The sequence below is a fragment of the Embiotoca jacksoni genome, unplaced genomic scaffold (genome assembly GCF_022577435.1).
Source record: "Embiotoca jacksoni isolate LCO1_2020_lvr unplaced genomic scaffold, fEmbJac1.0.p SCAF_7, whole genome shotgun sequence".
Classification (NCBI taxonomy): Eukaryota; Metazoa; Chordata; class Actinopteri; family Embiotocidae; genus Embiotoca; species Embiotoca jacksoni.
The window spans coordinates 10,237,425-10,378,951 of NW_027185425.1; the positions used below are offsets into that span (position 1 = coordinate 10,237,425).

Sequence of the window (141,527 nt, forward strand, 5' to 3'; positions counted from 1 at the left end):
CATTCCACCATTTAGGAGCCAGGACAGCAAACAGTCGTGATTTTGTAGAGTGTTTAGCTCGCAGTGAGGGAGCAACAAGCCGATTAGTAGATGCAGAGCGGAGGGAGCGGGCTGGGGTGTAAGGTTTGACCATGTCCTGGATGTACACTGCACCTGATCTGTTCACAGCACGGTGCGCAAGTACCAATGTTTTGAAACAGATGCGGGCAGCTACTGGCAACCAGTGAAGGGAGCGGAGGAGCGGAGTAGTGGAGTAGTGGGAGTGTATTTCGGGAGGTTAAAGACCAGTCGAGCTGCTGCATTCTGGATGAGCTGCAGAGGACGGATGGCACTAACAGGTAGACCTGCCAGGAGGGAGTTACAGTAGTCCAGACGTGAGATGACCAGAACCTGGACCAGAACCAGAACCTGGACCAGAACCAGAACCAGAACCTGGACCAGAACCAGAACCTGGACCAGAACCTGCGCCGCCTTCTGAGTGAGAAGAGGACGTATTCTCCTGATGTTGTGCAGCATGTGTCTACAGGAACGTGTGTTGTTGCAGTGATGTTGACAGAAAGAGAGAGTTGACTGTTGAGTGTCACGCTGAGGTTCTCAGCAGTCAGGGTCGGGGTTAACACAGAGTTGTTCAAGGTAGTAGTCAGGGGTATTGAACAAATATTTGCTTTATAGTGTAAGAATAAATATTGTCAGTATACTTAAGTAGTCTGGATGGGAAAGTCTGAAAAAGTATCCAGTAACCTACCTGTCCTCAGCAGTCATAAACTGTTATTAAGTAATTTGCAATAAAAGCCGGTTAGTGGGTCATGAATTAAGAATATTTTTCTTCTGTTTAGTGCTTATTCATTGAGTATTTGATTTGAAGCTGACCTTTTTGACCTCTCTAATATGTTTTTAAGGGTAATCCAGAGCTAATACAAAACAGGCTGATTCAAATTGAAAGGAAATTAAGGTTTTCTAACTTTTTATAGAACAGTTTATGATCTATTCTTATTTTAAACATGTTTTTTTTCTATGTTATTTTATTTTATTTTTATTTATATTTTTTTCTGTGTGTGCCATAGTCTCCAACCTGTCTTACTCTCTTTTATTGTCTTTTTAGTAGTCTGTCAGTCCCGTGGAGAGGACATTAAACTGTACTAACCACTATCAAAGATGCTACACAATTACAATTAAAGTTTGATTGATATCTTTTGTATCGTATCATACAAAGTGACATGAATGTATATTTTGTAACTTCAGCACTTCACACCAAATTTTAGTGAGCAAATTTAGTCCTCAATGAAAACCTTCATGGTCTAAATAAAATCTGTCCAAATGTAAAATGTATTATTGTCACTACTACCAACCCTGTGTTGATTCATGAAGAAAAAAAATGCCTTTACATTCGTGTTAAAACTGTCGTTCGATCCAATGCTGTTGACTCTCACCAACAGTCACAGTTGGTCCAAATATCAGAGCTGCTGCTGTTGGTGAGCTGTCACCACCCTCACAATCAGCCTCTGTCTGACCGGCTTATGTCTGCCTGACCCAGGACCTCACCTCTCCTTCAGTTGCACTCTGTGAGTGTGTGTGTGTGTGTGTGCGCGTATGTGTGTGTGTGTGTGTGTGCGTGTGTGTGTGTGTGTGTGTGTGTGTGTGTGTGTGTGTGTGTGTGTGTGTGTGTGTGTGTGTGTGTGTGTGTGTGTGTGCGTATGTGTGTGTGTGTGTGCGTGTGTTTCGAGGTAAGAAATTAACTTTTCTCTCCCTGCAGGCATGATTTTCTCTCTCGATGTCATTTCTCGGGGCCATTCGGGGGTAGGTTTAATGAAACAATGAACAGAAACATTTGCATTACGTAAGAGCAAAAAAACCCAACCTCTTAGAGGTCAACTGCTGAGATCGCTGTAGTGTTAGTGGTTTCATTTTGAATTACAACTGAAATTGCCTCCTTATTATTCACGATAAAAACAACCAGCTGAATGCTTTAAGAAACCATGTGCTATCTATGGCAATCAAGTCACGTGATTCCAGGCCTCTGAAGGCAGCAGTGAAAGTTACCAGCCTGTGGAAGTGTTGTGACTGTGTCACGGCTTGTGTACAGCCCGACTGGTCTGGCAACGTTGTGGCATGTTGCGCTGGTTCAGCAGCAGCAGCAGCAGCAGTGGACTGTGGCAGAACCTGTTGGTTTGGGAGAAAAAAAAAGGAAGGGGGAGCAGGGAGAGGAAGTGGCTAATAGAGAAGATGAAATCCAACTTCCTCTTCCCTCAACAGCCTCCACAAAAACAGGGAGGTCATTTTCACCCCTGACATTCACCGTTTCTCCCTTTCTTCAAAAGGTTTTGCTGCTTGACATGTCTTTTGGAGCCACGTAAGGTACCTCTTTGCTGCAATGCTTTTTTATTTATTTTTATTTTTTATCTTCCATGACCTTGACTTGACCGCTTGAAAACTGTCTGACCCCTGATATGTGGTCATGCAGCCAGAAAGAAAAAAAAACAGAAATTGTTCAGCGTGACAGCTAACATAATTTACAACAGAGGGATCCTTCAGAAGCAGCCTGGCTGAGCTGAGAGTGAACCTGAAAGCCCTTGTGGCAGGAGGAAAGGACCCAAATGGGAAAAGAAATGTCAGGTTGTCTGTGGCAAACCCCTGCTTATTCATACGCACAATGGACAGCCAGATAATATTCTCCCCTACTATTGAATAGCTGACACCTGGAAGATTTGCTTTCACACAGGCCCTAAGGCTGGACAACCCCACCCCAAATCTAAGCTAGCAAGTCCCTGCACAACATCCTCCAGGGTTGGGGAACTTGAGCAATGTGTGGCTTTTGTCACCCCCCTCTTTCTTTTACTTTCTGCCCCCTTCTGAAAGTATAATCACATCCTTCTCTCTTGAGAGATATTTCCCTCTTTCACAAAAGACTGAAAGGATTGTCTCTCTTTTCTTAGGATGGGAAAAAGAAAATCAGGAAGGTGGAGGAGGTGGGGGAGGAGGTGCTGGCTGCAGACTTTTCTCACAATGATAAGATTTCTCTCAAGAGAGTCATGACACTTATGTCAGGAAGATTTCCAACAGGAGTGATTAAAAATAGACTCACTTGAGTTTACTTTAACTTATTCTTTCTATTAAAGACAAACGAACTGATGTAACTCACAAGTAGACAAATAAATACTCTGGTTCGGCTGTTGTTCTTACAGATTCATGAATACATTTGGTGCTGTCCAGACGGCTTATCGGTGTTACCATCCATTTACAGTCCATTTACATGTTAGCTGAATTTAGTCAAATAGTGAGCCGTGGTGAAGAGGCTGCTCTGTTCCTACCTGACTGCAAAGCCACACACACAGATAGAAGAGATAAAAAGCTAATATAGTCCCATGAACCACATCATGGTCTGTACAGGCCTCGCTGCCTCTGTGTTTGTATATAGCTGCAATAAAAAAATTAAATAATGCTCAACAGTCAAGACTGTCACTGGGCCAACAGTGTTTGTAGCAAGAAATGAGTTTGTTTAACATTATGGCAATTATTGATATTAAGTGTATTTAAGTGTAAGTGTTTTGCCTGTATGCACACGTTGTGGATGTTGATGGCAAAGCTGCACATTTCTTTCCCACATCACACCCCACACACACACACACACACACACACACACACACACACACACACACACACACACACACACACACACACAGTTGTATATCGTCCTTTTCCACATCTGCCCCCTAGTGTTACTCTGAGGGAGCATCTCGTATCTCAGAGCTGACATACTGATGGAAGTAAAGACTTTGTGTCCTGCGCATAATGTCATAGATACCAACTAGATTGGAGGTATTTTGTTAAAAAACAAAAGTAACGTGTGTGGTGCAAAATTCAACACGTTAATAAAGTTATCTAATCAGCAGCTTAATGCCCAGTTTTGGTATGATTGTGGTAAAAACACCCCTTGTGTGATCCCAACTGATGAAACACTTCAAATCTGTAAAACTGATGCACAATTAGAAAAAAAAATTAAAAATGAAATAGTTTCGGCCAAGTAAATATAATCAGAGACACTACAATCACTTGGTCAAAAAAAATAGCCCAGTTTGAGTCAATATGGCACAAACACAACATCCCCATTCAAATGCCATCCAATATTGCTGTTGAAAAAAACCCCATAAACCTAATGAAATGAAAAAGGTTTTCTTTTTGTCTCCCAAATGTTCTGTTACAGTAATGCTTTCAAAAAGTTGTCAATAAATCTGTAAATACAAACAATGCATACATATTCCGCCTCCTAATTTGAAACAGGACGTGCTATTTGCAATTAATCATGCATCAAAGAGCAGTATTGCCAGCACGCCAGTGGATAATTAATGTTGTATTTGGGAATAGGCCTTACTGCATAGCAATTCACTCAAGAAGTCTAACATTTTAAGATGACTTGATTTTGTTTCTTATTTCCTCTCCTAATTGTATTCAGTTTGATATGTCTTGTGATTTAATTGTAAATGCTCTGATTTCTTAATTTGTGCGGATACTGTATGTACCAAGGAAGCGATATCAAATATGTAATAATTAAGCTTTGCCACACGGGGGCAACATCGCCAATGTCATATATCTACAGCAGGAAGCGAGCCCTGCCGGCGCGTTCGCAGAATCCTCCGATAATCGTAGAAATCGATTCGCCACTAATTAAGTCTACTTACGTTTTATGACGGTTATACACACTTTTCTCTCCTCCCCCTCCTCCTCCCCACCCCCCCCCCAAGTCAATTCAGTATACTGCGTCTAAAATGTGCAACTGTGACTCACATCTGAGCTGTTGGACAACAAAAAAATAAAATAAATTTACAAATATTGAAGCTCAGTTAGACGTTTTCCATCCTCTTGAAATGGGACGATGCCGTTAAATCCTGACTCTTGCGAGTGTCCGTGAACGCATCACTGACGTTCACTTGTCAGTGAGAACTGAGCAGCTGTCACAGTTGTTTGTGGGAACCTGGCAAACGACACGTCCTCTTAGTTTTAAGAGGTAAGAGTTCATTTCTTTTTAAACAGTTGCGGGCTGTGATATAACAGCATTGTCCTGCACCAACGCGGGTAAAATGCTAATGGCTGACGTAAGCGTGAGGTCCAGTTAAATCTCCATATCGGTTAGCCCCGGCTAGCTCGCGAGCTAGAGGCTAGCATCGTTGAAAGCTAATAATTGCTATCAAAGTTGGATTAATGAAACAAACTGGTGTCGCGTCTAAAACCTTCCGACCTTGTGGTGTGTGCTTTAAGGAAGTTTCGTCTGAAGAAGCCTAACTTGAAAAGACGTGGTTGTTAAAAGAGTAGAGATTAACACAACCTCACAAAACAGAAACAGGTAGCTAATGTTGGGCTAATCCAACTACTTTATTTTATTATTATTATCATTTATCTTCACATCAGGAGGAATATTACGGATGAAATTACCCCATTGTGAAAGTTGTACGCTCCAATCACAGGAGGAACCGATGAAACGACTTTACTTTTAAAGGAGTAACTTCACTGATGGTGTTGCGAGCCAACATGTTGTGTGAGCTGAAGTCCTCCAGACCGACAGGAGGACATTTATAGAAGTGTGCAAGACGACATTACATTAACCCTCAAGGTTTCACCGCTTGTCAGTCAGAGTGTGCTAATTTGAATAATACACAGTGTTAAAATGGTGGGTGCTGGCGTGGTGACATCATCTTTTAGTCACGATGAAGTTACTGGGTCCCTGTGTGCAAAGTCAAAGGGTCCGTGTTTGTGTTTTGACCCCTGAAAGGGCTTTTGGGGTTGTAGGGACAGTCCGATGTGTAGTAACTGGAGCTGTACGAGGTGGTCTGTGGACTGAACTGCTCTGCTGTAGGTGAGAGCCGGTACAGTCCCCCCCCCCCCAGTTTGGAGAAGCAGGCAGCTGGACGACAGGTGTTGTGCCATAAAGTGATCGTTGGCCAGAAAGGATGACCATCCCCATCCTCGATTAGTATGCAGCTCTTGACAGCTGAAGCATTAAATATAACGCAGCAGCCCAGCAGTAAATCTACCCTTCGCGAGGATTGTAATGTTCAGTTGTTCTGTCAGATTGAGAAAGGTGTTGATCTGTCTGTCTTTATCAGTTCAGATTTTACGCGATATTTAGAGTATTTTCACCGCTCTGGCAGCTTTTTTTTTTTTCTCGACGGGGAACTAAAGCCTTTCTCCCAGCTGGGGCCTCGCCTCATCTACCGCAGTTAATACACTGACTATTCATCATTTGAATGTAGTCACTCTATGCTTGCATCGTGCTAATGGACCGAGCCAGGCGTCTCGGCCAGGTGCCTAAACCTTTACTTGTATCCACCCAAACCATTATAAAGGAAGGATCTTTTTGAAAAGTACGCTCCGTTGACTAATTTTCTGGATGGGAGAAACTAGTTTTCCACACCCTGCAAATAAAGAGCCACATTAAAAGGGAGGGCAAGAGAGAACTTGTTTCTCTGATGTCGAGCCTCTCAAGAATGCCAAATACATAAATAAATAAAAAGCCTGTAGCACAAACCTGGTCTGAGACATGACTCTGTCATCTTTGCAGATTAAAACCCGAAACCAGTATTTTTTTAGGTAATTTTATACAGTTCAAGTGTCAGATTCAAGGTGGTTGAAAGTTTTACTCCGCAAAATTGCCCAGATAGTGCAGTAAATGTGCGTCTTGGAATAAACCCTGTACAGTTACAAAGGTATGTTTTGTTTATTCCTCTTGAATTCACGATATACATAAAGGTTCTACAGCTCAGCCTGCTCAATGTGTTCAACCCGAAGCACCTGCAGTTAGGTTCAGGTCAGGCTGGAGCCTTATCTTGTTTACTTTAATACCCATTCAACTTCTAGCTGCCTATAAAAAAAAAAAAAAAAAGGCCCTGCACTGATCATGTAACAGTCGGAACAGAATTGCCTCGAATAATTTGTGACAGTTTGCACATTAGTATCACAGTAAACGTTGTATTGTGAAACCTTTCTCTCTGTGCACGCTATAAGAACCACGAATAGTCTTTTAAGAACTGACTGACGATGCTTATCGGTAAAAGTTTAGTCCTTTGTCCCTGCATCCTCCCCTCTGTGCTTTGCCAGTCATGGCACGTGGACACCAGAAGATTCAGTCCCAGCAGAAAAATGCCAAGAAACAGGCGGAGATGAAGAAGGCCAAGGGTCACGATCAAAAGACGGCAGCCAAGGCGGCACTAGTGTTCACCTGCGCCGTGTGTCGGGTGAGTATGACAACCCAGAGGCCAAAACCTGACCAACATTTTGTTCAGAGATGTGTTTATAAAATGCTTTGATCACTGAGGAGTCACATTTTCAACCGAACACAAGGCCTTTCCACCTAAAATTCAAATGTAATTGTTGGATGTGTCGTCTCTTCCCACAGTCCCAGATGCCAGACCCAAAAACCTTCAAGCAGCACTTCGAGAGCAAGCACCCAAAATCCCCCATGCCCGCTGAGTTAGAGGGAGTGGAGGCATAAGTGGTCATCCTGGATACCAAACTCTTCAAGGCCCCGTACTAACACTCTGACGGCATCGGATGATTTGATGTAACCAACATGAAGCAGTTATCTTCATTTATCCTTTGACAGGCTAAAGTTGCCTTTGATGCAATGCTTCCTCCCATCCAGTGCTCCTGTTTAAACACATGCAGGGCTAGACCCAAATGTGGCCTGATTTCAGGTCCACTGTAGACCTGTACGATCAATGAACAATGAAAATTAGTGAAAGAAGACTTTCCTGCACCCCTTTTATTTTATTTGACACAGTTTCTCAGAACAGAATCACTGCCCTGATGTGTTGTACGTATAGGAATATTTCTCCCTGCTAGCTCTTGTATCTAAAGCTCTGGTGGATTGATCGAACCTTTATTGACAACATGCCACGTGAGGTGAACACGCAGTATCCTTACAAATCATGGATTGGGCTTTCGGTGGGAAAATTCAGATGATTTAGGTTGCTACAGTTGACGCAGTGACAGAAGTGACCTCATCGACTTTATTAGTACTTGAGAATTGAATCAAAAGGAGGCTGTGACACGTTTTCCTCAGTCGTTCACAGAGTAATCCCTCCACAGCGCTGTCTGCCCTGATGTACTGCAATTTTTCATCTAGCTAATCATAGCTTCATGTTGGCTCATGAAAATGTGAAATGTTGCCAGCTATTTCCAAGCTGCTACACAAATTGTAAGTTGATACAAATTTTATGGGAGCTTGCCAGCAACATTTGTATGCTTGGAAAATGAATGTATGCTCCAATGATGTATTATACCGTTTTATTAAATATTACTTTGTTGTATATCGGCATTTTGGAATTTTTAATTTCCTATTCTGCTCTTTTTTTTGGGATGGATGATGAAGCAGACTAATAGCACATTGCACATTTATGTAGATAATATTTAAAAAAAATCTGGCTTAATGGGATTTTTTTTAAGGGCTGTCACTCACGCTGATACTTTCAGTGTGCCCATTTTTGTTTCTCCGATTTAGTGGGTTAAAATTTTCTGTGTAAATTTCAAATTAATTAACGAGTAGTTCTGAATATGTTTGTATACACAGTATGAGCTGAAGGGAAGGCAGGGAGACTCACAGATAGTAATTGACAGCTGACTTGGACATCATCCCAGGAGGCTGTGTTAATAATCCGTGACATTTTTCAATGAATAAATTAGCCTCCTCTGCCAGTTGATGTGACACCCTATTAAAACCAAGTCACACAGTTCATAACGGTTTTCTATTTGGTTCACTTGAGGGTTTAAACACTTGGGGTCAGGTGGTCTTTCATGATAAAGCAAATTAAAACAAGCATGTCAGTGGTTCAGTGTTGCCTTGTACCAGTTGTGCGGCAGGCAACAGGAAGTGGCTCAAACTGCAGTTCTCGAACAAAACCTATCCAAACTACTCGTTCATTTTGTGTGGTCTACAGATATCTGGCTGTCTGTATGCTTGCCCTACTGTCAAGACAAAACAAAAGGTGTTTTATATGTCTGGAGCTCACAGTATATTTACTCAGTACTTAAAGGCCAAAAACATCCGCCGCCTTTCTCAGAATTGAATAATCTGTGAGGAAATAAGGTTTGATTTAATTTTATTCTGACAAATGAGAAGGAAGAAAAAAAAGACTAAAGCGCCAGTACCACCCGGCCTGTTGCTTTAATGGTCTGAGAGGCTCGGCTGAATGAGTCATATCCCACATTGTTCCCCTGTCTCCTCACACATAATACACATCCTTCCTTCCCATCTGTAAACTTGTGAATGAAAAAAGCATGACGCATGTTCATTCATACAAACGGACACACACAAACAGGGAGTTTGGGTGTTATGACTTGTCTTTGAATTCAACAGTAAAAAGAGGAGCACTTGCACAAAATTAAATTCGTTGTCTTAATTAGGTGAGGGAATTCTCCCCGGCTATAGATCATCTATTTTCAGGCACAAGTCTCCCTCTGAGCTCAGACTGTACTGATGATAAAGAAAACACTGGTTTCCACAAGTCACTTACTGTCTCCTGGCCGGCATCAGAGCAACTCACAATCCCACCAAAAAGCTAATTATACTGTTAAAAAACTGATTGAAACACTTTTTTTTTTTTTTTTTTTTTAAATACATGATATAATGTCTTTAAATGTTGTAATTTTATATCTTAATGTTGTTTTCAATGTAATCACTAGGTGGAGTTTCCAAAGACTATTGGTTGTTTTTGTACCGAGAAGAATATGTTTTAGGAGCACCACTTTAATAGTGACCATCTTTTTAATCATTCATATTAATGACAAACACTATTTACCGAGTCCTCTGACACATTTGGTGTTAAATTATTCACATTTCTAATTGGTTACGTAGGAAGAGGTAAAAGATGTGGAGAATATTCATTTAAAACCTCACCTAAGTATGTATCTGCAGGTAGGTTTTATTTTTCCTCCTGGCTTTAACAGATTTCCACGAGGAACTTATTTGATTCACCAATTACATCTCCCATAAGTCTTTGGTTCACTGGGGGGGAAAAAAAGCGGAAATGTCATTTTTCCAAAAAACAATTTTTAATATCATATTTACAATTAGAAGAGTTCCAAGAGAATAAAATGTCATATTGAACTAAATCGAGACAGACACAAGTACCGTCTTTGTGCACATTGTTTACTTGGTTTGGAATACTAATTAGAAAGTAAAATATGTGTTTGCTTCAAAAGATGCTGCGGAGACTCTCGACATCTTTAAAACTGACTGAAGTCACTCGGCCTTAAAAATGTTGCCTGTAAATTTGGTCACCATAGCAACTCGATTCTGACGTCATCCGTCCCGGTACGACCCTGCTGCTGTGTCTTTGATTGGAGGGAAACCCCGTGGATGAGCGGGAGAGAACATCAGCTGTGCGGTCGGGAATCAGGAACAACATCGTCGAACGACACTTACAGGTCAGTTCACATTTATTTACCACGCACCGTCGGTGGCACCCTTGACTAAAAGGGCCGACACGTTTGATCCGTGCGCTTTTCGGGGGACGCTTTTCATCCGGCACGAACCGCTGCTTGTGGGTAGAAATCACTGATGCTCCGCCGCTCAGTCATTGTTCGGCGCTCGCTTGAATGGGAAGCGCTTGTTACTGCGCGTTAACGCATCTATTTCCTCTACCCGCCGGGTTCAGGGGACAGCTTTCGGGTGTACCAATTTACGTTTTGTTAATTAAACAACTTAAAATGAATGCTTCATGCTACCTAAACCGAAAGCTCTGGTTGTTTTCCGGGAACCGAAAAAGGGCGTTTACTGTGTACTGAAGAAAGCCAGGCTCCTTTCATCCACGTCCAACTGATTCAGTGACACATTTATCGTAAGATCTGCTGTGTCGTTACGCCTTTCCCCCACAATAAACACTGAAATTATGAAATACAAATTATTTAGGAAAGCTATTTCTGTCGGTCTATATTCCTGCCGTGCAAAGTAGGAGCTCGGTGGGCAGGTGTGTGTGTGTGTGTGTGTGTATATATATATATATATATATATATATATATATATATATATATATATATATGTGTGTGTGTGTGTGAGAGAGAGATGGGTACATGTGCCCGCATACTGGGAAATCTGTCATTTTAAAAACTAAACAGCCAATTGATTGAGCTTAATTGATAATAAGAAAATAATAAAGTTGCAGCTGCAATTGACTGCTTTTCTTTGTTTCATGATAAATACAAATTAGAACTAAAACAACTAGTTGATGTACAGAAAATCATTTCGTGCCTATTCTTTTAATAGATCAAACGTGTTACAGCTTCTTCATTAGAGATACTTGCTGTTTTTTTTTGACATGATATTTAACTAAATTCTGAAATTGTAAGGGATGATTAATACATTTTTTTTTTTTTAGAAATTAATCTGATTAGAAAATAATTATTGTTTTGCAACTGCAGCCCAACTTATTTCATAATGTTATATCATTCTTTACATTTCAAACTTTTTAATCTGCAACCTAAAATACCAGCAGGCACGATGACACGAGATCTTTAGTTCTATGGGTAATGTAATTTAATTTTTATAGTGTTTTTAACAATTTGTGGCAAGAAGGATAAATATAATGTAGCTACACTCTGCTGGAAATACTTGATTCATCATGAACCTATTTCTGAATTACAACCTAACCACTTGCTCTTGTTGTATTTCTAATGACTTGGATTCCAAGTGGGTTTAGTCACCAGTATAAATCTGTGCCAGAATAAGTGCAGATGAGGCAAGGTGATTATTATCCCTAAACCACTTTAAAAAGATGGTGCGCACACACCCAAACTCCCCATGCATTTTTTAGACTGACGCACTGATTGGATTATTGCAACAACAAAAAAAACACAAATGTGAGCAACATGGATTTTTTTTTTTGTCCATGTAATAATTTCCAAATAAGAATAAGTCAAAGTATTTATGCGTACGAGCTTTTTGTTAACTAATTGACATTTTTGTGGGATCAAATGGATTTGAAAATGTATGGGTGCGTCCTGAGAGTATATTTAAATATAATCCTGAAGAAAACAGGTTATGCAGGAAGGACAACATCTCTACATGCACCTACCATATCCTCCTTCATCCACGTTAACCCACACCACCCCGACTATGTTGCTCTTCCATTTCTCTCCCTGTGCCTGCCCTCCCCCAACTCTCACTCTTCGGTTTTCCTAACCTAATCTGCCTTTGTTTTTGTCCTTCCCCTATCCCGCTCCCATGTCATTCATTCCTCAGCCCACACAGGAGCAATGGCAGACAAGGAGGAGCAGGTACAGAGAGCCAAACTGTCCGAGCAGGCTGAGCGTTATGATGACATGGCCGCAGCCATGAAGGCTGTCACAGAGCAGGGCTCCGAGCTCAACAACGAGGAGCGCAACCTGCTGTCTGTTGCCTACAAGAATGTGGTGGGGGCGAGGAGGTCCTCCTGGAGAGTGGTGTCCAGCATGGAGCAGAAGTCTGAGGACAGCGGGAAGACCGCAATGGCCAAGGAGTACAAAGAGAAGATCGAGAAGGAGCTGAAAGACATCTGCAAGGAAGTGCTGGTAAGGAGCCGAGACAGTGAGGAGGGAGGAAGGAAGGAAGTGACGAGAGTAAATGCTTGAGTTGTGACTGGCGGATGGGAAGACAGTGAGAGGTGCAACATAGTACAAATTCAGGTGGGGTGGAGAGATGACAACGGAAAAAAAGCGGATGTTCCTGCATTCGGTCCCTTTACAGAGCTGCACCCAGTCAGCCCAGCGTTTTCGCTATAGAAGCATTTCCCCTAAAGATTGCCAGTATAGAAGTCAGTCAGAAGAGAAATCAGTTATTCCTCTTTGCTTTATGAATTTTTTTTAAACCATAAAGGGTTTTTTTTTTTTATTGTGCGTGACATCATCCCAGTGGAGAGAAAACATTTTTGCTTATGTGCTTGCTGACCCATATATAAACAAATGGCCGCCATGTTGGAGTCCAGCGTCTGCTGGTGCCAGCAGCCATAACCGTGTGTGTGTAAATTGTTTTCTAAACATTCATTCTTGAAAATATCATCGTGAAAGCAGCAGATCCCGTCTTAGTGTTCTGGCTGCGTTCACTCACTAACGCTATGATGCAAATAGGCTAATCAGAGTTTTAAGGTGACGTTGCCTTTTGTTCAAAAGAGCATGAATCAATCTCTCGCGCTCTCGCACTCACTAGTTAAGTAGACGTATGTGCTGCAGAGTACCATAATTGTGATTATCATCGGTCCATATATTTTTCTTGAGCTCCTCCCCTTGCGTTTCCCGGCGTGCCTTCTTCCATCCTAACTTTAGAGAATAAAGAAACCAAATTAAATATGTGTAAGTGAGGGGAGAATAATAATGACATGCACAAGTACAAATTATGATACATAAAATAGGCTGTGACTTAAAGCCAAGTGCACGAGGCGGGAAGGTGGTATATATCCCGATCACAATTATAAAAGTGCATGAGTCAATATTAAACCAATGTTATAAAAGTGGATCAATCGGTGTGATGACAAATCTGTTCCAAAAATGTACTTGAGCCCAACTGCTCGGGCTCTTGTTGCACCGGCGATAGTAAATCCACGACACATGTTCTCCAGAGTGACCTCAGACGTTAAAGGTGATATACTAGCAGGTGGGCAATCTTGTGTGTGATATGGAATATAATCATGCTAGCGCCAATGCCAGTGTCTACTTCTTATAATACGTCCATGTGCCGGAGATGCACCGGATAATGTGCTTCTGTGGGAAGCTAGTGAGGGATTATCCCTTATCCGTAGTAGTGGCATCTTCTGTTTGGCCGAGGTGGCAGGGATCTATAAAAGGGGGACAATTTAAACCTTTAACTCCCATGAGGACTCAAAAGTTGCATTGTTGGGTTTCTCTATATAATGTTGTAAAGTTCTGCTGCAAGGACATTTAATGTGTTAAGTGCCATGAAATAACCTGTGCTGTGATTTGGCACTATACAAATAAAACTGAATTGAATTGAAAAGTGTTTGTGACATGGCAGTTCTCACCATAAAAACAGCTTCTCTGGTTTAATATCGGTTTGCTTACGTCCCCGTTCAACTCTGAATATCTCATATCTGTGCCATTGATTCCCCTCAGCTATCAGGAAAGTAGATTTTGTTTTTGTTTGTATAGGCATTAATAAATGTTCCAATGTAGCTGTGATGAGGACAAACGTCTATGAGACTAGCAAAAGTCTCATGTTTAAAATGATCTCACCAAGTAGACAAACAATGCTTAAAGCAAATGAAGGATCCACGTCCCAACTGATTCAATTCAATTCAACTTTATTTATACAGCGCCAAATCACAACATAGGTTTATTTCATGGCACTTAACACATTAAAGTCCTTACAGCAAGACTTTACAATATTATACAGAGAAACCCAACAATTCAACAATTCCCACATAAGCCAGGAGGGAAAAAAAACAACCCTCCTCTTTAAGGGAGAAAAACCTCCAACAGAGGGAAGGAAAAACTCCCTCTTAACAGGAAGAAACCTCCGACAGAACCAGGCTCGGGTGGGCGGAGCCATCTGCCTCGACCTGTTGGGGTGAGAGGAGAGCAGAGAGAGAAAAGGACAGCATAGAGATAGAAGAGAACTGTTGGTGGAGACGACAAGCGCAGAGCAGAGACATGCAGCTCCATGACGGGACATCTGCAAAAGAAAGAAGAGAAACAGGAAAAAACTGATGTCTGACTATCGTAGAGATTAAGATTAGAATGTGGATTGTGTAGATGCATCCGGTATTTGCACATTCAGTGTCAGATACAAACCTGTGAACGTAAAAGAAAAGGTTTCTAGGTGAATGGTTGCAATTAAGCAACTTCACACTTGCTCCACTATCAAAGTTAATTTTCTGTCAGTCACAAAAAAAAATGTTTCTGCTACTCTGCCTGCTATTTTCCTCATTCGCATTCTCAATTATTAAAAAAAAAAAGAAAAAAGAAGTTTTATTTATGCAACTTTTATTTTTAAATCTTTACCTTTTTAGAGAATCAACAAATAGGTGAAACAAGTAAATATGAACAATGTAAAACTAAGAAAAAGATTGACAGTGATGTAAACATATGCCTGTGAGGATGGGGATGCCCTTAAAACAAATATTGAATATTATTTTTGTCACTAGGTTCAGGTTGCACACTTAACACACCTGTTTAATGCTGATATCAACACGAACTGACTTTTTTGTACAATTGCGTGTTGCGTTTTGTGCATGCAGGACCTGCTCGACACATATCTGATCCCCAAAGAAACGCCTGCTGACAGCAAAGTCTTCTACCTGAAGATGAAGGGAGACTACTACCGCTACCTGGCTGAGGTGGCCACTGGAGATGACAAGGAAAGTGAGTAAATCACACACCGTACATTGTTACCAGCCTCCATTCGTCTCTTGTGCAGTCACTCAAACCAAATCGGACGGCACAAAGTGTATTCTTGTGACTCGCGTTCACGAAAAGTACGCAAGCCATTTCAAACACACAACCTGCTGTTAAAAACGCATGCTGCGGTGTGATCCGTTTCTATGACGATGCTGACGGGGTGAACGTGTCCTGATTTAAGGGTCCTCGAGATACTTTTTGGGATGAAGACACTGGGCTTGGTTCAGGTGTTACTAGTAGCGGCCAGAATACTGACATCGTCCCCGTCCTTGACCTACAACTGTCAGCCGAAATGCAGGCGAAGGGCTGCTGCTGGGTTGTCATGGCAACAGGAGCAGCACCAGGGTGTTGGCTGCTGCTGGTTGCCAGGAGGCATTTTAGAGTTTTATTTGGTGGCTGTGGGAAATGCCTGAGTATTGTTTTTTTTCCCCTTCCTTTTTATCCTTAATTTCAGGTTGTCTTGTGATCTATATTGTTTTCTTCAGCTGCATATTTACTATGAAAATCCCATGTAATTTCGAGCATTGTATTGTCTCCATAGAAAAACCATAACAATCCCTTTCGGTGGTTGGATGCTTTGTTCTGTCATTGATCTATAATTTTACACTCTGGCTTTTGGCTATAGTAAATCACTGGGGGTTATTTTATTTTCCATCCACACATTGACAATCTAGCATGTATTATCTTTCTCCGAAGGTGGCACCCTGAATTCCTGATGTTTCTTTGGTTTTGAGGAGAATTTTGGTCTTAAATCCATCCTGTTTTTTCCCATTCACTTTAAGTAACTGTAATACAAACTAGAGCTGAAACAACTAGTCAACAGAAAATTGGAAAAATTTTAGTTTTTTTAAAATGCCAAATATTTACTGTTTCCCTTTTAATGGTTGTGAAGATTTTGAGTTTTTCTTGGTTTTATTTGACATTAACCCTCTGATCCCCAAGCAGCTTCTCACCTCGGTCTCATTTTTCACAACAGCACAATCATGTCTAGAAGTAGGGAGAACTCAAACATGTCTCGTGCAGTAAAACAAAAATTGTAACAAGATGCAGTCTATATATACAACATTTTGTGCCCACAAGTGTTACCAATTTTGGAAATATTAACCTATTTTTTTTAAAAGAAAACATATTATTTTTCCCAAATTTAAATATATTCTTTCTGACTGGTCTGTTCTCCTTTTGTAAAGCCATCATCAACCACTCACAAGAAGCCTACCAGCAGGCCTTGGATATCAGCAACAATGAAATGCAGCCTACTCATCCCATCCGCCTCGGCCTCGCTCTGAACTTCTCTGTCTTCTACTACGAGATCGTCAATTCACCTGAAAAGGCCTGCGAGCTGGCCAAGAAGGTAAGAGGCTTTCTCTACTCATTCGTGTTTTTATTTTTGTTTGATTCTATTTGGTAAGACTCTATTTTTGTTCCCGGGAAAAGAAGAATTATCATGAAACTACTGAAAAGCATAATAAAAAGTGTACATAGGTGGTCTGTAGTAAATTAGTTAACATTGAAGCTGATATGTTCATTGTGTTTTTTATGACTCTGAGCTGCTTCAGTAACTTGTACCTGTCCAATCAGGGTCTTTATACAAGATGAATGCAATAGTTTTTTGTTTTTTTTTCACAGAAGACCTTTAGACTTTTCTCATCAGGGAAAGCACAGGTCTACTGGATAACATTAAAGTTTCTCTCTGTTCTGCTGATGTGTCCCAGTAAGCCATTGACATTGTGACAGTGGGTCAGCCTGTACACTACCAGGACCCTGAAACCAGATCAGTTCAGCGGCATTCAGCAGTACTAATTTTGGAATTTACATCTGTCTTCTGTGAAAAATGTCAGTTAACTGGAGTTTACTTCATACTAAAGTGTCCCAAAGCAAATCAGTGAACTCCTACTACATCCAGCTGTAAATACCGTATTCATTCCCCTAGAGGGCAGTCAAAGTAAATTTTACTTTGGTGATGAGTGCTAAATTATTGCGTTACCTATGTAGTCACATCGAGTAGTTCAGCAGTGAAAAGGTGGGCGATCTTTGCCAGCTTTCGGTTACTGAACAGCTTAAATTCGACACACGCTGCACATCTCCGTTCACACAGCGGTACTGCTGACGTCGTGCTCTGCTCCGGTGTTTCGTCACGTCAAGACCAGGCAGTCAGTCTACCCTACCAAGAAGACTCCTAATGAAATGACAAATTATTGTGTTTACACCTTGTACAGATTAAACAAACAAGATATAATGGTGTTGATTTGTGAAGAACACAGTCTTCCAACTTTAGTGTTTTCTTTTCCTTTATGTTGATATTTACATCAGAAACTATTGTTTGTAAATTCAGATACCCTAACAGGACTCCTAACGGCTGTTTTATTAAGTAAAAAAAAAAAAAGTACACAGGAAAACAGCATGTCATAACAAGCTGCATACACAGGGTCAAAGCATCCGTTGAGAGTTTCAGGCCACAGAATTAATCTGAAGTTATGCTGTCATAAACTACATCGTAATTATGAAGAAAAACGTTGGTTTGTTTCAGTTTAATATTTCTGTTATTACATTTAAAAACCTATTTAATGAATTCTACTCAAAAAGCCTCGACGTGAAAATGATATTACCAAGTCCAGCATAAATGAACCCTGTTCATGTTTGTGTTTATTCACATCATTGTCCTGTCGTCATTTCCCTGCTAACATTTATTTAAATTCATCTCGTGCTGGTTTTGGTATCTTTTGGGAGCCTTTACTCCGGTTTTGAAAGTATGGATGGGTTTCTGTTTCTCCAGGCCTTTGACGAAGCCATCGCCATGCTGGACTCGCTCAACAGTGACTCTTACAAAGACAGCACCTTGATCATGCAGCTGCTCCGTGACAATCTGACAGTAAGTGCCTTGTCTTTTGTCATTTTTCAACTTGACTAAATATTTCAAAAGCTGTGTTCTGCCCGCCGTACATCTGAGATTGCACTAAATCCAGTGTCCTGTGCTCTGTTGCAGCTGTGGATGTCAGACACCCAGGGTGAGGGCGAGGGTGAGGGCGAGGAGACAGAGCAGGCAGCTGAGAAGAACTGAACTTCAGAAGAAGAAGAAGAAGAAAAAAAACCAACAACACATTTTTTACCTCTCACCAGCCTAAGTTGTGTGCGTGGTTGTGTGTGCACATACATGTACAGATATGTATGTTTACACTCCACTCACAATGTGTAAAGTACAGTATGTGTGTGCAGATACATTGAAGCATTGAAGTGTGTGTGTTTTAATTGTATGAGCACCTCCACACAGAAAAGAATGGAATAGATTTGTTTTTCTTTTGAACATTACTCATTGTGTGAACCAGTGAATGTTCGTCTTTTTTTTGGTTTTTTTTTTACTGTTTAGTCCAGATGAAATCCCTTCTTTAGATCCAAATCTGCCCCATGTTCTTTAACCTTACTCACTGTAGCAAACTGCTGCTGTTGCAGGAAAACAAACAAAAAAACCTCTAACTGTAACTTTGATAGTTTCTATGTTTTTACTTGAACATTTACAACCTTTGTGACACTTTGGTCCTCAAAACTCCTTTGAAGTACGTCAACCGTAGAAGTGGTCACAGCGGTCTGAATTCACTAAATTTGACATTTGACAATGACAGTGTTTATACACTGTAGGCAAGTTTTACCTCGGTAAAGATCTTTACCAAATTGCTTGTATCCATCCCGCCCTGTCTGTGTCCCGGTGTAGCAGGTAGTGTTTTTATGGATGGTACACGTGTCATGGCTCAACGGGGTCTATGTGCATTCAGGCATAGGAAAGGTTTTCTGTATGGATGGCCACTTCCGAAAACTGTAGCTAAACTGGTTGATAGATTAATTGAGAAGATTACATTCCATTTGACTGACATCTTTTCACTTTGGGTGAAATGTGTAAACTATAATTTCTTGCAATTTTTGCATAACACACGACAAGGTATAGACAGCCTAAGACAAAGTGAACAACTTCAGAAAATGGCTTGATACTGTAACTTTTGATATTTTATCTTTTCAGCAGTGCAGAGGATACTTTTGCCATGTGCATTTATGTGGCTTTCTACTCTTTTTCTATTCAGGTGTTTTTGTATTTTGGTTTTGTGTATTTTATTCCCTTTGACTCCTGATTTGACTCCTGGAATGTATGCGGTTCCCAGTAGTATGGTTTGAGGGTTAGGCGTGCTTTGAAACTGGCAGTTTTTGCTTTAGGATTTAGCTCGAACCAGGTGATTTACAGTAACATTTACCTTCCTTGAAAGTACATCGTGAAAAGACAAACTAAAATCATGCTAAATATGTTAAGGTAACTTGGTAGAAAGCTGCATTAAAGCCATTATGTAGTCACAAGGTAGTGCCAGTTTCTTATAATTACAGTATCTTGGTTTAAAAAAGATGGGATGCAGGATTCAGAATTTGCAAGTTACACTCTTGAGTATGTTATTTGGTTATGTGCTTTCATGTAAGTGGAATTAAAACATTAAAATCGAATGTGCCGAAGTCATTGTTTGTCTTCTCTCCCTCTGCATTCATTATATACAGTGGGTACGGAAAGTATTCAGACCCCTTTACATTTTTCACTCTTTGTTTCATTGCAGCCATTTGCTAAAATCAAAAAAGTTCATTTTATTTCTCATTAATGTACACTCAGCACCCCATCTTGACAGAAATGTAGAAATTTGTGCAAATTTATTAAAAAAGAAAAACTGAAATATCACATGGTCATAAGTATTCAGACCCTTTGCTCAGTATTGAGTAGAAGCACCCTTTTGAGCTAGTACAGCCATGAGTCTTCTTGGGAATGATGCAACAAGCTTTTCACACCTGGATTTGGGGATCCTCTGCCATTCTTCCTTGCAGATCCTCTCCAGTTCCATCAGGTTGGATGGTGAACGTTGGTGGACAGCCATTTTCAGGTCTCTCCAGAGATGCTCAATTGGGTTTAGGTCAGGGCTCTGGCTGGGCCAGTCAAGAATGGTCACAGAGTTGTTCCGAAGCCACTCCTTTGTTATTTTAGCTGTGTGCTTCGGGTCATTGTCTTGTTGGAAGGTGAACCTTCGGCCCAGTCTGAGGTCCAGAGCACTCTGGAAGAGGTTTTCTTCCAGGATATCTCTGTACTTGGCCGCATTCATCTTTCCTTCAATTGCAACCAGTCGTCCTGTCCCTGCAGCTGAAAAACACCCCCATAGCATGATGCTGCCACCACCATGTTTCACTGTTGGGATTGTATTGGGCAGGTGATGAGCAGTGCCTGGTTTTCTCCACACATACCGCTTAGAATTAACGCCAAAAAGTTCAATCTTGGTCTCATCAGACCAGAGAATCTTATTTCTCATAGTCTGGGAGTCCTTCATGTGTTTTTTGGCAAACTCTATGCGGGCTTTCATATGTCTTACACTGAGGAGAGGCTTCCGTCGGGCCACTCTGCCATAAAGCCCCGACTGGTGGAGGGCTGCAGTGATAGTTGACTTTGTGGAACTTTCTCCCATCTCCCTACTGCATCTCTGGAGTTCAGCCACAGTGATCTTTGGGTTCTTCTTTACCTCTCTCACCAAGGCTCTTCTCCCACGATTGCTCAGTTTGGCTGGACGGCCAGGTCTAGGAAGAGTTCTGGTCGTCCCAAACTTCTTCCATTTAAGGATTATGGAGGCCACTGTGCTCTTAGGAACCTTGAGTGCTGCAAAAATTATTTTGTAACCTTGGCCAGATCTGTGCCTTGCCACAATTCTATCTCTGAGCTCCTTGGACAGTTCCTTCGACCTCATGATTCTCATTTGCTCTGACATGCACTGTGATCTGTAAGGTCTTATATAGACAGGTGTGTGCCTTTCCTAATCAAGTCCAATCAGTTTAATTAAACACAGCTGGACTCCAATGAAGGAGTAGAACCATCTCAAGGAGGATCAGAAGAAATGGACAGCATGTGAGTTAAATATGAGTGTCACAGCAAAGGGTCTGAATACTTATGACCATGTGATATTTGTTTTTCTTTTTTAATAAATTTGCACAAATTTCTACATTTCTGTTTTTTTTCTGTCAAGATGGGGTGCTGAGTGTACATTAATGAGAAATAAAATGAACTTTTTTGATTTTAGCAAATGGCTGCAATGAAACAAAGAGTGAAAAATGTAAAGGGGTCTGAATACTTTCCGTACCCACTGTATGTATGTATATATATATATGTGTATGAAAGGCTTTATTGGGTCACTGTTGGTTCATCGGCTCAATTTCCCACCATGTCAGCTGGTCACACTGAGGCAATCCTGAGAGCGATCTGAGCAACAAAGTGAGAGCTGTCACATGTAATTGAAGTGGCTGCTAGTGAAAGTCCTCAAGCACACCGCCAGGATCAGCCGTCACTGAGCACAACATTGGTGAGATTGAAGATACAACTTTATATAATATCTCAAATCAAGACCGGTATGAAGGACACAACCTGATAAAATGCTGTAGCTTCATAACACCTTTTTTTTTTTTTTTCATCAAATCAGTGCTTCTTTATTAATTTAACTATGGCTCCAGAGACTGCAGTGTTCTGGTTTTGTAGATGGATGCCTGCTTTTCACAGACAACACTGCCCTCTGCAGATGGTGATGACTGTGAAGGGCCATGTTGCATATAGATGTAGTCACAAAGGACTGTCATTTGTTCATTTTAGGTTTCATTGCGCAATATTTTTTCAGATCACAAGCCACATTGTTAACCTCATATTTGTGAGCAATAGTGAGTATATCACATTATACAATATCAGGAGGTCAGACTTTAAACAGTAAGCCCATCACATTGGACCTTTGTGTGTAATTTAGCTCTGATCAATGACCCGGTGTGAGTAATGAGGCTCTGTCCTTCATCGTCACCCTGATAGAACCTGATGAGAGTTTCATCATAGCATGAAAGGCTGAACGCCTCGCTTCTGAAAACAGGTGAAGGGGTGATGCATTTCTGCTCATCACAAGTGCCGAATGACCTCACACTCTTTATCAAATGAGGAATGTCATGTGATCGTATGGTCATGAATTTTGCTCCTTTATGTAGAATTTCTCTCTCTTTGTCATCATTTTGTATGTTTGTTTTGTGTCTCATTTCAGTTGTTTTGTGTCTCCGGTAGTTTTGTGCTACACTTTGATCGTTGTGCATCTCATTGCAGTAGTTTTGTGTTTCATTTTGCTTGCTGCAGTTGTTTGGCACCAAATTTTGGTCATTTTGTATCTCTGTGGTACTTTTGCTTCTCATTTGGATATTTTACATCTCTGTGGTTGTTTTGTGTCACATTTAGCATCTCATTACTGTGGTTTTGCATCCCTTTTATGGTTGTTTTGTACCTTTTGTTGCCATTTTTATTTTAGTTTTGGTCATCTAAAGTCTTTTCATTTATGTCTCCTCTGTGTCTCATTTTAGTTGATCCGTCTTCTCTTTCTGGGGGAAAATATCATATTTCTTGGACGAGACCAGGGACTCCTTGGTCCCCTTGTGTGTGTGTGTGTGTGTGTGTGTGTGTGTGTGTGTGTAGATCCCAGACACTGCAGTGTCCAGGAGGAATTCAAGTCACTCTTATTCAGCACCACGTAACAATTGAGTATTGTTGTCAATTTCAGCCTTTAACAATACGCTTTACATGGTTTCATCATCATGCGTACAGTTGTGGTCAACGCCCCTTTGTTGACTTTTTTTTTTCCAACTATACTAGAAGATTATTGGTCCGTTTCGGTGACGCGCCCACCGGTATATATACCACAACTTCCTGACTATTTCCTCCCCCTCAACCCCGGCTGTCAGTGCTGTGAGAGTGCGTGTGTGCTCCTGAGCTCGGCACACGTTCTATAAAAAAAAATAAAAATACAAAAAAAAATTCAAAACATAAAAAAAAACCAAAAAATCATTCCTTTTTTTTTTTTTTTTTCTTCTTCTTCTTTTTCTTTTTGTAACGACTCCGTGAAGCTGGAGTAGACACTCGAGGACTGGACGGTAACGTACAAGAAAGACGGGGCTGCCTAACGTACCGAACGACCAACATTTTTTTTTTTTTTTTTTTTCCTTTTTCAGTCGACGTGTTAAAAAGCGAGGCCAAGTTACGATAAGATTTGCTCTCTTTTTTTTTTCTTCCTCATTATATTTGTCAGGTCCGGATGACAGTGTTTTTTTTTACTCCCGGTTACAACTCGCCGCGGTCTCGTTTTTAAGTGTCATCTCGCACATTTTACTCGAAAACGCTGCAACTGACGAGGCAACGGTCGTTCTAACGTGTAACGACCAGCGTTCTGCCCCGAGCTGACGTGACGCCGGTGACCGTTAGAGAGCCAAGCAGTCGTACTGTCACCGAAAACTTTTTTTTTTTCTCCCCCACCCCCGTTAAGAAAAAACCCCCAAAAAACCCCCCCACACGCTTCGTCCGAGGTACTCCGCCTTTCGAAGATGAACCCCAGCGCTCCCAGTTACCCCATGGCTTCCCTGTACGTCGGGGATCTGCATCAAGATGTGACCGAGGCCATGCTGTACGAGAAATTCAGCCCGGCCGGAGCTATCCTCTCGATCAGGGTTTGTAGGGACATGATCACCCGGCGTTCCCTTGGATACGCCTATGTCAACTTCCAACAGCCGGCGGACGGTAAGCAGTTTATCCCCCCCACCACAAAAAAAAAAAAAAAAATACCGACACACACACACACACAAAAATGTATGAAAATGCTTGTTTTGAAGATGACAAGTCGGTGACAAGTGAGAGCTAGCCTATGGTGCGCTGACTTTACACGTGACTGCGGCCGACATGTTGTCGGTCGGGTCTCCTCACATGAACCTCCCAGCAGTGGCGTAGGAGAAAAGCACCACGTCCGCCCTGCCCTGCCCTCCCCTGCCCACCCCGGTAATGTAGCAGTGCACTGCCAGCTGCCAACTGAATACTCAATGCCTTTTTTTATTTTTATTTTTTATATATTTTTATTTATCTATATATATATATCTGTCCTGTCAGGACAACACCCCAGCTGTTCATCCTCAAGTTGCTGACACAACACTTTACCAACATCTTCCCAGAATGGTCGCCAGCAACTTTCAGTTGATGTTTGAACATTTATCTGTTTATCAGTTGGGAAATAAATTCTACACACACACACACACACACACACACACACACACCCACACACCCATTAACAATTGTCTGCAGACCACTGATAAGGACACGGGTCTGCGTGTGCGCTCTCGGCTGTCTCCGGGTGTGTTTTTAACCGAGATATTCCTTTTAAGTCTTTCACGCTAATCTTTCACGGCGTCGGCCTGCTGCGTGCGATTTTATGCGCTTTTATCGGTATCTAATGCAAGGTGGGTACAACTCCGTTCAACAGGAAAATAATGATTGTTTTAATTTTTGTATGTTGACTATTTTTTTTTTTTTTTCAGTTAATTGATTAGGTTTCTGATTTTAAAGTGTCAGGAAATGGATGACCAGTGTTTCCCAAAGGCCAAGGTGCAGGCTAAAATGCTTTTTTTTTTTTTTTTTTTTGTACCGACTGGACCACAACCAAAAGAGATTCAGGTTATTATCATGGAGGAATTAGTTAACTAATAGTTGCAGCTCTATAACAATCAAAAACAAGTAGCTTTTCTTATCTCCAGACAGTGATGGCCTAATATGATGATTATTTAGTGATGTTGAACGGACAGCTTCAACAGTATAAAACAAAAGTAATTCAGTATTTTTATAATCTTTTCAGAGGAATCATGGAATGATATAAGAGACGGCCCATCAAGTTGATTAATTGAGTAGTACAGAGTTAACTGATGAATGATTTATATCACCTTGTAAGCAAAAATGCCATAAAAATATCAGTTTCATATTATGTGATATGAATATTTACTGGTTATCTCCTCCTTTATGATCCTGGACTCAATCATTTGGGTGTTACAGTGTGAGGAAAATCATGCAATATGTACATGTTGACCTCTGAGAAACTGACGACTATCTTCTTCTTTTTTTTTTTTTTAACGTTATCAAGATCAAACTATAAATAGAGGGCATAAAAGTTAGATTAATGAGTAACTAAAATAATAATTATATGCTGCCAGAATTAGTACAGCTAAAGTAAAGTAACACCCAATTTATCTGTGGAACAGTATAGCTGTATAAAGCTGTCAGTACTATTCAATGTTCACATTGAATTCATTTTCTGACATTTGTACTGGACTCGGGTGGAAAGCTGCCAGAGATTACTAATGCAGTAATGATGATGTACAAGTGACCAGAAGGATCCAGTTTCAAACTAGACCAGTGGAATTCAATAATTGCAGCAACACCCACTGTGAAGCTGTCCATGAGTAAAGAGCCGAAGGGAACTTGACACCAGGAGGACTAACGGACGTAAATAAGCATAAACACCATGACAGAACTGACTGCTCTTTTTAAAATGACCAAAGGAAAATCTTCAACATCCAGTTTTCTGACATTGGTGTTTCAAAAGGCTTTTCAGCACTAGAAACTCTCCATGACCCCGTAGTCCTTCAAGACTAAAGCCAACGTTAGCATATGCTGTCATTATATTAGGTACTCCCAGTATCCCCTAAAATGTTTAAATGCATTAAATAACCCTCATCTCCTCCCGTGTTCCTTCCCGTAGCGGAGCGTGCACTGGACACCATGAACTTTGATGTAATCAAGGGGCGGCCTGTACGCATCATGTGGTCGCAGCGTGATCCGTCACTGCGAAAAAGCGGCGTGGGAAACATCTTCATCAAGAATCTTGACAAGTCCATCGACAACAAGGCTCTTTATGACACCTTCTCTGCTTTTGGCAACATCCTGTCATGCAAGGTAAAGCACCAGTGGCTGCCTTTCACCCACAACCCAGGTTGTCCTCCCCCGCGATGGATGTAACCTGAAGCAGGCAGGTGGTCAGTTGTCGTTGTTGTGTGGTTGTATGGTTGTATGCACAGTTTGCATGCGAGTGCTTTCTTGGACTCTTTTGTACTACAGAGTTACGAAACACCTCCTTGATTAACAGATGGGTCTCCCTGCAGCTGAAACTAGAATACTCACTTCAAACTCTAGAAAAAAATAATAATGTATCAGAGTTCGGATCTGTAGCTGCAAAAATAACAGGTAGGATAAATATGTGGGAATGTAAAAAGAAAAAAAAGGCTAAATTATGTGTGGTTTCTGCTACTGAGGAGGTACGTTTGCTTTTAACCATATTATAATGAATTTGTATGCAAATTAACACAAGGATCGTGACTGGTGCATTTTGTCTACCAGAGAGACCCTGAGAAACAAATATATTCAAGGGAAATGACGAGCAGAAATAATGAGATTTAAGTTTTGGATATGGGCAAAGTCCCATTAAAAAAACAAAAATACAAAAAGTGATGGACAGTTCGGCTTAAATAAACTGTTTCTGCATGTGTGTGTGGCTAAATATCAGCATGTGTCTTCTTTCTCTAAGGTGGTTTGTGATGAGAATGGCTCTAAAGGCTACGGCTTTGTGCATTTTGAGACTCAGGAGGCAGCCGAACGAGCCATTGAGAAAATGAATGGCATGCTGCTCAATGACCGAAAAGTGTAAGTGAATGTTTGAACTAGTTTTAAACTGTAAGTGCTAATGTGTGAAATGGAAAAAACACTCTTTGCTGAGTTAGGATTGCAAATAGTCTGATGGAGTTTCAAGGTTGCAGAATTGTGTTTGAGCACCGAGTCGATGTTTCTTTGCAAAGATAACTGAAAAAATAGATTTGTGCTCAATGAAGACTCATTTGTTACGAGTTTTACGGTCTGTCTCTCTTACCGTTAGATTTATGCAGCTATAACCTGAGGTGGCTCATTCAGTTTAGTAAACATACACAGTTGATTTCAGACACACAGTTGTGATGGGACATTTTTTTTTCTGTAATTAACGTGTTTTACAAATTTTGCAAAATGTAATTTCAACGCAGGTTCGTGGGTCGCTTCAAATCTCGCAAAGAGCGCGAGGCTGAGCTGGGTGCCCGAGCCAAAGAGTTTACTAATGTCTACATTAAAAACTTTGGTGAAGACATGGATGATGAGAAGCTGAGAGAAGTCTTCAGTAAATACGGTCGGTCGGGGTGTCCATGACTCCAACTGCTCTTTGAAATGACTTAACCTGCTCCTGAGTTAACATCAACAATGTCTTGATCATCTGTACAAAAAAAAAAAACATCATGGGGGGGGGGGGAAATATAATCAATAAATTTGATCTCTGTTGGTTAGGAAACGCCATGAGTATCCGGGTCATGACAGATGACAGCGGAAAGTCTCGAGGCTTCGGGTTTGTCAGTTTCGAAAGACACGAAGACGCCCAGAAGGTAAGATCTGAGCCAACAGTTCAAAAATGTTTTTTTTTAAAATATTTTTACTGATGCCCATTGGGAAATAACTTTCGTTTCCAGCCACCGAGTTGACTTCCGTTTCTTAATTTCTTCAGGCTGTGGATGAGATGAACGGGAAGGAGTTTAACGGCAAACTAATCTACGTCGGGCGTGCCCAGAAGAAGGTGGAGCGACAGACGGAGCTGAAGCGCAAATTTGAACAAATGAAACAAGACCGTATGACTCGTTACCAGGTCGGCTTCTTTTTTTTAAGCACAAATTGACCCCCAGAAAATGCACTAAAATCCCCCAAATGTTGGTTCATATGTTGTCTTTCTACAAGTCGTAGCCTGGTGAAGTCTATTAAAAGACTGCAGCTTTGTCAAATTCAGTGCTCCCTCCTTGGTAGGTTGCACTGGCCAAAATGGCTGCAACAGTGACTGTAGTTTATGGGCCCCGCGGTTCTTCGCCATGGACCCTGGGGATATATATGTACTGCAGACAAAACGATAAACAGTTCAGGGAAAATGTAGTCTAATGGTGATGGATTACTACTGAAGTGTTTTTTTTAAAAGAAAGCACATGTTTACTTTCGTCTATTTATTTTCAGGGTGTCAATCTGTATGTGAAGAACCTCGATGATGGAATCGATGATGAACGCCTGCGGAAGGAGTTCTCGCCATTCGGCACCATAACCAGTGCCAAGGTAGGACTTCAGCGGTTCATTTATCTATCCTCTTGAATAAATAAACGACTGAGAAACAGATTTCATTATTTGGTACTAATGTTCTTTAGCTGGATATAAACTGTATTTTAGTGTACAAGTACTTGATGACGTAAAAGTCACGTCATTTGACTCTCTCTCAGGTGATGATGGAAGGTGGGCGCAGCAAAGGCTTTGGCTTCGTCTGCTTCTCGTCCCCAGAGGAGGCCACCAAAGCTGTGACAGAAATGAACGGACGCATTGTAGCCACCAAGCCGCTGTATGTGGCCCTGGCCCAGAGGAAAGAGGAGCGTCAAGCCCACCTGACCAACCAGTACATGCAGCGCATGGCCAGCGTGCGTGCCGTGCCAAATCCCGTCATCAACCCCTACCAGCCTGCCCCGCCCTCTGGCTACTTCATGGCAGCCATACCTCAGGCCCAGAATCGTGCTGCTTACTACCCAGCTGCTGGCCAGATGGCCCAGCTCCGCCCGAGCCCACGCTGGACCACCCAAGGTGTCCGACCACAGCGTAAGTATTTGTCCCTGTATCATAAAAGCACATTAGGAGACAGTGGAACAAAACAGGTTATCATTTGTACCTCTCTGTTTTTTTTTTTGGTGCGTTTAGACTTCCAGAACATGCCAGGTGCCATGCGTCCCTCAGCACCACGTCCTCAGACTTTCGGTACGATGCGGCCTGCCTCCCAGGTCCCTCGCATGATGTCCACCCAGCGTGTCGGTCAGTCACTGACACATAATCAGTAATCTTTACCTGCACAGCCAGGACGGTTCCCCTGTGTGGCTGTTTGTTTTGTCTTGATGTTTCTTCCCCTTTTGTTTCCTCCTGTAGCCGCTCAGACGATGGGCCCCCGACCAGCCAGCGCAGCTGCCGCAGCGGCCGCTCCTGTGCGTGGAGTGCCTCAGTACAAGTATGCAGCAGGAGTCCGCAATCCCCAGCAGCACATCACTGCTCAGCCACAAGTCACCATGCAGCAGGTAGGAATGCACATTTGTTTGTTCGCCTTATTCTGCTCTACGTCTGAGAAATATTTGGACGTACGTATCCTAAATTTCTGAGGTTGACTTTTAATTTCCTGTGTTCACAGCCTGCAGTGCATGTTCAGGGCCAGGAGCCTCTTACGGCCTCCATGCTGGCTGCTGCTCCACCACAGGAGCAGAAGCAGATGCTGGGTAAGGTTTAGTAACATCCTCTGCCTCTCACTGGACCCAGAATTGACATAGTCTTTTGGTTCCTCCGTCCCACCCTGTATGTCGTCCCCGGCCCCCTGGTGGATGTCGATCACATCCTGTTTTAAATCCTCTCTGTCTGCTGTAGGTGAGCGTTTGTTTCCACTGATTCAGAACATGCATCCCAGCCTGGCAGGCAAGATCACCGGTATGCTGCTGGAGATTGACAACTCAGAGCTCCTGCACATGTTGGAGTCCCCAGAGTCTCTCCGCTCAAAGGTCAGGGCAGTTTGTTAATATTGACAACTTCCCGTGGTTAATTCTCTGAAGAGTTCACCGGGACTTAATATTAAATAGGAGTGCCGAGTATTTTCTGGTCTTAATATAAATGTCATGGGAAATATTTCCACCATCAATACCAGAAAAAAAAAATGTGTATGAAGTGTACGATTTTTGGATGCAAGTACTGTATGTTTTAGATGCAGGAGAAGTGGATCCGGTGGCAGCAGAGAACTTTTGAAATCCCCGCCTGATGGTGTGGTGTTGCTTATTGTTTGTCCAGGTGGATGAGGCGGTGGCTGTGTTACAGGCTCATCAGGCCAAGGAGGCCGCCCAGAAGACAGTGACAAATTCAGCTGGTGTCCCAAGTGTCTAAACCCAAGGTACGGCTGGTTTTCCAGAGCAATTTTAAGAAGGAGAACGGTACTGTCACGGGTGAACACTCCTGTCAGCTCATATAGTATTTACACTCGTCATTGTTCCTCCTCTAACTTTATATCTGCAAATGTATTCTCAGGTTAACCATGAAGCTCGGGTTGTTTTGAGGCGTTTGTATGTTACTTGCAAATTGTGTGAAAACATGCAAAAAATTCATCTGACTAATTGTATTGTTGTTGTTTTACAGGAATGGGGAACCTTCAGACTAGCTTAACCGATGGAGAAAAGTTTTCACAGTGAAAAAGTTAAAAATAATCAAAACAAAGTAAAAAGAAGTTAAATAATATATTAAAAAAATGGAAACAAGTCTCCAACCAGGCTTAAAATGAACAAAAACAAGAGGTCTGGTTTGCTGAGTTAAAAAGAGAAAATATTAAAAAAAAAAAAGAGAAAAAAATTAAAATAAAAAATGACATATGAGGGGTTTTAAAAGAGAGTTCTGTGACAAAATAAGATTGAAAGCATTCCTTTCTGCAATTTTATCCCTTTTAAATGTTTGGGCTATGGAAGCCTGTTATTGTGAAATTTCCCTTGACCTTTGCTTGCTTGAATAAAACTAAGAAAATGATCGGTATGTGTCTGTTGTTGGCTGTTACAGAAATGATTGATTTTTTTTATCTTCTCAAACCAACGTGATTGTGGTATGTTGTAGTGTTAAATGTGCTTCAAGTCTATCTGTAGGTCAATCAAAATGATCAGCTCTCCGGTGGTAAAGTGATCAAAGCAACTATCATATTCCCACAAAATGAAAGACTCACATTGTGTTACACTTTTTTTTTTTGTATTGTGCTTTCAGACAGATGATAAATGTCATTGTTAACAAGCACTGAAACACATTTTAGGCTCCCTGAACTCAGGCCAGCCTTTAAAACCCGAGCAGTTCCTTTAACTCGGTCCACGATAAAACACGGTGTTGTGGTGGCACGTGTGCTTCTTTTGGAGTAATAGCTGGTTTAGTTGCCGATGGCCTCGGTCTGCTCTGTCAGCTTCTGGAAGAGGGCCTCCACCTGCTTCTGGAAGTCCAAAATCATGGGCTGGACCTGGGCCTGAACCTGCTCCCGCACGTTGGCAGCCAGGGGTCTGATATGCTCCTCGACGCTGGTGGCAACGGTCTTCATCTTCTCCTGGACCTGAGTAGCCAGGGGCTCCAGCTGGGTTCTCTTGTCCAGCAGGAAGGCCCTGTGGAGAAAAAAATATTATGAACCACCACCATCAGATATACACCATTTGGACTTGGGACATATTTTTGAGTTGTGTCTGCAGAGTCTGATTTTGAAAGTGAGTCTAAAGGGGCTCTGTGCTTTCGAGACTACAGAAACAACCCCAATAGATGAGTTACACCACTTATTTATATTTTATGTGCTGTGGAGGAGGTTTTAAAGCGGAACTGCAATACTAAAAGAGTTCATTACAAGTAAAAATCCTGCATTAACAATATTATTTAAGCAAAATGTATGTAAAGTATAAAAAAAACAACCTCAATGCAGAAAAGTGCCTTTTAAAATGATTATACTAGTAAATTGTTGGATTGTTATTATTAATATTGTAGTTGGTTGGAGAGAAGCTAAAATACTGCTGAGCAGTCTATATGAAAATATATTAATAATAAATCATGTTAACTGAGCCCATCTTAATTTGCAAAATAACCATAGCTGATAAATAAATGAAGTGGAGTAGGCTATATTATTTAATGTTTAAGTATAAAGTTACACTCCACTGCATTTACTGAAAATACTGTGAAATCTAAGTTCTCTGTATCAGAGGAACAAACAAACACTGAGTGCGAACACTATGTTATTTGCACAGGGCTATCTGTGTAGATCTCTAGCTGTCGGGCGTGATTACTGCGAGCTACAGGAGAAGTTACAACTTGTTGATTGGTGTGGAACAGTGGACAAGGTCCAGTGTTGTCAGCAGCCAGATTGTAATCATCTCTGAACAGGAGCTGTGACTAAACCGTGTCTTCATGTGTGGAGGTGAGGTGTTGGTTACTCACTGAGCCTGGTTGGTCAGGTCCTGGTGGCGGAAGAGTTCAGTCAGGTCCGAAGTCATTTTGTTCTTCATGTCCTCAATGTACTGACCGAGCTTCTCAAGATCGGCAGCATCTTGGGCAAAGCTTCCTGTCCGTTAAAAACAAAAACAAAAACAAACAAAAAAGTCAATAAGTAAGGGGCTTTTATTACAACAATTATTTAATACATTTTTTACAATTTGGTCATACCTTGTGCCAGAGCAAGCAGGACGACGGCGGCAATGAGGGAGAATTTCATGGCTGCTGACTGGATTCAACCTACAAAACAAACACGATTTGATTATTCTGTATGATTTAAGATGATATAACCTCATGTTGATGTGCTGCATCTTGTTTTTTTTTATGTAACCCAGCATGTTCTGCTTCGTTCTGTTCAGCTGAATCATTCTGCTTCACTTTTTGATGCATTCAGAGGAATACTTTAACTTTTCTGAAAACGTGAATGTTGAACAGCAAAACTACTTGAGCTAAATTTACAGATGGAGTTGTTTTTTCAGTCGCTGTGTGTAGGAAGGCCTCCTACTGCTTAATGTCATAAGTCACTGATAACACTTATGCTTTCTAAGAAGCCCATTCTGGCTTATTGTCACATGGTAATAAAATAAATACTGTTAGTCACTGCGTATTTGTCCAAACTCCACACATAAACCTGATCAGGCTTATCAACAGCGGAAGTTAGTGTAAACTCTGGAAAAATCCAGTAAGTAAAATGTGAACTTTTAGATTAATCCATCACAGGAAAGATCAAGAATAACCTTCTATGTAAAAACTACGTAAAACATTTTTATTGTCTTGGTTCTTGTATTAAAATGTTGTACCATGACATGTCTCTTGTGAGTTAGGATAGAATTAGAAAAAGATATTCAACTATAAATTCAAAAAAGGATAATGCGATTTTTTTAAAAAAAAACTAAAAGAAAATTATACAATTCAGTGCTGATTGTTTCATTAATTGACTTAACAGTTTTATTTAGATTTATTTGGTTTCTATCTGTCAACACTCTTACAATCAGTCCCTGTACACTACATTACTTGTTTTTAAGCATTTCTCTCTATTTATTCTTTGATACTCCAGCTTCTATCCTGCACTGTTATCACTTTTCAGTTGCGTTGTAAATGTTCATGGGATTTGACAGGAGAATTTGATCATTATATCTACATATAATTTGCTAAAATATCTGAGCTCTGACTTACATCTTACTTTTAAATACTGACATTTCAGAGACAACAATATACAGTTCCAAGCTCTGCAAAAAGCAAGTAAGTAAACCTCAAGTGAAGAGGGTTTTTTTTTGTCCCCAAAGCCAAAAAGTAACTATTTCAATGAATTAAATGTTAGATTTAAATATAAGTCTCAGAGAAAAAAAAGCAAGAGTCTTATATTCGACAATAATTTCTGTTTAGTGTCTCAGTGAATCAAATGTAGTTCAAACCCATAAAAAAGTCAGACTCACCTGTAGTGCAGGACAATGTGGACTGGATGGTACCTTCATGCAGGACTGTCACACTTCTTATAGCCCAGCGCAGTGATGTCACAGTAATGTAACCGATTGGATGAGATAGAGTTGTTTGTGCTGGTCCTGACCCTTGCTGCTCCACCTGCCACCAGGGCAAACTAAACCAAAGTCCAACACGCCCACTGCTGACTGTCCAACATCCAGCAAGACGGTGCATCTTATCATTTTGATTTCATAAAAAACACCTAATTATCAGTAACAGCATCTTCTTTATGAGAGTGATGGCAATTTGTGAGAACTTTAGATATAACCTCAGCTGATATGATAGCAGATGAGGGACAGAATGTCTTGTTTTATTTTGCATTTGGCTGTAGATTTTATGTGCTAAAACACGTTGTAATCTTTTGTTAAAAAAGTGTTTGGCAAATGTTGTTTGTTTGTATTTGTATTAACATCCATAAATTCTGTGGTAGAAGCAAAAAATATAAATATGGGACAGATGGTTGCCAGAGGTTAAATCTTAATGACTAGACATTTGTAATTTTTAGTGAAATGTCTAAACAACTGCTTGATTGATTGTGATGAAATTTGGTCCACACATTCACATTCCCCTCACAATGACCTCTAAACAATTGGGGAATCTTATGAGTTTTCTTTTAGTGCCATGACTTGACCAATACATACAAAACTAATGACATACAGTGTACCCAATGTTAAGAAGCAGAAATTGGCATATTCAGTCCAGCACCAAATGTCAGCTCATCTCTTTTGGATTTATCTTTATCATTTTATGGGAAACCCTTGATCATGAAATGACATGACTTATCACATTTTTGTTTTGTTTTTTGTTAATCAGAAAGACATCTGCTGCGCTTTGGGAAGAAGCCTTGTGGCACCCATTCATGTGAATGCAAACCTTCTACCCTTGGTTTACGTCCAACAGGGTGTCATTGGTTCCACTTTATCTTTATGGTTGTTGTAAAGTAATTAATTCTCAGCAGTACTTCAGCCCAGTCATAAACAATTAAATACATACAGCATGTTTATATGGAAATATGCGATCGTGGAGCATAAACAACACAAGAGCTGTTTAATAAGCTGTGAACAACAATCCAGTGTCTCCATTCATCTAGTGGGAAATCTCTGTGCTGGAGTTTTAAGAAATAGATTTTGACTGTGAAGCTTTGATCAAAACCAGATGTGGTCCATGTTTTCTACTCGAGATTTTTCTCCCTGTCCGGTGTCAATTCATTGTTCGCCTGGACTCCCCTGTTGGAAATGGCATATTTATGTCTCTCAAACCCATCCTCGAAAAAAGGGCTCCAGACATAGAAGCTTGTTCTCTGTGGTATGTAAGAGGTGGTGAGAACAGTTCGACAGTACAAAAAAAATACGTCTTTGAACATTAACATTAACTCGTAGTTTTTACTTACTGTTTTTACTGTGAAAAACAATCAGTATAGAAAACAGGTAAGAGACAAAAACAAGCCCTGATTGTCTTTTTTAAAGCTTTATACACTTCTTGAACCCCCAGAAGGCTCAGACTCTTCTGCAAACTGATTAATTACAGTAAGGGCTTATAGACTTATTTCAGTGTGAAAGAAGTAGCATCGAAAAGTAACAAAAATTATCCAAAGAATGTAAGGATGTATTATCTATTTATTGTATTGCACAGATATCTACTGAAGTTAGCAGGGTAACCTGTTTGCCCTGACATGTAATACCACTCCACAACTCAGGAGGCAATAGTGAGTCACTATAATATCCTATACAACACGAGATGAAGAATAAGTAGTATTCAAATTTCTTGTTATGATCATAGATGATATATAAAAACAGACAAATCCATTGTTTATGTGCCTTCAAGTGTAGTACCACCGAGGGCCACAGGGTTGGTTCTGAAAACCTCTCTGAAAACTTCTCTCATGAAATACAAAATCAGAGGTGTGTTTAGTTTGATTGACTGGCCTGGGGTGCTGTCAGGTTTCATGTAGGTTGGTGAAATGTCCTCTTTGGTTCTGAGTCAGATTGAGTCAAATCCATTACTTGCTTCTCCCCAGTTTGTCCATATAGTCACTTCTGGTTCCAAGAAACCAAGATGGCGACGGGCCAAATGTCAAAGTTAAAGCTTCAAAACAGCAGTTTACAAACCCGTGAGAGACTTTGGTTGGTTTCTGCGTGGTTTTGATGAATGTAACAATAAACACAATGATGGGTCAAACTCTTGGCAAAATAGAAGCAAAACCAGACAAACTAAACCGTAGTAAACTGGAGAACAACATCAATGTCCAAAAGTCAGAGGAAATCAACACAAGCCAGTGAGCTGCATAGCTGAGGTTATTAACTGATGTCATGAGATGAGAGCACGCCCTCCAGTGAGTCAAACACTCATTACATTTAAGATATATGACTTTGTTGATTCTTTTTGTGTGTTGTGTATACCTTCTGGTAAACACAGTTTCAGACATTTTTTTTCTTGACTTCTCTGAGATTGTTACTCTCGCTCTGCTCTAATTTGTTTAAAATTAGTTTTTTTTAGTGGAAACATATGAGCTGCAATCTTTAAATCAATGCAGATTCAGCTCAAAAAAGACTTATTCAAATGTTCCTTCCTCCTCCGGACCTCTCGGGCCTCATCCCAGACCACAGAAAGAATGAAAAACTTCGCAAGACCCAGAGAGTCCTAAAAAACATTTGGGAAGCACAAGAGAAGGTCTCATTTCCTCTTACACGCTTTGTTCTGCACATAGTTGGTGGTCCACTCGCTCAGTTAAACCCAGGTGCTTCAGAATTGCATTGGGTTTCACTACTTTTTTTTCCTGCCTTCTTATCGAGTAAACTGAGTTCGTCCACTTCCAAGTTTTAATCACATGCTTCAGGCAGCAGAGCTAGAGCTGTAAAGCCTCACTGGAGTTGTTCTCTGTTGGTGCCAGAGGAGAACAGAGGAGGCTCAGATTTCTTGGCTTGATATTTCTCTGACTTTCCACTGCTGCCTTCAAGTCCAATAGAAAATGTTGGAAACATCAAAACCACATTGAGAGTAAAAATGTAATTTCTCTGCAAGTTGCAGAAATGTTACATTTATTTGTCGTAACAGCTACTGAAGGAATTTCATTTTTCACTTTTTTTTGTGTGCCATATAACAAAATTAACAAATATAAATCAACAGTTTCAACAAAAACTGAACATTATAAACTTTTGCATTCCTGGATTACACTGTGAATATGAAACTCAAAAATGAAGGCGAATTAACATTTAAGTCAAAGTCTGTGTTATTGTCTCATCTCAGTCTAATTGATTTTGTTTGCACCATAGAACAAAACCCAATTCAACTTTACAGTATGCAAAGTTTCCAACGCCCTTTATTCTTCAGTTAAGATGGGGAAAAAAACAAACCAACAAGAATAAAACATACAAACACACCATTAAGCATGGGCAGATGCAAAACAGATGTGTTGTACACGGAGAAGATGTAGGCCTTCTTTATTGTTAAAAACAGAAGAACAACAGGAAAAAAACTACAATCACTCAAATGTACATGACACACAAATGGTGAAAGAAACCAAAAACGTGTGCAGGATGCAGTGAATAAAAAAACACGGACACCCATGGATAAACGATTTTAAATGAGCAGAAGTAGCAGAATACCAGGGGTCCTTGAAAGCATCACTTGACTGACAATCCCGCAGCCTAATCCAGAGAGTGAGGATGCATAGCAGCAGTGTTGTGTGTCGAATCAACGTCGGATAGCGACTTATTTCGGCGGTGACTGACTAAACCCTGCAGACACTTTGTTCGTTCGGCCCGCAGAGCTCACTCCTCCCGCCGAGGCCGTCGGGTTGATCGGTGCAGACTTCCTCCAGAACCGGACCTCGCAGACGTTACGTGGGGACAATGGAATCTAATGTTATCCCGGACAGTATCCGCCCTCAGAGGCTGCAGCCGGGGATCGGATTCAGTTCAGGGCTGACCGGGACCCTCCGCTCCTCTCTCCGGCCCGGGGTGACGGTCCCCATCGCGCCGCTGCTGCCCTCCCCGGCCTCTCTGGCCGCTTCTTGTGGGCCTCCTCCGCCGCCGCCTCCGCTGCAGTTCCACAGCCTGTACGGCGGTATAGGAGCGGGGCTGGGGCCCGGGGCCGGCGGCCACTGTAACCCGGGGAACCCGGCGGTGCTGAAGGAGGCGGTGGAGGCTGTGGTCCGCAGCTTCGCAAAACACACGCAAGGCTATGGCAGAGGTAATGTCCAGTGGTGGTCCTGCCCTGTTGAATGTGGAGATATATGTGTGTCCCACTGTTTCAGCTCGTAGCTGGGGAGGGGAGTTCAGAGCAGAAGGACACTTTGAGCTGCGCCATTCCTTTGGAGCGACACGGAAAACACATTCCTGCTGGTTTATGTGAGACTTCGCTGTGTCAAATATAGCACATACTGTAGACATCTTCACCTGATGCAACATCAACATAGGGTTTCTGTCCGGAATTAAAAGTCTCTTTGATATGTAGTAATCCAGACTTCAATAACTTCACCACAGGATTAACAACCAGGGCTCTGCCGGATTGCATTTAAGAACAATAAACTATTATACTCATAAATTAGCCATTACATTCATCTTGGACACAGTAAAACAGATTAAATGACAATACTGCATTATGTAAACTGTGAAACATATTAATAACCTTGACAAACAAAAGAACACTGTCAATAGTAAAGACATAGTTTGTGAAAACAGGTCATCCCTCCTTTTAACAACAACAACAACAACAACAACAAAAATAGAGGTAAGGCTGTTTCTGCCCATGTTTATATCCAATCAAAACTGTACTTGTTCTTAAATATTGCCACATGGCTGCATTTTAAACATGATATACCATTCCCTGACTCCTTTTATTATCATTTTGATTTACCAGGTGGTCACGGATTACCAACTTTATCACCTCAGTGTGGTGGCAAGAGGTCTTCCTAATACCACCATTAATGGCCAAAAGCTGAAATAATGTTGGTAGTTTGAGCTAATACAAGTGTTCCCATCCTATGCTAATAGGATTAATTCCAAAAGATTGTCCCTGTTCTCTGTGACTAACAGCCTCGTCTCTTCTCTATCCCATTTAGGCTACTTAACACCGTCAATATTGGCGGCACCAGAAAGACTGTTTTATAAGGCTTTTGGCTATAATTCATTTGTCACACATCACAGTGGGATTTGGATTTTCTATATATTTCCTTTGATATAATTGTTATTGTGGCAATATTATAAGCAATAATTTAAAAAGGCCTATTTCCTACCATTATTTTACAAGGTAGTACTATTCCTGGTGCCATAGAAAAAGTGCATCATTGATTTAATACAGTTCTGGACAAGTTTTTATGCTTTGATTTGTGATCAAAAGTCTCGATGCAAATTGTTCCTGTTGGGTCATTAGTATAAATCACATGCCATATTTAGTGGTCGCTCTGTGGCTCTGAGTCTCTTTCTGCTTTTATTAACAAGGAAATGCTCTAAAGTGGATAAGAACAGATCAAAAAATGAAATCTAAGCTGTTTACATGCTCAGAAATCAGTCAGAAGTGGTTTGTTGGTCTCGGATTTTTTGGCCCATGTTTTTTCGGGAGACTACAGTACTTGTAATGCACATGCTCCATACCATCTTACATCTAGTTCCAACTTTAGTTAAGTGCTGGAAGAGAGCAGTTTTTAAGAGTACATGATGGATTCACATACAATTCAGTGAAAATGTTTTAATTCAGTTCAGTTTTCTTTGAAGTGTAAAATCACCATGTAACATGGTCCCAAAAACACTGTACAAAAGAACATTCAACAATCAAATAAAGTAAAATAAACAACCACAATAAAACATCAGTATTAAAAAAATGTAGCAGTCAAGGCCAGTAGCAGCGTAACAAAGGGACAGTTCATCATCTCCTGATCCAGCCGTAACTATGTGACTATATTGATCAAGTACTAATCTGAAAAGTAGAAAGGCTGTTTACCTCCTGAACCCAAGAGCAAGTGTTCTATTATAATTTGGATCTAGAGTTTTATAGGGGCTTTAAGATGTGATGGAGCGTGGTCATTAAGGGCTGTTGCAGTGAACAAAGAAACCAAACACAAACTCCCACGTACAGTTTTTAGAGGTGTGGATTTAGGCTGTCTGTTCATGTGCAGTAATTCCAGAGTGGGCTCTGTGGGGGCTACACCATCTGTTGCAGGACTTCTTGAAGCTGATTATTGTTTTTTACCGACATATGGTGGTATGTTTGGACAGCAGAATGAATTTGAGACTGATCAGATCCCTCCCTGATGGTATTGTAGGATGAATAGAAATCTCAAGTGCCTAACATTTTTTAAGCGTACTGTATATCTGATTAATATGTCTACTGGTTTGTTGACACAGCCTTCATTTTCTATGTTAAACAAAGCTTCAGCCCTAATACTGACTATGGTTCAGGCTCCAGACTCATATGTGAGCGAGAAGCAGGCTGACTGTGTTCATATCAAACAGTGAGAGCTAAGCGGTAACAGCAGTCAAAGAATCGCTCCGCTCACATCTCCCTGCAGACTCAAACCCAAATTATCATTTGTGGCTCAGTTGCAGATTTTATTACTTTCCTTTGTTGTTGTTTCCAAATGGACGACAGGAACGTAACTTTCTTACATCAGCATATGCAGTGTGGAGCTGACGGTGTTTTTCTTGAAGCACCTCCTCCGAGGTGATGCAGAATTTCCTCTCGGCAGCCGTCTAAATCTTTTCAGGAAAAACCTCAGGCATCCTGGAGGCGACCTTCCCCTGCCCCTTTTCCATCTTTGTGTGTAGAGCGGATGTGGCAGAGCGCAGTCGATGCCTGTAGACAAACAAATGTAAACTGTACTAATGATAGAAGACAGGTTTGATCCACCACAATGTAACGATACTTCTTTTATGTTTGTGTCCCTCAGTAAACGTTGTGGAAGCTTTACAGGAGTTTTGGCAGATGAAGCTGACCAGAGGGGCCGACCTGCGGAACGGAGCCCTGGTTGTTTATGAAATGGTCCCATCAAATAGCCCTCCATATGTTTGCTATGTAAGCCTTCCAGGCGGCAGCTGCTTTGGAAGTTTTCAGGTACGGTGTCTGCATTTTCTTTGCATTATTAAAGAAAAAAATATGCTGCTGTGTTTGATTGGCAATCAATGATTGTGTAGTGTTTTTGGAGTGACCCTTCATACCCCAAATTATTATTATTAGAAGCATTCTTGCAATACCAAATATGGATGCAAACTCAACACCAGGAAACTGCAATTGAATACCCGTGTACACTTGGGTGACTTCACTCCGTGTAAATACTGGCTGTCACTGGTCTGTTGATCGTGTATCTGACTGTTAATACATGTTTTCTTTGCTGTTTGACAGTTCTGTCCCACGAAGGCAGAAGCGAGGCGCAGCGCTGCCAAAATCGCCCTGATGAACTCAGTTTTTAATGAACATCCCTCTCGTCGCATTACAGACGACTTTATTGAGAAGAGCGTGAGTGAGGCGCTGGCCTCCTTCAACGTGAGTTCTTATAAATACTACTGAGGTACTGACAGTTGTATGTATATGTCACTCCATAAGTGTGCCATTCAGCTGATTTCAATCGAAAAACGTGAACGGAAATACGTGATCATTTTGGGCATGCGTATGGATTTGTGAGGAGTCTTAGAATGTTTTAAAAGTGTGCACAGTGTACACAAGAAGTACAAGCTTTAAAAAGAAAATGAAGACAAAATACACTGCCTCAGCTCTAAGTAAGTAAGTAAGTATGCAAGTCAAGCTGTGATTGACTGACTTTAACTAGTTGTTGTTATTCGCAGGGAAACAGAGAAGAGGCTGACAATCCCAACACAGGCATCGGGGCATTTCGCTTTATGCTCGAGTCCAACAAAGGAAAATCCATGCTTGAGTTTCAGGTGGGTAAGAATCACAAATGTAAAAGTAGCGTTTTATATTTTTATTAATATTTTCGGCAAGGTCTGAGCCCAAACACCGTCTTTAAAGGTCCCATATTTTACACTTTTATGGTGTTTTGTTTGCACTCTTCATCTCCATAAGAAGATTTTTTTTTTTGAAGTTTTAAGAACCAACAAACATCTCAATATAGTTTTACATTTCTTCTCCGAAGCTTCTCTCTGGAGCTGTACCATGAATATGCTGCTTTGTGTCTGTGTCTCTAAGGCGGATTGATATCAACAGCCCTCTCTTCTGACTGGCTGATTCCTTTTTTGAGTGACAGGTCACAGTTTTTTTCAGTCTCATAGCATGTCAGCTCCAGAACAGCACGACTGCGATGTGTTTTCCTTCGCATAAAAGGTTGGACAGTGGGCTGTGCTGAGGACAGACGAATGATGTGAACATGAGTTTGTGGCATCACAAACGTAAGGAAGTCCAAACAGCACGGTCACTAAATACGGGCTGTATGCATTTTTTTTGTGGACTAAGTGTTTTGACAATTTCACAGTATTTATATAGCACTTAGACCGGCTTTATGATCGAAAAAGATCATTTTTAAAATATTGGACCTTTAATTATTTTGCGTATGATTGTGTGTACACAGAACGCATCAAAAATAAAGACTAAAAAAATGTTTTAAAAATATTTCTAGCTTGTATGCCAAACTTATACCAGCAACACTACATGATAATGCAGCACAGGTGTAAATACACCGCAAGAAGTGTTTTGTGCAGTAGTTCTGGCCCAAATGTGACGTTTTATTATTTAATAATAACATGGAGGTTAAAGCTGGATCATCTTAACCCTGTTTCTATTTGAAACAGGAAGTCTGAAGGGAGAGTGTCTGGTTTTCAATGTAGAATCACTTAAGTTTAAAGTGAGTTTGGTCGCTTACTCTTGCCTGTCGGGCCATGTTTGTGTTTCAGGAGCTGATGACTGTGTTCCAGCTGCTGCACTGGAATGGAAGCCTCAAAGCCATGAGAGAACGACAGTGTTCCCGACAGGTAATGTGTGACATTAAACACAGATCGATTAAGTTACACAATAACTGTAGTGGCTTCTAGCTTTCATATATAATTTTTTTTTTAATGAACAAATCACTGTATACGTCAGGTCTTTACCTACATGGAGGAGCTGTTCCTGATAAAAAAAAAAATGATTTTTTTTTTCTCCTCAGTGAGAGGCACCAGAAAAAAAAAGGACACAACAAAAGAAGGTGTTCATAAATTCCAATACAGCCTACATAAAAGATGACTTTTACTTAGTTACTTTATGTATTTTAGGTATTGAGGAATGTGATTGAGATTGAATATCCCTCTGTTAAGAGGTGATAGTGAGTCACTTTAGCCTCCAAGCAGTCTGTGGTATTATGACATTGGAAGGGGCTAGCTGGTTAGCATGCTAACTTCAGTTTACATCAAGTTACTTCAGTTTACACAATACATAGTTGTCTTTGACATAACATTAAAACTGTTATTTCTTCACATTCTGTCGGTATTTTCAAATGATTTGTAAATGTTTGAAACTACAATACTTGCATACAGTACCTTTAAAGTCCCTCAGAGAAACAAGTGTGTCAAACCTCAGGTTATTTTGCACTTCATCCAGGAAAGTAATCGACAATTTACTGTTTTGGTTGGAAAGCTGAAACATAAAGGAATCATAGACAGACCCTGAAATGGATGTAACGATGAGAATGATGCCTATTTTTTTTTTTTGCTGCTAGAATTATTGGCTAAAGGTCTGCAGAAATTTTTCTGGGTTGAGCTACAACAAAATGCAGATAACTGAATGAATTATTTCTCAAAGAATAGGGCTTTCAAGTAGCTATCAAACACTTAGCTACGACTCTTTGATATGACTGAACTTGCAGGAGGTGCTGGCTCACTACTCCCATCGGGCTCTGGACGATGATATGCGCACTCAGATGGCTGCCGACTGGGTGAACCGAGAGCAGAGCGTGGCGGGTACCATTGGGCAGGAGCTCGCCTCGACGGAGCGAGAACTGGAGGATGCCAGGCTGGCGGGCAGAGAACTGCGTTTTTACAAAGAGAAGAAAGACATCCTGATGTTAGCGGTGGGTCAGCTCAACGCAGCCAACAGTGCCACTCTGCCCTCGCACTAAACCTGCCACCCGTTCTGGAAACATGCCTTCACACTCGGGAGGATCCCTGGTAACAGTATTGATCACTTCATGGATAAAACAGTGAATTGTCGGAGCTTTTATGTTTTGTTTTCTCATGAGAAAACCAGGCCTCCACTTACAGTATGCACATCTGTCCATAAGATAAACACTTGCCTCTATAGCTGTTACCTCTTTGTGCCTCGTGATTACAGGATGACAGTGCTTTTTGTTTTTAAAATGCCTGCAAAAGTGCTTGGCGTACCACCTGACTGGGGTTACAGGTTTGTTTTCATTGTTTTATACTGTATTTGCTCAAAGTAGACCTACAGAAACAAAGCCTTGCTTTGATCAGTGAATGTACGGGACATAAGTCAATATGACCCATCAAACCAAACACTTATGAGGTATATATCATTTCTCGAGTCAGACCAGTGTGTTTCTTTAACGCTTTGGATGAGCTTGCTTGCGTATAGTATTTGGGATGTTAAGATACTGAAATGTATTGATCTTAAAACTCTGGTAGCAAGTACTCTGTGTCTATTCATGAACAAAATATTGCTCCAATATTACCACAGGAACAGAGGGCAGAGGTGACTCAGACAGCAAAAAAAAAAAATCAGAGATGAAGGGTGTAAAAGATCATCATTATATCACATTAGATTTTCTGTAATGGGTGCTCAACATTATCCCACCTGTTTGAAACATACTCCAAGTATGTGAACATTTCCTCCTCAAATGATACCACAGGTCCAGTAAGCATTAAAACATACTTATTGGGTCATGTAATTTTAGTGGGTACTCGATGACTGATGGCTCTTACAGCAGCTCAGGTTTTTTTTTTTTTTAAATCAGAAAGTGAACCATCACTATGTTGTCTCTTTTACTTTTGTTTGTGAAGGTTATTTTAGAATTTGTTGTTTGCTTGGTGACCATGACACTAGCCGAATGTATATTTTTAGTGCGATCAACTAAAGGACCCGCAGTGCAACGCTGCTAAACTGTAGCAGAACTTTTGCGATGCAGATTGTGTTTGTCACGTGCTTCAGCAAGACAGTAAAAAAAAACTTCTAAAATGTAGGTGGAGGTCTCAACAGTGATTGGAGGTAAAACATGAAGGCCAGAAAATGAGTTTGGCTTTTTAAAGCTGATTCATCCAGTGTAAGTCAATACAACATTGTACCAGCTCTTTTATGTCTTCTTTGAGATAGTGGAAGCAGAAGTTGGCAGTGCCATCATGTCCATAGGTTAAAAACATGTAATGTAACTCGCACTTATCTCCTGATTTCTTTTCATACTGTAAATGTGATATCTTTATATTTCTCTGTATATCTAAAATGTATTTTAATACATTATGAGGACGAAGGCGTTTCAACAAGTAGCCTTTTAAAGACCCAGTGTAAAGGAGGCGAGAGTTTAATTGACAATGTGTGGCTCGGACTGGAAGGAAATGTGGGCAGAAGTTATTGGAGTTAAACAGCAGGAGGGCTCGTTCCTGCTGCTGAACGTTGGATTGTCAACAGCAGAGACTGGTTACACAAAATTGTAGGAGGCGGCAAATAAAAAACACCAGAAGAAGAGATGCAGTGCGATTAAAGTCAGACCAAGTTTATCATTCTGTTGCTGTATCTCTTCTCTGGGATCATTGTGCCTTTATGAAATTGGTACCACGCCATGTTTAGACCATTTAAAAGTAAAATATTTCATTTTGTTTAATGGGGTCCACATTTTTTTTTACTTTATTTGTGAAGGTAAAGATTTCTATGTTGCTGTAACTGTATTATATCGGATTGATTTGGGGAAATATGCATGGAGAATTAGATGAGAAGATCGACACCACACTCGGCTGTCAGGAAAGTATTAAGCAACGGCCAGCAGACAGTTAGCTTAGCTTAATAAGTGCAAACGGATAGTCTAGCTCTGCTCAGTTAACAAAATCTACCAAACGGCACCTCTAAAGCTCATTAACACATTCTATCTGTATCGCTTAATGTGTACAAAACCAAACGTTACAACTTACAATTTTATAGAGAGGGATATTTAAAAAATGTATTCTGAACTTTGTGGACTCTGTGCTGGTTGCCTGACAACTGCTCCTGACCAAGAAAATAGTCCGGTTACCGACATGAGAGTGGTATCAATCTTATCATTCATATCAAAGTGTCAAATTATTCCTTTCACATGTTACATGCCATTAGATTATGAAGGATATATTAAAAAGTCGCTACCTTTTGTATACATTTATATACATTATTTTTGTTGGTTTGGTACTCAGCTTACGAAATATGAGTTCAGCACAAATGTAAAGTAATTTTGTCTAAAGACCTTGCAGCTTTCTTCACTAAATATTACAAAGTTAAAACCTTTAACCTCAAAAATCTGCACCTTGAATCCACTCCTATTAATCTGCAGATACGCGTTTAGTGATTGTATCGTCTCTTTAACCAATTTGAAAAATGAAATGAGAAAAACTCATTAAGTATTTATAAGAGATGGTTGTAGGAATGAGGCCACAGATTCTGAATTGTGTGATTTTACACTTTTCTTTTAATTTAGATGCTCAATATGTATGATTTTTTTTTATTTTTTTTTTACCACAAGCCATTAATCTCAGAGCTCTCTTGTTACAAATGCCTTTGATTTTTCTTTGTAATCATTATCAAGAAAGGCTTTAAAAAAAAACAAAAAAAGAAAAAACCTTTTTTTTTTTTTTGCTATCCAATTTATAAAGAAAACAACTGTTTTTTTCCTGTTTTGGCTTTGATGCATGATGTTCTGTTTTATATGTTTCATATTCTATACAATATTGTTTTATAAAGGTGTTTCTTGAGGCCCTAACTATGTGTTTTCTATGACCATTTTGTATTCCATGTTTATACTTTTAGTAAATTTATATGTATATGTAATAAATGGCTGATACAAATGTTTATTTCTTCATCATGTCACTTTCTTTCAATGTTTAGAGCAGCTGAATATTCAGGACCAGGCACACAGATACTGATAATAATAATAATAATAATAATGTAATCTACTGATTTTTGTTATTTTTTTACACTTTGTGGTGGAATTGGCAGAACGTCTTTGCTTTCAGACTGTAGTGCTCATACATACTTAATGTACTAGTAATATTTACCATATTCTTCCAACCTGAAAAAAGGTCTTTCACGTAAATTAGCTATGACTGAGATTGTATTATATTACAGAGAAACCTTGGTGTGATTTAATCTTCCCTCTTCAGTGTTATCAAAAGTTGCCCATGCCAAACCAAATGATCCATAACCTGATAGATATCTGACAATAAAGCAGGTGGAGTCAAACATATTGTCACTTGATTCTGAAAGGTAAATTGTGTCCAAAAATACAAGGAGAATAGTTGGAAAGAAAACGTTTTCCATTAGGCTTTCTCAAAAGTAAAAAAAAAAAAACTAAAAGAAAACTAAACTAAAAGCATTTCAGAAGTCTTTTTGAATATATATGTGAAAATCTGCTTTCTTTTTTTATGATGTATTTTATTTTATCTTATTTAATTTCATTTAATTTCATGTTACTTCCGTTTCCGGCTAACACCGCAGGAAGAGGCGGAGCCTCACGCTCCCCCTGCGTTGGTTCATTCAACATGGCAGCGGGACCAATTTCAGAAAGGAACCAAGGTAACTTCCTCCTCTAAGTGTGTGTTTCCTCCCGTCGTTTGACTCGTTTGTAAATGTGCTTGTAGATGACACTTAAAACTGCTTCTTTTTTTCACCTGACCGATGTTGAGATGTTGAGTTATTAATAGTTTTGTCGTAAACAACCCGTCGATCACATGGAAGAGTTGTCGCTAGCTTAACTTACCGCAAATCGAGCCATTTATTCAAGTTTATTAAACTCGAATAAATGGCTTCTATTCATTTGCCTCGCGTGCTTTATAAGACTTAAAGCGGATCTGTGTTTTTTTTGTTGTTGATCGATGTGAGTCTCGCTCGCGGCTCATCTTGTCGGCTAAACAGCTAAAGTTAGCTTTAGCAGGCTACAACGCAGCTCGGCGGTCCGGTTCAACAAATCCTCTCTGCTGCCTGTCTCGTGTGTCGGATGTTGTTTTTAAAAGTGCTTTTACACATCATTTGATGAGCTGGGACGTGGTTTAAGAAAGGACAGAAAAAGAGCCTCGTTTGCCTCCAATACAACCTTTTAGAAGAGCCGCAGTATGGACGCACATATCTGCAAAATACAGCAAATCGTGTTTTTATTATTGTTTTGATATTATGTAAAATTACTGCCGCATCTTTCATGTCTTTTTTTTTTTTTTCCAAACGAGCTGCTGTCTTTCATTCTTTTTAGTTTTGGATCAAAGTGATCAAATTCGCAGAGGTTTTATACGCAATTGTTAGTTTAGCCTGTTTTAATATCGTTGGGAACTAGATTTAGTCCAAACCAGTTATAATAGGGTTTAATACAAATAACATTTAGGTTGTTTTTCTTTTCTTCAGATGCCACTGTGTATGTTGGTGGCTTGGATGAAAAAGTGTCTGAGCCGTTGCTATGGGAGCTTTTCCTGCAGGCTGGTCCTGTGGTCAACACACACATGCCAAAAGACAGGGTCACCGGCCAACATCAAGGTGAGTATCACCTCACGTCTTCGTCAACGACGGGGGAATGAAAGTTGTAAGAACGTGTAAACCTGAAGAATCACAACGGCAATGTAATTACCTAACATGCCTGACTATTTGTTTTACTCCCGTCTCAGGTTATGGCTTTGTGGAGTTCCTTAGTGAAGAGGACGCTGACTACGCCATCAAAATTATGAATATGATAAAGCTCTATGGCAAACCTATTAGGGTTAATAAAGCCTCAGCGCACAACAAAAACCTGGATGTCGGTGCGAACATCTTCATCGGTAACCTGGACCCGGAGATTGATGAGAAACTGCTCTACGACACATTCAGTGCCTTTGGCGTCATTCTCCAGACGCCGAAGATCATGCGAGACCCGGACACCGGCAACTCCAAGGGTTATGCTTTCATCAATTTCGCCAGCTTTGATGCGTCTGATGCCGCCATCGAGGCTATGAATGGGCAGTACCTCTGTAACAGACCCATCACCGTGTCGTATGCCTTCAAGAAAGATTCCAAAGGAGAGCGTCATGGTTCGGCAGCAGAGCGGCTCCTGGCTGCGCAAAACCCTCTCTCCCAGGCAGACAGGCCACACCAGCTGTTTGCAGACGCTCCTCCGCCACCGTCTGCCCCGACACCGGTCCTAACATCGATGGGAGCTGGGATGCCCATGCCAGGTATGTGTGGAGAACAGTTGCTATTCAAGAAAAATTTTAAAACTTACAGGACTACTTTGACTCTCTCTCTCTTTTTTTTTTTTTAAGTAGTTACTTAATGCCCTTGTAATTTATTTCAGCAGATTTTCAGCTACCGTTCATAAGGTCATGTTGCAAGGATCTTGTTCACATTCATAATAAGTTAATCGATGATTTCAAGTCATAGTCTCATAGAATACATAATCTAGTCTCAAATTTACCTTTATGATTTAATGCATAAACAAAGTGGCAACCGTACTACTAACTCTGTTTGGCTTGTAGTGTTTCACCTCTTAAAGTACATTATCTTTTAATTAGCAGTTATGCTTGAAATATTAGTGATTGATTGTTGGGCTCTTCCACAAAAATGCACGTCACCAACACTCTGCTGTCCTTGAATGCATCGTGTTGAAACGGACAAGGCTCTAAATCCGCTGCTCATGTGACGCCTTTTATGTCGATGACTTTTTGTATCTTTATCCGTTACATTTCCTTCCCTCAGCTCTAACTATGATAATATGTTTAGTTGCACACTCCTCTTGTCTGCTATGAAAGTTGTTATTGCAGCAAAGCTGTCTCTGCCGGAGTTATTGATGTAGTTGAACGTCTACAATTTTCATTTTGATATATTCTCTTTGGGTTTTGTTCCCTTAAGTCAAAAATGTTAGAATCTGTTGTTTTTAATTTATTGTCATAAAGCATGTACAGCAGCTGTGTCTGACTAATGGTGACAGATTGTGCAGCTGAATATGTTGAGTGGAGGCCAATGGGAGCAGATAGCATCATCACCAATATTGAGATGAAGCAGAATCCTGTAGGAAATGTCATTGTGCCACTCTTAAGTGATACCTCTTTTTATCAGCTGGTGATAAAGAGATCGGTTTGAATTTATTTTGGACAATGTCTGGAATACAGTCAACATGACAGTTGAGAAATTAGCCCTTTAATGAAATGTTTCATAGTTGATACGATGGCTGCGATAATTGGAATATAAAACCGAATCATCAGTCAGTGTGATGTTGCACTGAGACACTATGAATATATTGTACATATAAGCTGCTTGTGTGCAGGCATGCCGCCTCCTGGTGCCTTCCCTCCTGTTCCTCCCCCTGGATCGATGCCTCCTTCAATGCCCCCCTCAATGTCCATGCCGCCAACAGGGGGGTCACAAGGCCCACAGGGTGGAGGTGGTCTGCCACCTGGACCCCCACCCTTCCCCCCTTCCAATATGCATCCAGGTAAGGCTTTTTTTTCTTTTTTTTTAATGCTTTGAATATGTTTCCACAATGGCTGCTGGTGGGAAGGTGCTTTTCTATTGTTTGTTGTAGTATATTTACAACATTTGGATAATAATGGAGATGAAGTGCATTAAAAGGCGCAAATGGCCAAGCACGTGAGCCAGTGTAAATTTTATTGACCACAAATGTCAGTTGTGATTTCCTGTATTCAGCTTGTTTCACCACATGTAAAGTTTCACTGGATTTTCAGCTAAAATGTCAGCTTGAGCTCACTTTGTTTCTGTCACACAGGTATGGCTCAGATGGCGATGCCTCCTCCTGCTCCTCCTGGCATGGTGCCTCCGCCTCCTGCTCCACCAGGATCAAATCAACGTGCACCGCCGCCCCCCGGCATGCCCCCACCCCCACCTATGGGCATGCCTCCCAGAGCACCGTATGGGCCTCCCATGGGTGAGCATTGTGGCATCTCCTCAAGTCTTTGTAGTCAAATAAAAGTCTCTTCAGCTCAGATGAGTGAAAAATCCCTCGAAGTAGTGTTTCCTGTAAAAGAAGGGTTCTCAATGTTTTATGCAGCAAAAATAGATTCAGTGATTTGTTGTATTGACACAGGTCTGCGGCTGATAAATCAGATTTTGTTATCTTAGACAACCTCATCATTATCAAGGGCTTCTAATATGTAGATGTCGAAACATTTGAGCCATCAGATTTCCTGTGGGATTGTGGACTGCTTGAACTTCTTGGACATCAAATTTCATAGATTATTATTATTATTTTTTTTTTATCCGCGTCTATGAACAGTTTATCATTGCAGAACTGCTGCATATGTTTCTTGTTCTGAATGCTGTTTGCTGTGGTTTCCTGTAACTGTGGTGAGAGCCACGTAATCAGAAGTGAGTTGTAACTGGCCCTCCTCCCCCTCAGGTCACCCTGTGCCTCCAGGTATGAGAGGGCCTCCTCCCATGCCTCCGCCTGGCTACGGTGCCGGTCCTCCTCGTCCGCCTCACTTTGGTTTTCAGAGAGGACCTCCGATGCCACCGAGGCCCCCCGGTGCCCCTCCTCGGGTTCCTATGAGGGCACCAATGCCACCGTAATCCATGTCTGAAACCATTTAGCTTTTTTAAAAAAAACAACTCAACTTTAGATCTAAGCAGGTTTGTAATCGTGACAATAATTTAACCACCTGTTTGTATTTTTTTTGTTTGGTCATTGTACAGATGAACGACCTTTTGATGAATAAAATTTTTAGTACAAGTTTTTTTTCTCAGCCTGAAAATCAGTTAATGATCATCTTTAGTTTTGTTGTTTGTGGCTCAACGTGCATGAACAACAATTTAACAGAGACTTGAGACAGCTAGAAGGTCAATCAAAGGTAGGACATGCCAGTAATGTGTTCATAACAGAATCCAGCCCGTCCCCATTCGCAGGACATCTGTTACTGCCGTTTTGTAAAAGCCGTTGGTGTCAGAGATGCGAACACGGCGCAATATGATGTCGGCACCGTAACCACCTGGGTCGAAGAATGAGGTCGTGTGACCGAGTAAAAAATAGTGACCAAGTCACAGTCCGGGGGTTGTGAGCAAATGGGTGAGTTTTGAAACCGTAGGATGAGAGCGGTTTGCAGAATCTAATGACAATCAGTTTGTGTCACTGCTGTGCATTTTGAAATTTGGAAAAATGTTATTGACTTGAATAGCTGTATTTTTTTTCAGGTTTATTGTTTCCCTGGCTGATGGCTCACTGACATTTCTTACTGGGGTAGTTGTGGAGCCATCAGTAATGTTATTGGTTCGACTTTACTGCTGATTACAAGCTAAAATAGCCCCTGTGGTGTCCTGTATACGAGTGGAAGTTGTTGCCATAACAGTTTTACCTAAAGAAGCGATGCACGTATGAAGGCAGTGAAGTTACACAGTTTCATGACAGAGTTGCCGGTAGTAGCCTGTTGTACACATTGCATAGTTTTTATGCATGGATAGCGGTGATCAAACTTTACATTTAGATATAGTTATACTAAAATGAGATATATATATATAAAAAAACAAAAACTATTAAACATCTGCAGGACTGTAGCTGGTCTATTATAGTATTTTTCAGCATTGGTAGTAAGTTTTATTGAGAACATGCTGAGGGGAGAGTTTCTTGATTTCCTCCTTCACATGATCCAACATAACTTATGCATCAGGGCAACTGTTATAACCTGCTGTTTGTCCAAATAGTTGGTATAAAAGAATATGTTATTTCATGAAAGAAAACATCACTTGTAAAGTTTTAAAATGCCTCATCATTGCACCTAATTGCTTCGAGCTGGGGCGTCTCGAAACTCAACAAGTGACTTGACGTTTACACAAAAATCTTCCTGCTCTACATTCCCCTGCAACATTTTTAAAAGCACGTTTCTTTCATCCATAGAAAAAAAAAATATATTTGGTGACATCACGCTGTCGTTATAGAGGGCTCACGTTTCTACGTGGCCGGTCTTGATGCAGTCAAGGGATGGAGAATATCTTAGTGGTTGGCATGGCAACAGGAGTCAGGTGTGATTGCACGTGTGTTATTGTTGTTGCGCATAATTTGATATTCACGTGTACAGACAAACATGTATTCCTAAAAGCAGATGGGTGATATCGATGTGTTGCAAATTAATGTAAACGTATTTAATATGAATCTTTAAAATTATAATTAGCCTCCTGGCCTTTAGGTGGGGGGAAAATAGCACCAAACTGCAGGAGTCTGCGTAAAAATCGAGGGGGTGGGGGGGGGGGGGGGAGGTTTGCGCAGATTGTGTGCAGATATGCGCCAAAACCCTTCCAGATATGAAGGCGTTTCATGTTGCTCTTGCGCTCGTGAGGGTTTCGCGTGGGGGAGGGGACCCCTGCGCATCGGCGAGTGCGAGTGGATGGCGTGGGCTTCTCTCCTCCAAACCGCGCAGCATCATCATCATCATCATCACCACTCGGCTCGCAGCAACAGCCTCGTACGCATCGTCATCCTCATCCTCCTCCTCATCACCATCTCCGGCGCCGAAGAGGGACGCTCGCATCGCAGGATTTGAGGTGAGATTAAATTTAAACGTGAGGAATCGTGAACTGTTTGGCGGCCGATGGCGTCTTGTAGCGTTTTTTTTATTTTATTTTAATTTTTTTTTATTTAATTTAATTTAATTTTTTATTTCTTTACATTAAGACATCACGAGAGGGAGACGATGGGCGTGTTCTCCAACCGTTTGCTTCACACAGCAATTAATGATCGATTTTGTGAATCGAGACGCGGCCCTATAATCTAATCCAAGTCGTGACAAACTGCCGGCGGTGAGATTTCTAAGAATGAGCGCATATGTCAGGAGGCAGGCGATGAGACAATCGGCTGCTATCTGTGACAGATTAATAGATTTAATCCGCCGTATTTGTAGGCAAATTGGCCTGTTAGCGACGAGGCCTCTTTTTTTTTTTTTTTTTCCCCCCTTTCTCTTAAAAGCAGCGGAGGCAGTTGTGACAGCACTGAAAGCATTCATTTAAACATTTTTAATCAAGACTCTTGAATTCACATTGTTGCTACCGATTCGCCTATAACTGCTGCTTCAATCCGAGGAGCTAAAAGAGATGTTATGACCATGTTGGAAACAGGAGCGGGATGCGATTTTTGGGGATTTCTTTGGCAGTCGTTGACGCGATGTTATCAAGTGTCCAGATTGTCCATCACGACACGGCTGAAATCTCCCAGTGTTGTAATAAGCTTGCTTTGCATGTGATATGATGACTATCTGCCCGGTTTGGCCCTTGCAACGAAATCATAAACTGCTGCTGATTGATTTTTGAATGGAGGAGAAATCAAATTAAAAGGGTTTTCTGAGACCATATAGGGAGCAATAACATCCATCCTCCTCCTCCTCCTCCTCCTCCTCGGGCCTTCCTCTTCTCTCTCCTCTTCTATCAACTGTGTTGCAGGCTGTGTGAGCTGTAGAGAAGCTGTCAACTTGACAACAGTGAGGAAATGAGAAAAGTGGCTTTAAAGCTTTTGTTATAGTCTGACTAGTCTTTGCATTGACACTTTAGTTTCTCTATGAAATTGGAATTAAAGGAGTGTAGATGATGTTTACCTGTTGCATCTATCTATCTATCTATCTATCTATCTATCTATCTATCTATCTATCTATCTATCTATCTATCTATCTATCTATCTATCTATCTATCTATGTGATTAATGATGGCTGAATTCCTTTTAGCTGCTTCAGTTTCAGGGTCCTGGTATTGTGCATCCTCGCTCTATGTCATGACTTCATTATTCATTTTAGAATCTTTTCCCTTCTTAGAACCGAACCAACATTAATGTTAGTGACAGCTGTGTTTTTTCTACAATGGAAAGGCTGTGAAAAGATGTATTCACGAGAGAACGAAGGTGTCAATCAAGCCCATGGTGTCCTGAGATGAAGTCCAACCTGCCAGAATAAGTGAAACCACCTGTGCAGGTGCACATTTACAAATCTTGCACAGTTGTGCACGCTGCTGACTGTCACACAGTTGTGTATGCTTGTGTTTTTGTTTTTATAAGGGATAGAGATTACAGGGCCGTAAGTGCGCCGGTGTGAGATATTATTAGGTTAGAGTCGGACAGTTTAGCCTGGCTGACCAGGCTCGGCAGGACTCCTTTGATCTGTGCCAGAAAATCTGTTCATCATGCTGACAGTGTCTTATGACTGGAAATGATCTTCAGAATGAAATTTAACATGAACAAATAAACAATGGAAACAGGATAAAAATGCAGGCGCACAAGTATACTGTATATTCTTTATGTATATTTTATTTGCAGCAATTTAAAAAGCAATTTAGTCAAATAGGCCTTAAGTGTTGTATGACTTGAATTTCTGTAGCACAAGAATGCAAGAAAGATTTATCTTCTCTGCTCACTCAGATCAAAAACTATTATATCTTAAATATATTTACGTCATTGTCTTTAGTCCAAAAATATTAAAAAAATATCTAAATATATTGAAGCCTCTTGCAGAAAAAAACACAAGTTTCCCACGTTTTCCACATGGGATCACATGTATGTCGAATGTTTACCACATGTTGCAACATATGTTAACTTGAAGAAAATATGTGGACAAATTTTCACATAGGAATCTACATGGGCTTCATACATTACACCATGAAAATGATCCAAAATCACATGTTTCCCGTGGGCACAATACATGTTTCACAATCACATGTGTATGTGGTTGTGGTGGAAATTCCTGTTGCTGATCCCGATGAGGCTTAAAACAAAAGATGTTCAGACGACAGCAGTCTTTGTTGGTTTTATTCTTTGCAAAGAGGTGTCACAGTCATGCAGGTTACAAAGGCAGCCTGCAGAGAGTTCGGACCCAGAGTGTTGGATGCAGGACACATTTATAGGGTAAATCACGTTGTCCGGGTTATTACAGGGAGCTGAGTTCATAATGTTCTTATGATATGATGCTGAAGTAAAAAAAAAAAAAAAACGGAAGTTCATAATGTACTTGTGATATGATGCTGAAATAGAAAACAAGAAGATACACACAGCAAACAAGGAGTAATGCATTACCATACAAGGTAATGTGAGACCCTCTGTTTAAGACATGACTATGTAAGGTAAGAAAGAGAAGTCTCTGTGGTAAAACATCACTATATAAGGTAATCTGAGAAATTGCTATTACAGTATTTACATGATTTTTTTTGCACATTTGACATTCATGTAGTTTTCCTGTCGGGAGGGATTTAGGAGTTCGTCTTCAGAATTACATCACAAGGATGTGAAAAGACTTTAAAGCAGCACTGAGACCATTACGTCGAGCAATGCAGCCTCACTCCTTTTTGATGGCTCGTCAGAAAGTTTGACCCATGACCTTGGCGTTTTATGAAATCCTGTCTCTGGCTCTGTGTAGGCTGCATACCTGACAAGCATTTAAAGCTCCGCCAGGCCCGTTATTACCTGTCAGAGCTCATTTTTGGAAACAGGGGTGAAAGTGAACGTTACCGTGACGTCTCATCATTGTCTGTCTGTTGTTTCGCTGCAGTGCCAATTCAATGTGACGTGTTGTTTTGGTTGCATGGCGACCCAGGGCCCGGTGTGTTAATACAGAAGCATATGGATGTGGGTATCGCCTCTGAACTGAACAAGTTGGTGATTTAAAAATGTGCCTTTCAAAAGGAGATGTCATGCTGCAGCAGACGAGTAAAATGGAAATCACTTGTCTTGCTTCTTTTTTCTTAATTTCAAGCCTAATTTATTTTGTGTTTGTATTTTTTCTTGTTGTAAATGTATTCATGTAAAACCTGTCACTTAGTCACTTAAACCATTCAAATATTTGCATTTTAATGGAAGATTTTGAGCTGTAATAATTGGACTTTGGGGGGGGGGGGGTGAGGGTGTCCACAAACACAGCAGGCACCTCACAGCGATTATCTATTCCACACTAGCGTCTGACCCATTTGAGTCATGGTCACATACTGTAGCCCTTCTCCATGAACTGACATACTCAGGGCATTTCTGCATTAGGAAACATCCATTACAGACCGCTCACTGTTCCAGGCTTTTTGCTCAGACCCGTCTGTGACTTAGCAGAGAGCACATGCTGGGCGGTTAAGGAAAGGCAGCAGGTGTAATCTGGAAAGACATTATCAATGGCTGGTTAGGTGTTTTGGTTAGTCGAATGAAAAAAGAAACATAAATAGTGCAGAAAAAAAAGGTGTCTGAACAGTAATAGATATAGATGGATAACCTGGTATCATCACACACTTTGGTGTAATGCACCTGTCAGTCCACCAGAAAATACTGCGTCAGCGTCACGTTCTGCCTCAACTTTGTCGACTTTGTCAAGAATGTTTCTTAACATACGTTACATGAGTTAAACATTTTACATTGTGTAACTAACTTACTTGTGTTATTCAAAAGAAATCCATAATGACTTTTGCGCCGTCACGAACTTGAACACTGGTTTCTCGGGTGAAACAACAACCCCCTCCGACCTCCTCCCGTAGACGTAGGCTTTATCACTCTTTGTACCCCTTGGGAATGAGAATATTCTGGTCCCACAGGTGTGGACTTTTCACACGGAGGTGAAGCAAAACATGTTTTAGTATCCTTTCGTGCAGTTTGGCGTGACACCGGGCTGAGATGGATTGTGAGGCAGTGGACGCCTGCGCACAGAACGCACAGAATGATTGTAGTTTTCAGTGTGTGTGATGAGCTGCAGGTGGTGTCCTCTTTGACAGGACTACTCTTTGCTTCTGGCTTGGACGGAGAATTGAAACAGCAGCTGATGCCAACCCTCCTCCCCCTAATCAATATCTATGTCAAAAGGTCACCAGAAATGTAAATTGATGCCCTTGAAACTGCCATCGAATGATTTCCTTTAAGAGCAAAGCACCTTTCAATGAATCCAACTACTACTGACTGATGAAACATTTTTCTTTTTAAACAAATTGACTCATTTAAATTTCCATTTTCTCCTCAGACAGAAGACGAGCCTGTTGTCAGTCAAGTGAACTGGGAGTCTGTGAGGTGTATCCTGAACCAACCGAAGTCCCAGCACGTTCAGGTGGCCTCCCAACTAAACCTTTGACCTCTTGTGTATCTTCTGTACCTCTTTAAAATGGAGGAAGGCTACCAAAACCGGACTGCCTTCATAAAGGGTGCCAAAGACATTGCCAAAGAAGTCAAGCAGCAGGCGTCGAAAAAGATGGGCCGCTCAGTGGATCGGGTGACGGACGAGTACAGCAAGCGCTCCTACAATCGTTTTGAAGAGGATGATGATGATGACTACCCAGTGCAGGGAAGCCAGGACGGCTACTACCGTGGAGACAGCCAGGCAGCCAACGACGATGAAGGGGGCCACAGCGACTCCACAGAGGGTCACGATGAGGATGACGAGATCTACGAAGGCGAGTACCAAGGAATTCCCAGGGCTGAATCAGGCAAAGGTAGTCTGGCTGGAGGTCCTGAATCGGTGAGAGCTGGAGCTCAACAGTTCAGAGATATTGGGGTGTCCGAGGCTGAGAGGAGGAAGGACCAGGAGGAGCTGGCTCAACAGTACGAGACCATTTTACAAGAATGTGGTCACGGGAGGTTCCAGTGGACCCTGTACTTTGTACTCGGGCTCGCACTCATGGCTGACGGCGTGGAGATCTTCGTGGTCGGGTTTGTCCTCCCCAGCGCTGAGAAGGATATGTGTCTGTCTGAACCCAACAAAAGCATGCTAGGTAAGACTCTTTCCTTCTGTTTTAAATGTTCTGGTTTGGCAAATTGATGACTTTTATTGTAACAATCTCAAAGATATTGGTTTTGTTGTGTTTGGTGTCACCTTTAGTGATTAGCAGTAATTGCGGCTTTTTTTCCTCGACTTCCCTTCCCGGAGATTCAAACAGCGATGCCTGTGTGACGTCGCTCAATTGACAGTTGATGGCTTCACATACAATTTTTGAAAAAAAAAATCTTGGAGATTATTCTTTCTAAAATCTTGTATTATTGCCAACAAATATCCAAAGAATTGGTTGTGTATTCAAGGCCTGATACAACTTATCCTTCTGTACCATAGACTGTAGTTTTTGTCTAAGAACTGTTTAAAAAAAACTTAAATGAGTCACACTGTTCCTGGCGACCTGTTCCTTCAGTACAATTGAGTGAGTCTCACATACACCATGAAAGAAATACTCACCGGAGTGCGATGACAAGACGATAGCCGCATACATTTTTTTTTTATAATGTAATGTTTTTTTCTCTTTTCTTTTGTAATGTTTTTACAAGAGAGTGTCTGCTTTGTTTGTTTATTTTAGTTTAAAGACAAACATACACACACACACACACACACACAGATGCACACAAGTGATGCAACACGCGTTTCTGCCAATAGCCTGAAGATAATTGATCTACGCATCAAGAAACACAGCACTGCAGCAACAAAGGCAGGACAGACATGGACTGTTGGCAAGCAAACATGGAAACAATGCAGGTGTTAAAGTTTGGCTAAAAAAGCCAATTGGCAAATGTTTTTGTTTCTTCAGGGATACACGGTTGTTTTAGTGAGCATATAAATAGAAACTCGAAAATAAACCTTTATCTGTTGGCTGAAATTAGTCCTTAACAAATGCACTATTTACTCCTGTAAATATGTCGGACATTTACTGAAAACTATAGTTCCGATGAGATATAAAAAATAAAAAAAAAATCAATGTTTGTTTCCCATTTTTTACATCTTTAGTTGAATAGGCTCGAGCTCAAACAGTGCTGCGAGATTGAATAAGCTATTGTTGACTTTGTTTTGATGAAAAAACAAATCAAAAGTTATCTGCAAATGTATTATCAAACCCATATAACTGTTTTGCAGAGTCACCAAAGTCTGTAATTTCACAGTGATAATACAGCAGAAAAGAAACAAGACAGGACGTTCTCGCATCTGTCAGAAAACGTTCTGAAGTAAAACAGAAATGAATCAACAGTGAAACAATTCACCAAAAAAAAAAAAAAGCTGACACTTTAGTCTGAACAGTTCCATTTCCTGTCCCCTCTCCACAGGGCTGATTGTATATTTTGGGATGATGGTCGGGGCTTTCCTCTGGGGCGCTCTGGCTGACCGGATAGGCCGTCGGCAGTCTCTTCTCATCTCCCTCTCCATCAACAGCATCTTCTCCTTCTTCTCCTCCTTCGTCCAGGGTTACAGCACCTTTCTGTTTTGCCGTCTCCTCTCGGGTGTTGGGTAATTGCAAAAATCATTTTCTCTTTTCAATCTGCACCACTTGTTCTGATCTGATCTGTTAACTGCTGCAATGTAACGCTGCTTTTAATCATTTATACCACAAAATCAATACACTTCCCGTCCTAAAGTTGTAGTTTCCATTCTGACTGCACCATTTTAAGTTTGACGATAGAGGGAAGATGATTATTATCCATTTTGTTTTTAAGCTCTTCCAGCATGCAGCAAAGTGTTTGAACACAATTTCTCTGGTTTAGTGAACTGGCAAATTAAGAGACTGACATCATTCCCATTTAAGTTCAGATCAATGACTTTCCCACTGAGTTCCTGTGAGTTTGTTTCCCCCCCCGGTGAGCACAATGAGATATATCGTTATAGTTATGTTAAAGCTTTAGTGGCCAAACAAAAGTGTAGTGAAATACATCAAAAGTTGGAGAGTCAAACTGTGGTGGCTCCACTTGTAAAAGGTTGATGTAGTTTTATATGCAGTAATTTTAAATATGTTCCTTTCCCCTTGGTATGATATGATCTTTTAGCACCTTTAAGAGCTACACTATATTGCATTTTGGTTTGTTTAATATGAAATAAATAAACATAGCTTTTATTTTTAAGTGCAGAAAAGTGTGAGTAATCTTGACACAAACAGTTGACCACTTGGCTCAGTTGGTTTCTGAATTTTACAGAATCGGAGGCTCAATTCCCATCGTGTTCTCCTACTACTCTGAATTTCTGGCCCAAGAGAAGCGCGGTGAGCACCTCAGCTGGCTCTGTATGTTCTGGATGATCGGAGGAATATACGCATCCGCCATGGCCTGGGCTATAATCCCACATTACGGTCAGTACAGTCATCAGATTACATTCTTATGAACCATCTGATTATCCTAATCTTTACTTAATTTTTACTTTTTACTTTACACTCAATGAATAATGTAACATTTTGCTTGGTGAGAGTTACATAAGAAGATTGGGACCAAGATTGTCATGTTTGTCCATAAATAAAGGGCTCTACTGTAGTTATTTTAGCACATACAGGAGGAAACAGGCTACCTGGCTCTGTTCAAAGGTATCAAATTCTGCCTTCTGTATAAAAGTAAAGCTTATTAAATTTTATATCTCAGTTTTTTTGGACTATTTTTTGGGGCTCCCAGCGTTTACCTGACACTGTGCTCAGCCAAGAAATAATCCACTACAAAACCTTGTAAAACTGAATTAAGCAATTGAGAAACAACTTGTTAATTACTGAGTTTTAGGTGCTGCTAAATGGATTTTTGGAGTATTAGACAGAAGTTAGTTTTGTCAGTCTTCTCATTAAAGCTAGAGACAGACAAAAATAAATGTCAAACAATTCCATAAAATGTGAATATTTTTGCAGTAAACTAAGTGTGAACACAGCTTTGAGCTTTGGTTTTGGTAGTAGTGGGAGCAGGCTGGTGGAAAACGCACCTTCCAGCTTGTTTGCTGGAAAACTGAATCTGCCCAGAGACACTGCACTGAGGTTGACCTCTGACCCCTGACTTCCCCCAAGGGAGAAAGAAAACATGGTTCATATTGTGTCAAATCAAATTAATATATTAAATGAGGTGGGGTGCTTGACCTTAATTTTTCATTGACTTGACTCGTGTTTTGAAGGGCACAGTGAAGATTCTGGATGGTAAATATTCAGACATGTGACGTCTTTTCTTTGTGTTATGATGTTTTTTTCTTCCTCTCAGGATGGAGTTTCCAGATGGGCTCGGCGTATCAGTTCCATAGCTGGCGTGTGTTTGTGTTGGTATGCGCATTTCCTTCTGTTGCAGCCATCGCTGCCCTCAGCGCCATGCCAGAGAGCCCACGCTTCTACTTAGAGGTTAGCAGATGTGCTCGTTGACAGTTAGTCTCTGGTAACAGCTGGTTTTACTCATATTTGACCTATTTGTAACATCAATTTCAAAATAAAACATGAATTGTCTTGAGTAAAGATATTTTTCTTTCCAAATTCCTTTATCAAAACAAAAAATTTGATACAAACAATGTAACTTTAACCTTTTTTTTCTACCAGAATGGCAAACACGACGAAGGCTGGATGATTCTGAAGCAAGTTCATGACACGAACATGCGAGCAAAGGGACACCCAGAGAAGGTGTTTTCAGTGAGTATCGCCGAGTAAACAGCGAGACAAATCTCTAAGAAATTGGACAGCAAAGAGATGAGGGGGAGAGCGCGGTTAGGAGTGACATACCTTAAAAGTCACAGGCCGGATGCTGGTTGGCTACCAGAGCAGCCAGATGCACAGGAATGAAAACATATTCACCTTGGAGCACAGTCGATGACTTTTACAACATAAATTGTACTCTAGCAGGTACGTAAACAAGAAATCAGCTGCAATTTGATGCAATGAAAACACGATAAATCAAATTTTAATTCATAAAATTGAACCTCATTTAACTCATTACCCCTTGTTATATATACGATCCGAACAACATTTGCTTCCACATTTCGTGTCTATATTTACAGTCAGGGTCAACAGAAAAGCAACTAAAATCTTAAAAAACAAACAAACAAATATACAACATGCGGTTAAAGGTACAGCATGTATCATTTTCCAAAAGCTCCATTTTTGTCAAACAAGCCATGAGAAGAGAAAAAAAGAATCAGCACACTTCACTGTGTCACACAAATCCTCATCAGGCTTTAGACTTACAATAAATTTGAAACAATCATCATTAAACAATTGTTATTTTACATAGTTACACTGTTTTTATGTCTATTACCTCTGACTACAATATCTTATCTGTGTGGTATTTTCTCTCTGGTGAACTAGAAGCAACAGGAAGATGAGTTTCAGGGAGGCTTTTCAGAAGAGCCACTTGTAGCCTCTGTAAAGTCATGACTGTCTCTTTGATCCAAGGTCACTACAATCAAGACGGTGAAGCAGATGGACGAGCTGGTGGACACCGGCACCGACACTCCCGTCTGGAAACGCTACAAACTGAAGATTATAAGCCTCTCCCACCAGGTGAGTGAATCTTTACATATTTACATATAATATTTATTCAACCAGAGAAAATAGTGCTCCGTGAGCTGATGTGGGGTTTGTTTTAATAAGTTAGAGATTTGTTGTGTTGCAGGGACTTCTGAACAAAAGATGTAACTAAATGCCTTTAACCAAGTTTTATAAGCGAGAACTAAAAAAGACCCCTGAGATCACAGCTTCCTTAAAGCTGCAGTTATTATACAAGAGTATCCAGCTCAGGGCTGGCTGTTAAAGGCCTCAGTGGAGCTGCACTGGTGGAAGCGAGCAGAAGTAGTAGCATGGAGCGTACCTCTCCTTATTAAATAGTTTGTATTCTTGACCCGCCTGTGGTTTTATGAAAGCATTAAATTAGAAATAAACTATTTGTTTTATCTTTTAAAAAAATTTTTTTTAATCATATCCACATAGACTTTCTCCACTGATTTTTTTGTCTCTTAAGTTTGAATTTGGTGCCAAAAACTCTCACCTAATCAATATTGTGCTCTTTTTCTGGTAATCATCTGAATTATTTTGCATCTTTGACTAAATCCAAGAGAGTTATTGTATGATTATATTTGACTTTCATGTGTGTTCTACTCTTGGTGGAAAACTTTACCAGCTTTGTGCCTGATTTGAATTTGCATTCAGCCTACGTTCTGCACCATGCACACTCCTACACCCTCCATCTCCCTCTGAATCTGCTTCTTGTTTGTGAAAAACAGTCTTTACAATAATAGCTGAAGCACTGTGTTCAGACTAAAGATGTAATTTCAATGCAGGTCCACATAGAGAAACAACAGCCTGGCTGCTCTCATGTTGGCTTCAGGTTTTAACTTTCATCCATAAAGTTCATTCTAACTCAACAAGATGCATGTTGAAACTCTGATTTCTGTACTGCAATGTCACAATATTATGAACTTAAATGAAGAGCATATGCAAGTTGTGTCAAACACATGTAAAATAATCAGCCAAAAGAAGTTTCTGGTCTCCCAGTTTATCTCTTCATCAAAAGTTGTGTTTTTCTTTTTCACATATTGCAGATACGGAACAACATTCTTGCCTGCTTCAGCCCAGAATACAAAAGGACAACCTTCATGCTCATGGCTGTTTGGTTTACCATGTCTTTCAGGTAAACCAAAAACGTAGAAAGCCTCCATTGTTACATCGCTATCTAGTATAGTATAGAAGTGAGTATATCACGCTCACTTCCGGAGCCTGTTTCATCCGTATTGTCTCTGACAACTTTGCAGCTATTACGGCCTGACGGTGTGGTTCCCCGACATGATTAAGTACATCCAGAAGCAGGAATATGATTCACGCACGAAGACCTTCGTGAAGGAGCGAGTGGAGCACACCACTTTTAACTTCACCCTGGAAAACCAAATCCATCGCGAAGGACACTACTTCAATGACAAGTAAGCTGTTTTTCTTCCTGGACGAAGTTAATTCGTTATCGTTGTGATCTGATTCAGTATCACAGTACAGATCATTTTATTCATTTGCAACGTAGCACTAAAATATGAAACATAAATTAATGTTCACAGGTTCATCAACATGAAGATGAAGTCCATGGTGTTTGAGGACTGTGTGTTCGAGGAGTGCTACTTTGCGGACATCACCTCCACTCACACCTTCTTCAGAAACTGCAACTTCAGTGCAAGTTTGTTTTATAACACAGGTAAATATGATTTTATGTATGACTCATATAGTCAGTTTGACAGGAAAGTTTCAATTAACCTGATGAACCTGCACCTTGCTCCAGGTTTGCTGTATGTCTGTAGTTTATGATAAATTGTTTGCAAAGTTCCTGAAGGACATGTGTCGTTTAAACATAATATTAACTGAAATGTTCAAAGTAATAAAAAACTAGATTTAGAGCCAAAAGATTAGACAGGGCCTCAGGACAGAGTAATAATGCAGGTTATGTGTTCTTACATTTTCAGAATTTTTTTATTTAATGGTGCTTTTTACACATTTGCAGTTGATCAAGTTATCACAAAGTAATTACCACACAGACAACCAGGGGTCTTTAACCTTCAGCAGTTCCCCAAATGAAAATCCAGTTTTTAATGAATCAATATTTGTTTAAGTTTTTTGTGCTGAAACACTGAAAAGTACCATAAACAAACTGAGAGCCAAAGGTGCAATAGTTAGCTGTAATATTCATCTAATGTGATATAAAATCCTCACATCTGAGACTGCTTCATCAACTACTTATCAAATATGAATTATTTTACTGATGATTTTCGGTCGAACTCTGTCGACTAATCATTTCATCGCTATAGTTTTCACCTCCTGAGCAGGGAGATAAATCCTTTGAGATAACATATGAGTTGAAAACAGCTTCATTTCATCCTTTGGTAAAAAAAACCCCAGATGAAACATAAAAGAACAGCAGTGTTGAGCAGGTCTGCTGCCATGGAAACACTCTGTTTGCTAGTAACCCCGGGTTACACTGCAGCAGAGCTGTTACCGAGGCAACGTAAACAAATCCAGCCCTGACTTTTTGAAGGCAGAGTAACGAGAGGCGATGTACAAGAGTTTAAGTGGCTGATCGGAAGCAGAGATTTTAGACACACGATGACAGAGGAAAAACTGTGTGGTTTGGACTTCTGCTTTTGCTTTAAATCTACATGTCGAATTCAGTCCTGGGAAACAAATGTGAAAAAGGAAACCGTTTTCCTGCCTGCACACTGCAGCTTTCCGTTCGAAGCTGCGAAAGATTTGCTCCGTATTGGTTTTCTGCAACAGTAACGCCTTCGGCAGCTTTCACAGTGGCTGTATCCTCTTCTCTTTGACGCCGGCAATACATTCCTGCATGTTTGTGTCATTTGTGCATCTAAAATTTTATGATCATTCAGCACTTTCCGGCCCAACTCCCCTCAGGAAAAGTGTTTTTGGTTATTGGGATGGAAGCGATTCCAGCAGCGTCATCAGATTCAGGGAACAGAGAGTAACGTAAAGAGGAGGATCAAGTCTGACCTCTCCTGAACTTTTCAGTTGTTTTCCTGATCTACGGTTTATTATAAGAAGTTGTATTTGATGCTGTTTCCATGTTCAGTCGCTGCCTTAGAGGAATGTTGATTAAAAGCAGATGCTGGCGAAGGATCGGTTGTGCGGTGGCTGCTGTAATGCCCCGGCTTCTTGTGCTCAGCCATGAGTTAATCCCCTCGTTTTCTGTTTCAGGAAAACTAATTTCTGCAAGGACGGAGGTTTGGTTTGGGGCACGATGAAGAAAGGCATTCTTTAACCAAAAAAACAACAAAAAACTAAATGCTTATTGTGCTTTACACGATAAAAGTGTAAATGCGGTACACTGTAAATCCTACGTTTTGAGTGCTCTAACCCAACGGGAAGATTTAAGACTATTTATGTTAAATTATGTTGTATCTTTACTGCAATCTTTACAGCTTTATCTTTGATTTCTTTTAAATTAACTGTAAATAAAATCAAAGATTAAATAAAAAATTAAACATGCAGACGAGGTGAAATGATGTTTTTCAGCTCTGAGAAGTGTCTGTTGTTCTCTCTCTTATGTCAATCAGTTCCTCAAGTATTCACAAATCTCTGGGTTTTATAATTTAGTATAACAAATCAGTAACACCTCTGTCTTTTCTTTTTTTTTTTTTTTTTCCCTCTTTCTGTCCTCAGATTTTTTCAAATACAGGTTTGTCAACTGTAAATTATTCAACAGCTCATTTCTCCAGAACAAAGAGGGCTGTATTCTCGACTTCAGTGATGACTTTAACAATGCCTACATGATATACTTTGTCAACTTCCTCGGCACACTGGCAGTGTTGCCTGGCAACATTGTGTCGGCTCTATTAATGGACAAAATTGGGCGCTTGAGGATGCTGGGTAGGTAAATCTAATCAATGCTTGATAATTCACTCATCAGTATGGAGGCGGTTTAATCTAATGCGATTCTCCCTTCCTCTCTCCACTCAGCGGGATCCAGCGTCATATCTTGTGTCAGCTGTTTCTTCCTGATGTTTGGCAACAGTGAGTCGGGGATGATCGCCCTCTTGTGTCTTTTTGGTGGCATCAGCATCGCCTCGTGGAACGCCCTGGATGTGATAACAGTGGAGCTGTACCCGTCAGATAAAAGGTAACATGAGAGCAGCTGTCAACACAGAGAGCCTTCTGTTTTCTGAGAGTAAAGCTGAGTCTCGGTGTCATCCGCACACAGATTCAGGTCATGTGGGGCATCAGTGTTGAAAATACAACATACTTTTTCTTGGGAATATAATTTTTTTTTTTTTTTTTTTTAAATGTTTGATGTGCATTTATTTAAACTAATATTTTATTTTATTATATCTGATTCTGTGCAGAGTGAATGGTCTTCCTGCAGGTGTTCAGGTGCACTTGTTCTGGTAAAAAGAGATCTTACTGTGTCATACATTCCTGTTTTTGACAGAACGATTCCTCTTTTGCAGACTTTGATTTTGGGACAAACGTATTCTGCACTAAAACCAGCTCAGTTGTTTCTTCTAACAAATATATATTGGGTGGTGAAAGCTCAAGAGGTAACCAACTAAACCAACTTTAAGGACCGGTGGTAGTTATTAAAGTAATTACAAAAAACAATTTTACTTTAGTAAAATATATGGTAATTTCCAAGTCTTTAAAATTCACTTAGAAACATGAACTGAATTTTGGTCTAATAATTATTTTACCCTCGGAAACAAAGTGTTCCTTATGCACAGGCAAATATGATCCATAAATGTTTTGTACAAACTAAAATGATGACATTCGTGTCTCATTGAAAACAATTATTATGAAGAAAAAAAAATGACCAGAAGTCAAATATCTTTTTGTCTACAATTATGTCCAATGACACTGTTAGAAACAGGGAGGCCTAATGGACTTTATTTTGATTACTCCTTATGGTTGGATTATTATGAAAAGTTGAGTAATGTATCAGTGACAAAAGCTTTTTTTCTTTGCTAATTTTATTTGTGTCTGTGAATGAATTTTCTTGTTTGCCATTTTTTTTAAACTAACGTAAAAATGCGTTTGATGTCTCATAGATCCGTGTGTGGTCATTGTACATACATGACACAATAAATAACTGCTTGTACAAGCAGTACAATTCAATGTTACAAAGAAAATAAAAATTTAGAAATTTGTTTTTACATTTACCTTATTTCTTACTTGTCTGTACTATAAATTACAACAGAGAAATAAAAGTAAACGTAAACTAAGCTTTTTCAGATACAGCAATCTGGCAAACAGGAAGGAATTAATGATCGGTATAGTTAAAAATCCTCTTCTTTGAAACTCGCCACTGACAATGTGCTTGTACCTCTCGTCTTCAGGACAACAGCTTTTGGCTTCCTGAACGCGCTCTGTAAACTGGCAGCCGTGCTGGGCATCAGCATCTTCCAGTCATTTGTCGGCATCACCAAGGCCATACCCATCCTGTTTGCGGCGGGCGCGCTCGCTGCCGGCAGTTTCCTCGCAACAAAGTTGCCTGAAACAAGAGGCCAAGTGTTGCAGTAAAGCAGATGACCAGCAGTAGGCAGCGGAGGACAGCTGGAGTGTGAGTTTGACAACTAGAGCCCGAACATCCCGGAGAGCTTCAGCGCTGCCTGTCACACACCAAAAGAACAGACTGCCATCCCCATTGTAAGCCCAGAATCCTTTGAAATGTGGATTGCATCATTCAAAGTCACAACAGAGACACACAGCGGTTATAAGAGCACACAGACGTAGGAAGAGATCACAACACCTGATCTTTCTGTATTCCCTTTATTTCAGCTGCTCTGTTAGAAAAAAAAAATCTGATCTTTTATGAAAAAGTAACTCTTATAAGGTGATTCAATGCGAATGGAAATGTGTTGTTAGGATAAAAAGCCCACAGATTTACAGTGAAAAGACAGAATGGTCAAATGAAGAGATGAGACTGAATTTATAAAAAGCCATTTCTGGGTGAGTGGGGAAGATTAAGTTCCTGTATGTGGTCAGTTTTCAGATATGATTGCAGTGTTTTTCTTTCTCATCGACCTCAGCGACTGACTTACAGCGCTGCTATTTAATTTCCTGCCACAGTTCGGTTCCTATATTTATTCAGACTGATGCTCATAGACGTTTTTCTTTGAAAGGATTTTAAATTGAATTTCAGGGTGATTATATTTTCTCTAAAAATGCCCGTGACCCGTGACCACTGCCTACTGCTGAAGCCCGCTGAGCTCTGGTATTCTCTGCCAAATACCATTAAAACATTCCAGTGAGACTAGATTTATCCAGAAACAAATATAATTTTTGTCCCTGGATAACTCCAGTCTGTTCTTCTGCGACGACGCATTTCAGAGGATTCTCTGTTGTAAATGGGAATAGTTGGATCCAGTTCCTCAGTGTTCAGTGTTAAACTAATGTTTTCCTTCGCTTTTGTGTGGCGGTGTGACAATGTTCATGAGTGCAACACAGGAACGTCTGTGGGACGGATTTTTGTCAAGTGCTAAATGTGGGAGCCGATACTATAGTGTTATATTTGCTTGAATTAGTTGTGAGTGTGATTGCATGTGTATGTGTGTGCAAGGAAGAGAGAGGGTCAGATTTAATAATTTAAGCCTCATTTCATGCAAACGAGTGCAACCATGTTGACCGCATGTTTCAATTAGAGGTTTTTATTTATTTATCCAACACGCAGAATGACTGAAACAGACCCATTTTCAAGCTTATTTAAAAAAAAAAAAAAACATACATCACATACAACTCATGCAGTAGCTCAGGTGTGCTAAAGGCTTACACATATTATACATGCAGGGTAGTCTAGCTCCATTACATCTGCACAGCTGCATTAATTAGCCTTAATATAAAAACAAATCATCTGATGGAGTGGGAAAGTTCCTTAATGTGGATCAGTGGTTTAAAAGAAATTCAAGGTCCACTTACCAGCTTTTGCCAAAGCGTTCAACAAGATCAGGAGGTGGAGTTTGCTTAGGTGTCATGCCGAAAGAAAGCTCTTTAAACTGCCAGTAAGTGGACCTTTGAGTTAAGAGTCATTTGGTTTATTCGCTGTTACAAACAAAAGTTGCATGCTTTTCTCAAATTGTGTCATCCTCCTTAAAACAAGGACTTTATTACATTCATAAGCACAAATGCAATGGGACCAAATGAAGAAGAAGCAGTAAAAAGTCTGATTGACCAGGCGGTGCAGCACAAAAGAAAACTAGAATTTAATTTTAAGGGCTCCTGTTCAAGTCGTTCCTTCACTGCATCCATTCCTGCCAGAAAAGGTGAGAATTTATTCCTCACTGTGGTTCTTCTGTGTGATACTGCTCAGTCAAATTTAAGGGTCCAATAAATTGGACAGAAACACTCCAAAAGTAAAACTGATTACGAACAGTATCATTATTTATACATATCACTGTACTTCAGTATCATTTCTCCAAAGGTACATCAACATGTGTGCTGACAATCAGTGAGACGGAGAGCGTGAAGTCTTGACTTAAAAACATCCTCTGGATTGTGTGTGTGTGTGTGCGTGCGTGCGTGCGTGCGTGCGTGTCACTGCTTTTATTGCCTCCCCTGGAGTAAATGAATACCCATGTTTTCCTCTGTTAGCTTAGCATAAAGCTGAAGCTCCATATTTAACATATACAGACATGAGAGCGGTATCCGTCTTTATCACTGAGCACGAATGCAAATGAGAGTATTCCCATACATGATTTCTTCAGTTTTGTCAGATAGATTCTGAGGATTTGATCTCTTGTTTGCTGTTTGTGTGCGAATTCCTGTTCATGTTGGAAAAAATGTTCGGCTGTGCTGATCGTGTGTGCGTGTGCGCGCATGTGTGTGTGTGTGTGTGAGAGAGAGAACGAGAGTGAGTGTGTGTGTGTGTGTGTGTGTGTGTGTGTGTGTGTGTGTGTGTGTGTGTGTGAGAGAGAACGAGAGTGAGTGTGTGTGTGTGTGTGTGTGTGTGTGTGTGTGTGCGAGAGAGAGAGAGAGAGAGAGAGAGAGAGAGAGAGAGAGAGTCAGTGTGTGTTAGCTGACTAAATCGTCTGTCACATATTTTTCTACTCTTTTTGTTGCATTGTTTTCATCCCTGTGATGAACACAGCTCAGTTGGGGACCACGGAATATATTTATTGAAAAGGACAAAAAAACAACAACACCCTAATGCAATATATGCAGTGTCGAATCTCATGTGTTGTTCTTCATAATAGACTCGGGTGCTCTTTTGCTGACACGGTTCAGTCCCATCAAAGATAGCCAGTCTCAAAGATAACATGCTCCTCTATTCAGAAACACGGAAACGGACCACATGCATCTGAAATTCACAAGGACGACTTCACCCCCCTAAAACCTTCTGTATTGAACCGATTGTGACGCATGTTTGTATCGTATTGTCTGACTTCTTGGACGTCCTGTATGCCAGCTGTTTTTGTCTAAAGCAAGAACTAGTGTTTTCATTGTTGTATGATGACATAGATTTGTTGCTTGCAGTGATTGTTCTTAATCAAAGTGGGGTTAAAATTGGTGAAAATTGAGTATGTATTCTGAAAGTAAGTTAGTGGTGACTGTGCTCCTTGTTTCCCTTGGACCCAGGTAACTTTTTATATACACATATATACAGTATATATATATGCCTGAAGTTCTGAGAAGGATGCTTATAATCATACGGTTCATCTTGTCTCAGAGGTACATGATAGCTACGGCCGGAAAAAGGCAATATACTTAAGGGAAGGGAACCAAAAATGTGCATAAATGATGTACAAAAAGTACAATTTGACCGAAACTCGTTTGTTGACGTGAGTCCGTATAAAATGGGGAAAGTGTGAGCAATAAAGTGGAGGCTTTCCCTTAGTCTGAGGAAACATGAAGTTAGTGTTAAACTCAAAAGGACCACGGTTTATCAACTCATCAAAAGAGCGCCCTCTGTCAAATTGAAGCCCCTGTCCAAAATGTAAAAGTTTACTATATGATGTTACTACGTGTAGAATTTCATTCTATATATATATACATGTATAAATTACCAAAAGGGTTGCTGGTTTGAGTTTTTATCTCTAACGATGGCAGTGATGTGGGATGTGGTCAGAATAAAGCAAACACCAGCCTGATGACATCCCTTCGTGGTGGCGGTCTGTTGAAGGTGTGGAGGACTTTTTTATGGCATGATTTCTGTCTACTTACCTGTCGATAGCACACAGCTCAGTGCTTAATGAAACCTCCAAAAAACAAACAAACAAACAAACAAAAAAAAAACCCGGACCGACCCCATGCCAGAAAATAACTCCTTCATCTGCAAAGAACTGCAAGAATCCTTTGCTGTAGTTGGGACCGAAGGAGTTTCCGTTTGTGTTTTCTTTAGTTTGACTCTGACCTGTTTATTAACTGATTCAAGTTCTACTCTAAATGTGAGTTCAATTCAAAATTCAATGTACTGTGTGTAGAAACTGTAGATGTTTGTACGTGCAAGTATGGAATTTGTGAACAAAAGATCAAGGAAAACAATGCAAAAAAAAAAAAAAAAGTTCAATATGACAAAAATCTATTGTGTGTTGTCTTTGTGTTTTGTAAATGAAGACTGAAATTCTTGGTAAATTCAGTATTTATTACTTCTGGATATTGAGAATATTTTAGTGATGCTGAAAAGGTGCTGTATTTATTTTATGTGAGAGTTGTCCATTATTCTGGGATTTGCACTTTTGTGCCACTTATCCAGTTCTATGAAGAAAATGATAAATCATAATGGAAATAAAACTTGAAAGAAAACCAATGTCATGGATTGCATTGCACAGCATGAGACCAGCTTATTTTATGTTTTATTTTACAATTTTAATATATGTCAATTTAAGATTATAATTTGCAAAAGTATAATCAATTCTTTGATTGCCCATTATCACTGGAGCCATCGTGTTTGTTGTTGCTGGTTGAGGTTCATTATCTTGTTCAGTAAAACTTCGCTGTCGATTCCTGTGGATTCCTTCAGTTTCAGCTACCTTGCTGAAAAGTTAAACAGTCCATGTCCAACAGCTGCCGGTTTAAAATCGGTGAATAAGTCCTGCCTGCATGCGTTTTCCTTTTCATCACATATTTTTAGGGCATCGGCGTCAAGCCAGCATGTCAGAAGCTTCAAATGAGAGCCAAACCATGTCTCCCCTTTTTTTTTCTTGAGTAAATCTAGAGTTCAACCGTTCTTTTCTGATGTAGAAAGTCATTTACAGCACTAAGATGCTGCTGCCATAGTTTTGGGTCTCTCTTGTGCTACCTTATTTGGGAGGGTCAGATGAAAAGTATTTTAAACTGTCAAGTTTTTCTGACTTCTCACCAACTAGTTTTCATGGACCACGTGTAGCACACAGCATCCAGATGTTACAGCTGTTTCCATTCAGTTGGAGGCGTCCTCTGCAGTCAGCTCTTTGTTGCCGTTATTCGTTTGTACTTTTAACCAACTGAATATTTAAATATGCTGTGCTTCACAAGCTTTCTGTATCCATCACTGATGCACATGTGACGATGGAATAAATTGTGCCTCTCAGTGCACATTAAAGGCAGTAAATTACTCCAGTGAGATTTACTTAGTGCTGGAAAAAGTACTTTATTCTCAGAACTTTTAGAAGTCCATATTCCAGGTGTAGTCGACAAGCTAAAATAATACAGTGTTTGGCTTTGCACATGGTAACATCAAACGTAAATCCAGGCATACCTGTAGTTTTCCGTAAGTGATGATGTGCTTGAAGTCTGAAATGCCGCTGCAGTTTTGTTTGCCCTCAGTTTACAAATAAAGTTTAGAAATTAAGATCATTATTGACATTCAAGTATTAATAAAAAATCTCCATGAGTTGGCTACAGGAAGCTGCAGGCCCAGTTCCTTACTTGATTGGATCACTGCTGCAAGGTTCACACACTACCAGCTGACAGCAATTTATATTCAGAGGCTGTGCAAACAAACATGCTTAAATCCATAATATAAAAAAAGAACTATATCAGAGATGTTTACAGGTGTATGTTAAGGGAGCTTCATGTTTTGACAAAAGTTTGCACATAAAGAAATGCATGCACAGGTAAATTATTTTCAGTACAAATCATTTTAAAAATAGACTAATACTACACACACAAACACTATATAATGCAGGCTCATAGTCTAATGACATTATTAGAGAAAAAAATTAACTAAACCAGCACTGAAAATAAATTCTCCTTTGATGATGGAGACTTGGAAATCTGACCTACCTCAGCAGTCACACCAGAGAAAAACCAGGGAGACCCTTAAAAAAAAAGTGCCTCCAAGTTTTTATCACCAGGCTCACTGCCACCTGCAAATAATTAATAAACCGACACTGACTGATATTTCTGGCCACTTGGTGGCAGCAGAACCAAGCTCAATATGCCAACTGCTCTTGAACAACAAAAGAAGGAGAAGGAACCTGGACACTGAAAACACTTCCAGCACTTTCACAGCAACATTATCAATCATTTGGAGTCGCGTTTTTGGCCACCTGCTGAATGTGAGTCCAATATTCTCTCTATTTAGCTCTGTTTTCAGTCTGCGCCAACTCTTGAATGAAATACTTTAATAATAGACTGTATTGCCACCTCTGTCTATGAGCTGAGCAGGAGCTGAGCAGGTGAACACAGACTGTGGAGCTTTTTCACTGGAAACAACTTCCTGCAGCTGAAAAGTAAAATACGAGTGTTTTATTTTTTTTTAATTTTTATGTTGTTTGAAACATTTGATTGACTATTATAAATGACCTACATCTTACTTTAGCTTCGTATGAAAGTCAGTAAACTCAGAAGTCAATAGGAGCTGCAGATTTCAGATGATTCTTTTTTGGGTTGCATCTCTTGTCTCTTTGTCATTTGATGTTTTGTTTTAAAAATGTTATGATTGTTTGATCATACCTCATCTCCTGCTGCTGTTACAACTGACCTACTACTGGTTCTGCTAAATGGTTCGTTTTGCCTCTACTACATCTATGGTCTACTACTAATACAATTTGACTTCTGCTGTTGCTGCCATTGATGGCACTTTACCAGCAAGCCTAATTTCACTGAGCCTCCTCCTCTTGTACATGTAGTTTCAGTACATCAGAAAAGTGTATTTTTGTGACTCATTATTTCAATGAAATTCAAAGTTATTGAAGATTAACATGTGAAACAGTCTAGGGAAGCTAAATGCATTTATTCACTCACGTAAAACATTTCATCGTATAACTCTTCAAAATAAACTTAGCCTTTTAAACCCAAAGCTCTTTAGGGGTCCGAGCAGCATAGCTCACGGAACACTATTGTTTTTGTTCTGATTATTCTTCTTTGGTATTATTTTTCTCCACTAAAAGTGATCGTGCAGCAAAAGCTGTAAGTCCAAACCTTAACAAAATTAGCTGCTAGGTTGCAAATTCCCTCCACTACTTGGGTAAAAAGAATTATACTAATTGACCTCACCATTTCGCTGTAACAAATAAACTTTACATCTTTGCAATTATCTAAAAAAAAAATAATAATAAATTGGGCTAGATTCACTTGTAATCTCTAAATGTATCTGCATCGACGCTCCAACGGTCTCCTTCTTTAAAAACCTCAACTTTTGCGACTTTTACAACTTTCTTCAAAAACTCCTTTTGTGAACTTGTCCGTTGGGCCAGTCGTCTCGAAACTTTGGCAGAGTCATCTTTGGACCTTGCCGATCTAAAGTGATCAATCGAATTTTGACATGTCAATCCATTGATTCATGCTTGATTTTCAAATTTTGTCTTTAACTTCAATTTTATTTAAATAGAGAGATTCAGAAAAAGTCTCTCCAGCTCTGGATTTTTTTCCCACATGGGTGAGTCACGCAGTCATCTTTCTCCTTGAGTTTGGTGGAGAGCTCATGGTAGATGGCGATCTGCTCGTTGACCTGAGTTTTCAGCTCCTCCAGCTCTTCTTGAAAATACTTTTCCTTCCAGCAGGAGGTTAGTTGCAGTACTGCGATCTCTTGAGCCATCTTTTGACAGATGGCGTCATGCTCAGCTTTCATGTTGCTGATGATCTGCAGGTCCCGTGACACCGTGTCTGCTTGAAACAGAATTTTATTCTTGAGCTCCCGTTGCTGCCTCACTGCGAGGACATCAGTTTTATCCTTCTCGCAGAGTTCCTCATTTGAAACCTTGATCTTCTCCATTTCCGATTCAAGAGCCTTGTTTTCGCCTCCTGGAGTTCATGTGAATACTTTTCCTGGAGGACTTTATAGGCCACTTGCAGTTCCTCATAATCCTAAAGTAGTTTCTCTCTGAACAGATGCTGTCTGCATCAGTGGTCCATGTGTTCCTTCTCCTCACAGTGCTGTCACCTCATGACAGATTGGAAGAGTCTGACTGCCTGCCTTGCTGTGGCCTTATATAATGACCTGATGATGTAACAAAGGGCATAGACTGGACTTTTCTTTTGATATCTGCAGTGCTCCTAAATTCTATTTCTCTCTTTCTTTTTCGTACTTGTTTACATTCAGATCCACAATCTGTGATTTCAAATGTAAACAGTGAAGCTGCCCCACTATCAGCATTAAAAACCGGTTTCAAGCCAGCTATTAATCCCAAACTGTGCTTCACACAGCAACTATGTATTTAATGAACATCAGATATCCAATTTCAATTAAATTTTATAGCGCCAAATCACAACACAGGTTATTTCATGGCACTTAACACTTACCCTTACAGCAGAACTTTACAACATTATACAGAGAAACCCAACAATTCAACAATTCCCACATTTTATTTCCGCATTTACTTTATAATAAACAGTTCATTTGTATATTTTGTAAGGTTAAAGTCATAAGCCTGCCTTTTAGATGGAGATTGTAGCCAACATGTAGCATGAAAGTATCTATGATTATGTGGCCTGTAAGTCAAAGTGGTTTTTTAATGAATGAATGCATGAATGAATAAAAACTATTTATGTTTTATTTATCTTTAAAAGAAACAGAATGAAAAATAAATTCTTTAAATGGTTTTGGCAAATACACAAAACTTAGCTACATTTTGAGGAACATGCAATTGTAAGAAAAATTACTGAAGAAATAATCACATAAAGAAATAGGAATTAGATATTTGCATAGAGACAATTGTATTTATTAAGCACCATTTAAGCTCAAGGCAATTCAAAGTGTTTTGCAGAAGAATAGAAATGCATTAATATAAGTGATCAGAAGATAATAAAATTGCATTTATGACAGGGTACTGAAGTGTACCTAAAACATGTAGAAGTATTGAAATGACTGACACAGGCTGCCAGAGCAGATATGATCATTTTGTAAAACATGTTTAAACATGATTTTTCCAGTTGTTTTTCATTTCAGGGCAGGTTCTGCAGTGCGGGTGTTAAACATTTGAAAATATAAACATCTGGTCTTTGATATTAAATTAAATAACCCCACTTCCGGCAGTGGGATACAGTGTGGGGTAGACTGGAAAGCTGGCGATGCCGCACTGATTATTCTTGTTTCTGGCCATCCGAATGAAGCCTTTTTCTCCCCAGTTAGCTCCCCAACTGAAACCACAAAAACAATCACATTTAATATCAATAGATGACATATTTTACTGGTCAACTTCTTTTCACTTTTCAGCCTTTTTCACCTGTTTTTCACAATCCAATAGTCTTGTCCTGCATCTGTGCCGTAGCCCACAACCAGCACAGCATGAGTGATCAACTTTGGGTTGCACTTGGGTTCGTTGTAAATACCTGAAAGAAAATTGAAATTTTAAGCATAACAGTGGTATTACTGCCATCTGCTGATGTCTGCCACACTCTGCAGTTACTACCACTGTAAAGTAGAAGGTCACTGGCTTTGTTGTTTACTGCTGACAAATGTCCATGAGCTACAATACTTTACAAAACTAAAAAGAAATCATATTTAATGTGAAAAACAAGTTGACCTTTTCTCAATCTCTGATCTATTTTACAAGCACTTACCAAAAGACAAGAATGTCAGACCAAACTATCTCAACTCAATATGAAAGTGCTTTTTTTAAACACTGAATAGTCATAAATACCACAAATGTTGTGTGTGAGAGAGAAGACCTGTCAAAATCTAGGCTGCGTTCCAAATGACATACTTTCCTTCGTAGAATAACATAAAGTGCTTTTACATGTTAGCTTGTGTGTAGTACTTGAATTTTGATAGGGTAGTGTTGCACAAACCTCACACTGCCTTTCTGCACTTACCGGAAGTATTTGAATGCATTGCCCATCAACATTTCTACCGGCTTTTATTACTTTACCCAGAAATGAACATGCTTTCGTGCCCTTTGTTTAACTCGGAATGAACACACCGATGGCTTCTGTCCAACAGCAGTATGGTGGTACTTTGTGAAAAATAAACACTTTTGTGCAGTGTTCTGCAACAGCTGCAGGTTTCTCAGACACCTTAATTTGAAAATCTTTACGAAGGTGGTCCCTCCCCTTCTGCTACCGTGGCGACCGTTGAGTGTGAAAAGTGTCCAGCGTTTCACACTCACTTTTTTGACCATTTTGAGTGCATCATCCGGGTACTTGTAGTGCGCTGCATGTTTACATAACTTGTCAGTGTGAACGCAATTATGCACACAAATAGTGAGTGTTACTAAGTAAGTACACCATTTTGACCACAGCAAATGTTTAGCAACATATTGCACCTTTTAGGAGTTCAGATTTGTTGTTAAAATGAAGCAATAAATTGTGAAACATCAGAAACTACACGTTATTTATTAGATTTACCCACTTGAATGTCATAGAACTGACTTAACTCATTACAAATATAGTTATTCGTTGTCTGACATAAACCAAACTGTGGTTGCGAAGCTGCTACTCCAGAGTGCATGTACACAGTCTCCACATTTTAAAGCGCTCATCCTCACCTCTTTCGTACAGATGAAAAGATGTTAGGTTGGCGTTCAGGCTCACGGCCACCGGCCCCACCGATGCCACTGCAGCCTGCAGAGCCCTCTCGTCTCCATAAGGAAGCCTGTAGAAAGTCGAGCAATAGCCGGCCTTCCCCTTGACAGAGTAACGACATTTCCCATCCTGCAAACAGATAAAGTTTACAGAATGCTTTACTGATCTGTTTGGCTGAAATATAGATTAAATCCCAATATTTCACAGAACATGATGTACATTATTATTCCTGCAGCCACACTGCATATGTAGAGTGTAAATGTTAATATGCTATTTAAAAGCCACAGCTAAACACGAGGTGAGAATTTTGACACATTTATCATTGTATAATTCCAACAACATGATGATAAATTATGATTCATTGTCAAACACAATGAACTTTATAAGTGTTCAGGAAATTATATTGTTGTTTGTTAAACTGTTTGTCAAAACTTGGATAGTGCTCATCACCAATAAGGGAAAAATCAAGATGGAAAAAAAGAAGTAACATATCAGCTGCACATTTGTCTGTACTGTCAGCGTTTCTGCTCTGTTCTGGCTTCCTTCATGCGTGCTAAGGATGACCTGGTTTTCGTAGGGGTAAAAGCTCTCAGAGTCGATGCCTCCGTTGCGGATAATGTAGTTGTAGGCCTTAGAGACCCATCCTCCTTTGCAGCCACGGTTTCCATCCTTGGTGCTGCAGTCCACCAGGTTCTGTGGACTCAGGGACACACGGACACCTGTCCACTTCCTCATCTGGCCCTCAAGAGCTCCCAAAGCGCTGAAGGCCCAGCATGACCCACATGTCCCCTTTAAAAAAGAACAAAGGAACACATCCCTCTGTTTACTGCTGCTGCTTTCATTGGATTGTGCTCATTTCCTCTTGTTTAAATAGCTGATCTCTCACCTGGTTTCTGACATGACTGACCAGGCCTTTCTTCCTCCAGTCCACACTACAAGGTATTGGTAAGCCTTTCGTGTGCTTAAAAGAGTCATTTCTGAACTGAACCGGTTCCTCCGGCTTCAAGCCGTTCAGCTTCTCATTGATCTCTTCAGCTGTCTTCACAGTAAAGAAATAAATCAGATGCACATGAAGGATGAAAACGTTATGATGTTTCAATATTAGTGATGGACTCTGCTGTACCACAGTGTCTGCTCAACTTGAATGTGGATATAGAGCAGTTTAAGGACACAGTGAAATAGATTTCAGCATGTCAGTGGGTGGAAAAATAATCTTAAATTCAACAGTGTCTTGTAAAACAGCGACTTAAAGTTATATATGAGGTCTTTATGATTGTGGTACTCCCTCCATGGCTCTTGTCCATCATTAAATCTACTCTTAGCTCTGCTAAATCTCTTCTGCAGATTTTGACTTTTTATTTGTTGTTTTTATTTTGCAAATGCTCTCACTCAGCCACAGTAACACCAACATTTAATCATAAGTTTAACTAAAACGTCCTCAGATTCTTACCAAAACATCATCCTCTGCCTTTAGGAGAAAGAGCACAAAATATAAAGCGTTAAATTTAGCAGCAACCACTTCTACCCCTTTACACCTTTGCTGTGCAATAATCAATTGGTATCAGATTTGACTCCCAGTGCAGTTTTATTGATCATAATACTTTTTGTAAAACCCTTTTTTTTTTTCTTGCATATTAAGTAAATTTTTGCTGCTTCACATTATTCTCCAAAGCTACCGTAACAGTCTGTCCTCTGACAGCCGGCCAAGAGCTTGTGTGTGTCCCGAACATTTCTGCCAGTTTCCTGCAGAGTTAACACATCACGCCCAACCAGGCTTTACTGCTCAGGCTTCCTTTCGTCTTTATCGTCAAAATAAAAGCCCTGGTCCTTGTGACACCTTAACAATGGCCTTTGCTCTCAAGCTTGTGTTGTTTTACTCCCCAAACCGTATTAACAATCTTGTACAGCCAAACTGTAACACTGAAAAGCCTTTATCTATGAAATAACATATTACTCCTATGTATTTATGCTTTGGTTTTGCATTATAGTATATTTTGTTTCATTGCATTCTCTGTTTTAATTTAATACTTTCACTTGCATTTCACAAACAATCATTTTAATCCAAGACATTAAAAACATAACTTTCTTTATGAAATGCAAAGTTAGTGTAATTATTTTATCTTACATTTAAAGTTAAAATCATTTGGTTATAGTCCTGTGATTGTTTTTCTGCCTGCATTTTAATGCTAGAGCTGAACTGTTTGCAACATTGCACCACAGCTCTACTGTTATTCTATAAATAAAACAAATTATATACCAGTTTTACATAAATGTTTGTGCGAGCCGGAAGCTTTATTAGCCTTTCTAGATGTACTGTAGGTCATATAAGAGTCTTGATCAGGAAGGCAGCTGTTCTTTATACTGGATTAAATTAATCAGATTGTAATAGGGAAGATTAGAGCTGCTCTATAGCTCAGGGTTTAAATTCAGCCTTCGGTGCCGGTTTAAATGCAGATTAAAAGCGTTGGTCAGTGACAACCGTGTTGCACCAGCAAAACGTCAATGAATGTGAATGCACTTTATACTTAGTGTTGGTTTGTTCAGTGCTAAAATACTTGTCATGCAGTTTGTATCCACCAGAGGTCTCTTGAATACCCTTCAGTGGTCAATGTCGAATCAATCCAATCTTATTCTGTAATTTGGATGAAGTCCATTTTACAGGAAATCCCAGAATACTTTCAGTCTTGGATAATATTTTTTTTCTCTGTTATGCAACAGAATACTCTTTAATTCTCAGCATGAGGCTACTTTAGGAAGTTATGAGTGTGATGATATGTAATATCACAGTTTAATGCAGCAGGAAAGAATGAAAAGAGGAAAAAGACAGATGCAGATCACTTAATACACAAACAGTAATGTGAGAAAGGGATTGCTGTAAAAATGAATAATTCCATTCTGTGTAGGTATTTTTAACTTGTAACTAAAAAAACAACAACAAAATACTTAATTGTAGGATTTCTTCCTAAGGCATATAATTTATACAGCAATAGATGTGATCAGAATAACTATTAACTGTGACTAATAATGTTACATGGTTGAGGGCACATTTACAAAAACTGAAGTCGGTCAGAAAAACAGGGGCTAAGCGAAAAAGGTAGAGTACAAGAAGTCTTACTTGACATTTAAACACCAGTGGAAGGATCATTATAAATCACCTGATATGTGGATACGCATTTGAATTCGCCTTTTACTTATTTTGAGTAATTACTAGAATTATTGGTGAGCCCAGATGCAGTGACAGTGAGCTAATCAACCCCAGGTCTAAACCTGCATTTATGTTTTTGAGAAATTTCAGTGCAATTTTGACCATGTTTGGAAAAGCTATTTAAATATTACTCTAGATTAAGATCTAAAATGCATCTGTCTTGACTGGGATCCAATGCTAGGAAGTTTAGACCACATGTTTTCTCAGAAGAAGGCTGAAAACACAAACTGTTGAACAGGAGCGTTGCATCCTACCATGTCAGCCAGGTGGTTCAGGCCCAACGTGAAGCTGTGTTTTCCTGCTAAGGCCTCCTGGTTGTGTCTCAACACCAGGTACATGTTCTTCTCCCATACTGCTCTTCTGAAGACGATCTCAGTCTGAAATAAAAACACTGCCTGACTGATCTCAACGGTGTGTTTATATGTACATAAAGAGATGAGTTAAAAAGTCTTACCTGATTATCATAAACCTTATGATGTTTGATTTTCCACTCATCCCACACTTTGTTTGAGGCAGGTGAAGAGCTGCTCCGGGCCAGACAGGCCAAAAGCAACACGGCACACAAATTATGCATCCTGCGAATGAAAAAAACTGTATGTAAGCAGAAGTGACCCATGTGTCATTCTTACTCGAGTTAAAACAAATCAATTAATCAATTAATTGATTCATTCTGAAATTCCAGGTCCTCCGTTGGGAGGATTTGCAGCTCTTCTTTGCCTTTTTGTGATAGTGAGCTAAATATCTTTGAGCTTTGGTCTGTCAGTTGTTCGAAACAAGACATGTAAAGAAGGTGATTTGACATTTTTCAGGATGTTCTCTGCATTATATGGATCCTGTAATCAGGGCTGTAATATAGAAAAAATAGTGAGCTTCAGAAAATCTGGCCAGTCAACAAACATTTTTTCATTTAGTTAGCTATTCAATTACATTTAGTCTGAACCCAGCAAAAAAGTATTAATGTTAATTCTAATCAAATCCTGTCAGGAATTAAATTCTGGTACTGAAATATTGGAGTTATTGTTAGTCTAAAATTTGTTAACTTTAAATATTTTGATTCCCCAAAAATATTTGAGTCAATCCACAAAATTTGAATTTCTTTTAAATTGTTGAAGATAAAACTCTCCAGATTGACAAAACCACAAATTACTGCATAAATTCTGAGGACAGGACTTTCAGTTTCCTCAAGAAAATACAGTTTTGAGTTGCAGCTCATGCTCCCCAAACACGAGCACTGTGTCAAATAACGTCAATCAGCATCTCGGAAGACGATAAAACAGATTACAAATTCATCATGCATGCAGAATGTAAACTCCCAAATGTTGTTAGCATTGTACCTGAATCCGAATATCTATACGCACAAACCTACATTTCACCTCAGATGAACAAATCTAAAACCACAACACTGTACACTGCAAGTGAAATTAAAGCCATACTTGCTGATCTGGGGCCGGTAAAACTTCCATGTGAACATTGAAAGAGAATCAGAAATCTGACTCTAGTGTTTAATGTAGACTTTAAAAGATTTCCTTACCTCAAAAAGAAGTTCAAACACATTTTACTGTAATCACTGCACTTCTTTACCAGTATATCTTTTCTACCTTCTTCTATTCATCCACACACAACACAGCATTTTAACTCCACACAGAGAATCAGCCAAACAATTGAATTGCATTAGTACACGTGAAAAAAGAGTTCGTAACCTGCTCACCTTGTAGCAGAGAGATCGGCAGGGTCTTTATGTCCCGACAAGAAAGTGCACCGCTTTTAAAGGATGAGGGGAAGCTGAAAAGAGGAAGTCCAATTTCCTCATACAAACTACTTCTCTTCAACCCTTTTTACACTGCATCTGCTCTCAGGTTTGTCATGTGAATCTAATTTACAACCAGCTGGAGTGGCTCGAAATACCCATCCAGTGTGAGAAATCAAGTGACAAGTTAAATGATAAAGAAAATACAAGTAAGTGAAAGTGCCTGTGGAGGAAAACACCTGTGAAATGAAAAACTGTGAATGGAGAAGTTTAGAAATAAACTGGTAGAAATTAAATACTTGAAACCAACTATTTTCTCGCTCAGATTTTATTCAACAACATTTTTACATAGTGGCTGGTTGAAATAAAAAGAGGACACATGATCTACACTTGTTTTTGACAAATACAAACAACTATAATCCACATTTGCTGCTGATGATGCTGATTTAATTAAAGTTAAACAGTTTCAGACTGAGTTTGCGATGAGAGTTGCAGTTTGCAGTTTTCTGAGGAAAAGAAACTTCCCAGTGTTTTCCTATTTAGACATGCTGGATTTACAGATAAAATGTAAAAAAAAAAAAAAGGAAGGCGGATGGGTGATTGGGGTGTTTTAAGCTTTAGTTTTCTCTCAGTTAACCTGTGTTAATATATTAGTGAATTCTTGCTCTAAAACGTTCTGTTTTCCTTTAATGTGAACCTCCTCACCAGTACTTCCTATTTACATCTCTTCTTTGTGTGCACATATGTACATACCCTATATCATGCTGTCCTATCATAGCACAAGCTAGTTTATTGTCTTTGACCATATTGAGACACAATAAGTCTGAATAGACAAACAAAAGGCCTTCAAAGGGGCATTATAGTGGACATTAAGATACTATATACACGTGGTCGCAGTGTCTGTCGTTTGATTCTAGCATGTGGCCTTGTTGTTCGTCATTTATCCTCTCCCCTCATTTTCTGTCACCTTTCTACTGTACTCTAGCTAGGAAAGGCAAAAACCGGCTTGTGGTTGTATCCCTCTGCCGATCACTGCCAATCAGCAGTTCAAATCCATGTCTGTCCAGGCTCATACACTAGAATATGTAGTGAAGACTTTAAGGGGATCCCTAAAAGTGCTCTCATGCCCCTAAAGCTGACTGACAGCAGACAATACATAATAGCTTGTTGCTGTTACAAAGGAGCTACAAATGATAAAATGCCCGACAGCAAAGAAGATTTATGAAATCACCACAATTTCAACAATTCAGAATCCAAATAAATGTGGAATATGGTCACAATCTCCCCGTCGGTTCCTGAGTTATGGTGCTGAATAATTGCCAGGAAAGTGTTTATGCTGAACATTTTGAGCTGAACAGTGAAGTGGACCTTTGACCTTTTGGATATAAAATGTCATCACTTCATAATTTCATCATATTAGACATCTGAGTGAAATTTTGTCATTATTAGCTAGTGAATCATTATGTTGTGGCCTCAAACATGTTTTGTCAGGTCACAGTGATCTTGACGTTTGACCTTAGGTAGCCCACATCTAATCAGTTCATCCTCGAGTCCAAGGGAACGTTTGTGCCAAATTGGAAGAGATCCTATAAAGGCATTCTTGAGATTTCATGTTAATGAGAATAGGATGGACGGATGGGCGGACTCCCCAAAAACATGACGCCTCCGGCTCTGGCTGTCGTTGTTGCGGAGGCCTAAAAATTTTGTCCAAAACGACTTAGAAAAAGAGAATTACCCAGAGACATCACAGTGGTCCGCACGACAGGAAGCAGCAATGACGAAACTTATGATGATTAAAAGACAGGAGGATATTATATAATGTTGAACTTTGATTCGGCCCTCGCTGTAATTGGCGTCTCATCTCTGAGCTTTTCCTCTTCCCGAATGCGGGTTTGGACAGAGATTTGCTGATGGATGCAGATTCCCCAAGGTACCAGATGGTGAGCTCCTGACGCAGCGCGTGCTCTTCTTCCGTGGTTATCATGCATGTTTTGTGTCAACACACCTCGCAATCCTGCAGTTGAGCAGAGAGGCAATTTAGACACCTGTATCTAGAGGGAATGTTTGCCAGTTAAAACAAGTTGGTTAAAAATAATTGGCAACGGGAGCGATGTGGGTGTAATGAGAAAAAACTAAATGTAGAAAATTAATTTGCACTTGTAACATTTAAGAAAAAGACTGCAAATCTTAAATGCATCAAAGAGAATGTAACTGACACTGATTTATTGTTGAGATATGACTTAAAAATAATAATACTTTTGAATTAGATCAGCTGGTGTGCTCAAAAGCTCCTGTTGTAATTGTATGGGAATGAGATCACGAAAAACCCAGTATTCATGTATTTACATTGGTTGCAGTCTGATCATTACAGATGGTATATACTGTAGGTGGACATATCATGATTTTTAATAACTAAAATCTCCTTAATATTATCGACCTTAATATTTGGACCAATTAACAGCACTGTGTCTGAACCTAAACTCGAATTGTATCTGTGCTGGTGAGTTTTAACCTTCGCAAAGTCTCAGTAGAACAGCTTTTAATTTTCATGTCGGACCTGCAGTAGTTTACTTCCTCTCGTATTGTTCTTGCTACAAAAGTCCTTTGTACCCTGGTCTCACAATTCAACTTCTACTTACTGACACAACTCCTATAATCTTTGCTCCAACCAATTTCTCTACATCTTGGTCTGTCTAAGCCACATAGAAGCTTTCAAATAATTTTTTTTTTTTAACAATAAAGTAGCATGTGATGACAGGTGAATCATTAACTCCCTGTCAATCAAATCTAGGATTCTAGGGAGTTGTTCCATCCTGCTTCATGTTCTTCATCCTCCCATTTTGGAAATTTCAACTCCCCAACTCTGCCGTTCCTACTTCATCAGGACAATGTGGGTATGTATGATTTGATTGACAAACAAGCTGATGTTAATGTATATTGTATATTAATATACAAGCAAATAAGTTCATATTTATAAAATGTTCACATTATTAGGGCCCGAGCACCGATGGTGCGAAAGCCCTATTGTTATCCAAGGAATTGTTATTCTCGTCTTTTTCTCCGCAAAGAACTGCATTTTTGGCAGCATTATATGCACGTGTATCACATGTGTATCACACCTAGATGTACAAAAAAGTTACATTGCACCATTATGTCAACTCAACAGGAAGTCCGCCATTTTGAATTTAGTCGCCATTTTTGGCGATTCGCACATGTTGTACTTTAACGAACTTGTCCTAGGGACTTTGTCGGACTGACTTGAAATTGAGTCAGTTCACTCTTAACATGTTTGGGATTAAAAGTTGTTAAAATAATTATTTTTCGTCGATGGGTGTGCCTGGCGGCATGAAACTACAAGTTGCTGTAAATCTTATGTACATGGACCGACCTTCTCCAAACATTACAGTCCTGCCCTGAAGACACCTGTATGGTAATATTCGCTCATAATCATAGCGCCCCCTGGTGGCAACTGGAAATTACACTTTTCATACTATTACATGCTACGTCGAGCTGGTTGATCACATGAACCTAAAGTCGGGTCAGAATAGCCTAAACATGTGGTTGATAACATATTAAGAATTTCGTTTGACTTTGTGAAAGGGTGTCGCCGTTTCGATGCGGCACAGTGTGATGTTTCGCCCTGACACAAGAAGTTGATGTTTAAGGTCAAAAGATGCTTGAAACCTCACAAAATATGGCACGTACATTTGGGGTGGTGAGACGATACATGTGATATGTGTTTTGCGAGTGGGCGTGGCCAAATGGCTCACTAGCGCTCCCTAAACTGCAGCCCCGGCACCTAGTTTCACCTACATGCACCAAATTCGTTGGACATGTGTATCACACCGAAATGTACAAAAAGGTCTCTTAGCATCATGAATTTGTTTTCGTTGATCAGTGTGCCCGTGGCATGGTGGCCATTTTGCGCGTCTCGCCATAAAACTAAGAGTGACTAACTTTTATGTACATATTCCGATCTTCCTCAAACATTACATCTTTGATAACAGTCCCGCCCTGAAGACACCTGTATGGTAATATTCGCTCATAGTCGTAGCGCCCCCTGCTGGAGACACGAAGCAAGAACAAAATTTAAACTTTAAGCGGGGATATGCAGTCGGGGAGCCAGCGGCCCCGAACCACCGGATCCCCGACGCGCACCGTGCAAGGGCCCGCATATCACTGCTTGCAGTTTTAATTTATTTAAACTTTTGTATTCTTGTCTCCTACCTGCTGATGCTCTACAGGTAACAGTTGTGAGTGTAACAATAGAGATAAGAGTCTGATGTGAATCTCAAAGAGAGTGAAAGAGAAACCCGACACAACTTCAAGGTTATACGATGATCACATGCTGCAAAAACATGTGGAGGTTTTTAAAATGTTTTTATAATCAGAAATCCCTCCTTCCAAATGCTACTGTGGTCCCAGGAATTTTAATCTAATGGAATCTAATGAAACTCAGATTAAACATTCAATGTGTCCATGGCTTAATACATTTTTCCAACATCTCTGCCAAAGCAAAGATATTCCTTTATTTCTAAGTGTCTCTGCTCACATTCATTCCCATCTGGTGTTGCTCCTGAATCTCTGCATTTGGCTGACCTGTGCCTGCCTCCTGTCATCCAGTCCAGCGTGTTGGACTGTGTCCAGGAGCTAGTGCATATAATCCCCCAGCATGCACCGAGCACCCGTGTGTCTGCAGCCAGGTTGTTGTTGTAACCATGAGGACAGCGGAGCAACAGGGGAACTGAGATGGAGCATCACGTTTCCTCCGGAGTTGAAATTTCCAAAATGGGAGGAAGAAGCTCTCTTCTTGTTGCTGTGTGTTTGTTTGCTCTCATGTGGAGGAATTTTTGATCAACAAAGTGTTTTAAGGTGAAGCTGACAGAACAAAAGATGAACTCTGCTCTTTGAATTCTCTTTTCTTATATCAACAGTTTACCCAGAGGCAGTTAAAAAAAAAAACACACACCAAAAAAGGCAAACAAGCAACAACAAACATATTTGCAAGTGAAAATGGAGCTATCATGATGACAAGCCTTTCAGACTGAAGACAAGGTGAGTTACCTCAATTGATTACCCTTTGCTTTCTTTACAAATTACTGTAATTAAGTGCCTTTTATTCCACCATCCTTTGTATTTGAGCTATTGAAGCTGTCAAGGCACAATAAAAGACTGCGATTTCACCTTTGTACACTATTTTCACTCTCATGTGTGCTCCCAGAGGAGTTCAGGAGGAGTCATCCTCCATCACTCTACTGTGGGGAGCTGCTGTCACCACCAGCAGTCAAACTCTGCTCCCAAGATCCTCCCAAATAATAGATCAAATTAAAACTGCAAGCAGTGATGTGCGGGCCCTCGCAGAGTGAGCAGAGACACTTAGAAACAAAGGAATATCTTTGCTTTGGCAGAGACGTTTGAAAAATGTATTAAGCCATGGACACATTGAACGTTTGATCTGAGTTTCATTAGATTCCATGAGATTAAAATTCTTGGGACCACAGTGGTATTTGGAAGGAGGGATTTCTGATTATAAAAACATTTTAAAACCTCCACAAATGTTTTTGCAGCGTGTGATCATCGTATAACCTTGAAGTCGTGTCGGGTTTCTCTTTCACTCTCTTTGAGGTTCACATCAGACTCTTATCTCTATTGTTACCCTCACAACTGTTACCTGTAGAGCATCAGCAGGTAGGAGACAAAAATTAAAATAAACATGTGCGAATCACCAAAAATGGCAACTAAATTCAAAATGGCGGACTTCCTGTTGAGTTGACGTAATGCTGCTATGTAACTTTTTTGTACGTGTAGGTGTGATACACATGTCCACCGAATTTCGTGCATGTAGGTAAATGTAGCCACCGGAGCATCTCTTTAGGGGGCATTAGCGAACCATTTGGCCACGCCCTCTCACGACTTCACTAGAATTTGAAATTTTTTGCTGGGAGAGATGTGTGTACCAACTTTCATGAGTTTTGGAATATAGCAAAGCCTCCAAAAAGGCAATTCATTATTAAGAAGAATAAGAATTGAAAAGAAAAACGAGGAAAACAATTGCTTGAAGAACAATAGGGCTTTCGCACCTTTGGTGCTTGGGCCCTAATTACCACCTGAAAAGTGTAATTTTAGACAGAGTAAGAGATCCTGTCAACCTGAGTCAGTCTGCCGTGTTGTTTTTGCTTAAGTTATGAAGTGTTCTAGGCTACCTCAGGTTTCAATATTTGATTTACTTAATGTGGAAAATAATTAAGGACATTTTAAAGATGCAAACATAACACGTATAAAAGTTGGATCAACATAAATGAGTCTTCGGGGATGAGAAAATGTTTACAGTAAATGTATAGGTTTTTAGCTTTAGCAATGAGTACATTTACATTTGTAATCAAAGCTATTTCTAAAAGACATGTCACAAAATTTAAGAGAAATTCTTCCTACTGTAGTCGTTTAACATGCTCTGTGGAGTTGAAACCTTCAGCACAGCGACGTGGGAGCAGAGCTGCCAAAGCTGGGGGTGGCTTCACACTTGAAGGTGTTATCCCCCCCCCCCCCCCCCCCTGCACACACCCCGTCCGACCCCCCCATCACTCTCTTGGTAATTTAAACAGCGCATTTCAGCAAGTCCCACATTTTCATGAGCTGATCCCTGAGTCATTTTTACAGACTTACAGTTTGTTTTTGCTCCCTCAGATTCTCGTTTCCATGTTTAAAAAAAATAAATAAAAGATGTCTGTTTGCATGTTCACGTGCCATGATCACATATTCGACCACAAACAGTCATAAACCATTATGTGTTTTCAGATGTCCGTTTGAGAGTAGCAGACCATCTTTATGCAGAATGCTTGTGGAAGTCATTGCCACTTTTCCTGGAACTATAATAAACAAACATAATTTTGCTTTTGCCGCCCCCTACTGGTGAATTCAGCAACAGCTACATGGAAATGAACTTGTGATGATTTGAGACTTAAAAAAAAAATGGTCGTAGCAGTAATCGGCACCCGTCCAACCATGCATTTCTCTGTTATGTGGTCATCGTTCCAGGAATATTAAGGCATGGGCTTTGTACTCCGAACTGGTGGCAGTGTTTTTGCTACTCTGGTGATGCTGTATTGTTTTATTGCTAATCTGTAAATAGAAGACTATGCCACTACTGTATTTACTGTGTTTTTGCTGCCAAAACCTTTGTTGCCATGTAATTTTCAGGAGAGAAATTAAGTTAAAAGGTCAAAAGAAAATTTAACTGTGGATATATACAAAGTTTAGATATCAAAACCAAAGTATGAATGATGCCTGAGCTATATACATATTCCTAAAAATCTTGTATATACTGTATCTTACATGCAGCATCCTCCAGAAAGTTATGCAAAACAAACAAACAAATATAACTGAGATGAAAATCAGTATGATCTCACCTTCAGACGGACTGAACAGTTTGTAATACCTAAAAAAAAAAAAAAAAAAAAAAAAAAAAAAAAAATCCTATAAAGTACTAAGAGCCATCAAGGCCTCCACAAGTTTGATCAACTATTCATACTAATTATTAACTAGTTAATTTGCTTACATAATTCATAAAAAATACAGAACGTGCGCAATGATGTCAAAAGAAAGTCTTTCAAATCAAACTACAATCTGTTCTCACATAAACTGCAGTATCTGAATAAACAGCACATCAAATAATTAAAGTAATAACTGAGGATACGTGCACTGTATACATCACATTTTGCCAAGAGAAGGATGTTGTTTACAGTATTTGAAGCCCAACAGATCATTCAAAATCCTCCATGCGAGACCTCATGTGGTGCCGGTTTACACTTTCTGCCTCTTCCTGCTTTCAAGCTGCACAAATTAAACAGAAACAGAGTGAGTGCACAACCTGGTCTTGTTTTTTTATAACTGTCAAGCTAAAATGCAATTTTCCACAGAACTGCAGTCTCTTAGATGAGTTGTGAAACAGTTTCTGCACAGGCAAACTGGAAGTGTCATTTCAGTCCGGTTAGTGTGTAGACTCATCAGCTAAAAGGTTGGGTTTGATTGAGACGGGTAACGGCTGATCTACACAGTAGTATAGGACAAGATAAGCTCTACTGATTGAACTGCAATTCCTTATAGAGATTTACTTAATAGTGGCTTAAAAGAGCAGTTTAGTGGTGGTTACATCAGAGAAAACCCACAACACAAACAAGCTACGAAACTAAAATCTGTAATTAAAATGTTGTCGTTGTTAGTTTAAACTGGGAATGTGCTTTTTTTTAAATTTATTTTTAAGCTAAACGTTCCCCATTTGCCTGCAAGTCGTTTTTTCCCCCCCTGAGGACAAAAGTTCATTAGTGATCTTTGAAGCAGTATTTGTATTTAACCTCAGTTCTGAACTTTCAACTCACAATCTTCTCCAACGAATGGAGGCGGCTCAGGTGTCAGGTTGTCTGGTTCCACAGCGAACAGCGGAGGTGTGAACTCAGCCTGAATAACAGTTAAATGAGGATAGCGGACACAAACATTATTGATGCCACCGCAGCTCTCATATAACATCAGTAATATCAATTCAAGGTTAAACATTTAAAGTGAAATCAATGACACTTATGGTCTGATAAAACCTTAATTTTTCCAGATTTTTCCTCCGTATATGTCTAGACAGAACCCTCTATCACCAGCTGCCTCGTTATACAAAGCTACTTCCTGTGAGCTAAGAGAGAGAAAAAAAAAAAAATCGGCTTTATTTCTTTGTGGGGGTGTTTATTCAATAGTCTCTGTCATTACAGAGTATATTAAAGGTAATATTGTAATGTGATTAATATGCATTTAAAAAGGTTAAAACAAAACAAATCCTTGCAAGAAGACATATTTTTGCATGATTAACATATTTGGACTTTATAACGTGATAATACTGTAAATTTCACTGATCTCTCGCTCTTCTCAGCTGTCTTTTTCTCGCACATGCATGCAGGCCACCAGATGTTTGAAGGGACTGTCGTTCACAGACGGCTGTGCTGGGGAGCTTTCTACCTGGTGGCAGCGGGAGTGGCAGTAACATCTGGAGCGCCCTGGCTGTGTCCAACATCCTGCCGCTGTAACACTGCACTGCTGGAGGTGAACTGCTCTGGTGGCCAATTTACCACCGCGCCCGATGGTCTCCCACAAGAAGCCAAACTACTAAACTTGACTCATAATACAATAAAGAGTGTGGTGCAACTGCAGTTTCACACATTAACACAGCTGTTGGATTTGGATCTAAGTGACAACCTTTTGGTAATAATTGAAGCAGAAGCCTTTTTTGGCTTGCAAAGCCTGTTAAGTCTTCGTCTTTCTCGCAATCACCTGAAGATTATTCCAGTGGGGGCGTTCACTGGCTTGACAAACCTGCTGTTTCTGGACATAAGCAGCAATCAGATTCTTGTGTTTCTCGACTTTACTTTCAGTAACTTGGTGGCCCTGCAGTCTATTAAAGCCGTAGAAAACGACATTGTTTTTATCTCTCATCAAACTTTCACTGGACTAACCAGTCTACAGGAGCTGCACCTTGATGGCTGCAACCTCACTGCTGTGCCAACAGAGGCGCTCACTCAGCTCACTGTGCTGAGAAGTCTCCATTTTCACCGACTGGGCCTCACCACACTGCCAAACTACTCTTTCCGCCATCTAGTGCACCTAAAAGAACTGGTCATTTCTCATTGCCCCTGGCTGGAGACTCTGTCAGGAAACAGTCTCTTTGGCCTAAATCTCACGTCTTTAACCATTAAACACTGCAACCTGAGTGGTGTCCCATACATCCCCTTACATCATCTTGTATATCTTGTATACCTTGATCTCTCTTTTAATCCCATCACCTACATTCATGAAAACCTGCTCGGAGACTTGCTCCGGCTTCAGGAGTTCCATCTCGTTGGGGGATCATTGCTACGCATCGACATTGGGGCGTTCAGGGGTTTAGTACATTTCAAGTTGCTGAACGTGTCTCGAAATCTTCTCACCACGCTCGAGGCAGGAGTTTTTCTTTCAGTGGACACCCTGAAAGCCTTGGGGCTTGACAACAACCCACTAGCATGTGACTGCCGTCTGCTCTGGGTGGTGCGAAGGCGACTGTATGTGGACTTTGGTGGACATCCACCAACTTGTACCTCTGTCCAGCTGCACGGCTGGAATTTCCTGGACTTTTCTGGGGTCGAGCTCCCGGGTCTGCTCACCTGTCGGCCGCCTCGAATTCTGAACCACAGACCTCCAGAAGTGAGAGTAGATCAGGGACATACAGTGGTGTTTTGTTGCAGTGCAGAAGGTGACCCTGTGCCATCTGTCAGCTGGCTAAACCCACGGCTAAAACCTTTATCACCCGTTGGTAGAATACGGGCTCTCCCTAATGGTTCGCTGGAGGTTCGTTACGCTCAGCCTCAAGACAGCGGAACTTATCTATGCGTGGCATCAAACGCGGCGGGAAACGACAGCCTACCCGTTAGCCTTCATGTCCGAGCTTTTCCATCATCTTCTAAATACCCGTTTCGTCTTAAAGGTTGGTCTGCCCTTCCATCTGCCTCTCCAGGTGTGAATGGAAATGAGAAGCTACCATTTGATGTCAAGACGCTACTGATAGCAGCAACCATCGGGTTTCTCTCATTTTTCAGCTCTGTGAGCGTATGTTTCATTTTCATGTTCTTTTGGAGTAAGAGCAAAGGGCAAATAAAGCACACCGCCACAATTGCATACGTGCCACGAAGTGCCACGTCAAATGGTAGTGGAGGGAAAAGCAACTACATGGAGACAAGCCGGTTCACCATGAAACTAATATGAGTCAAACATTAAAATGTATATTTTCACTTGATATGGCTTGGTAAGAATGAATAAAGTGTGAAATGCAAAATCTTTATTTAAATTTCTTAACTGAAATGCTTGAATATTAAGTGAGTATTTAATTTATACTTTTAATTCATTCAAATGCATATGAGCATGTCATGTTCTGGACATTAAAAGGATTATAAATTAGATTAAATTGTATCCTAATCCAGCAAAGAAAAATCACTGACCGGGTTTGTTTTTCATGTCTGACTCTTTTATGATACAGGTGTCCTATAAAATAGAAAGAATGTAAAATAGCCAAAGTAAACAGCATTTATTAGCCATAATGCATGTAAGATGTAGAGATGTAAATTACTCAATGAACTGCTTATTACATATTTATCTTATTCTGATGTTTATGCCGCTCTAAACACATATTAACACAGAAGAACACTATACACATAATGCATCACAAACAGGCCTGCTTGGCTGACTAATCTTTTGGTTTGTTTGTTTTGTTCATTTGTGTTCTAATGGTTGAATGAAATAGTAGACGTATTCTCGAAATAACTATTATTCTAGCCCTCCGATATAACAATAGAAATGTTGACCTTACATTAAGGTTAATGGTATCTGTACAGCATGCTATTTCTTCTTGAATATAGCCTATATAGTATAATTTTCTGGTATTCTAATACTGTCACATTTAGTGTTTAATCTTTCACACATACGTTGCTATAAATTCATTTTTATTTTTTTAATTCCCATTTTCATTAGGAGCATAAATTAAAATGGCTATGCTTTCAAAAATTTCCTTTTGTGAAGGTAATTTTTCTCACAACACTAAAAAAAAAACCCAACCTAATTGTCTGATTTTAACAGCAGATCGATAATAACTTGTTATTTACCACCACGATCTGTGCCATATGCAAATTGTGGTGTTGCCATGACAACGCATTTGCTCTTCGAGCATCAACCGAGAAGACCTGACTGGTTTCCATGACGACATTTTCAGACATCCTGCGCCGATATCATCTCATTTACCAACGAGTTGATTTTAGACTCTTTTTTAAAAAAAAAAAAAGTATTATTTAGTACAGTGACATCACGTTTTGTGTTGTTATATCCAGTGAAATCATATAAAAATCATAGTAAAAGTCAAAGAGTGCAGGTATTTTTTTTTTATTTTTTTATTTTTTTTATTTTTTTTTATAACATTTCTACCGTTGCCCGGAAGTACATCAACTGTCCCGGATGTGATGGTCGGCTGACAGAGCACAACCCAAAAACAAAAACAGGTCGCGAAACACGACGAGCTTCACCGAAACGTCGGTTAGCATTTGTTTATACATTTCAGCCATGAGTCTGGCAGTCGGTCGTGAACCCAGAAAGACTGCGGGGAACCGCATGTCCAAATTACTGGATGCTGAAGAAGAGGACGAGTTCTACAAGACGACTTACGGAGGTTTCAACGACGTGAGTAAACAGATACGAGTTAGCACCAGCTAGCGTCCAGCTAAGCTCCGGAAGAGATCGGCACATTTAACATCTTGTTTTTTTTTTTTTTTTTTTTTTTAAAAACAACCTTAAAGGGACATTTTATCACATTTTATTAATATTAGTAACGCAGTAATGTGAGTAGCGGGGTTGTATGCTGATCGTGTGGAGTCCCGGTCAGACAGACAAGATCATTTATGAACTCGTAACTCTGTTTTATTTATTAAATACAACCACGTTTCTTTAAATCCTCTTTTGTTGTGAAGTCTTTTGATCTTTGTGGTATTTTTTTTTTATGGCGGTGAAGAAAAAAAAAAAAAAGATTATTCTTGGAATCGATTGATGTGATTACTGAAATTTAGGTGTAAATCCAGGATAATGCAAAAAAAAGGTTTCTGGCTTGATTTGTACGACTTTTTTTTTAAGGTGTTAGGACACTTTACAGTAAAATAAGCAAGGAGACATATTATTACATCTTAAAGTCTAGTTTTTAGAAAAACGGACACACTACCATATGTTTAAATCTCTGTTTGTATTTATCACCTCGATAAGCTCACAAAACATAAGATTGTTATACTCAAGGAATTCATGCTTTTCATCACGTTACACATTAACAGCATCTTCAACATTAAAAGTTGAACAAAATGTCTCCCATTAAGATCCTTAGCATTCCTGGTAATTTTTATATTTTTATATTTTATATTTTTATATTTTAATATTTTAATATTTAATATTTTTAATATTTAATATTTTTATATTTTATATTTAATATTTTTACTGCTATTTTATTGCTTTCTTCCTCGGGGATTAATAAAGTAACTACCGAACCTAATCATGACCAGCATGCCGCTGTGATTCATCCGCAACAGTGACCTGGTCCCCAAATGTTTTGTTTGAGTCTCTCTAACAAATTGTGTTTATCAGCTGTAAAGATGAGACTGGAGCTTTTCCTGCTTCACCCCCGAGGAGAGAAGAAAGGCTTGCACTATATTTTGTGTCTGAACATTACACGCAATTAGTCGATATTATAGCAATTTTATATTTCGGATTACGTTTCAGGATGCTTAATTTTTTTTCTTCCTCAATTTGCAGTCTGGTTGATTTTCTTCAAACAGTTGCTGGTTCATGGGTCAGCTTGCGTAGGGGGATTTGGCAGTGGCTTCTCTGGCTGTTCTGATGAGAGTAGCTAAATAAAAAATAAAATAAAAAAAATAGCAACAAATCCTGACATGTCAGAGTCACATCTCTGCTGGGTCTTTGATCACATTGCCTGACGGTGCCTGTGCAGCGCAGAAAGAAACCTGAAGACCAGTCCATTTTCAAACATTGAGAAGTTGTGGATTGTGCTCTTGGTAACAGCAGTTTGTTGGTGTTTTAATATGTTGTCACAATTAATTAATGTTGCAGGAGTTCTCTTTATCTATGGAATTAGTGTTTAAGGGGATTTTTTATTTTTATGTTGCTTTCTAAAACTCGCCTGCTAGTTAAATTTTTGCTTCAGATAACTCACATTTGTGTTGGTAGATATGAAGCTCCATAAAGTTCTTGTATATAAATTATTGTTTACTCCAACCCTTGTAATCTCACCCCATTAGCTTGAGATTTTCTTGATTCTTCTGTTGTAGGACTGAGAGCGAGTGAGTGTTAGAATTAAAAATAAACCCATTTGATTTTCCTTTAATAAATCTAGCAGGTTAATGAGATGTTGCTCAGCATACATGATTAATACACATCAGGCGGATTAGCTTCCAAATGGCGACATTTCACTTGTATTAACTTTATCAAAACTCTAAATACAACATTCAGAAAAACCTTTGAGGAATTCTGGTAAACCAAACTGACTAGCCTCTTGCATTAACAGGTAATCTGCTCTATCATAAAGTATTTTATTTAAAGTTCGCTAAATTATGTCCTTTTGTTTGCTTTCAGGAATCAGGAGATGATGAATATCATGGAGAACATTCAGACACAGAGGACGAAGTGGACAGCGACTTTGACATTGATGAAGGTGATGAGCCAGACAGTGACCAGGAGGAGGACGCACCTCGGAGGAAAAGTCGGGTTGTCACCAAAGCGTATAAGGTATTGTAGTCATTCCAGGAGCTATCAGACTTTGAATCAAGTATCTGCAATAATAAATTCATTGAACTACCTAAATAAGTGTGCATTCATACCTAAGAGAAGAATGACAAATGGTGTCATCTTGTGGTAAACTTGTCTTTTTGGTTGACAACAAAAACATAAAACAGAAACACAGAAACAATTTGTTTTTCCTCATAAAACCCAATTGACTTCCTGCTAGCTTTTTTTTGTTGTTTTTGTTATCTCTTTAGTTATTGTCAGAAGCATTTTTCCGCATATTGCACTTTTTTAAACTGCTATTGACTGTGGCTGCTCTGGGGAGCCACTGGAGCCTTTGGCTGCCAAATGACATCCTCTCAACAGCAGCTGAGGGAACAGACAGCATCACTGATTTGACATCACATTTCTTGTAGCGTTTCTAACTTCCTTTTGGATGAAATTGTCCTTTACAGTTGCATGAGCAGACATTAAAAATGAAAGACTGTTCGCTAACTGGGAACAAAAAGTTTCTTCAAATGCTACAATTACTACTTTTTTTTTTTTTTTTTTTTTTTCATTTTTAAGCCAATGAAATAAGAAGTAACAGAGCGTTTACATTTTTTATGTCTTTGCTGCAGTTAATAGTTGTAAGAAAATATATAATTTACCCCAGAGTGCCCAAACAATTTCATGTAGCTGTGCATGGATCAAATATAATTACAGCTTACAGGCTCTTGTTCTTACTTTAATCAAAGGAACCAATAAAGGTGGCAAAACCAAAACCCAAAAGACCCCATGAGGAACAGAAGAAGACGGAGAAAACTAAAGTGGAGCTCAAAAGGAGGATTCCTCAAGAATTCCAAGATTTTGGAGAAAGTAAGATTGCTACAAACCTCCCATAAAATGTCTATACACTGGTTTCCTTTCTATAGATGATATTAAGCAGTTCACTTACGTTGTCGTAACCCATCTCATCATAAGCACATGAGGATTTGCACTACAACTGCATCAGAAAATGTCTGAATTATTCCCTAGCTCGGAAGTCTGTGCGACAGTCCACCAGTGAACACACACGGAAAACCAACCTGCGCTTGCAAGAGCGTCAGGATGCCCCTCGGAGACGAAGAGGTGCTCACCGGGACCGGCCCCTTACCCAGGAAGAGCTGCTGGCGGAGGCTAAAATAACAGCTGAGATCAACATTCGGTCTCTAGGTAAGAACATGACGCAGGATTAAGTTGTGTAAATATTAGGTACCACTTTACTGATTATATTAGTCCAAAAATGATAAATCCTGAAAAATGACTGAGGTTACGAGTGATAATCGTTGTAATGTAAATAAATATGTACTTCTGTCTGAAGATGTTTTATCTACACAACAATTGATCTGACCGTGTCTTTAGAAAACTACGAACGACTGGAAGCGGACAAGAAGAAACAAGTCCATAAGAAGCGTCGTTTCGAGGGACCAACGATCCGTTACCACTCAGTCCTCATGCCTCTCGTCTCCCACTCCGTCCTAAAAGAAGAAAATGTAGATGTCGAGGGGTACGTATGATCACCAGTGAGACTTGTGTGTCTTTAGAGGTAATTTGGCAGTTGTGATGCTGACCTTTCTATATACTTTTCTGAATTCTGCTTGAAGTGTTTAACCCTGTTCGGAAAGCATTTTCCAGAACATATGTTCACGATTAGGGGTGGGGTATGGCCCTGAAATATTTTATTTCAGGCAATTTCTTCAATCATGAAATTCTAGACGATATGGCAGAATGTCTTATTTCAAGAACATGCATGCAACAAATGAATTGTTATACTTTAACATGCCAGCCCCAAACGCAACAATTTGCCTTCTAATATTCAGTAAAAACTAAACAAATATGATCTCAGTTCTTTAGTTTGTAAACAACAACAGTAACTCAGAGATTCATATTGTAAAGGGAAAAAAAAAAAGAAGCTTTTCGTCATGCTTGTTGTCGCGCTGCGTAGGTTACGCACATGTCATACTGTAGCTCAGCATAACAATATGACGTTTGATATTGCCATTGTCGCGACATATATATATTTTTTTTATCGTATTGAAAATTATACCAATATTATCGTGAATGACATGATATGGCACACTCCTATTAATAATTATATGTTATGTAATTTGGGAAGGAGATTTCTTACATTTTCAAATCTCTTTCTGTGGTTTTTCTTGTGCTTCTACCGAAATATGATCAAAACAATGGTTTGAAAAAAAACAAAACAAAACCTTAATAAGAAAATTCTACTAAGGCAAATGTTATGTAGACGACCATTATATTTGTGTAAAAAAAAAAAAAAAAAAAAAATTGTATTTAATAGTAATAGTTATATTCCTGCTTCTTAAAAGATTGGATCAGGACGTTCCTCAGACTGCAACACAGAATCCCCCCACGCCTTCGCAGCAGCCTGCCGGAGGCCTGTGCTCCCGCACTTACATAACCTTCAGCGACGACGACGCGTTCGAGGCGGCCTTCCCACGCAGCGTCCAGTCGAGTCCTCAGCTGCCTGTCCAGGAGGTTTGTCCTGTCACCCACAAGGCCGCACTTTACCGAGACCCAGTCACAGACATCCCTTACGCGAACACGCGGGCCTTCCGCATCATCCGAGAAGCGTACCGCAAATACGTGGCCGCGCACGGATTCCCGAACACCTCGGGCGGGGCGACAGGACTTGACTCCTCAGCAGCGAAGGGCGGGCGCCAGAAAATGGTTGTGAAGCAGAGTGCGGTTGTCACATAGAGAGATTCGTTGAAAGATTGATTGACTTGATTGAGGAAACCACGAGCAGTCGTTGTCCACCACAGCCACGATTTCTTCAAACAACTGTCTGCACACCGTTTTTTATTTCTATCCTCACAATGTCGCCTTCATCAGCAATCTACAGAATTTTCTTTTTTATTGGGATTGAGCTGTTGCTGCAATACTTGCGCTACCACTTGTTTATGCAATTCAAGATCATATTTTGAGAATTCCGAGTGCTACCGACGGCACAAAAATTATTACAAGTACAGCGGCTCCATAGGAAACCAACAATAATACAACCAATTCGGCAAAAAGTCTTACATGTGAAGACTGTGTACGGAAGTTTACTTTGTACGTTAACACCTTAACAAATCCAAGTTGAGTGGATGAAAAACGACAACTTGCTTTTGGAATTCCAAATAGGCTTGAATCCAATCGTTTGTTTTAATGATTTGTCTTTTTTATTGGTAGGAGATTTTGTTTTTACAAATGTACATACTTCTCAACAAAAAATAAATACTTGAAACTTGTATTAATTAAGATTTACTATATCCTTGACTTGTGGTTTATAAGGCATTTCACAAACAGAAGCGGTCGGACAGCAGCTACATTATAAGAACCAGTGTGGAACAACGGACTGAAAATAGGATCCCCAAGTCTCGAGAGTTCGGTTCATCTAATGTAAACACAATTATTTTTTACTCTGCAGTCTTTGCAGTCTCTATCATCTTGTCCTCACCACATTAAAATGTTATTTTTCTTGTAACGGCCTTCTTAACTTAAAATTAATTCAGAAACTAAACATACAAAGACAAAAATAACTAAATGTTATGTTTGTCATGTTTGTTTTTAAAGACACTAATTTCATGTTCAGTCCAAAACCACTACTGAAAACACAGAGGATCGTTTTTCAGAAGCTGGGCGCTGGAGTTTCATTCGTTGTCCATGTCTGACATCATCTCGACAGTTTTAATTGATCAAAGCTATAATTCCTCCCCCCTTATTAAACATCGCTACATTTGAACAGAACAACAAGTAGAAAAATATTCCTTTTTTATTATGTGTTTGTTATTGACGGCAAAAACTCTTTCTCTTACACATTTTATGTTTTTATTCTTTTATGTGAAGGCTCAGTGTGAATTTCCAGTGTCTGCTGACTGGCTCGCTCGGCAGAGAGCGTGATCCATTTACAAGTTTTGAATATGTTTGAGCTGCTGATGAATCTGTTGCTGTTCATGAGTAACAGCAGAACATTGTTTGAGCCTCAGTCTGAGAGCAATACCACCATACATAACCCCGTTAGCACCTTAAATTAGGTTTTCTATATTTATTCTCTCGGAACACAATCCACCCTGAACACGGCTGAGAGCTTGACTAGTGCGGCACCTTTGACCCCCTCGCACACTGAACAAGAATCACTCCCCTGCACAGCGTCCTGTGGTTTTTGCCCATCCCCACCCGCCTCAGCCTCATAAAAGCCCACTGGGGAATGAAAATAATGTTTAGTCACCAGATTCCGATGCCTAAAATAGTCAAGGGTAAAAACACTAAGTACATTTCACATGTCTATTATTAGAAAATGCGAGCTTGTTTTTCAGCTGTTATTGCTGTTTTGACATTTATGCTTCAGCCGGGAACATGATCGATGAGGACGACTGGTGAAGCTCTCCTTTGGGGTTTCGGGTACAAATTCCACAGTCTTCTTTCAGATCAGTCTAGTCCTCGGCAGATGGTTTAGGCATGCATTTTACCTTTGCAGGAAAGCTCCCAAAATTCCTATTGGACTTTGATGCCAAAATGCTTATGTTTCTTTCAAGCAGATTTTCTCCCGCGTTTCCTGTAATGCCCTGGTGATGTTGAGCAGAGTATCTCGTTAGACAGTCTGTGTTCGGTGATATGAGTAACCAGGCGTTCGATGCCTGAGCCTTATCTGCAGTTTCTGTCCCTCATCTTTACTGTACTCGCGTCACATGTCTGTTGTGTGGATGGATGAAACCTGATAGAAAATGGTTTCTTTTTATAACTCAAAGTGGGAGCTCGGTTGCCAAGATGAACAGGCAAACATAAGATGTGTGACAAATTTGCACTCTAAATCTGGGCAGGTTTGGAGCATGGAGTGTGTTCACATCGGAAAGGTATACTCCCACTTCTACTTTCCCACAATGCAGTCCTCAAAGGAAATAGAGGAGCTGTTTTCAGCTTGAAAAATTACACCTGTTGAGATGGATGTTGAAACATTACATTGTTGGGAAAACATTTGTCTGTCTCTTCAAGTCCATTTGGCCGTGACATCCCAACGTTGCAGTATGATTTTTTTGCAGTTCAGGTTTTTCACTATTTCCTGTTGGTATAAAAGGAGTATGTTGATTTCTAGATTATAAAGAGTCTTACCAGCATACAATAGTACAGACATGAGCACATCATACATATTGCGTTTAGTTAAAGTACTGCTGTTTTTCCCACTGCGTGGTATGGCTCCGGTCGACTTGCTTTTGTATTCCAGGTACTTTTCTAGATTTTGTTTTTCAACGCAGATAGTAGCCCCTCAGTGTAGCCGGTCGTCATAGTGAAGCTACGTACAGCTACCATGACATCATCTTCAATATGACACTCACCCTAACCGGATCCTTTCAACAGCCGCTAAAGAGGAATGTCGGCACACATGATTGAAGTGACGGCTCCCTGACCAATCAGCGGCCCGCTGCGTTTTCACGTCACCTTTTAGGATTGGCTCGGAATTTAAACGGCGCCGGGTACTATCCACAATGTTTTGCTCAATGGAAAACCAAAAACAGGTGAGTAGAGTCAAGTAGATTTGAGCTGCAGCATGCTGTGGAAGAGCAGCTTATGAATTATGGACTTGTGACCCAGCAGGTCTGAGGACCTCATCTTTCTGATTGCTCAGGGTTTTGTTGGACGTGTTAATGGTTTACACTTGTGTGAATAGGGATCTTTTGAAATTTCACTTGATACCAGTGTTAACAAACATGCATTTATTAAGATACTGATCTACGAAAAGGAATATGTGAAAAATTCATTTCTTAAACGTTACTGGCATCAACATGAACTTTGATGGAATATTGATTTAAATTTACAAATGAGACCAAAATGTCTCATTTCAAAACGTCACCATAACAAACCGGGTCATTCAAACAATACTGCGTGCAAAGTGAGAGCAGCCATCTGCAAGTTTTCCTGGTCCAACCACCAACCTGACATGCTCTGTATTTGTCATAGCAGAGTTGACAGACTGATTGTACTTTGTGTTAATCATAACAGACTGCCTGACAGTTTCACATTGAAAACTCGACAAAGAAAATCCCCCCAGACTGATGTGACCCAACACAAATTGATTTCATTATTTTTTTTTTGGTAGCGGGATGAACAAGTATTAGTTCTGCTAACCGCAGCACACCGTGCTGCTCCGGCAGTTAAAACAAGCCGCTTAGAGAAAACAAAATGAGTCCAGAATAGGATGAAAGGCTCCTGAAAAGATGGCTATAAAAAAGCGTTAGTGGGTGTAGCAAAGACTCAGCGTCTCAACTCATTTCCCTGGTTGTTTTACAGTTAAACCCGAGTCATCATATAGCACACAATGTACACAGGCTTTGTGCACCGTCATCTCCACATCGCCGAGACAATCTCTCACAGTAACACCCGAAGCCTAATTGTATTCAGCGCGATAACATCTTCACTTTCCGAGGGTAGATTTCAAAGTACATGTTGCACTAAATGATGTTGTTATGGTGTCACTTAACATTCACACCAGCAGCAGGAACCACATTAAAAAAAAAAAGACCATTATTTTATTCTGCCTTTTCAGTTCTATCAACCTCAAGACTCGTTCTTTGAAAGCAACTGCTGCCCACTCACTGTGCCACTTTCTTTTGTGAAGAAAAAAAAAAAAAAGAAAGAAGAAAAACCGACACATTAATTCAAAAATAACAAGTTATCCCTTAAAGCGGTGATGATGAATTCAGTGTCAGGCTAAGCCAAAGTCTCGGGCGGATAGACGAATGTAATATATGCTTGTTCAAATATTTAGCCTGTAGTGTTTTGGTTGCATTACACGTTAATGCTTCTAAGCATTCCTCATATCATCTGCAACCACAGAATAGGGAAAGCTTTGTCTCCCACATACTGCACAGTGCATATGGTACCAATTGAACAGTTTTCAGAATAGGAAGAGAGGGAACTGCAATATCACTCGCTCTAGTGTGGTAGTTGCCATGGAGACGAGTGTAGGTGGTGTGCCGTGCTGTACTCTGTGCTGTACTCCTTCCCTTGTCCTCTCCCCTCTTCTGTTGCCCACCCTCTCTGTTCTGCTATCTGCAACATCCGCGTAACTTTCATTCCTTCATATTTGCTCAAATCCTTCCTGCCCGAGTTCTTGTTCTGCTCGATCTGCGTCGTTGCAGCGAGCAGGTCTCAGTTCAGAGCCGCGCTCAAATCAAACGTAGAGCCCGAAATTACACCAAAAAAAAAAAAAAAAAAAAAAATCGAGTTAAATTGGGTTTCGATCAATAATTATTCTTTGGTTTGTGGATTCAGGTTTCCATGACAATCATATTCTGAATTTTAGTTTCTTCTGCGCAAGCTAGGATAATTTATCATTCTCGTCAAATGACTGACACCCATTTTTTTTTTGCTATTTGACCCCAGAGATCCTTCTGCGTGTTTCTTTAGTCCAGAAATTGGTTTCTTGCTGACCGCTCAAGTTCTTCGAAATGTTATGCTGTCTCCATCTTTTTGCCGACCAGCTATTCTTTTATCAGTTTCCATGGAGATGTGTGTATGTGTGCATGAGAGTGATTGAGTGAGGGTTGAGAGTGAAGGAGTAAGGATGTGTCATTTCCAGTTTATGTTTTTGGTATAATTTTGAAGACTGCATGTCCACTGTCCCGAGGTAGACTTTGACATTCAGCATCAGTGATGCTTGTGTCTCTTGCTACAGTTTTATCAAACCCTCTCCTGCTTCCTGTACTTGTCCTTCCTCATGTTCAGTGCAGCTGGATTACACTTTAAATACCAAGAAAACCCTTACTATAAAACCTCAATTAACTCCATTTTATACCTGACAGATAAAAGGACGATACAAAAAAAAAAAAACAGCAGCGGTTCATCTTCTTGGTTGGTGTATTTTTAACAGATCAAGCCATTAATCCATTCAGAGGATTATTACCATTTCAGAAAAAGGTTATCATTATTTTTTCTAAACCCTCAAATTACCACCAGCCTCATGGTTGTGATGTCAAGAGGAAGAAAAAAACCAGGTTATAAATTGTTTTTCAGGGATTTACGTAACACGGTCTTTATATATACCCACGAAATGATCTATGACACATTCAAGATTTACCAATTAGCAATACATATTTATGTAACATAGCAGATATCAAAATAAAACTCCTTTTGAAGTAGAACAATTGCTGCTGCCTCCACACGTCTGGACCTATATGAAGAGTTTTGTTGGATCTGGAATTTTTTTTTTTTTTTGAATGAATTTAATTAAAACCAATTACATACTATTAAAAACCCAAATGAGTCACACACAGTCGTTGATTTCTCCCGTTTTAGCTGTTGGGTTTCTATGAACAACAAAAAAGGCCTCTCAGGGCACCTCGAGGACAGGGTCACATCTTTCCAAGTCTGTCTGAATATTTCCAGGCCTACAAGAACAATGACGGCGTTATTGGCTGTGAATCGGTGTAAGAAATGAGGGACCAAATTTACAGCTCTCGCCCTGCGCAAATAGGCTTTTTAGCACTCTTTTAGTTATAAATTGCTGATTTTCCTTACCACGCCCCTACTGCAGCTCCGCAAGGAACCAGTGTCTCAACACATAAAGGGAATTTCACACAAAAATGGGAAAATACCAAATTTTATTTGGCTTCCACAGACCGTTGAATGCACATATTTAGCTGTAGCTAAGCTTAAACGGATGCTCCACTGATTTCACTCGTGAAGATCATTTTACTTATCATGTGAAGGTACTCAGCCTTTCAGCCTTGTTTAATTTTTCATGTGGCTCTTTATGGAGTTCTCCAAAGTTTGGAAAAACAGCGTTAATGATGTCATAGTGATGTCAATTTCTGCTTTTTGGTAGCAAAAACTCTGCATTTGCAAACTGACGTGGTGTTTAAAAGACTCGGACACACGGGGGAGAGGGGGAGTCTAAGGAAAGATGTTATTGAGTGGAGATGCATCATGGGAAACATAAGATCCGGTGTTTATGGGCCTTGATGCATATTGGTGACCCAAACTCAATTCAGATTGAGCAGTGCCAGTTCGGGCAATATCATTTGGCAAGGTTGAGCAATCATAAAACTGTGCATTTCTGGTGGATGGTCTTGTAACGTGAACTCTGTATTTCTACTGTTTACCACAGGATCATTTTCGATCACCCAGCAGTGCTTGGGGTTGGCAGAGCTAACGTAACAGCTTGTTCTTTAACTCGCTCTTCAACTGCCAACTGACTGACTTTACAAAGGCAACACATTTTGGATCTCTGGGAAGGGAAGTCCAAAAGCTGCAATTACCGCTTATTGCCATAGATGCCTCCAAAGACAGAAACAAACTGACATCTTTAAGGTTGCACGCTTTAAAGGAAATGCCCCCTCCGGCAGCTTCTCCTGCGCTGTTTTAAACGCACACGTTTTCCTTCTGAATCTCTGCTTGCATTTAATTTTGCACCGGGAGTGGATTACTCCATGCAATCTGGATTGACAAAACATGATTATTACATAACTCTTTCAGCAGGCCTATAAATGTTTTAGGAAAAACATGTGAAAATCTGAATTTATTCTTTAATATGTTGTGTGGATTTGAAAAGACTCCTTTCCTCCATCTAAATCAGATCTATCCCAGATTAACCTGCTGTTAGGAAACACAACAGATTATTTTGGAAATATAAACTATAAGCATAGTATGGACTGAAAGGTCTTTGTTTCCAAAGACTGGGTACTGAGGCCTGAGGTACCTTCAGTTTCTTTATATTTCAGTGTGCTTAGTGCATATTTCCATACTACAAAACTGAAATTAAATTACCACAATGCAATTCCTGCACAATTAAACTGGGACTTTTAAGGGGCTCCGGGGGTGTATCAGAAATCTGTAGTACCGGATGTCAGAATAACATGTTTTCTTGGCGACTCCACCTTTGAGCTACTGAAGGTGCTGATTTGGGATATTGAAATGTTACATGAAATATTATCAATGTGGTTTGATGATCTCCCAAAATTAGAAGCATCATCACTTTCCCCACAGCTAAAAATAATGATATGGAAATTCTACAAAAGCGAAGTTAAGCGCAGCATCTCTACTTTAACATAAGAGTCTCTGTGAGACATCTTCCCCCTCAACATAATCAAAAAGTACTTAAACGAACTTTGTTGCTCCCCAAGCTCATTTCCAACGTAATTATTCGGCTCAGTGGGCGGCCGGCCGTCATCGTGTCGTTTTATTTTCGGGTGTTACAAACTCCAGAGATGGTACAGCGCAGGGCGGACTCTGCTGCTTTTGGAGGCGTTGGTTTCTGTTTATGTCTATCTTACGCACTATCTCCGCCCTCAGGGGAGAGACTTCTCCGTTTACCGAGCACCTTTTTCTTGCACTGCTGTTAAATCAAAATTAGGTGTGACGGACTGCGAGAGAGCGCAAAGGACACCGCGTCAATTTGGCACCGGATTCACCTTCTTGTTACGAATTTCTGGATTATGGGGACATCGTTATGCCACGCAGGGTGAACTACAGACGCTTTCCAAGATTAAATCACCCGAGCGAGACACAAGGAGCACGTCAAAAAAAAAAAAAGATGCATCAATCAGATTTTGTTCCAATGCTGCTGCACATCTTTGGGATATCGCCTCTGAACACCCCGGGATATTCATTTTGATGCTTTGGTGGTTTTAGTGCGCGCAACGTGCAGTGGGGTTGCTCGCTGCTCAGAGTTGGCATAGCCCCACAGCCATCACCTTAATAATCATTTTAATATCAGTAATCGACATAATTAACGTGCAGCGTACTGCAGTTGTAACCATACGGAATCCGTGTGGTGTCCTTCATCTCTGTGGAGTGTTTTAGATGTAAATATAAGTGACTAATTGGCTCTGTGGATCGTTTGACCAAATGCGCTAACAGGAGTTCATATTATTCCCAGATTAAAACGCGACGCAGGGGCTGTTTGAAGTCACATGCGCCCAGAACAAACAATTAAGATGACAAAAATCGTCCCCAGAAGTGATTCTCTTTATTACCGAGGAAGCTGCATTGGGATCACATCACAGTTCCTGGATTGCAATAGAGTTGGAGGACAGGGAGCAGAGGAAGAAGAGAGGAAGGAGAAGCAGAGGAGAGCTGCTGAGCCGCACAACAGAGCCGCTGCTGACAGGCAAGCTTTGGCTTCAGTGATGGACTGAGCTGGAGGGATCCCGGTGACAGCCAGCTTCACGTTTTCCTCAGAAGCCTTCACGCTTGACAAAGGCATGTATGGACACATTGCTGCATAGGCTAGGTGAGAAACAAGAGGAGCTGCCCACGCTGAACACAACGAATTGGCCTCATGAATAAAATACAAATATCTCTCAAAGAGGACAGCACTGGCCTTGTATTTGGAAACCTTCTCTCAGGTCTGCACAAACTGATTCTACCTTTGTCCCAAAAAGCAAGTAAACCTGGAACCTCAGCCCCTTCCCAAGTGCCCTGGACACCCACCGGATTCAGTCTGCATCCACAGATGTAACTAAGCTGTCAGGATTTCTTCTCCAGGAAGTCCTGTTTTTTTGGGTAAGTGTTGTGTGGGCAGAGGGAAAGTGACTGACACTTGCAATGTTCTAGATCTCTGTATCTATTTCTATTCGCCTCTCAGTGAAGTATTAACCCAGTGTTGGGGACAGCTGGTCTGGGCACGCTCATCAGTTGAGGTGTTAAAGATACTGATCCACCTTACAGCCTGAATGTCTGTCCTACAGCACAGGCAGGAGGCAGGAGTCTGTACCAGCTGTTAACACCGGGTGAAACTCACCAGAGCTGCACACAGAGGGCAGGTGTCCAGCTTGTGTGTCATGCTGAACTTGTTTTAAGGTGATGCATTGCAGGCTGCATGACCTCTGATGACGGTGATAGAGTCAGCCAAAGTGAGACATCAGCACACAGATAAAAAGAGAAGACATTTTATTCAAATGTTCATAGGTATTCTTGGTAAGATGTTATTTTCTTTAGGAATAGTTGTATCAGGTCATTATGGAGATATTCTCCCTCGAAATATCTAGACAGCTGAGGTGATTTGGCACAAAACCAAAATGAAGCACTGACAGGATTTGCTGGCTGCAACCAGAGGCCGCCCCCTCCTCTAGTTTTGGCAGGATGGCTGTTCGATAAGAGTTTCCACATATGAACTTCTCAGTTTACCCCACGTTGTTTGCAGGATATGAATCCTTAAATATTGCCTGCTTTATTACAACTGTAATTTTGCATAAAATACCTGCTGATTGTTTTCATAGTGTCAGTGACGCAAAGAACATGTCCCAGGCCACAAATTGTCATTGTTCATTCAAGTGTTGTCCCTGAGGTGCATTTTGTACACATAATATTGGATATCAAATTACATAAGTCACAGCATATAACATAAAACAGTTGGTGCCCTACACTGAGAAGAATATTATTCCTTAATTTAATTCATATTCAAGAGAATTTTCAAACGAATGCCTCCACAAAGCTGCTGCACTCTTCCAGTGAAGTCAGTGCAAGGAGCTGGTTGATTGGCAGCCAGTGAGTCTTTCTTATCATTTTGCAGAGATTTCAGCGATACCAGTCATTTGCTAATTAGCCATTGCTGGGTGCTGCACATTGAAACACCTGCACAGACTATAGGAGGGGGCCCTGGGTGCTAGGCTGTCCACAGCGGGACATTAAAGAGCTGATTTTTTTTCATTCACTTCAGTCAGAACAAAATAGATGATAAAATGGGATTTTGCTGTGTTATTTTTCCTCTGTCAGGTAATCAGTTCACTCTGATCACAAGTGTTTTGGCAGTTTACACAAACAGAATTGGTGCTAGTGAATATCTGCTCTTAGGCTAAAATACTTTCACTGGACGTCGGGTCTGTCTTTGTGTTTTGGAGGAATGGATAAGAGTAGACAAACTACGCATGTCTGATTTGATTTATTTATCACCGTGACAATATTCCTCCGTCTCAGCAGATATAGATGAGGTTTGGACACTCTGTATGGCCACCATCTTCATGGTGCATTATATTGCAGGGATATTGCACGCTGTGGGCTCCTGCATACCGTTCCCCATCTTAACCAAAAACATAATGCAGTGGACAGGGAAGCACTTCAGTTTATGAAATGTCTGAAGCTGCACACTTGATGGAACAAGATAAGTCCAGCTCACTCTGACTCATTGCCTGCCCCTCGTTGGATTTCCTTATCCTCCTCCAGATTATATTGCTACCTATGTACGATATGACTATCTCGTGCATCTCTGCATGGAATTATTCTGTTAGTTTAGCTTATATAGATGAATCGTGGATGTCTATAAATCTTTCTCAATTCCTCATGAACTGTTGAGAATCTGGACTCCTTGCCATTCTATCACAGTTGTCAGCCGGGAGCCTGACAGCCGGCAAAGAGCTGATTCTACTCCAACACCAAGTTTCTGTCATAATTCTGCTGTTCTTCAGCCATCTTCAGTGCAACCCACAGAGGGGGCTTTTATTTGCTGCCAAGGACAGAAAGGCTTTGTCAGTCTGGTTGAATGTTCTCTTAAAAATATTAGTAGGGACTTCTACCAACAAGCTCCTGTCCTGCAATTTCTTAAATTGTTTCCTTTTGCCTCAGGCCCTGAAATTCCTTCCCATTCAAATTTTTGGAGCAAACCAACAGAAAATATTTTTACCCTTCTGGTAGTTCTTCTCCATCCTTTGCCTCTCTTCTTAATTAACACCGACTGAAAACCTACTGCCTCCCAATACTTATGTTTTCTCCTGCAAAACTGACCTTAAAACCACTCCTTATATCCTCCTCTTCTAGATCTGTCCCTACATGGCCGCTAAAGTGAGCCACCTCACATTTCTGTTGACAGCTTAACTGCAGTAGTTAGCATCTCATACAGCTGTGACTAACACTTACTGTGGAAATGGCCGATATCAGGACAGTCCCAGTTAATTGCTGGCATTTCCCCATCATGGGTTTACTGGACAGAAGCCCACGGGGCCATGGAGTTAGAGGGGGGGGGGGGGGCTGGTCTTATCCCAAAAATATAATCATTTGTATCCCAGAAGGAAACAAACAAAACAACCAAACAAGATGCAGAAAAGACATAATGACCAACATTAAAATGAAGAGGCATTAAATGACCAGAAAGAGACAAATAAAAGAATTAAAGAGACGGAAACGAAACGGCAACAAAACCAGTGCAATGCAAACAACCTCAAAGAAATGTCCAGTATGATAGACAAAAACAACACGAAGATAAGCAAAATAAGCACAAAGAGACATAAAACAACAAACACCAAATGCAAATGACCACAAATTGATCCAAAACTACCAAAGTGAAACAAAAAAGTGACACAAAAAGAGCAGACACACAACAACCAAAATTGGGCCACAAAATGACCACAAAGAGATGCAAAATGACCAAAATATGACCATAAAGAAATGAAAAATAATGCAAAACATCTATAAAATACATATTTGGAGACACAAAAAACTGCAGGGTTTGGTTGGTTTGCATCTCTTTCAGTTTGGGTGTCTTGCTCCTTTGTTAGGGGAATGGGGACCCTTTTACTTTTGGCTCCAAGGGCTCCTTGTTTCATAATATGTCTATGGTCCCCATAATCATAAAAGAAAATAAGAAAATATCTCAAATCTTTGCAACATACTTTGTCCAGCATGTCCTGCTTTGGATAGCTGTAACAAAATATTTTGTCAAAGAGTAGGAGATAGAAAACAAGGGAGTTCAAGTCCCTTCCACTCACATTTTCTTCTCTTGTGTGTTTGATCTTCACTGTTTAAATTCATCAGCTGAAAGTAGAACATTTATCTGGGCTCAAATAAAATCAGACTTTTAAGGTTTGTAGCTGTGAGTAGGATTTAGTCTGAAGGTCAATCCTGCTCCAACAGGCCACTACAGAGGGAGTGAAGTGGACATTTGAAGGCTGCACTTTATATGCATGGAGAATGTCATAGATATACGAGACATCTTTTATCTAGAAGTTCAACTTTTGAAGCTAAACATATGAGCATATTCTTTGATCCTGAATTTTACAATGAGGCTGGAAACATAGACATCATTTAAATAATTTAGAACCAAGTAACTGAACCTTTTTATGGAAAAATCACATACATCTTCAAACATGCCAGGAGGGGATCTTTAAACAGGGATGTCTCTGTAGGAATGCTTATCTATTAATCATAGAAGCAGCTTGTGGTTGAGCAGCATTGTGACATTTAGCTTCAGCTGTATGAAGGTCACCTACGATGAACTGGATGTAGAGGAACCCCCTGCTCTTGTTTTACAGCATAAAAAACGGATTTATTTCATGACATCAACAGGTTTGTGAGTGTGTTCATGTGCTCTGCAGGAGGGCCAGATAGCACCTCTCTTCCTTTATAATTACATTCGAGTCACGCAGGTAAGCACTTGTTTTACTGACAGGCTAGTTTCTGATGGCAGCTTACTGCTATTTTAAATGTATCTCCAGACACTTAAAACCATGAATTCCACCTGCTGCACAATAACACATATTTCAAGCTTGTTTTCCTTCTCCAAACAGAAATTGTAGCTTGAAATTATATTCCCCTTTGTTTGATTTGTACAATGTGAACCAAAATTACACAGTTTTGTTTTTATTTTTTAGTCATATTGTAAAATTACTCTCTTTTATTTGTCATTTTCATAACATGTTTATATTTTCCTTTTTCTGTAAGGACTTTTTTGTCATTGCCTTGTTGTGACTGTTCGTCCATCAATGTCACAAACTAAAAAACAAAACCCTTTACTTGTGTCTGTGCCATATAGCTGCATGGACACATCTTCAAAGACGTGGCTGCCGCATCAGAGTCAGTTTGGGTTGGTGGGTCAAGCGGAGGTTTGCTGTGCTGGACCTGGAGTTTTAACCCCAAGTGAGTCAGTTTAGCCGAGAACCAGTCAAAGTCGTCTCTTTTTTTCTTCACTGTCAGCTTTGCGAACTGTCATTGCTCCGTTTTTTTCTCCAGTCTGTCGTGGTCTAAAAAGACTTTTCTCTGTTATATATGTTTTTGTATGTCCCCTTTAGTCTGCTGTTTTCTCTGAAACCCATCGACACCACTGTTGCCAATGGTTAATGAAAGGTTTAATATTCACTCCTGCCTCAGCTGTGCCACTGATTTTTTTTTTTTTTTTCCGTCTGCCATGGCTTTCCAGTCCTTTCCAGCACTACCAAGCTTAACAAAAGTACCTCAGTATATTGAGGATTTTTTTTTTACCACTCAATCCTCCACTGGAGCATCACTCACCCTCTGAGCCCTGCTTTGTCACTCTTCCAGAGTTTTATTTTGACATCCTCGAGGTTTGATAGCACCATTCGCCTTTTATACCGGCTTTAATACTCTCCAAGTCTTCCTCCTTACTATGCTCTCTTCACTTCCCCAGATGAAAGCAGACATTTCTGCTCCCTCCAGGGATAAGGAAGCGAAATAATTTCTGTTAGTTAGCGCAGTGCGTAAAGCAGTTGTTGTTGTTTTTTCAAACATTAAGACTTGCATAGTAATGTTTAGGAGTGTTGGCGGAAGAAACATACAAGAGGCTGTTTATATTGTGAGGAGTTAACTTTATTTTGAGCTGTGATGTGGTGAGATAATTCAGAAGCATCTCAGTACAGTCGGTGTTAAGAGTTTCATATTGCTGCTTGATCTCTAGAATGTCATTCTCAGCTTTTTAATTCGGGTCTGCTCACTTGCAAGCAGAGCAGTAATGCTTCTAAATACATTAGTAAAAATGAAGGTATTTTGACAGAGCAGTGCACAAGCTGCCAACATGTTCCTATGGTAACTAGGCCACACTCCCCTTGGTTAGTACACACACACACACACACACACACACACACACACACACACACACACGCACACACACACACGCAGGCAGAGGGACAGGCAGAAGTGAGCAGGAACGCTGGAAAACACACGTGATGGAGAGCAACTTCAGATTGCTGAGGTTACTGTTCTTACGCCTTCCACAGCTCACACGGCGTTTCTATATTGTCTTGGTCTTTAGAAACAGCTGTTGCATTGCAGAATGTGGGAAGTCACTTTCTTTGTGCGCTTCGCCTCCCGTTCGTCCAAAAATATCTGTCCGTTTTTCAAGCCGATCGCAGGTTCTTTCCCGTGGCTCCCTGGCGCCCACGCTGCCCTTGCTTCCTCAACCCCTCCACCCACCTCTTCTTTTAAATCCTACAGCTCTATCTCTTATGTGCATTTTACATTTACTTCTTTACAGTCCTGTTTCTAAACATAACACCGGAGTGGCTCTGCACACACTCAGAGTTGCCACTTGTCATTTTTTGGCACAACTTTATTAGGCGTAAGCCCAACAAGTTTTTAACCTGTAGTATTTAAAGCATTATTAACTTTGTACTGGCAGGTTGGGCTCATATAATGGAGCTAGTTTGAAAGTGCTAACTCCTCTATGTTTTGGTCTTCAGTCGAAAGGGTTTTTAATTGCATTTAACAGCCCTAATGTTTTTTTCCACTTTGCATTGAAAAGCACCAGGCTGTGCATGACCTGAACATTTTCCATAAAAAAAATTGGATTCTGTAAATGCCAACAGTGTATGTCTCTGTGCACTCGGCTTCTCCAGTGTCATTCTGTGTTTTGTAAATCACCGCTCACACTTAAACCATGTCAAACCTCCCGGGGCGATGCTGCCGGCCTGTCAAAGAGCCATGAAGTGGATGCAGTGAGGTTTCGCTCCTGTCAGTCATGCAGGCTGATTGTTTGGACAGCTCGCTGTTAATGAATGGCCTTAACTTTCTACACACAGTCACACTGTCTGTGGTTTTTTAACAGTTGTGACGCTGATTGAATTCATGATTGTAGATGAATTACTTTTGACTCTTTGACTGTCGATCTTCTACAAGCATTTAGATTTAAGCATCTGCTTGAACAGTCAATTCACGCAATTGAAAATATAGTTTCTCACTTGCCTCTTGGGATGTCTATCCATGTTAGCACTATTTTAGATTTTTACATTTGATAATAAAGTAAATGTAGATGTTAACTAACTCAGAAAAGCTTTAATGTAAAGTTATTCTTTAAACACCAACAGCAAATTCACATTTACTTTAATAGATTAATCTTTGTAAATTTGGTGTGACGGTGACATCATGAAAGAACACATTCTCTGAGGTGCAGCTTCTTTCAGTTACACAGTGATACATCACAATATGAAGTGTCACAACAGCAAAAGGAACGGCAAGAAAAGATGTTTAATAACCTTGTATACCTTGTACTCTATGAGCATTCAAATTGACAAACATAAAACAAAAGTACAAGCTATTTTCTATACCCAAATGTCACAAATAAAGTGAGGAGACAGGAATTTTTTTTTTTAAAAATGATTGAATATAAAATTACACTTTAAGAGATGGAATCAGGTGGAGGGTAAAGCGGCATTGAAAGCAATTATTATCGATATAAACAAAACATGATATATAACTGAAGAATTAAATATGTCTAAAATGAGAGGATAGTTGTTGTTTTTTTAAACCCTGTGACAACACAGTCAACCCAATATTTTGATGCACTTGGAATGCTTTCAAATATATGAACATTTAAGATTAAACAAGTGAACAGAACCAAGAGTCTAAAACATTTTACAGTAAATGTGCACATGTCATGAATGAGATGCAATACAGTCATGAACTGGCAAAAAAAACCCTGAACTGTCAGCAGTTTTTCCATGTTTTTCTCAGTCGTTTGACCAAATGTAATAAACATGTATTCATTTGATGAAATTTTGGGTAATGTTCAGCCACAGTTCTCTAAAGCGCAAATTTGAAGTTGAGAAAAGTCGTGTATGTGATACAAATAGCATGTTTAGTTCGGCTACCTTCACATGTTGACGTACATTATGGGCATTTGAAGCTGTCGGAAAGAGTGCAAATTCCCATGCCCTAATTACCGGTTGGTTGTTGACGTGAACAGTATTTACTAGTTGGAATATGGCAATTACGGAGTCTTCCATATGACATGAATGCGACATCTGCCCCAGCCGGCCTGTTTGTGAGTCACTAGAGGCTCTGCGTTGTCAGATGCTCCAGACCAGACGTAACTAGATACTATGTGTGTGATTGGTTACTGGAAACACTGTCGCTCCAAGTCAAACCACTATAAACATTATGGTTTGTCACAACAAAACCAAATGTTTTTCTCAGGACGGTCAGCTGCCACCCTCAATGCAACAAATTGAAAAATGTAAACACATGATTTTGTCACACTCATAACACTGAAACAGCATAAAACAATCTGAATATGACGATTGTGAAACAACACTCATCGTTTAGTTTTTCATCCTGAGTGAAAATGCTCACAGATGCTTTTATTTCTCATTATAAATATGTGATTGAGATGCAGAGTGATATTAGAAAAAAACATCCATAGTGGCATAATTCTAAACTCAGCTGGTACATATGTTAATTCTTTAATGTTCATAACAAAAAGTAAGTCATCATTTAAATGTAGTGATTTGATTTTACTTTTTTAAATACCACAATGCACAGTGTATTTTCTGCATTGTGTTTATATTCAGCTGAACCACCTTGAAACCTATATATTATTCCAGGAGTATTGTCTGTGGGAATTTGGGCCACAGTTTTATTTTTTTGAGTCATAGTTGCATCTCAGAGGACACATGCTCCAAAATAACATTCTGAACAAATGAAACTGAGGGACTGTTAACAGCTTTTATATTATGTGTGAAAACCTGTTCACATTGCATCTTGGGACTTGCTTTCTGATACAAAAAAAAAAAAAAGCAACTCCAAGCCAGTGAACAGGCAATACTGAAGGTATTAATATAGTTAAAGATTCAAGTTTTCTCTCTTGATATTGATTGAGTACCTCATCTCTGGTTATCTGCTCATACAGAATAGCAATCTCATACCTGTTCAGCACACAAGTCATGCTAGCGGCATGACTCTATGAATGAGTGACAGTTTGTTGTCAGTTGTCAAGCTGATCTGCTGCTTTGAGATCGAAGTATCTCAACAACTATTACAGGGATTGCTATGTACATTTGTGGTGCCAGTGGTGAAATGTAACTAAATACATTGCCTCAAGTACTGTATTTAAGTACAAATTCAAATTTGGACATTTTGATTGTTAATTTCCTGTTAAGATGAAGGAATAAATGCTCCTTGATGGGCTTCGAAAATTTGCCAATATATAAACTATTTAAAAATCCTCTTGGATTAATTGGAAAATGTCTTAAATCTACAGGACTGTCAGTTTCTGAGCTTGTTGCTGTTTCAGTGATTTGTGGTTTCTTACTGGACAGTGACGCTACAAACATGATGGTTTTATTGTATTAGATTAAACTACCCAACAATATGTAAAGTAGATTAATTAGCCCAACATAGAATATCTACAGCAGTAAAATGTACATTAATGCAACAGTAATTATCAAAAAATATGACGTATAGCAATAAAACATTGACAGGGAGCATTTACTGCATGGTGTACTTTTATTTTTGATACTTAAATTTGAAGGATAATACAACAATAATAATAACAACATATTGCTATGTAATAGTAACGTTTTCAATGCACAATTTTCACAATTAGTACTACTGGAGTAAAGGACATGAGTACTTCCTTCAACACTGCGTGGTCCACAGATGATAATTCCTGTGGTTCACTTTGGTGATCCTCTGACTTTCTCTCGTTTCTGCATTTGACATTTGTGGTTCTGAGAGAAACATCGATGGGAGTTGTTGCCCTGAAATTTGCTGCAGACATTCATGTTCCAGTCAGGATGAATTGTAATTACTTTAGCAGACCAGTGACTTTTCATCTGAGTGCTATCATCAGGCCAATACTGGTGACCAAGTACCTGCAAAACTCATGAGCCTCACTAAACAATGGGTTCGCACTGCGAGGGCACGCTGGTGTTAGCATTTAGCACCGCTGCAGCTAAGTGCAGCTTGTTAACCAACATTTTGAAAGTGTTGTCCTATTATGTATGGTACCATTAGACCTGGGATTAGTGTGCTTGCGCTGCTGTACTGAATTAATTTAACTGGTATCAGAAACACTGAATTGTTTCATGGCATTGCCGAAGAAAATGTCTTTAATGCAGATCAGTCTCATCATGTTGGATACCAGTCAGCCTAATAAGGTCGCTGTAGATGCAGAAAGCGATCCAGTGGATTAACGGTATGGTAATAATTGTTTGATGATTGTGTGCTTTCGGCTCAGTGGAGAGTTAACGTTGGCACATTATGTGGAAAATATCTGCAGTGAGAGTTCACGGTTATTAAAATTCGACTTTCTGGTTTGTATTGATAAGGCTGCTTATGTTGTGATCACTTTGTTTGAGAGATGGCACATCTTTACACTGCATCTTTTGATTTGACTTTAACAGAAAATAAGCATCCTGTGAAAAGGGTAATGATGTTATTCAGGTTTTTTTTTTTAACAAAGTTTCCAAATATGTCTTAAAAAGGCATAGATATATATATGTATATGTGCTAAAGGTTGAGTATGTTTCTCCAACACCCACTCACAGTCTTCCTCTTTCTGTCTTTCTCTCCCTCTGTATCACAGTTAGCTAGAGGCTGTTGCCGCCCACACGCTCCGTCCTGACAGCAATTTACATTCAGAATAGCCCATGTGAACACATCCATGTGTTCGAATGTGTCACGTTTACTTAGATCACCGCATGTTGCAGGTGACCGCTTTAGTGGCAGGTGGAAATACGCTAAATATTCCTCATTCGGGGGGGCCATATGATCAATTTGCTTTAGCTCTGCCTTTGAGAAGTGTGAGTGTTACAATTCAGCCCCACATGAAACACAAAAGGGACCGAAATATTTCCTCCAGTTGAGGAAGATTCCCCCTCGTGGGCAGCTGATCACTCGCATGTCTGTCAGCAGAAACGCAGAGCTGTGCAGCATGTTACTTCGTGTTTTTTTCTCATCATTTTTATTGTGCGGTCGTGTGCCAATATCTTCCACAGTTCAAGTAGAAGCCCTTGGAGTTGTTTCCATGGATACCAAACAATTATCTGGGATTCAGAATAGAACCTGGAGAGTAGCCTATTTACAGGCTTTTGGTACGAGGAAATCATTGATTCTCTGTTGCAAAGGGAAAAACAGCTCCGCAGGGTAATGGGTGATTTCTAAAAAAAAAAAAAATAAATAAAAAAATTGCCCCAACAGATAAATTACTGGCAGAAATAGAACGGAGCAGAGCAAATATCATCATAAAACAAGATCACATTTTTAGCTTTTCAGAAAACCAACCTATGGATAGATCAGTGGGATTTTATTGCACGTTCAATGAGCTCGGAGAGATCACACGTTTGGAGGTTATTGCTGTTTGCACAACCAGCTTAAAAAAAAAAAAAAGGCATAAATATAGAACAGAATGTGACTTTATTGCTTAACCTGAGTTTAAAGAACATCTTAGTAAGGACCACAATGTACCTTCTGACATGGTTCTTTCCCTCTCGTATTGATGTTTTATTACAAAGGCTGAACTGTGTGTAGCTGGAAATAGGATAGTCTTTCTGGAGGAAAACCTCATTCTCACAGGTATGAGGAGGGAATAAGTAAACTTTGTGTTCCACAATGTCCGTACAGCAAGTAAAGCTTCCAGAAGCAGCCTCTTTTCGCGGTAGTTTGACAATCTGGGAAATATGACCATTTGATTTCTTGTAGATATCTTACCATGCACATCTGGTAATTAAACATAAAGCAACAGCCAGGAGCTGGTTAGCTTTAGCTTGGCTCAATGGAAACAGGCGGAACTGGCTCTGTCCAAAGCGAACAATAATCTGCCTTCATGCACCTTTAAAGCTCACGGATTAACAAAGTATATCTTTGTTTGTTCAATCCGCAAAACGTTCAAGTGAAAAAAACGGCAAGTAGTGGTTTTACCTCGGGTTATGTGCCAGACTACTTAATAGCTGCGGACTGACATTGGTTCCCTTTTGGACTGAGTCAGGGTCGCAGTTTCCCTGTTTCCAGTCTTCGAGCTAAACTAACGCTAACTTGCTGCCGGTCGTTGCTTTATATCTAACTGACAGATATCAAAGTTATATCTGCAAGAGTAACTGCAAGAAAACGCATAACCTAAACATAAAATCTTCCTTTAAATTTGGTGACAGGAGTACATAAAGTATATTCCTTCATTTTGTGGTTAATTAAAGCTTTCTTACTTTTCTGTTATTTGTATGGAGAGGGTTATTGAACAGTATTCACACCGGAGGATGCTCACGCTCCTGCGCATTGACTTCATCTTTCTTGGTAAACACAGTAAGTGTAGAGAAAGCATCAAATGCGATTCCCTAAAGATAGTTGCTCATACTTTTATAGATCCATCACCCTGTTTAAGAGTTTGCACTAGTCTAAAGTCAGACTAGACCACAGGTTTCAAGATGACTCATTACATTGTGAGTCTTCCTTCCAATATAGTTCTCAGGTTTTTGCGTCATTTTCCACTGGCCTTGGATACAAAAAAGTTTTCCGGTGGCAGCTGATGATAAATAGCTGTTTTTGTCGACAACATAAATGTTTCTTTCTGACTTGTGCAGTGTTCTTTGTGTCTTTTTTTGGGGGGGAAGCGAAGGGGGCTGTAACTGTATGTTCCTGTTCATGTTGTTCTTCAGCTTAAGCTTCACTGTGCTGGTATCTTGTGAAAGTGTGTGCCCTGTCATGTTTTCTGATGCCGTTCCCTTGACCGAAGCAGCAACTGCAAGGAAATAACACAAGCAATGAGTAGGATGAGTAATAACATGTCAAAATGTAATGAGATGTTGTGTTTAATTTAAGGAAAATTAAATGTGTTATTAACTCTTTAAGATCATATTTTTAAGTGATAATTTAGTGCTAACCTCAAACAATTAATTTATTTTTGCTATTACAGAATCAAATTACTGACCAGTTGGAACATTTATATAATTCTGTTCATGACATCATGTTGTTTAAAAATGCCACAAAAAGGTCAGAACACTTTGTAATTGCATTTTTACAGATTAAATTTGTTTAGGCCAAATCATTTATTTGATATTTCTGTCTGGATGAGATATAATTGAGATGAGAAAAGATGTCTTAGGATGTCTTAAGATCCTTACAGACATAAACGTCACATAGTATAATGAAATAATAATGAAATAATCTCATAGCAGCCAAATTTCAATTTGACGTCTGTTGTCACAATTCTTGAATGTAATGTGAAATTACTACTAAATTGACTCAAGCAATATTTCAATATTTAGCCTTACAGCTACACGATAAATTTGAATGGCGATAACTCAGCAGATATAAGCCAAATTCTGTTGCCATTTTGCACAGTTCACACTTGTACAAAACCCTAATGTCTCCATTTGGTATTTAAGATCCTAATGATGCAGTTAAAACTTCCAACTATAATAAATTTAAATGTATGTGTTTGTCATTAATTTATCACTTTTTCCTTGTTGCTTACTTTTGTTACCATTTCCTCAGACCAATCTCGCAGGGCAAGTTTTGCCTCTGTAAGACAGTCAAGCATGGAGACCCCTCCCAATGCGACCCCACAGCCCTTCAGGCAGCCGGTGAGTAAAGTCATGCGTGGCAGACACGGTGGATGATGTAAGCTTTCTGTTTACATAGAAAATATTTTTCTCAGCCCCGCTGTCAACTGCTAATCGACAAAGTCAATGCAATGCTCCTAGAACTGCGCTGCCCATATGAACTGCAATTTTGTGTTTGTTTGTTTGTTATGTTCAGAGTTTTCTAAATCGAAGGTTGAAGGGTTCCATCAAGAGGGCAAAAAGTCAGCCCAAACTAGACCGGACCAGCAGCTTCAGACAGATGATTTTGCCCCGGTTTCGGAGTGCTGACCAAGAAAGGTAAATATTGATGGATTCATATATTTCCTGGTCAATATTTTGTTCGTTGCATTTAATTGTAAATGATTATCAATAGGCAGCTGTCTCGGTGACAACAAGGAAAACACCCTTCCAAATTTCTAATTTATTACAAAAATGTTTTGGTGAGCACAATTCATCGTGTATTCATGTTGTTAAAAGGCTGGGGAGGCCTGGGTTTCAATGTGATAGAGAATTTTGATATGGGAATCTATAATCTATAGACATGAGGCAATTTCAGTGCTCTTATGTTACAGTTTGTGTTGTGACATTGTGTGAGATCATGCAGTCATGACAAAAAAATACCATGATCACAACATGGATTAGAATGTGGGAGGAAGGTAAAATACCCAGAAGAAATCTGTAAAAACCCTGGGAGAATACACGATGTGCACGTAGGAAGAAGTCAAGGCCCTGAACATTTTTTAATATCTTTTTCTTTTGGCATTTAGCCTTATAGCCAGCTGGCGGTGTAGCGCCTCACAGGAAACATTGTGAGAGAGAGATATGAGTATGACATTTAGCAAACATCCCCTGCTGGAGTTGAATTGGAAACTTTGTGAACCATGAGGTCACCCCCTTCATGAACTGCCCCCCAGTCGTCATAAAGGTGATGGATGCAGTACATGTAACTTAAATAAATCTATTTATACACTTAAATTGGGAGCAGAGTTGAGCTTTGGGCACTACTCAACCATCAACAACCAAATCTGTTCTTGCCTGGATGGCTGACAACCTGCTTTTGTGCACTGTGTGTTATTTTGGTGGGTTGTCTGTGACTACTTTATGCCACAAGTGCTTCTGGATGAAAACCTCTCACCTTTGCTGCTGAAGGCTGCATTTCTCTTTGAGCCATTAGTAGAACATTGATAACGTCACTACCCTGCTTCAAGGCTGCCTCTTACTACCGGGCAAGCTGACTGACAAGCTGAACCGTCATTTCACTACAGTCTGAGGTTTTGCTGTTAAAGCCTCACTTGGTGTGGTATGAAGCCAAAATGTGAGCAAATGGTGGAAAAATTAAGATGGATATTACTAATGCGCACGTCATAAGTGTCTCAGTCATGACACCTAATCTTAGTGTCTTTAAAGGAGTTGTCTTAAAGGCTGTGTGTAGGGATTAGGCAGATCTGTTGGCACAAATAGAATACATTATTAATAATTATTTTTTCATTAGTGTGTAACCACCGGAAACTAAAAATTGTAGAAAGTCTTTTGCATCTTTCTCAAGTTTCGTGGCCTCCGTAGATCTTCTTACACGCTTGCAAGAGGAGAGTGAGGCAATGGGATATTCAGTTGGTTTCAATATGCAACCTCACCAATAGATGCCACTAAATCCAACACACTGCTTTTTTTTTTAAGAGCAAAACCAGCAGCTGCCTGTTTAGAAAAAGGTCACACAGATTTAGGGGGAATCTGAGGAGCTCACATGACATCCTTCACTCTGACCGTTCCTTATCAACCACTTTAATGGAAGCAAAGCCTGGCTGATTGAAGGGCATCGTCTTTAGTGATGCCTTGTTTCATATCACTCATTTAACTAACTTGCTAACTTGGCAGCTAACCTGGCTGTTTTACATAGTATGAAGTGGCGTTGGCTCGTGCTGCAGACCACTTTGTTTACACAACATAAAATTTAGCCATGTTTCACGTTTTCAGGTTTTTGCCTTCATATGGTGCTGTCAGAACTTACAAACAAACAGAAAATAAATGAAAAAGATTAGACTCATTAAATTCTATTGAATGTGGAGAATGAATTATCACTACATGAAAAAGGTTGGTTCATTTTATGTCTACAAAATAGATTAAACAGTAGGAGAATAATTATATGCACATTTATTTAAATAAGCTCTTTTCCTCTCTGGAGTCATGTATTTTTTATCAAGTTTTCATTTATGTGAATTATTTCAGATGATTATCGCCCTCAGGAGGTTGTAGCTCAGCCTGTTGTTATATGAATGAAGTAACCCTTTTTAAACATTTTGACCTGACAAACATCCAACTGGGCTTACATTTTTTTCTTTTTAAATAAATCTGTTTAGCCATTCTGAATATTGCAAAAATAGGAAGACTTGTTAAAGCTAGTGCAGTGTTGGTCGAGGATATTAATTTCAATTGCAGAGGAATCGCTAGATTGTTCTTCCACTTGTCACATCTGTGTGATTTCTACCTTCCGATCACGTCAGGAAGCAATAACTTGCAGCTCCAGAAGCTCTCATGACAGCTTTTCATTGTTTTGTATTTTGAAGTGAGGTCACGTCCCGGTGGAATCTTGCTTGCATTGTGATCAAAATTTTATGCAGTCCTCACACAATCCAGTCACGATGCACATATGGGAAATACAAAGATGTAGAGAGGGAGGAAGTAAAAATGTAATGCTGACAGTACACATTTTTCTCTCGCCAGCGGAGATGCATAATAGACATTTTTAGGGCAGGTGTGGATGTCCGATGCTCAGAGATAAGGACGTTTAGCGGAGGATGTAAAAATCCTTTGTTCTGAAATGCAGGGTGAGCTTCAATGCAGAAGCCCAATTCAAATGTCAAAAGGAATTATATATTAACCCAAGGGGTTCAGTGGAGGCAGCACTGACTGACGGCGGTGGTGGGGGAAGGCTTAATGGTGTTGGGGTTAAACTGATTCTGCCTCAGTCAGCTAGCTTTCTCCTCCAACCGCAGCCGTGCACCGCTGCCTCAGACAGCTGCCTTCACAGCCTGCTTCCAGTTCTGCCCACACGCTTAATTCACAGTAATGTTAAGTTGACTTTGCTTTAAACCCACGGCATCCAACTTCACACCCTAGCTTTCCAGCGCAGCTGCTCTTCCTCTGCTGCCAAGTTGGTTTACCAAAGCATTTGTCAAGTGCTGCTTTCTGCGATGACACAGTCAGCTCCTCAAACTAGACGATTCACTGCACCTCTGATCAACATTAAATCTGACCTTAAATCAGGGCACCCCATTTCCTGCATAATTATCAGGTGTTTCTTCAAAGCTACTGCTTTTTTCTCGTTTCTATCACCCCACAGTCCCCTCATTTTCTCTCCCATGTTTAAAGCCGGTGATGCAGCTCCAGCTATTTGATGCAATACGTACTCCACATTCTCAAATCATTATTCTTTAAAGATAGTGTCACAAAGCATTGCATTCTCCTGTTCACTTTCTAACTGAGAGTTAGATATTGATACTATTCTCAGGTCTGAATGGTATGAAGGCTGAACCAGCAGTGGATTAGCTGTGCTTGGCATACAAGCTGGAGATAGGCAGAAACAGTTACAGTAGCTTCATGCAGTTAACTTCAAGCTGCCTATGATGACCTCTACCTCAAACTTAAACTCGTCCTATTATCAATTTGTTTTTGTTTTTTTGTGTTGATTAAACGAACAAAATTTGGAATAAATTGTTAATGTGTGAGCTTTAGAATATCTGTTCGGGAGGGTTTGGAGGGGGGGTTACTTTAGACCAGTGATGGAAGAAGTACTCATATCCTGTACTCAAGTATAAGCACCAATACCGCAACTACTTGTATATTTAAATACTAATTTATATCCAGTTTTATATATAGGAACAGCAGATAAATCTGAGGGGTTGTCAGATGATTAGTGGGAGAAGAAAGAAGAATAAACAAAGTTCTGATACATAAATCTGTTTTCCGCTTTTGTACTTTTTCTCTAATCTTTCATTTTTGGTGAGATATTGGCTCCTTTTAACATGTGGTAAGTTTAGAGGGAAAAAAAAAAATCTGTGTTTGGTGGAGCTGTTAACAACTCATAATCATCTGAAATGTCACATCAAAAGCCCAAAATGTTGTAAACCATGGTTTTAATCTTTAACAATATGTTGTATTTTAAAAGCTTGTTAATTTATCCATTGTGCCCAATCTTCTGAAAAATAACTCATCGTCACAAATGTAGTAGAGTCGAAAGTAAAAAAAGATTCTTTGAAATATAGTGAAGTGGAAGTATAAAGTAGCATCAAATTTAAAATAAACAAATAAAGTAAGAGTACCTTTAAATTGCACTTGAGTGCAGAGCTTGAGTATATGTACTTAGTTACTTTCCACCACTGCTTTGGACAGAGAAGCTTTCCCCTCAGTTTCAAGTATCCAAACTAATAGTTAAACAGCAGTTGGTTGTGGCTCCTTATTTGTATTATTTATATTTAACCAGTTACATCTCGCTGACTTCACATTTTCAATTTAATCTTTTCCGAAGGTAGATTCACAACATTTCAGGAATAGTTGTGACATTTTGTGAAATATATTTGTATGCCCTTACTGCTGATTCCACTCCTAATGTTAAGCTAGGCAAATCACTTCTGATTAGCATCTAACACTTGACAAAATAGAGAAGAATCATATTTTCCAAACTGATAGTTTAATAATTTTATGTTTTGCTATAGAGCGGGAACTTTGCCCTCCGTATCTCATATCTCTGTCTGCCAGAAAATCAATTCCCTGGTTCACATTCAATCTCTATTAACTTCACCTTCGCTTGAAAAGCTACAGCTGAACCTAAAGGGCAGACACTCACTGGCTGAGATGGTGCCAATAATATGTTTAATTTAGTTTTCCTCCTTTTTCCACTACTCTGAGCAACAAAATAGTTTTCCTTGGCACATTTTTTTCTTGTGACATGCTGACCTTACTTAGCCTCAAGTACAGCCTCGGTTCACCTTTCTGCCTCCAATTCCACCACTTTCCTTGACAGAGCTGCCCTCTTCTAAAGGTCACTCAATGATTGGGACATAATTCCCCTTCCCATCTTCCCTCCGTTTTTATAACTACCCGGGAGTGTTTTATCACACTGAAAGTGCTCAGCTGCTTATCTTCGTTTACATTTTCGCCCCACAGTTGGCAATACCAACATTACGTTGGCTTTTTTTTTTAAATATTTTTTTTATTCTTACGTAGTCATAGGAAATTAAAGAATTGCATTTCCAAACATCACCACAATATGAGCCACTGTGGGTTATTTCCTAACATACACCATGAGTCACTTGAGCCGAGTCAATAGACCAACCTGCAAACAAAAGAATGGAAAATCTGGCGGTTTTAATGTTTAAAAAACAAAAACAAAAAAACCCCAAATTCATTATAAAAGGATCAGGCCTCAAAAATCGTACTGAAATTGCAGGAGCAGGAACACACAAGGCTATTTGAGCTGCAGTGACTCATGTATTATATGAAAACACCAATATAATCATATCTGAATAATGAATGTGAGTTTATCTCTTCTTCTTCTTCTTCTTCTTCTTCTTCTCCTTCTCCTTCTCTCACTAGGACACGCTTGATGCAAAGCTTCAAAGAATCCCACTCCCACGAGTCCCTACTTTCTCCTAGCAGTGCTGCAGAGGCTTTGGACCTAGTTTTGGATGAAGATGCCATAATCAAACCTGTCCACTCTAGCATTTTAGGGCAAGAGTACTGCTTTGAGGTGTGTTTCTTTTTTTTTCTTTCTTTTGAACCTTTTCTTCTTCATTGTTTTGCCAGCCAACTGATTAATTTATTTTTGTTTTTTTATATAACTGTATTAATGTAACAATTCAGGTGCCACTACAAAGCCACTTCACACTTCATGCAAAAATACTGAAACATTTGGTAGCTCTGTCTCCTGTTTTTGTGTGGTTTATAAAACTGTAGAAAGTGAAGATCTGTGGGTTTTGGACAGGTAAAAACAAAACAAGCTATTTAAAAACAGCTTGGATTATTGGAAATTGTTTTGGTCATTTTTCCCATGGTTGGGCAATTTATAAATTACAGATAAATGTATTAATTGAAAATAAATCGCTGTTGCCATCTTGTTTTTTTTGGAGCCAGAGGTGACAATATTTGGATGAGTTGGGGAGGAACAAGGTGTAGATTTGATCATAGATCTGACTGAGACTGGGCACTCTCCCAAACATACCTCTGTTTGTGGCCTAATATCTAATTTTTTATGGAATTATTTTCAGAATGACCACCAAAACATGGATCAGAAGAAGTGACTTTAGCAAATGACACCGTAATGACTTCTGGAAACTATGTATTCACTTTGTATTTCATGAGAGAAGTTGACATTTTGGGGTATTGCACAATAAAGCACTTCAGCATTGGCTTCTCATTTCAAACCGGGAGACTACGTTCATTTTTATATACAGTCGATGGTTGTAGCCATATCAGAATAATTTTAATGACCATGAATACACTAAATTGGGAAGTTTTGTCTGCAGGTGACCACCAATTCAGGGACAAAATGTTTTGCTTGCCGTTCAGCTTCAGAAAGAGACAAATGGATTGAAAATCTGCAACGAGCTGTCAAACCTAACAAGGTAGATTCAGTGCAGTTGATTCCCCCCCCCCCCATTGATTCATTCATTATGATCCACACCCAAGTAATCGAGGGTGTAACATTAAGGACAGTTATAATGCAGTAACAGAACTCCTCGTTTCGCTTTCAGGATAACAGCAGACGGGTGGACAATGTGCTCAAGTTGTGGATCATCGAGGCTCGAGACCTTCCAGCTAAGAAACGCTACTATTGTGAGCTGTGTCTGGACGACATGCTGTATGCACGCACCACCAGCAAACCCCGAACCGACACCGTCTTCTGGGGCGAGCATTTTGAGTTCAACAATTTGCCTACCATTCGTAGCCTTCGTTTGCACCTCTACAAGGAAACGGACAAAAAAAGACGCAAGGTAAAGACGCTGTCTACGTGAGCTCAATAATGCTGTATGTATTCTGTCTTTCCTGTCACTTATTGGTCTAAAAATATATAGTATATAAATGAAATGAAAATAATGTGTTTTTGGCAAACTAGGAAAAAAGCACATACCTTGGCCTTGTCAGCATCCCCATATCCAGCATCACGGGCCGGCAGTTTGTCGAGCAGTGGTACCCGGTGATACAGTCCAGTGTTCTGTCCAAAAGCGGTGGTGTTGGAAGTGGCAAAGTGATCAACGCCTCACTGCGTGTCAAGTCTCGCTACCAGACAATGAACATCCTTCCAATGGAGCTGTACAAGGAATTTGCCGAGTACATTACCAACAACTACCGAACACTGTGTGCAGTTCTGGAGCCGCTGTTGAGTGTGAAAAGCAAAGAGGAGGTGGCGTTTGCGCTGGTGCACATCCTTCAAAGCACGGGGAAGACAAAGGTAAACAAAGGGTCAAGTGTAACCTCATAGCATGTTGTTACAGCCGACATAATTTCTCACGCTGTTCTGTTTGATCTGCTGTTTTTTTATTCCAGTACATTTTCAATAAAAATACCCTGTCCTTTGTGTGAGTTCCAATGAACTGCAAATGTATTCTCCTCTCAGGAGTTCCTGTCAGACATGGCGATGTGTGAGGTGGATCGATTCATGGACCGTGAGCACTTGATCTTTCGGGAGAACACACTCGCTACGAAGGCAGTGGAAGAGTACCTCAAACTGATAGGTCACAGATACCTCAAGGATGCTATAGGTAAGGCTGCACATCCCTGCGTTTCATTGTCTCTCCGACGAAGGCTTAATGCTGAAATGTGTCAAAGTTTGTTTTAAAGTTTAATATGACCAGGCCGTGATAATAGAGATTTTTTTTTTTTTGTATTTTTATGTCAACATGTATCTCTACACAGAGAAAACCTCAAACAAATCAGTTTTGAGTCCAGAAAACTCTTCTACCCAAACATTTTCTGAAATTATGCGAATTTGAAGTTCAAAGCAAATCCAATATTTTCATGAACTATGCTCGACGAGGCTAAATTAAGTAAGTAAAGTAAGTAAGTAGTAAAAACAGCCAATGCCATTAAGTATAAATTATTAATGATGAGATTGTTTGATCTGCATTTGTGATGTATATTTGTGACATTTTCTCAAACTACTCTTGTCTGTGATGGCCGAATTTTAGTACAGGAGAAAAATAATTTGGATCAGTTTTTATTCTCAGTAAATTCAATAGGTACAGCACGTGCAGTTGTGTTCTGATCCACCTCTAACTGAGCTTAGAGCTGAATTTTATATTGATGTGTTTTTCAGAAATGTGATGGCAATGCGATGTTCAACTTTCAGGTGACTTTATTCGAGCCTTATATGAGTCTGAGGAGAACTGTGAGGTGGACCCCATGCGCGTGCCACCATCAGTCCTCGCTGACCATCAAGCCAACCTTCGAATGTGCTGCGAGCTCTTACTCTGCAAGATTATCAACTCTCTCTGGTCAGTTTTGCCCACATTGTGTCCCCAGAAAACTGTATATACTATGTATGTATATCTGCTCTCCATGTGTATCAATTGGTACCATTTGAGGCCTAAAACAGCCCGAGGAATATAACTTCCTCTCTGGACTCCATTTTGCTCATTTCAGTTACTTAAATGTGCAGTGTAGGAAATTCAGAGTCTTTCTGAGTTCCCACAATCCCTGAAAGCACCATTATTTAGCAAAACTCGGTCAAAGAAAAACAAGATTTGCAACTGCAAAAATATCTAAAACAGAAAAATAAGATAAGACACTGGAAAAATATTCTATTCAAACATTTATCAAACCGTCAAAAAGATATAAAGTGAAGCAAATAATGTAAATTTATTCAAAGAAACTACAGAATTTAATAGTAAATTTAACAACTTTTAGAACACATTTTTAGTTTGGTTTAAATTAATAAGAAGCTTTGCATTTACAATTTTACAAATGTCAGATTGGCAGATTTTGCATGCTCTTAATATCTCAACAAAAATCACTAACTACAACACTGAAACTATAACTGTGTAAAAAATGTTGAATAAACACATTCTCCATTTGAGCAGGGTATGGTGGTCTGATAATTTTCCATATGTTTCAGTCGCCTGACCTTGAATTTCTGCGGGCTTCGGATAAGCCCCTGCATTTTATCTTGCCGTTCTCCTTGACAGTTGCAATAAATTGGTATTCTTGTTTCAGCATATTTCCCCGGGAGCTGAAGGAAGTTTTTGCCTCGTGGCGAGCCAGGTGTGCTGAGCGTGGAAGAGAGGATCTCGCTGACAGCCTCATCAGTTCCTCCCTGTTTCTCCGCTTCATGTGCCCGGCCATCATGTCGCCCTCCCTGTTCAACTTAATGCAGGAGTACCCCGCTGAACGCACGTCCCGCACGCTCACACTCATAGCCAAGGTGATGCAGAACCTGGCCAGCTTCAGCAAGTGAGTGCCTGTCTTCACCTGTCCTCTCACACCAGCTACACTCATTCGCGTTTAGATTTGCACACATCCAACGCCTGTGCGAGGTGAGATGCATGTCACAGAATAAGAAATAGAGGAAAAAGAGGCTCGCAGCTTTGACTGCGAGGGGTATAAACTGTTACGCACCCACAGTGAGCTCTGAGCCTTTCTGCTGCGACACATTTGTTCCTACCTTCAATCTTCACCAACATGTTGAATATTATAACAAATTCTTTTGGTTTTAAACAGACTCCTGGGATTAAGACATTAAAAGTTTGGCAGGAAGTACATGGTGGTGATTTACAAGATTTAGTTGATAAACTTTTGATATAACAACTCTAATGGTGTCACGCCTGTTACAATTTTAGTCAATCGTTTACCAACCTGGCGTTGCACTCTGCTCACATTGAAGTTTTCACTTATTAGGGTGCAACGACGAGAAATAATCCCACACTGGGCGAGGCCAGACCCTATCTGTTTACGCTGTGAATTCGTGTCCAGTACTAGCAGGCTACTATTGAAATTAACCTTCCACTATGTTAATTATCAAGTAATCATTTAACTTAGAGAAAAACAGCAAACTCTCTCACTGGAGAAGCTGTTTTATATTGTTGCATATTAAACTTCTTTGCTTTTGAATCTGACAAAACAATTAAGCCATGATATCACGTTGGGCTTTTAGAACTTAAATGACTGCATTCCACTGGTTTCTGAAAAAAGACCAAATTTTTATATGAAAAAAAATAACTCGGATTCACTGATAACGAAAATATTCATTATTTTAACGATGGCCCATCAGCTAGAGCTTCAGGAGTCAGTGGACAATTTAGGAAAGATCAAAGAGGCCATTCACACCTGCCGCCAAAGACCCTCTTTGAAAAGAGACCCGGGTTGAATTGGACCCTTCCTACTTGTTTTCAGGTGATCAAAGTTGTTTACTTTGGTTTTGTGAAAACAACTGAGCCAAACATTGACTGATGACAGCTGAGAGGTGCAGTTGAAAGCCACTAAACTGTCCCACAGTTGAGCACATTTTGTCAACTTACTGTTACAAAGGTCATGACTTTGACATTGAGTGTTTTTACATGCACACTAGTTTCCCAGTTTATGATGAGTGTTTTGGAGCGTGACACTTGGAGATGTTAGCTGGAGCTCTCTGACAGAAGACTGAAATACTGCGTCACATACTGTAAGTGTAAATGTGTTTGTAGGAGTTTGTAAATTCATGTTAAAACAAAAAAATAATAGGTAGCTAAATGCTCAAATGAAAGCTCTAATGGCAATAGTAAGGTTAATTTTTACTGTGTCTTTATTAATAATTAGTAAATAGACAAGCTAAATTAAGCAGGTAAACTGTAAATGCAACAAAGTCTAGAAACTAAACTGAGTTCATCTTGCACATAAAATCTATGCAAATAAAACACATACTGTAGATAAACAAGAACATTGAACTTGAAAAACATCTCAATGTAACATATGAATAATACATTTAACAAAACATACACACTGAAATCAGAATGATAAAATATCAACAAGAAAGGGAATCACTGTCCAAATACCTTTAGAAAATATTATGACACCCGCTAAAGGAGATTTTAATTGACTTTAAAGATGTAAAAGTTCAACTCCTGCCATTGCAAACTGTATGAGATCTATTAATAGAGTGCAGCGTGTGTCCACCTTCTTCTTTATCTTCATAAATCCTGTAATTGCTGTCTGTAATGTGTACAGATTTGGACCCAAGGAGGAGTACATGTATTTCATGAATGAGTTCCTGGAGATGGAGTGGGGATCCATGCAGCAGTTTCTCTATGAGATTTCCAACATGGACGCCGGAGGAAATGCTGGAGGGTTCGAGGGCTACATCGACCTCGGCAGAGAACTGTCCATGCTCCACAGTTTACTGTGGGAAGTCATGGGCCAGCTTAGCAAGGTAGGTGGAATAACTCGATGAGTAACTGGACCATTAAATTTAACATTTAATATGGTTTCCCTCTCTGGCTGAAAAATTTAGACCGTGGAGCGTTGGAGAATAATGAACTGCAGTTTTATATCCATCAGACACAGGATGAATGTAATTTGAACTGCATAAAATCGGAGGTGTAACTGGCTTTATAGTATCAAACTCTTGTGCTTGCACTGCTAATCTGTTAATTCAATAAATTATTTTCTGTAGCCGTAATATAATTAAAGTTATAAATATTCTATCCTCAGTCCTAAATTGCCTCAAAGGTTTACAGAAAGCTTTTCATTGCTCTATTCTGTTTCACAAATGACACTGACTTTTATGAATGTAGTCTTGGACCCTGGCACATTTGTCTGGGATATATTTGGCACGAGAAAATGAATTTGTATGTATTTATATATATCTTTATATTTGAATTTGAATTTGAATTCATCATCCTGAAAAATATGATCAAAGAACTGAATTTAAATCACAGGATTACAATTGGTAATATTTAACTTGAATAATTGTATTGAAAAAAAAACCACAAAAAAAAGCACAATTTGAGTTTGGAAGGGAATTCCAATAAACTTCAAACTGAATGGAATATTATGAAATTGAATTAATTTGCTCTTAAACTGTCCTCATTTGGGAACTCCTGTTTAGAGCCATGTGAGTTTTGTATTTTCTTGATTTTGAAAACCTGTCCATCCTGTAGGATGCTATCCTCAAACTCGGACCCCTGCCACGGCTGCTGAATGATATCAGCGTCGCCCTGAGGAACCCGCAGCTTCACATGCCTACAAATCACCAGCCTGACCGGCCCAAGGACAGACTCTTCTCCCGCCCATCTTTCAATCGTGTCATGTCCTCCGACTTCCAAAGCCTTATGATGCGTGACTTAAACAGGTATCTTCCCGTGGCTCCCTGTTGTTTCATATTTTTACTGTTACTACTTCTGGACATTGAAATTGGATTCAGCAACAAAGCCAGAGTATACTGATCCCTGATGTGGCTCTATCAAGACAAAGTGTATGGTCATTATTGCAAATATGCACCTAACCCCCATAAAGACACATGGGTGCAATTAGCAGTAACACACAGAAAGGCAAAGAATACACAAGGAGTGAGAGTTCAGTAGCTCAGAACAACCGTGGTGTATTTCTAAGAGCCCATAATGCCAGTGCTAATGCACCTCTTCAGGCTTTTAAAGTATTTTATCAATCAGTAAGTGCCAGCACCATCTGTTCCCAGACTCTCCCACCCAAACCTCTTTCCACTGTGTTTTAATTCATTTCAGCACTCTGCTGTTGTCAAGAGACAGTTACTCCATTACAGCCTGTTTAAATACCAACTCCTTAAGTAAGATAAATAACTGAAGTAATATCAGAGGACTCTGTAGCACCTACTTTGCGTTTGTTTTGCCCCTCCCCCCCCCTCTCCCGCCCCTTAAATATTTGTCTGTTGGGGACCAAATCTGCAGCAGTAAACATGGAATTTAATGAGAATGGCTTAAATCTGCTGCAAGCAGGTTCGAGAAAACGGAGATCAAACGTCTCGGAAATTAAACCAACGTGAAGAACGACGCACGTGCCAGCACGAATCCCAGAGGTGTCACGCTATAACTGACAGGATGGAGTCATGCCTTCTCCTCACTGGGTTTCCATTCCACGTGTTTTATTATGCAACAGTTACATAATTAAACGTGTGTAATTCTTGCATACCATAAAATCATATAGACAGGAGGCTAGGGTTAAAAAGTCCTGTGATTAAAACAAGGAATACGGAGTGTTGTTTCACTTGTACTCTGTGTTTCAGTCCTCAGGCCTTCATCAGGTAATATTGGATTGAATTTGATGGTCTGCAAACTGAAAAACAAATAAATCAGGTGCACATGATTGACAGTGTGCGGAAATTGTTTGGTTTCTTCTCACATTTCACAATAACATGAGAATAGAAACAGGACGATGCTCCTGTTGTTGTTTCAGATATTTTACCCTGTTCATCCTCAAAAACCAAATGAGCCACTTTGTTTACATTATTTCACTTGAAATGTAATATTTCAAATCTGGCTAAACAATTACAGGAGGCACAGTTTTGCTGATCAATTTCTGATCAAATAACAACTTGTCGAAATTATCTTTCCGTAACAGTAAGGCACAAAATGACTGTGTGGGTTGGAAATAAGGTACAAAAAGAGCAAAACACATACAAGCAAGTGGTGATTATTTTTCTAGCTTCTCCCCTTTATTTGCTTCTTTCTTTCCTATGAAATATGTTTGTCGTAGCCCTGCAGGCCTCTAAATTATTCAAATGTAATTTGAAGTGGAAAAACACTCTTTGATTGAACTATTCACACCTTAAACCCAAACAAGCTAAGATGAGAGGTTGCGTGGAGATATTGCCTCTCAAAGAACACAAAAGGTTGGGAGCCACTGGCCTACAGTTCCTCGCACTTCCTTGCCAATCAGATCTTTACTGTTCAGTCTAATTTAGGCATAACAAACTCCTATGATTATATTTCTCTTCATAAGGTTCATGTACATTATTTAAAATCAAATGGAATAATGCAAAACAATAAGGATTGCATATTTATGAGACTAGCCATTTGTAATATTTCTCTCTGGGGTGTATCTGTAGTTCCATAGACATCTCTCGCCTGCCGTCCCCCACGACCGGAGTGTCAGCTGTAGAGTCCCTCTCGTCCAATCTGAACATGAGGCGTCATGCAGAACGAGACCTCCGCTCGTCGAGGGAGGTGTTCTACGTGACCCGCCCACCCCTGGCTCGATCCAGCCCCGCGTACTGCACAAGCAGCTCGGACATCACAGAACCGGATCCAAAGGTGCAGCGTCAAACCATCATGTACCTGTTTATGTTCTCTCCAATCTTGATCCTGCAGATTCCTATGCCGACTCTGCATTTATTATTTGCATCCATTGTTATGAAATATATACAAAGTGCGAGAATATCAAGATTGGCATCTGATTTGTCTTTGGTATCAGACCATCACTGACTAGGGTTCGATTGTACTTGTTTCTGATTTAGTCGTAGTTATTAATACTTTTAAAGATTCTTGAAATTGAAGAAGACATTATACCAAAGACTAAAAATAAATGTTATATTATAACCATATACAGTATAGTTTTTATATGTACCTGTTGAGATAAGTGCATTTATGTAGGTTAGAGTGGGATCTTAAAATGTAAAAGTATATTTGTGTTTGTTTATTGATTTATTTAAAGGACACAGTACATATTGATACAAATTGGAGAGTTGGTTAAGAGACTATTTCCCATCTGTGGTTCCTTGACAGAAGTTACAAAGTCCTAAAATCCGAATATAAGAACATAAGATTCATGAAGTGTAACCTGTCATGAAAAATGTTTTAGTATTTGTGGTTATTTTTCACAAACAATGGGAGAACAAAATTTTCTTGTGTCTCTCAGGTCCACAGTGTAAACAAAAGTGTGTCCATGATGGACCTGCAGGACTCTCGTATGAACAGCATTTCCAACCTGAACTCTGTGGGAGACATGCTCACCTCCTCTCAAGCCTCCATCGCTGGTCTCGGCCACAGCTTCGGGAACCTCGGCGGTCCTCTTCGCATGGGAGGGCATCTGCCGACGGGTTCTGCGGGCTCTGGTCTGAGAATAAGCCAGATGGGCCACGTAGGGGGGCCCACCGAGTCCATCTCCCAGCAACAGCAGCAGGCGGCAGCGGCCATGCATTTCCCCCTCTCTTTTCAGAACCCACTATTCCATCTGGCCGCCCAAAACTCCCCAGCTCAGTCCCAGCAGCCACCTCCTCCTCCTCTTCTCCTCGCCCCTGAGCCTGAGAATGGCCACCACGACTACCAGTCCGCCTTTGGCAACAGTGCTTTCTCCCGCAGCGAGGACTTGTCCGCCCTGCGGTCACAGAGCAGTCTGGTGCAGCCCAGCATTGTCCACTCACACAGCTACAGCGATGATTTCACCCGGCAGAATCAGAGCAATGACTACGCCTGGCACCAGCTGTCGCTGCAGGTGCAGGTAGGAATCTCTCACTTATCCTCACACAGACAGAAAGATTATCTTATATTTTAAGAATGTGCAACAAAGATCTTCTTCTAAAGAATATTTTCTTTGCTGAAAATGCTCAATTTATCACATCACAAAATTATGAGATCGTGGTAATATAGCTTTACTATTTCAGCTGTACAGATTAATATTAAATATAATGCAGTCTGCAATTATATTTATGGATGCAATACCCTTCTATTGGAATTTATCATTTGTTATTTTACTAAAAATGGTTGACCATGCAGTCTCATGTTGCACTAACACAGTGTTTGAAACAGTCATGGAATAAAAGGACTTCTCTTCCATCGAGATAAAAATTGGTCTCCACATTTTTACTGAACTTTGCAAACAATGGCTGAAAGGCTGGTAATTTTAAAGAGAACCATTAGGTGGAGAACTTGTGTTGAATGCACAGCATTCAAAGGCTGCTCCTCATCTCAGATGCTCGCTTTTATCTTTAACTGTCTCTGTGTCATGTTTAAAATAATTCTGCTCACATTTCAAACCTTTCAAATTGAGCAGTTGTTGTTTCCTGCAGATGTTGGTGGTTGCTTGGCTGTCAGACCTGTTAGAGTGTACAGTATGTTCTGCCTTTAATGACAGACATGGACGAATTAGTGGCGTCATACAGTGTTACGTCATATAAACACAGATGACATCAAAGATTAATAGATGAATCGTGTTGTAAATCAGTCTTAAACAGGGTAATTTTTGTTTGCTGTAAGTTTGAATGTTTGGGCTTGAAATTGTTATGGTTTGCAGTTGCTCGGATGCAATACCAAAACAGAGTTTTATCTCTGTTAAAAAGATTTTGATTTAAATTTTTTATTTTTTTTATCCTAGCTAAATTGCTCAACATACTTAGAGCATTGCCATTTATTTATTCTTAGTGTGATTTTAACACCCCGATTAAGTTGCTGAGTTCAGATTAGCATTTGCAGTCCATTTGGTCCTTCATCCACTTTTGTTTTCACTGTGTTGACATTGATAGTTGGGTTACAGAATAAAGCTCAGATCCAAATGAAAAGCTTATGAAATGTCCCCCTCTTGAGCAGCATGATATGCAAATGTACCAGTAACGTAAGGGCTGTTGTTATGCTGCAGGCAACTGCAGCAGAATCGTTTACTCACCAGCTCTGCTGAACTTTGGAGGCTGCTTGACATCTATCGCACTGCGTGTCCTTGTTTCAACAGTGCTGTAAACTCGCTGTTGGTCAAATTGATACACTAAACATTATCAGTATATCAGCCTAATCCATCTCTGTTTTAACGTCTATACTGAATACCAGTCACGGAAAACCTTATTTTTAAATTCATCTGAACACATTTGAACTGAAATTAAACTGTCTCTTTTTTTCTTGAGTTTGCCATTTTAAAATGAAACCGCATTTAATGTACTTTTTAGTTAGATGATGTACTCATTGGCTGCTGATCTATCACACTGATAAGTTTACGATGTCTGTGTAAAATGACAGAGTTTAATAATGCTGTCATGTAGTCTGGAGCTATTTCTGCCCTGCTGCGTGGGCTCTAATGGAACAAACATCACAAGCCTCCTGCTTATTAATACAGATGGTGTAGTCAGGACAGTGCTTTATGAATTAATTATCTGTCAGTCTATCTATCCGTCAGTACATTTATTCATACATCTGTTGTTTTACACAGCACTAACTGGTTGAGGGTTAAAGCCCTTTATTTCAGACCCTCCACACCTCTGAGGTCGACTGGATCAGGTCTGCTGTCATCATTGTCAAAATAAAACATCAGCCGTCAGTTTTTATGAACCACATGTCTGGACCAAACCCAGAAAACCTGTGATCTGCTTCAACTCAAACGTCTTTTAAAATGAAAAGGCACACAAGTGTTTTCTAATGCCTTTTACTCAATGCAATTTAAAAGTAATCATTCATGTCTCGCATTGTGGCGACAGTTTTCTAATTTTTCTTATTATATTTTATTCTGTTTTTACTTTTTTACATTTCCGATGCCTATAATGTTGAGTTGTTGTTAACCTTTTCATAGAGGTATTCATTTAATTAATATGTTTAGTACTAAGGTCATAATCAGTGGTGCTGCGTTATATTGAAAGATGTTTCTCATATTCGGCCGACGTCAATAGAAGTCGTAGTCTCAAACACCTGTCACATGTTACCATGACCTCAATAACAAACATATTATTGCCTACAGTATTACAAAAAACTGATTATGAGTTTACTTTCATCCATTCACTCTCTTCATGCATCTGTCTTTCCATCCAGGCAATTTTTTTGTGTGATTATAACATCGAATATTTTGGGATGGAATGTGTTTTTTTGGGTTTTTGTTTTTTGTTATGTTTTTTTTGTTGTTGAAAAATGTGCAAATCCTACAGTTGCAGCTCATGTTGCTTTCATTCCTCTCAGTAAGGGGAGCCATACACACAGTTTGTGTGTCTTATTGGATTTTACCACTGAGTACGATTTTACACATAATAACCATTAGTGATCCTATTCCTCAATTTCTCTACTCAGGAGTCTCTCCAGCAGCAGCACATGATGGGAATTGCTTCTCAGACAACCACTGGAACAGGCACTCCCGCCTCTTTGGCCACACCCCCAACCACAGTTCATCCTGTCCGCCAGACATCCATCGCCCCGCCGGGGCACCTCAAGTCCCAGCGGTCCATTAACATTCCAGCCACTGCCACGCCTCCGAAGGTTCGTCCGCAGAGCAGGAACCTCCTCCTCGACTCTTCTGACACAAACTTCAGTGGCAGTCAGCCAAAATCACGCCAATCTCAGCAGCTGTCACAACTGCAGCAGCAGCAGCAGCAACAACTGCAGCAGCAGCAGCAGCAACAACTGCAGCAGCAGCAACAACTGCAGCAGCAGCAACAACTGCAGCAGCAACAACAACAACAACATCATCAGCAACAACAACAACAACAACATCATCATCATCACCATCATCATCAGCAGCAGCAGCAGCAACAACAACAGCAGCAACAGGACGCGCAGCTGTCGGTGACGGACAGTCCAGCTCCTGGGCTCCCGTACCAGACGAGCTCCACCAAAGAGAACCAGGGCCCGCCAGCAGCTGCAGATGAGTCAACAGACACACCCACAAAAAGCACCAAGAAGTCTCAGCAAACACAACTGCAGCCACCACAGCAGCATCTGCTCAAGCCAGTCGCCAATAAACAGGTCAATCCCACATCACACCTTCTATTCAAAGTGAAGTTTCCAAACTGTTGAGGAAAAGTATTCAGAAACATGCCTCATGAACAGATGCACACAAGAGTGACATTTCTTCAGTGCA

At 40.0% G+C, this 141,527-nt stretch overlaps 11 protein-coding genes and 1 non-coding gene across 16 annotated transcripts in view; 10 read left to right on the forward strand and 2 right to left on the reverse strand.

Annotated features, from left to right (window-relative positions):
• The first annotated feature begins 4,913 nt into the window (after positions 1–4,913).
• znf706 (zinc finger protein 706) lies at positions 4,914–8,300 on the forward strand. The gene is made up of 3 exons (XM_069176665.1): positions 4,914–5,002; positions 7,090–7,226; positions 7,388–8,300. Exons 2-3 carry the CDS (start codon positions 7,092–7,094, stop codon positions 7,481–7,483), a joined length of 231 nt encoding a protein of 76 aa, XP_069032766.1. The 5' UTR covers positions 4,914–5,002; positions 7,090–7,091; the 3' UTR covers positions 7,484–8,300.
• A 2,025-nt stretch (positions 8,301–10,325) lies between these two features.
• Positions 10,326–19,863, forward strand: ywhaz (tyrosine 3-monooxygenase/tryptophan 5-monooxygenase activation protein, zeta polypeptide). The gene is made up of 6 exons (XM_069176381.1): positions 10,326–10,416; positions 12,230–12,537; positions 15,216–15,339; positions 16,563–16,726; positions 18,149–18,244; positions 18,359–19,863. Exons 2-6 carry the CDS (start codon positions 12,244–12,246, stop codon positions 18,431–18,433), a joined length of 753 nt encoding a protein of 250 aa, XP_069032482.1. The 5' UTR covers positions 10,326–10,416; positions 12,230–12,243; the 3' UTR covers positions 18,434–19,863.
• Positions 19,864–23,131: 3,268 nt separating this feature from the next.
• pabpc1b (poly A binding protein, cytoplasmic 1 b) lies at positions 23,132–30,850 on the forward strand. The gene is made up of 14 exons (XM_069175954.1): positions 23,132–23,968; positions 25,971–26,164; positions 26,793–26,908; positions 27,280–27,419; positions 27,575–27,669; positions 27,789–27,926; positions 28,283–28,378; positions 28,540–28,906; positions 29,006–29,116; positions 29,228–29,373; positions 29,484–29,568; positions 29,714–29,844; positions 30,128–30,227; positions 30,470–30,850. The coding sequence occupies exons 1-13, from the start codon at positions 23,776–23,778 to the stop codon at positions 30,218–30,220; spliced, it is 1,905 nt and encodes a 634-aa protein (XP_069032055.1). The 5' UTR covers positions 23,132–23,775; the 3' UTR covers positions 30,221–30,227; positions 30,470–30,850.
• LOC138215121 (small nucleolar RNA SNORA5) lies at positions 28,045–28,179 on the forward strand. Its single transcript, XR_011179692.1, has one exon. It is a non-coding gene; the product is annotated as a small nucleolar RNA SNORA5 (small nucleolar RNA).
• Positions 30,851–31,010: 160 nt separating the features above from the next.
• LOC138214717 (type-4 ice-structuring protein LS-12-like) lies at positions 31,011–33,807 on the reverse strand. Its single transcript, XM_069176493.1, has 4 exons — positions 33,769–33,807; positions 32,504–32,561; positions 32,279–32,402; positions 31,011–31,461 (listed from the first exon to the last, which is right to left on the reverse strand). Exons 1-4 carry the CDS (start codon positions 33,805–33,807, stop codon positions 31,236–31,238), a joined length of 447 nt encoding a protein of 148 aa, XP_069032594.1. The 3' UTR covers positions 31,011–31,235.
• A 3,666-nt stretch (positions 33,808–37,473) lies between these two features.
• lix1l (limb and CNS expressed 1 like) lies at positions 37,474–46,779 on the forward strand. The gene is made up of 6 exons (XM_069176422.1): positions 37,474–38,005; positions 40,701–40,864; positions 41,153–41,293; positions 41,593–41,688; positions 42,655–42,732; positions 43,602–46,779. Exons 1-6 carry the CDS (start codon positions 37,666–37,668, stop codon positions 43,851–43,853), a joined length of 1,071 nt encoding a protein of 356 aa, XP_069032523.1. The 5' UTR covers positions 37,474–37,665; the 3' UTR covers positions 43,854–46,779.
• A 657-nt stretch (positions 46,780–47,436) lies between these two features.
• On the forward strand, positions 47,437–51,626 carry sf3b4 (splicing factor 3b, subunit 4). The gene is made up of 6 exons (XM_069176795.1): positions 47,437–47,500; positions 48,320–48,448; positions 48,577–49,119; positions 50,208–50,375; positions 50,667–50,825; positions 51,297–51,626. The coding sequence occupies exons 1-6, from the start codon at positions 47,467–47,469 to the stop codon at positions 51,464–51,466; spliced, it is 1,203 nt and encodes a 400-aa protein (XP_069032896.1). The 5' UTR covers positions 47,437–47,466; the 3' UTR covers positions 51,467–51,626.
• A 1,631-nt stretch (positions 51,627–53,257) lies between these two features.
• Positions 53,258–72,793, forward strand: LOC138215051 (synaptic vesicle glycoprotein 2A-like). The gene is made up of 13 exons (XM_069177002.1): positions 53,258–53,428; positions 57,847–58,591; positions 59,904–60,084; positions 60,765–60,916; positions 61,794–61,927; positions 62,120–62,209; positions 62,969–63,076; positions 64,114–64,202; positions 64,324–64,488; positions 64,618–64,751; positions 66,725–66,931; positions 67,022–67,181; positions 68,392–72,793. The coding sequence occupies exons 2-13, from the start codon at positions 57,985–57,987 to the stop codon at positions 68,573–68,575; spliced, it is 2,211 nt and encodes a 736-aa protein (XP_069033103.1). The 5' UTR covers positions 53,258–53,428; positions 57,847–57,984; the 3' UTR covers positions 68,576–72,793.
• Positions 72,794–77,117: 4,324 nt separating this feature from the next.
• On the reverse strand, positions 77,118–83,879 carry ctss1 (cathepsin S, ortholog 1). Its single transcript, XM_069176014.1, has 8 exons — positions 83,848–83,879; positions 82,594–82,714; positions 82,394–82,516; positions 79,821–79,973; positions 79,499–79,723; positions 78,898–79,063; positions 77,638–77,743; positions 77,118–77,551 (listed from the first exon to the last, which is right to left on the reverse strand). Exons 2-8 carry the CDS (start codon positions 82,711–82,713, stop codon positions 77,425–77,427), a joined length of 1,020 nt encoding a protein of 339 aa, XP_069032115.1. The 5' UTR covers position 82,714; positions 83,848–83,879; the 3' UTR covers positions 77,118–77,424.
• Positions 83,880–88,591: 4,712 nt separating this feature from the next.
• LOC138214410 (leucine-rich repeat and immunoglobulin-like domain-containing nogo receptor-interacting protein 1) lies at positions 88,592–95,803 on the forward strand. Of its 2 annotated transcripts, none has more exons than XM_069176012.1 (2): positions 88,592–88,941; positions 92,798–95,803. In XM_069176012.1, exon 2 carries the CDS (start codon positions 92,815–92,817, stop codon positions 94,657–94,659), a length of 1,845 nt encoding a protein of 614 aa, XP_069032113.1. In that variant the 5' UTR covers positions 88,592–88,941; positions 92,798–92,814; the 3' UTR covers positions 94,660–95,803. The 2 variants fall into 2 exon arrangements, with proteins under 2 accessions (XP_069032113.1, XP_069032114.1); XM_069176013.1 differs by having other exon boundaries at positions 92,825–95,803.
• Positions 95,804–95,908: 105 nt separating this feature from the next.
• Positions 95,909–101,498, forward strand: vps72a (vacuolar protein sorting 72 homolog a). Its single transcript, XM_069176015.1, has 6 exons — positions 95,909–96,120; positions 98,071–98,223; positions 98,958–99,078; positions 99,238–99,414; positions 99,604–99,748; positions 100,575–101,498. Exons 1-6 carry the CDS (start codon positions 96,004–96,006, stop codon positions 100,963–100,965), a joined length of 1,104 nt encoding a protein of 367 aa, XP_069032116.1. The 5' UTR covers positions 95,909–96,003; the 3' UTR covers positions 100,966–101,498.
• A 6,991-nt stretch (positions 101,499–108,489) lies between these two features.
• The window catches only part of LOC138214910 (ras/Rap GTPase-activating protein SynGAP-like), a 43,364-nt gene continuing 10,326 nt past the window's right edge, over positions 108,490–141,527 (forward strand). Inside the window, exons 1-17 of one of the 4 annotated variants that reach the window (XM_069176760.1) lie at positions 108,490–109,477; positions 109,629–109,749; positions 113,990–114,093; positions 122,674–122,762; positions 122,938–123,059; positions 128,355–128,508; positions 129,284–129,382; positions 129,491–129,751; positions 129,874–130,209; positions 130,375–130,519; positions 131,107–131,251; positions 131,970–132,206; positions 133,956–134,157; positions 134,888–135,078; positions 136,810–137,014; positions 137,619–138,200; positions 140,741–141,412. In XM_069176760.1, the coding sequence (XP_069032861.1) occupies positions 113,994–114,093; positions 122,674–122,762; positions 122,938–123,059; positions 128,355–128,508; positions 129,284–129,382; positions 129,491–129,751; positions 129,874–130,209; positions 130,375–130,519; positions 131,107–131,251; positions 131,970–132,206; positions 133,956–134,157; positions 134,888–135,078; positions 136,810–137,014; positions 137,619–138,200; positions 140,741–141,412 (3,540 nt within the window). In that variant the 5' untranslated portion in view covers positions 108,490–109,477; positions 109,629–109,749; positions 113,990–113,993. Of the gene's footprint in view, positions 109,750–113,989; positions 114,094–122,673; positions 122,763–122,937; positions 123,060–128,354; positions 128,509–129,283; positions 129,383–129,490; positions 129,752–129,873; positions 130,210–130,374; positions 130,520–131,106; positions 131,252–131,969; positions 132,207–133,955; positions 134,158–134,887; positions 135,079–136,809; positions 137,015–137,618; positions 138,201–140,740; positions 141,413–141,527 lie in introns of all 4 variants that reach the window. The other 3 variants (XM_069176762.1, XM_069176761.1, XM_069176763.1) reach the window with 3 other exon arrangements.

Excerpts from the sequence above, each read along its gene's own strand:
- znf706 (XM_069176665.1), top strand. The coding sequence starts at position 7,092 with ATGGCACGTGGACACCAGAAGATTCAGTCCCAGCAGAAAAATGCCAAG. Across the intron at positions 7,227-7,387 it reads TCACCTGCGCCGTGTGTCGG|TCCCAGATGCCAGACCCAAA; the intron begins GTGAGTATGACA and ends CTCTTCCCACAG.
- ywhaz (XM_069176381.1), top strand. The coding sequence starts at position 12,244 with ATGGCAGACAAGGAGGAGCAGGTACAGAGAGCCAAACTGTCCGAGCAG. Across the intron at positions 12,538-15,215 it reads ACATCTGCAAGGAAGTGCTG|GACCTGCTCGACACATATCT; the intron begins GTAAGGAGCCGA and ends TTGTGCATGCAG. Across the intron at positions 18,245-18,358 it reads TGCTCCGTGACAATCTGACA|CTGTGGATGTCAGACACCCA; the intron begins GTAAGTGCCTTG and ends GCTCTGTTGCAG.
- pabpc1b (XM_069175954.1), top strand. The coding sequence starts at position 23,776 with ATGAACCCCAGCGCTCCCAGTTACCCCATGGCTTCCCTGTACGTCGGG. Across the intron at positions 23,969-25,970 it reads CTTCCAACAGCCGGCGGACG|CGGAGCGTGCACTGGACACC; the intron begins GTAAGCAGTTTA and ends TCCTTCCCGTAG. Across the intron at positions 29,569-29,713 it reads GGAGCAGAAGCAGATGCTGG|GTGAGCGTTTGTTTCCACTG; the intron begins GTAAGGTTTAGT and ends TGTCTGCTGTAG.
- LOC138214717 (XM_069176493.1), bottom strand. The coding sequence starts at position 33,807 with ATGAAGGTACCATCCAGTCCACATTGTCCTGCACTACAG. Across the intron at positions 32,562-33,768 it reads CACATTGTCCTGCACTACAG|TCAGCAGCCATGAAATTCTC; the intron begins GTGAGTCTGACT and ends GGTTGAATCCAG. Across the intron at positions 31,462-32,278 it reads GACCTGACCAACCAGGCTCA|GGCCTTCCTGCTGGACAAGA; the intron begins GTGAGTAACCAA and ends TTTTCTCCACAG.
- lix1l (XM_069176422.1), top strand. The coding sequence starts at position 37,666 with ATGGAATCTAATGTTATCCCGGACAGTATCCGCCCTCAGAGGCTGCAG. Across the intron at positions 40,865-41,152 it reads GCTGCTTTGGAAGTTTTCAG|TTCTGTCCCACGAAGGCAGA; the intron begins GTACGGTGTCTG and ends GCTGTTTGACAG. Across the intron at positions 42,733-43,601 it reads AACGACAGTGTTCCCGACAG|GAGGTGCTGGCTCACTACTC; the intron begins GTAATGTGTGAC and ends CTGAACTTGCAG.
- sf3b4 (XM_069176795.1), top strand. The coding sequence starts at position 47,467 with ATGGCAGCGGGACCAATTTCAGAAAGGAACCAAG. Across the intron at positions 47,501-48,319 it reads AATTTCAGAAAGGAACCAAG|ATGCCACTGTGTATGTTGGT; the intron begins GTAACTTCCTCC and ends TCTTTTCTTCAG. Across the intron at positions 50,376-50,666 it reads CCCTTCCAATATGCATCCAG|GTATGGCTCAGATGGCGATG; the intron begins GTAAGGCTTTTT and ends TCTGTCACACAG.
- LOC138215051 (XM_069177002.1), top strand. The coding sequence starts at position 57,985 with ATGGAGGAAGGCTACCAAAACCGGACTGCCTTCATAAAGGGTGCCAAA. Across the intron at positions 60,917-61,793 it reads GGCTATAATCCCACATTACG|GATGGAGTTTCCAGATGGGC; the intron begins GTCAGTACAGTC and ends TCTTCCTCTCAG. Across the intron at positions 64,489-64,617 it reads GGACACTACTTCAATGACAA|GTTCATCAACATGAAGATGA; the intron begins GTAAGCTGTTTT and ends TAATGTTCACAG.
- ctss1 (XM_069176014.1), bottom strand. The coding sequence starts at position 82,713 with ATGCATAATTTGTGTGCCGTGTTGCTTTTGGCCTGTCTGGCCCGGAGC. Across the intron at positions 79,974-82,393 it reads TGAACCACCTGGCTGACATG|ACAGCTGAAGAGATCAATGA; the intron begins GTAGGATGCAAC and ends TTTACTGTGAAG. Across the intron at positions 77,744-78,897 it reads TTTTCATCTGTACGAAAGAG|GTATTTACAACGAACCCAAG; the intron begins GTGAGGATGAGC and ends ATTTTCTTTCAG.
- LOC138214410 (XM_069176012.1), top strand. The coding sequence starts at position 92,815 with ATGCATGCAGGCCACCAGATGTTTGAAGGGACTGTCGTTCACAGACGG.
- vps72a (XM_069176015.1), top strand. The coding sequence starts at position 96,004 with ATGAGTCTGGCAGTCGGTCGTGAACCCAGAAAGACTGCGGGGAACCGC. Across the intron at positions 98,224-98,957 it reads TTGTCACCAAAGCGTATAAG|GAACCAATAAAGGTGGCAAA; the intron begins GTATTGTAGTCA and ends CTTTAATCAAAG. Across the intron at positions 99,415-99,603 it reads GATCAACATTCGGTCTCTAG|AAAACTACGAACGACTGGAA; the intron begins GTAAGAACATGA and ends CCGTGTCTTTAG.